Here is a 142807-nt window from a genome sequence, read left to right on the forward strand (position 1 = left end):
ACACACACAATTCGTGGAACGGAAGACAGCAAAGAACGCCCAGAACAAAACCTCCGAGCCGAAGTGGTTCCGAGTGAAGACACCAGGGCCGGTCTCGGGTCGTGTCAGGAGCTCTGCCATGTGCTATTGTCCTGGTGCTGTGATGACGCACTTGCCGCGTTCCATGAACACTTCCTCAATTTGCAACAAAAACTCCCCCGACCCAACATGCAAAACTCCCCGTGGGTCAGATGTGTCCAGCTGCGCACGCCTCTGCCTGAGCCGGGCACGTCCCCACGCGTGTTGGTGTGGGAAGTGTTGCATGTTCTGGAGGACAGGGAGCGACGCGGGTACCCGCTGACCGCAGCCCACGCGAGTGCAAGCACTGAGGCTCCAGCTCAGTCACTCACTGCACGGAAGCGGTTGCATGGGGGGCAGCGCCACCTTCCAGGGCCGGGGCTGCTGAGCCACACAGCCACTCCTGGCTTGCGAGCCTGGGCTCCAGCGAGAGGAGGAGGAGGAGGAGGAGGAGGAGGAGGAGGAGGAGGAGGAGGAGGAGGAGGAGGAGGAGGAGGAGGAGATCCGCGTGGTTGGAGGAAGCGGGAGCTGAGAGGGAGGAGGCCGGGCTGCTGTGTCTGTCCCGAACAGCTTGTACAGGACCTTGGGGTCTTCTCCACGGCGCACAGCATGCAGTGTGATGCTCTCCCCGTCCTTCAGCTTGTGGAAACCGTACCTCCTGCCTCACATCCTGTGCGCTTCCCTGATCACTGCTCCAAGGATCAGGCACAGCCCGGGAGGCTGCACAGCTCTAAGTCAAGAAGGCTGCCTGACCTGGTCTCCCTTGAAATCTGGGAGAGGCTCGGTTTCCTCCTCTATGAACGGTGCTCGTGACCACAGCCAGGCAAGGTGTCAAGTGTGTTATCGATAAAATACGTGAAGCAGCCAGTGTGGAGAGGTCGCGCTGTATGTGGTACGGGTGATGAGGTTTTTTAATCATAGCAGGCATACAAATGAGGAAGCAGGATACAATTTACTGCGTGTTTGCTGACTTGTTTGATCTTTCACACGAGGCACAAATTATCCGGAAAATCACAGACGTGAAGGTAGCTTTGCAAAGCTGGAGAACTTTATATTTCTTGTAAAAGTGTCTCGTCAGAAGGCCCTCGACTGGCATATGTCTGGCGACCTTTGGACTCCGCATCCATGTGCAGCGCCTGAGAGGGATCGACTGTTTCTCAGATTCGAGGTCTTCAGCCAAAGCCAAGCATGAAAGGAGGTAGCGTGTTAGCGGGAGGGAGAGTGGTAGGCAAACATCTTGGGACATTTTCTTCTCTTAAAAAAACAGCAGGAGTTATTTCAAGGAAATACAAGGAAAGTAGAAACTCCAACGCAGAGAAATGCAGGCCATTACCTTGTTGATCAGGATCTAAAACTTTGTCCGCTGAATTTCTCTCCCCAGGACTCATGCAAGGAACAGGGACCACTGCAGTCTTGGAGAAGACTGTGCTGTGTGCAGAACCCTGCGTGGCTTATCAGGAGGTGTTTCCTGGTCAGTCCTCTGCATCCACAGAATTATGTATGGGAGGGAGAGAGAGTGTGTATCTCATACAAGTCCACGTGCATCTGCAGCTGGGTGCAGCGGACCTCATAGAAAGCAGCTGCGGGAGGTGCACGTGGCCTGCAGGCAGGGTGGGCAGCGAGCCTCTCCAGCGCTGGAGGCCGCCAGCTGGTGCCCTGCTGGTGTGAGCGTCGTCCCTCCCATGGGCTGCAGGCATGGCTTCTGCGCTGCCCTCTACACTGACGCTTGCTGTCTGCAGTCCTCCCTTCTGTTCAGTGGCCTCTGGCACCGGACTAGTGAATCCTGGGCCACAGCCTTCCCAGAAGCACAGAAGCAGGTTCCCAAGAGCCTCTGCCTACATTTGCATCAGCTGGTTGAGAGATGGTTTTTCCTGCATTTGGAGACAACTCAGTTAACGTTGTAGATTCATAAATACAGAGCTCAGCCGACAGCGCTGTGACTCAGGTGCGGATGGAGCCGCTGTGATGCACACACACTGTTCACCAGGCACGCCACAGCTTTCTTGCTCCTGGAAAAACCAGGCAGTGCTTCGGCGTGTGTGCGCGCTGCTGTGTGTGTGCTGCTCCATGTGAGCAGGAAGCACAGGGCCCAGGTGGCCTGAGGCCGGTTGCTCCATCTGCATCCTGGGTTGGTGGGGAAATCAGCAAGCAAAGTGGAATTCATCGCAAACCTGAGGATGCCTCATGCCGCCCGCAGCCTCGCTTGGCACAGGGAGCCGCTGAGCCTGATCAGGGCTGCCTTGAAGCGCAGAGCGGAACTGGGTGAAGATGCCACTTCTCCGCTGCCTCTGCCCTTCAGTGCATGTGAGCCCTCGCCGCCGCGACCTTTGCTGGCATGTTCTGGTTCTAAAGGCTGCTCAACCCTAGGGTCACGGGTGGAACCTGATCACAACCTCTGCACTCATGGCAGCTCTGCTTCTGTGCTTGGGAGTTAGAAACAAGTTTAGCGCTCAGGTGGATTTGCAAAGGGGGAACTCACGGATGTTGGGAACTGCCTGGGACTCCGTATGTTGCTGGGTCCCAGCCTCTGTATTTAGATACCAAGCTTTCGTGAAACAATCAGATTCACTCCACGTGGGTCTAGATCCAGCCGGCTGTGTCTGGCAGTGCTCAGGGGTGGGGGCCAGAGCGTTACCTCACGGGAGGGGGTGCCCCTTTCCCAGGACAGACCCTTCCTCCCCTCACGCTGCGTGGAAGGATGCACGTGGCACCCAGTTCAGGCTGAGGCCGAAAGAGAAGGGCTGCGAAGTAGTGGACTGCAGCTTCTCCCTCCTCCTTGCTCCTGAGTTGCCATGGGAACCAAGGCACAGGTGCCCAGCCAGCTGCGTGCTGCAGACAATTGGCTCAGCCTCCCCGGGCCCCGAGCCTCACTCATGTCTGCAAGGAAAAGCTGCTAACGTGTTTGCTGCTGTCTTGTGAGATGGTAGTGATGATCCGTCTGAGCATTGCACCTTTAAGGGCAGATGAGCAGAAGACTACGTTCGCTTGTGGCCATGACACCAATACCTAACTGCACCAGGGTGCCTCCACCCCAAGGCTCGCAGGGAGAGGCCTTCGGTTGCAGAGAACGTCCACAGCTGGGCTGCGCCTGCGTGTCTTCTTGGAGTGGGGTGTGGCTGGTGCCCGTGGAAGGCTCCCCTACACTCTGAGTGGGGATGATGGACACTAACCTGTCACCAAAGAGGAGCCCAGGGTCAGGATGAGGAGCCCCCACGGTCACCTGTGTCTTTCTTCCCTGCCCCGACAGGGAGGCTTTGGAGTTTGCCAAGTCTTTCCTCCTGGGCCTCGAAGGCAGCGGATGCAATGAAAGTTTTTGCCGGGGATCCTCCAGGCTGGAGCCTGTGACTTCCCTGCAGGGCACGGGCATGGACACACACCACCGGCCTTGAGCACTGGGGTACCTGTGCTGAGCTGGGGACTGCAGGGAGGGTGCCAGGAGGGGACCCCTGCTCCAGCGGATCTCACGGTGGGGTTTGTTCAAGGCTGACCTCCCGCCCTGCCCCACAGCACTCAAGGTCACGCACGACTCACGAGGGAGTAGGAGCCCCAGTCCTGGTCATCCGAGCCTGAGACCAGGGCCCCTGCGTCAGTGCTGACACTCGGTCCCCATGGTGGGGGCCCAGAGGTTTTGGCCAGCGACTGAGTCACGAAGGCTACAAGGACTTTGTCTCATTTTGCCCTGTCATCCCTTCTGCCTCTGAAGGACACAGTGTTCGAGGCGCCCCACTGCAAGCAGAGACCTCATGATACCTCAGCCCCAAGCCCTGGTGTTGGCCTTCCGAGCTCCAGAACCAAGGGGATGCATCTCTGAACCCTACCACGTATCCTGGACCTGGTATTCAGCACTAGCCCACAAACTGGTAACGAGGAAGTCCAACATCGGACTCACTGAGACCTCAGAGGGGGTGACAAGGGGCGCTGGAGAACTCAGGGTTTAATCCTGCCCCAAGTCTGGTAGGTGGCACTGATTGCTGCTCCCCATCATTAGCAGAGACGGCCCCCCAATTCCTAGGACAGCCACGATCCAAACGCTGCTGGAAGTGGCCTGTGCACATGTTTGAACAGTGAGCCAACAGGTCCTACGCAGTGTCTCGGTCACTGTCTTGTTGCCAAGACACCACACCCAACCTCTACAACTTGAAGGAGGAGAGGTTTGTGCGGTTTCACGTTTCAGGCCATGGTCGACTGGCTCCACATTCTGCAAATGGAAATACACAAATAGTGGGGACAGGTGGCAGTGGGCAGGGCTGTAGGCTGCCTGAGGACCCGCAGCAAAATGATACTCACGGCTTCTCTTCCTAAGCCTGTATCCAGGGACGCGCCAGTGATCATAACCTCTTTCTATTTCGTTAGAATCTTTTATGTTGAGCTTGGGCTTTTACTGTTTTCAAATAATGCAAATAAGAATCATTTCTCAGGGCTGAGGATATAGCACACTGGCATAGCACCTGCCTAGCAATCGTGAGGTTGTGAGTACTGGTACCAAAAAAAAGTACTGGTACCAAAAAAAAAAAAAAAAAAAAATCACTTCTCTTTTGTGATGTCCCAGAGAAACTCCCCTTACCCACGGATGGAATTCAGTGATCAGCAGTTTTCACCTAGGTTTTCTTCAATTCAGAAAGAAAACATTAAAAGAATTGGTGTTGAGGTTTTCCTCCATACTTGCCCTATCACACCAAATTAATTGGTCTTGTGAATAAAGCAGATAGAGCACTGTACTGATGTATTAAATTTGGGAACTTTGAGTCTGATTTTCTGATAAGACTCTTTCATACATAGATTTATTCTTAGCGGAGTAGAGGTCTCAGTTTATGCCCACAAAATCATAGTGACCAGCCAGATTAAAAAAGTAGATTTTCTCCTGAGAACAAAGTGGAGTTCATGCTAGGGGTGGCGGGTAAGGACTTGTGCCTGGAGGAGGCCTGTTGGTGGCTGATGCAGGTGACTGGCTTTGAAGAATGACCACACCTATAGGGGTCCTCTTCACACTAAAATCCAACTGCTGACATCCACTGCTGAAAGTTTGGGAATGAAAAGTGAGCTTGCACTCGTGTTGGTCAGGGTTCCTGTTGCTGGGACACAATATCCAACAGCCATAAGTTAAGAAGGAGAGGCTTAATGTGGTTCATGGCTTCAGGGGATTCAGTCCATGGTCAGCAGGCTCCAAGGCAGGAACAGCATGGCGGAAGGGCAGGGGGAGCAGAGCTGCTTTGTTCATGGCAGCTGGGAGGGGCAGGGACCAGAGACAGAAAAGAAGGTCAGCCTTTCATGGTCACTCAGCCAGCCGGCAGTGTGCCCCGCTCATCCCCCGGGGCGGCCCTCAAAGCACACCCCATCCTAAACGCACAGCACAATTTTCCCACCGACTACTTGTGGACTAGGTCTTTTAAATCCATACCGAGCTGAGGCTCCCTGTGCCCCTCCACATTTACATTTACCGGGCCACTGAACTGGGCAGAGTGAGGAATCCAGCGAGGCTCTCTGAACTATAATTAGAGGTTCTCGAAGTTGGAAATTTAGAGAGATGCTCACATTTAGATCATGCTCTAGGTTGAGTTGAAAATAAATATATAAATCCTATCAAGCCTGCAATGTTTATAATAGGAACAAAATTAACAGTGATTCACCGTTGATTTTACTTTTTTCCCCTGTAAATTGTGTGTGATTACGTGATCAAGTTAGAATGTAGAAGATGCATGGGTTTGAAAAGGTGAAAGCCTATCTTTTAGATTATTGGGTCAATTACTACTTACTGGGAGACTCTGCAGCACTTATCTCAGTGCTGAGCAAGGGAGAGAGCGAAGCGGCTTCTAACTTAGACAGTTGCCGTGGGTTGCCTGCGTAATGGGCGATGTAATTACACGCAAGCGGGTCAAATGCAGACATCTGGGAGCAGACGCTTTTAGTTTGTCTCCTTGGCTATTGCCAGTAGCCAGAAGGGCAAAAGAATGGCTGGAGACTCATGCTGAGGGGTTTGTTTGAACACTGATTACTAACTAAATTAATAATGTATTTTAATAAAGCTACATGCTTGGCTTACATTATAGTCAATTGCCTTTATACGGAAGGTAAATATGTTGATTTTTTTGGTACTGGGAGTTAAACGCCAGAGTCTTTCAACACTGAGCTACATCCCCAGCCCATTCTTATTCTTACTTTAGTTCTTTTCTTATTATAAAGAGAATAAAAACCCCAACAATTCTTACTTTGATTCTGAGACAGGATCTTGCGAAGTCACAGTTGCCCAGGCTGGGCCGGAGCTTGTAATTCTCCTGTCTCCTCCTAGAGCGCTGGGGTTACAGGTGCAGCTACTTCATGTGGTTTATGTTGGAGCTGTTTAATGATATCCAGGAACCCTTTCTCACTAAAGTTTGGTAGAAACAACTTTAATATAGACAGATCATTTCCCTAAAGTTATCATTAGGGCTTACTAGCATCACCGAGTGCCCTTCAGGGCATGTGCATACACACACGTGTATACACAGGTACACACACGTACAACTTATCTAACTCTACACAACCATAGAAAGGGCATGTTGTCATCATCGGCATGCGGGTCAAGCGGGCTGTAAACAGAATTCCTTCTTTCACAAAGATATAGCAGATTACGGCCACCCACAGTCGCTCATGTATGAAACACATATCTAATACAGGGTCTAGAGGCACGAAGGTGGCCAGGCCTGCCCCTTGTCTTCCCATTCCCTGTAGGGAGAGAATGGGGCATGGACAGGTGTGTGTGGAGTCAGAGCTCAGTGCTGGGGACCTCTAAGGTTGAGGAGGGCTCACAGCTCCACCTAGAGCTCCCTGAGATCAGACTACCTGTTGCTGTTCTTGGACTTTTCTTTTGTTTCTGGAAGACGGCCTGGGTAAGTTGAAACCATGTATAAAAATGCCACCAAATTCTAGCAATGTACTTGAGGCAACCAGGAAATTCTCATGGGCATCTCTCACCGAATGGAGTCAGTTCTCCGGTGTCCCTGGAAGTAAGAGAGGGCACTGCCACCTCACTTACACCTACCGTGGAGATCTCAGCCAGCAGTGGGATGTGGAGATGGTCACCACGTTCTGAGATAAAAGCAGACACCAGGGTCTCTGGAGCTACACAGAACCCCCCTTCCACTTTCCCCCTTCAACCAGATAGAAGATAGTATTCCCGGATGGTGTGCGAGTTAGAGTATGGATTCCTGATGTTACATTAAGCTAAAAGTAATTTTATAGAGTTTCTGCTTTCCAGGTTGTCTCCATTTTAAATGGAATTTAAAATGGAATTGTAGAACCACTGGCAATGGCTATTTTTGCATTTAGAAAGTCCAGATCTTTCCTTTCGAGTTGGCCATGTGCAGAATCACGTTGCAGTCTATGCTAGTGCAGGACTGTATTAATCCACCATTTAATAAAGTGCATTTCCATATAGCTAATATAGTGAGCACCTTCTCACTTCGTGAAAATATGTTGTGCAACTCTGATGCATTGTGAAGTATGATATTTATCGCTGCATCTTCAGCATCGTATGATACTGCAGCACGGTCAGCTGCTGCCCACTCCGGGGTATTGGCATTTAGGAAAAAATAAGACAAAAGAAAATCTGTCAGCAACTGTGTACGATGCTGACTCCATATCGAGCGCAATAAGAATGAAAAATTTACCAAAACATTGAAATTAATGCACTTGCACCTTGAATACTGTAGTGATTTTGGCAATGATTTAAATTATTTAGCAGACCTCTCTGAGGGACCAAGACTTGGTAGGGCCTGCCACCCACGTCAAGATGCATGGATTGGGAATCGGAATGGGTGGGTGGTGGTGTCTCATAACGTGTGTGCGTGCATGCATGTGTGTGTGTGTATGCATGCTTGTGTGCAAGTAATTTAATGGTACTAGACATCAGTGCGTGGTCTACATGACCTGATGTAATTTCCCGAGGACTTGCTCCTGAAATGGTAAGGTCCTGCCTGGATTCACACCACATTGATGCCTACAATCACCCCATAACGCATAAAGCTGAACTCTGCCCAAAGCACGCTGTACATTTTCATATTACAGATTTTCCATAGAACTTCAGGTGTCTGGGATCTTGTGCAACATCCCCCGACTTCACAGGGGCACAGGGGGAACGTGGCATTCAAAAGAATCCCGGAGACCCACGGCACCGATTGCCCAGGATCCTCTTGGAACAGGTGTGGGTCTGAGTTTTGCCCGAGGAACGCACCTGTGGTGGGTATCTCGCCCTTAACACTATAACAGAATGTTGTTGCTGACTGGATCTTGGCTTCACAAAAGACACCCAGTCTTTACAGGGAGCCCAAATTCCCTTAGGTGATAACCTGTAGAAGGGGGAATGCCAACCCTAAACTCTTCAACCTCCAGCTGTAAGGAAGACATGACACTGGGCTTCTCCAAACTTGGTCACTCTGTTCTGAGAGTCAGCCTTAGGGACGTCCACTGTAGGACCCAGACGAGGTCCCTTCCTACCCCTGGAGGAGTCTGAGAAATCCAAGCCACCCCGGGTGTATACGATGACAGCAAGAGAGCCTCATCACACAATCCTGGTGGGCAGAGTGGCTTTGTGATTTCGGAAGCTGTCAGAGCAACAGGACATAGGGTCGTCGTTCTCATGTGAGACGGCGTTGTGTTCTCCTAGTGCTGCTGGAGACGGAGTCTTAGAAACCAGGACATGTCGCTCACAACGCAAGCACAGGGCAATCTTCATTTTCTCTTTTTACACACTAGGAATGTCAGTAGATTAATATATATGCAACAAATACATAAAAACATTGATACACTAAAGAATTTGCATACAAAAACAAAAACTTGAAAGAGTGTTTTTTGTGCCTATACAGAATTGGTTCTAAGTTAACATTAGTACTTGCTAAAAAGCACCAGTGGACAAAGATTTATAGTCTTAGTAGAGACAGAAGCTCAAATTATACCTAATGATCACACGAAATTTAAACATCCTTCCCACTAGAGTCTTAGAAGGCAACTAGATAGAAACTGGAATAAGTATGCCAGTGATCTCACCTAAACTTTCCTAACATGGTGACCACTGGCCTCAGTACCCCACATGAGACACGAATGTATAACGCAGTAAATAATAAAGATAAACCCCACACATCTGTAAACTGAATAGCAAAATGAGACTTCATAAAAGCCCAATTAAAATAGTTAGTATAGCCCAACTGGAATGAAAATAGGCCTGTGAAGGTGAACGTTTATTGTATAAAACCTAATTGAAGAAGAAATACGTATCCCTACTGCCTCTCTGCTTGACAGTTTAGTTTATCTGTTTTTACTTTTTATTAGTATTTTCTATTTCTTTTCCTCTTTATTCCGCATGCTAGAATTACTACAAAGACCAAATTCTTCTCTGCTTCCAAGATGTTTGAACAGCAGAGTTGGTCTCTCTGACCTGGCGCTGTGGGTGGGGAGAGTGCTTTGTTCTCTTTAGTTGTTTCCTCCTTGCATAATTTATCAGCTTTGTTTATTCTCGTTACCTGGGGTCAGGCGTATTAGTGTTAGAACTGGCTGTGTGTCTTGATTCACAAATTTTATGAGTATATTTCATCAAAATCATCTGCTTGTTACTAGCTTATGTGCGGTACGCAATAGTTACTTTCCCTGTGGGAAGCTGGTTGATCCGCACAACACATCTTAATTCCTTTCCCCTCCTCTCTCCTCCCTCTCTCCTGTCCCTTCCCTCTCTTGATCACCCTCCCATTTGAGAAAGATCTGTCACCCTACTTTCTATTGTCTCTCTTTTATTTTGCTCTTTATTTATATGCAGGTTTTTCATATAAGAGAAGCCTTGTGACATTTAGGCTTGTGTGTCTGATTTATTTCACTTAGCATTGTGGTCTCAAATTGCATCCATTTTCTTACAAATGACTCTAGTTTATCCTTCTTTATGGCAGTGTAGTGCCCCACTGTGTATTCTTTACCCGTTCCTCTGTGGATGGACATGCAAGTTGCTTCCAAGATTTGGGTGTTATGAACTGTTGCACAAAAATCTTTCTGAAACAAGTGTTAGCGAGGACATAGAGACACCAGAACTCTCACATGCTGCTGGCGGGAATGTAAATTAGAGCAGCCCCTTGAGAAAAGCGGCTGACAGTCTCCTGAAGTGTGGCACATGGAGCTATTGTGTGACCCGGTGAGTCTACGGCTAGAAATATGCTCAAGAGAACCGAAAACTCACATCTGCACAAGTGTTCTCACCAGCCCTCTTCATGGTGGCTGAGGTGGAAGCAAGTCAAATCTCATTAATAGGTGGGTGGATCAGCAGAGTGTGTGTGATACTCTGGATCAGCAGAGTACCTGTGAGAGGCCAGCTATTGGGGATTTTATGAAAAGGCTGAAGCTCTTGTCCTTGGCGCAGTGTGGGTAAACCTTGAAAACACCGTGCTAAGTGAAAGGAGCTGCAGCAGGCCCCAGATTGTGTGACTGCATATCCTTTTCATGGCAGTGTGGTACTCCTTTGTGAGCTGTCGGGGAGACATAAACCCTAGACAGGAAGTGGATTCATGGTTGCTAGGAGATCTGAGGAGCACTGGAAGGAAATGGGAGTGATTTAATGTGTTTTATTTCAGATAATAACAGATAGTGGTGACGGTTTTACAATTCTGTGGGTAAAATAATAAGGACTGGAGGGCAGTGACCTTAAAACACTGAATTTTATGGTTTGCGAATTCTATTTGAATGTAATTATTCTGAAAAGTCCTTCTGAGCTCTTGGAACTAATTCAAGCCTTTGCCTTGATCAGTTCTTCCAAATGATTAAGATGCAACTGGCTGACTTGAGATGCATTCGCTCTTCCGATAAAATAAAACAAAGTTTTAAGATAAACAAAGACAACAAAACAACCGGAATTTATTTTTTCATATGTGTTGGAATTGAGTACTTTCACACATCTGAGAAGAATCCTGCGTCACATGAACAGAATGATAAGAGATATATCTCGGCAGTACTGCCACAGATGGCCTCACGTAAACACATCTTGGGTGTTGATAAATAAGGTGCTTGTCGAGTGAGCTGACGGTAGTCTCTGGTCTGGAGAGGAGACCAGACGACAGGCTTGGGAGGGAACACTCCTGTTCATCTTTGTCTCTGATGTTTTCCAGGGCCCAGAGAGTGGAAAGAAGGATGAAAGGCATTGTCATTTTACAGCTCTCCTTCTCAGAGGGCGCCTTCCACCAACCGTGAGATAAACATCCTCTTACCCGTGAGATAACGCAGCTTAGGGAGACAGCCCGCTCTGGAACGCAGTTCCTGCGTGACTGACACGCCACGCGAGACTCTGCAGTCATAAAGGAGGCACCAGATCTCTGTGACCCAGGTAAAAGTGGCCTCAGAGTTGGGGTCCACACCTCACTTCTAAGCTCAGTGTCCTCCTTCACTTTCGACAGAAGCACCAGCGTTTTAGAACACGTTCAGCATCGGAAATTCCTCTGAAATATGTATTTGTGGCTGGGTTTGTGTGCTGCATGCTCCCCTGCTGGTGTCTTTCCCTGCTTCTGTCTGCAGTCAGTGACAGCGAGAGTTTTACACAAAGACAGCTGACCTGAGACCAGCGTGAGGAGGACCTTTCCTGGAAAGCGACTGCTTTGGAGGGGCACCTCGGCCTCGGCCACGTCACGAGGTTGTAAACTGCTTTTATTGGCGTGAAGGAACACGGAAGCAGCGGGGAGCTTTTCATCCATCTCACTGGCTTTCTCCGCAGCCTGGTTCAGCCAGAATCCCAGAACAGCTGTGTGTGTGCGCCGTCTCCGCACGCACCGGCACTAACACTTCACACACATGGTGCTTGTGTGCAGAGCAGGGAACCCCGTGGGACGTTGCTTTGAAAGTCATCCTGTTCTTTGTTGGTGGAGGTTCCTTCGACATTTTTGGTCCTTTGCCACTTTTGGGAACTTTTTCTTTTAACGAAAATCAGCAGGCTCCCCTTGTCTTGTTGCTTTGTCTTGGTTTACAGTTTTGACTTAATTGCTCACTTCCCTAAAGAACTCAAAGGTCCCCCGGCACCACCTCTGAGGTGACCCAGGTCGGGGCTGCACACCCTTCACCCTCACCTGTGTCTCTTGAGGAAGTCAGAGCTGGGGCCAGATAGGGCAGAAGTAGCAAGTCCAACGACGGTGTTTCAAGTTTTAGAGCATTTTTGACTGGGCTTTTCACATGGATTTGCATACCCCAAGGTCAGGTGTCATCAGCTTTCTGGTAGGGAAATTCTTAAATTTGAGAATGAAAATATAATAATGTTGGTCAGTATCGCAGTGTTTTACAGGTAAAACGCCACCTGCTAACATTCTTCCAGAGTTTAGTCAGTTGTTCGTTTTCACTGACTACGAGACATTTTCTTCCCATCATTTCATTGCAGCTGAGAGGAACCGAGAAGCCTCCTCCCTGGAGTTCTCAACCGCATCTCTCCCTGGCCCTGAGCAGGAGCCCTCCTGCTCCACAAAGCCCGCTCAGGGCATCCTCAGCCCTGAGATCAACCACCTTTCCTTTGCTGAGGTTTTCACCCATTCAAAACGGGACGGCCGGCCCTGCTGTAGAAGGCTTTTGCAGGCCAGTGCACGGAGCCCTGCCCTGAGCTCTCGGCATCCTTATCCACCTCGGGCACGCCTGCACATTTACAACTCTGTTTTCAAGTTAAACGTGCACCTGTTGACACCCACTGTTAGATTATGAATTCCTGGAGGTCATGGACCATTCTGATTAACGATGGCAAAATGCTTCCCTCATAGCCTTGCAATAAATGGTTGACTGAATGAGTGAAGGAGAGGTTGACAGGGGAACCGCTGCTCCTGTGACTGGTGTCACAGTGGTGAACGATAAAACAGGGCCCGGCAGTCTTCCACGCTGCTCTGCCTTTGGACCTGGCTGGGCTGGGGAAGCCAAGGCCTCTGGTCACTGAGTGGTCAGACACAGGGACCCCTTCCGGCTCTGTGCTGGGGAGGACTTTGGGGGTCACCCCCAGGCAGGGAGCAGTGTGAGCAGTGCTGGCTTGCTCTTACTTTCTACTTTGCATAGTTTTCATAACTCCCTGGCGATAAAGTCTCCATTCATTTCTAAAGCAAAATCTTAGAGCTTCACATCGGAAGCCCTCCTTGTGACTCAAGACCGAGCTGCCAGCCTTGGGGTGAAGGTGAATTGACTGTTGTGGCTGAAAGCGTCGTTTTGCAGCAGGGATGGAGCTGTGAGCTTCCAGCAAGGGCCAGGGCCATGTCCACCCCGAACGTGTTTTCAGAAGGCTCGGAGGCGCTCGGGTACAAAGGGTCAGAGGCAGTCCAAACAAATGCTTGGCAATGCTCGGTACAAAGGACTCGGGTCCTTGGTGAATGGTTAACCGTGAGCTGTCATAAACAAAAGTCCCCCGTGCACCCCGCCAGTGGGTTGGTAAAGGGCCACAGGGAACAGGGGGAATCACATCTTTCAAGACTAAATGCCATGCATCAGTGGCTAGGTGGTGATTATGGCTTTTTATTTATACTCCGCGTGAGGTGGGGCGGAGCGTACTCTGTCTGCATCCTGAATTGTCAGTTTGCAAGCCCGCAGTTAGGATGGACACTTACTTCGCACTCTCAGTGTTTCTTTCGCTCCAGTCCCCATTCACCAGATGATCTAATTCACATTCACCCACTGGGCTGGGATAACCTTTTCTCCCCTCGGGAAGAGAGAGCAATTAGCCACGGTCATCACGCAGATGAAAGACCGTTCAACCCATTTCAAAACAACACAAGCAGATCTTCGGAGCTGCTGAGGAATGAATACTAAAAAGAAGGCCTTTCCCCTCAGATGTGCTAGCCAAGTGGACGTGACCGTTCCAGGTGGCTTCCGGGGAAGAACGTTCAAATACTTAGCAAAAAAATACCTCTGAAGCTTAACTTTAGGAATAATACTGAGGATCATGTTACAATCGTATAAAAAACAATTTCCTTCCTTTGTATAAGAGCCCACCACGGTGCAGGCAGTTATGGGCACCTTCTTGTGCCATTTTATTTATTGATTGTGAAAGCTTGTATCCAGACGTTCCCCCACACCCTCATGGGCTCTCGGTGGGGCTTTTATAGGTGGCTGGATCTAGGAGGTGTGATGCTGGGGTTAAGGGTGTGATACTAGGATTCAGGGTGTGATACTAAACCAGTCCACAGATTGGTTTGGCATAATTCTGGGTGTGGATAATGGGAAGGCCCACCCTGGGTGTGGATGGCACCACTCAAAATATGAGTAGCCTGGAAGGGATAAAAGCGGGACCAGGCTGCCTCTGCTTTTGCTGTCTCCTGCGTTCCGCGCCATGAGCTGTTGTTTCTCTTCTGTGATGCCCTTCTGTCATGACACCCGCCTTGGAGTCAGCCAACTATGCATTAAAACTTCTACAAACTGAGCTGAAATAAACCTTCTTTCCTTTAACGTGTGGGTGCCAGCTATTTTGTCTCAGCCATGAGAAAAGTACCTCAGACAATGATTTTCAAGGGGGCATATGTTTATATTTCTCATAATGTTAAACAATTTTGTGGTGCTAGTCAGCCTTGTATAACTGTAAGAACATACCTGAGACAATCAGCTCATAAAGAGGAAACACTTACTCTGCATCCCAGCTTCAGAGGTTTCTGTCTGTGGTGGGATGAGCCCACGGCTTTGAGCCCACGCTCGGGTTTCACAGCACAGTGGGTGGACACAGGGAAGCAGATCACTCATGGAGGATGAGGAGCAAGAGAAAGAGGAGAGACCAGCATGCCACAGTACCCTTGGAGGGCACAGCCAGGAGGCCGCACCTCTGAAAGTTCCCACCATTACCCAAAGCACCAAGATGGGACCTGGTTTTGAACACGCACGCATGTGAGGAACATCCAGGGCCAAGCAGTGGCAGCTTCTCCTTCTTAGCTGCTTCCTGCCATGCTTTGGGCTGTTCTGATCATCAGCGACTGCAGGAGCAAGTGCATTGTGAGCCCTTGCCAAGCACCGTTGTCTTGGTTACTTTTCTCTCATGGCTGAGGGAAAATATCTGACACTCAAAATGGAGGAAAGGTTTATTTTGCTCACAGTTTATGGAGTCTCAGTCCATGCTCTGCTGGCTCCAAGGCAGCTTGGCACATGGCAGAGGACAACAGTTCATGGTGGTGGAAGACGGCAAAAGCTGCAAGAGCAAAAAGGGAGGAGCAGCAGCAAGCAAGCCTCTTTCCTTCCCTTATATTGTATGCAGGCTGCCCACCCCGCTACACCCAGTGCAGGGTGGCTCTAGCACTCACACCCATAATCCCATTGGGCCATGAATCCATTGAAAACTCTAGGAGCCTGCCCCATGACCACATGAGGCTTTGGGGGGGCATCCAGACACAGACCATGATAACCGTGCACAGTACTAGATGCATCTCCTGCACACTGACCCTGGGGTGGGGATGGGTCCCACACAAATGGAAACCACAGTCAGGCCAAGGTGGGTCGCAGAGTGCCCCAAGTTCCCCAGGAGGCCAAAGACAGTGCCCAGTCCCACATCTGGCCCTCTTTTCAGGTTCTTAGCGTTCTGAACATGGCTAGAAATGCTATTTTGTTGTCTTCACTCACTGGTGACGCCCATGGAACCAAAACCCCGTGGCAGCTTTCACAGAACTCCGCCCTGTGCTCCATTCCTGTCTTCAGGTCCAAGCCCACCCGTACATACTCTGCGTGAACAGCACACAGGCTGAGCCACAGGCTGGTAGCCGGCGGCCCTGTGTTTCCGAGCCCTGACACCTTCATCCAATCACCATGCATCTCGGGCCCACCTCCCTGCTCTCCTCCCTGGACCGCTCTGTCCCTTGGAACCCCTCCCACGCCTTGGTGATGCCTCAGTGTCCATGTGACTGGGGAAAGTCCTTGCTTTGTGCTCTCTGTCTCCTAAAGTTCCCATGCTTTCCCTTTCCCTCAGCAGTAGCCACGCTTAATCCTTTTTCCAAAACCCAGGCAGTGGATGTGCAGCGTGGTGAGCCAGAAATGTGCCTGGAAGTCTGCATTTGGCCTGCGGGTGTACAGAGTCAAAGTCGAGAGCCATTTCTCTGTCTTGCCCGTGTGTAGGACTTGCAGCTCAGCCACAGCCTAAGCTGGCTTTCCTTTCCCAGTGGATGGTTTCCAGGCAACCAGCCCCATGAGGGTACACTCTGATCTTCACCACATTCTGCTCAAGAAAACACCTGCCCTCCTGACTTACATGTTTTCTCAAAGCACAGCTCCATCTTCTCCACAGATATTGGGGTCTTCTGGGCTGTTGGAACAAAGCATCAGCAACTGGGTCCTGGAGGCTAGAGCCTCTCTTCAAGGCTGATGGGTGCCCTCTGTCTTTTTTCTCCCAGCTGCTCCTGGTGGCTGCTCTGGGCTGGCAGCTGCATCCGTCCATCTCTGCCTCTGCATCATGTGGCTTTTCCACTTGTCTCCCTTCTATTTCTAACTATGGCCGCCATATTGGATTCAAGCTTGCCCTCTAATCCAGTGACCGCTGACTTCATCCCAAGTGGAAGACATCTGCAGAGGTCTTATTTCCAGATAAGGTCATGATCACAGGTACTTGGAGTTTTATATTTTCAACATGGTTTTTGGGGGACATAATTCAACCCAAACTGGTTGGGTAAATTGCTTTATTTCTTAAAAATAATGTTCACTCTTATTGCCATATTCTGACCATATATCCCACCAGGCTAGATTCAGCATAATTTGTAAGATTGCATTCAATATCTTGAATTATAATCTCAAATGCACACTTGGCTTGAGCATTGAGCATTGCCTGATGGATATATGGACTCACTTGGTTTGTCTTATCTTGTTTCTCCTCTACCTGCCTACTAGTCTACGTGTCCAAGGCTCACCAACTGCTGTCTGTTACATGGAGCCCCTGCTGTGTGATGCCCTGTCCTATCCTATTTGCTGGGATCGGTAGGAGGTGGAACCCAAGTGGCCTTTGCTCTCTTGAAGTTTGAGATCTTGAAGCCAAGACTGGACAGGAGTGAACGAGAGAAAAGGGCGAGAGGTCCTCCGGAACTTGGCCCTCCTTCTTGTTGGACTTGTGACCATGGGGCATCACCTCACTTCTCTGCACCCTAGTTTGGACATCTGTTGAAAGGGGATCCCCCCATTGTAAACACTCCATGTGGCCACTGGCAGGACTGGTTGCATAGACACACATGACTGTGCAGGCTGTGCTCCAATAAAACTTTATTTATAAAAACATTCAGCAGGCAGGATCGACCCGTGGGCAGTCGTTTCTGTTCCTCTGCCTTCCACTATCAAATTTCCTTTGGAAAATCCAAGTTGTTATTCTATGTGCAACCACCGTGAATCGGTGCCTCATTTCCACGCTGTTAAAAACAAACTCCCTTTGAGCAGTTTGCCTATACTATTTGATCCCTTTGTCATTCTATATCTTGTAATATGAGCAACTACTTTGATGGTACCAATACACAGTGTACTAACCATTGTTCCGCTCCTACAATCTTGTTTTGAAATTTTATGCAATTGTTTATTTTTCTTTTCTTTAAAGAAACAAAAAAAAAAAAAAACCAAAACCCACACTTCTTTCCCTGCTAAAATCAGCTCCCACCCCAGATTTCCTACCTAGAGCAACAAGAGTGGCATTTTCCAATGCATCCTTGCTGGAAACACACAACCAGATACGTGACTCCTCTCCTCTGCGACCCACCGAGCACCTTGCGTCTGAGGATGTCTATTTTTTGGCTGTCACAGTCTTGTCACATCACATCTGTGTTTGTTTTCTTGGCTTTTGGATGGACTCATTCGCCGTCATTTTTCTCACCAACTCATCTTTAGTGAGGCCTTTGCTTTAATCACTCTTGCTACATGGCTGTTATCAACCTGCTACTCTCCAGTCTTCAAAACCCACCCAACCCTGACCTCCTGCTGCCCTCCCCGCCCTGCACAGACTCTTGTGCCCTCTGTGTCATTTTCAAAGCAAAGCTCTGCCCTGCCCTCCCCGGGGCCTCTGCTGTCTGTCCCAGCCATAGCCTCCCTGTTCTTGTGCCGTAGGTTGTCTGTAAGGCACCGCCACCAACCACACACTACCTCGCATCACTGTGATGTCTCCGAGCCGATAGCTTTATTCGCCTGGTGGGAGCAGCATTTGTCATGGTGACTGTGTTGCTCTCACAGTGCCAGCTATAGCCGTGTTTTCAGGGAGGTCACGCAAGTGTTTTGTGGTTAGAGTTTCAGAGCGTACTGAATACTGACATTCTTCCCTGTTCAGTCTCCTGTTTTACTTCTTTGTCAGCTTCGAAATTGGGTGGGACAAAGTATCTGAAAGCAACAACAAAAACAGCGCTCATCTACCTTCTGAGGGAGCTCCCAGTCCTCTGGGTGCTACATTCACAGCTGTCCTCTGTAAGGTGGACCCTGAAGTTCTAGCTCTTCTATCCGCAGAGGTCCAGAGACCCCAGTTGGCCCCAAGTGTGTTAGGAATCAGGCAAAAGACAGGGCCACTTGAGAGGTGACCCCTCGCAGACCAACGTTAGGGTGAAAGCGAACGGGATGACTTCTCTCTGCTCCTGAGTAAGCTCCCTGCTGGAGACAAACAGACTCCATAAAGGGAGAATAAAACCATAGGCACTGGGGGAATTTCCAAAGGGAATTTCCATATCTTTAGAAATATTATATATTGGCTAAAAAAATAAAATGAAATGTTTTCCCCTGATTATCAAATTTTTCAAAATTAATAGCTTTCATTTTCATGGAGACACAGGATTATCACTGCCACCTTTAAGAAAACTATGTGTCAGCTGTAACTGAAATCTTCTGTTAGTGGGTTAAGGATGGAAAGGAAACTGCCCTCAGAGCATCTGTCTGCACACAGCAGAAGGCCACGTGGCCCCAGCCTGCAGATGCCAACCTGCAGCTCCCGTCCGCAGACTAAGGAAGGTTTTTACTTTTTTAATGTGTGATTTTCTGAAAGAATTAAAACAGTAATAACATTTCATATCCTGTGAGAATTACGTACAGTTCAAATGTCAGTATCTGTGAGTGGCTCTACTAGAAGCCAACATACACCGTGTGCCTGTGTATCCCCCGTGGACCCTTCTCATGCTCCACTGTAAGCTCTGAGGGGCAGACTTTCCAGGCTGGTCCTGTCCCCATCATTGCCCTTGTCCCTGGGACAGAACCCCTGACCCCCTAAACTGGAAGGAAGGGAATCTTCTTGTGGCTCAGAGAAGATGCAGCCCTTAGCTGGTCAGGTCTAAGGCAGGAGGCAGGGCGGAGGGCCCTGGCAGAGGAGCGCTGCTCAGGGCAGGGCAGACAGGAAGCAGAGAGAAGGGAGGAGCCAGGGGAGCGCTAGATCCTGCCAGGCTACGCCCCCTGTGACCACCTCTTGGATCAGACTCCACCTCCCTCCTGACAGCAGTCAGCTATGTAAGTCCCTTAATCCAATCACCTTCCTAAATCCTGCCTATGAGCACACAAGGCTCCTGGAGGATGTCTAAATCTAATCATAGCGCACCCTTTGCAGAGAACCTCTGCAGACCCTGCTCTGCAGCAACAGAATCAGCACATGAGGAGCCGTCACAACTATGCCCTCGAATGAGTAAAGCTGGACCTTCAAGAGCTCGTGCCGCACCATTGACTCTGTGAGCTCAGTCCAAACGGAAGCAGCTTTTGTGAGGGGCTTCAGGTATGGAGCTTTGGGGGAGCTGCTCATGACCCCTTCCTCAATCTGAGTTCTGGATGTGTTCCCAAAGTCCACGGGGGCCTTACGACTTGTGTTCTTCCCGCATTGGTGTCCACTTTATTCTTACACGCTGACTTCAAAGAAGAGGCCAGGAGGAATGAAAAAGGAACATTACACAGAGAAATAAGAATAGAGGACAGGAAGTGTGTGCAGAAGAACAGATAAGACCAGGCTGTCCTCTCCCAAGCACCCGGCTGGGTGGGGGGCTGGGCCCCAGAGGGGTACGGCTGGGCCTTCCTTGCCTTCTGAAGCTGCTGGGTGGCTTAGTCAGCCTAGCCCCCTACCGATACATCCCACAGTACTATTTTTATTCTGTAGGAAGGAAATTGAGGCTGAGAAAATTTCAGTATCTTGTTCAAGGGCTGGCACCTGTAAGCAGAGGATGTATGGGTTTCGTTGTGGTCATTGTCCTCCTTGTGAAAGAGAGGGAAGAGCTAGTGTAGGAGGAATAAGACGCCCACACAGGCTCACAGGACGGCCAGAACCCTGCCTTGGCTGCGCGTGGGAGGCTGGCATTGCCAGGGGCTTGGCGGGCGGGACAGAGCCCCGTGGGCTTCTTTCTGCAGGCTCACAGGCGGCTTTCGGCACTTGGAACTCAGGAGGCGCATCTGCGCCACTGGTTCTCTTTCTTTTTTTCTTGTAGTGCAGACCCTTTGTCAGTTGTGAGGGGAGGTGCATTATCCACGTGGAAACTATACAGCCAGTTTCACGACTGTAATGTGAAGGTCACTTTCAATAAAATAAAAAAATACAATAAACTGTTTGTTATGATTTCACTCTGAAGTGTCTCCCAAGTCTCATGTGTTTGGAAGGTGACTGGACCTGGGACATTAGCCTCTCAGTGGACTCATCCACGTGGAAGCTGGAGGTGGTCACGGAGTGACTCAGAAGGGTCATCCCGTCCCTGGCTCCTCCGTTCTCTCTCAGCTTCCTGGGTGCCATGAGTCCGCACTTTCCCTCCACCGTTTTTTCTGCCTGGGAGCCAGCTGACCGTGGAAGCCATGAGCCCAGAGCACCCCTCCTCTCCTCTCCTAAATTGTGGGTGTTGAGTATTTTGTCTCAGTGACAGCAAAGTGGCTAAGACACTGCTGAAAATCTGTGGCTTGCGAATATTTTTAAATTGCTCTCAACCACGGAGAGAAAGTAAGAAAACTTTGTCTCTCGTGAGGTTTGTCAGGTTGCATTTCAGAATCACACCTGTGCAGACCCCAGTTTAAGCCGGCAAGGGAGAGAACAGGTGAAAATTGGGCCAGAATGAAATATGCCTTCTGATTTAACTTATAGGAAAATTCAACAAATATAATTGATGATATTTGCAGATAGTATTTTTGGAAGCTTTAGATTCAGTCCATAGATTGAATCTGTCACAAAATTAACTACAGTAAGTTTGTACTGGAGTTCGATGTGGCATTGTTTCATGATGAAAACAGATGGTAATGCTCCTAGAAATACATTTTCTTTTTCTAGCTTATGTGTCTTGTAACTACACAATATAACCAATGACTGAAACATCAAGTATGGCAGAGCAGCTGGAAGGCAAAGGTCTAAATTGTGAAACTATATATATAGATATATATATCATCTATATTTACTTATGTTGGCAACTAATATAACAGTAAAATTCATAAAATTATTAAGCAAGAGATTATAAACTGAAGAATTATGCCACTGTGCTTTAAGCTGTGTGAAACTAAATCTGTGGAATGCATTGTGAATGGCAAAAGCAAAGTATCAATAAAGCTTATAGTGTTAAAAAAGCATACTGGAGTTTAATATACAAAATGAACATCGGGTGATGTGAGCTGAGTGTGCGGATGAGCCTACAGTGAGTACCTGTGCTCATTTCTAAGCTCTGCCTGTGTGGAGCCTGGAGCTATGCTCCTACAAGTCCCTGGCCAGATGCTGCACAGGGACAGGGAGTCAGCTGGAGAGGACAGCTAGAGAACATTTGGGTGCCCAGAATTCCCATGTACACCTTGACTTATTGAAAGAGGACATAGGGGAGAAAAACTGTCATGTTTCACACGTTATTCCCATCCTCCTTTTCTGTTTCTTCTCTTTTAGGTGATGGTGGTACATTCTTACCGCATGTGTTATGGTTCAGGTCTGGATGTCCCCTCACAGCTTCACGCCCTCAAAGGGCTTCTGAAGGGTGATGGGATGATAGCTGACTTCCTGTTAGGAGGCGGGATCGGATTGGAAGAGTCAGGTCACTATGGGTGTGGCCTGGAGGGTTGGTCCCCCTCCAGGCTCCTCCCTTGACTGCTTCCTGTCTGCCATCCCCGGAGCAGCTCCCCTCCACCAAGCCTCCCTGCCAGCCCTCCTGCAGAGGACAGGCTGGCCATGGGCTGAAATGTGAGCCACAGCATACATCCCCTCCTTAAGTTGCAGTTGTCAAGTACCGTGTCTCAGCAGTGAGAAAGGGAATAAGACAGTAAGCAGGGATCCTGGCTCCTGAGTGCTGAACCCTGACGTGACTCTACTTCCTTTACTGCTCTTGAAAACCAGAGCCCAAATCCACTTTGGATGAGTGCAAAGCCTTCACGATTCTTTTCTTTTTTTGTGGTACTGGGAATGGAACTCAGGGCCTTGTGCATTCGAGGCAAGCACTCTACCACTGAGCTACATCCCCAGCCCTCCACAGTTCTTTACCCGTCTGTCTAAGAATATACAAGTGAGCGGAAGTGACACTTCTCAGGGTATCTCAGTGCTGCACCATTGAAATACTGGCCTCCAGCTTTCCACGTTTCTCATCACAGGATGAATGACGCAAAACTGAAAAGGTGACAACCCTCCATCTAGAGAAAGGCCACTTCTGGTTTCCTCCAACACGGCCCAGAGAGCCAGGCTGAGCAATGGCCCCAGGCTGACTGGCGCTGGGTGGCCTGGGGAGGGGGAGCTCCTGCCTGTGCCGCTGACACCCTGGACCCCGGCGCCCTCCATGCAGGCCTGCTGGGAAAGGGCAGAGAGGGCGTGCATGTGCCGTTGTTGAAGGGAGCCCAGGTATTGAGCACAGCCGGAAGGCCCTTTTCTTTGATCCCAGTTAGGTCATTACAGCAGTGCCCACGGTGCTGATTTGTGAATGGCAAATTGCTGTTTCCAGACGCGATTACCCAGGAAATGACCTTCACAAGAGCTGCAACCATCCAAAATCAACAAACCCTCGGCAGGACTGCCACCCGTTTTTATTTATATTTCATGTGTCAGTGGTAGAAGCACTATCTGGCTAAGCGAGGTCTGTAGGTGTCACACATGCAGGCTGATGTGTCAATTAATTCTGGCGCTGGAAAATGACAGTAAGGGTACAGATGCGTCCCGGGGACAGGTGTGGCTGTACCTGCCAGGCGAGGCACCGGCTGGCCCTGCCAGCGTGCAGGTGCCCGAGGAGTGTCCTGTGGGCAGGTCACAGCTGTTATTTGCAGATCTCGGGTTTCCAGCACGACTCTGACTCTCATGCGGTTGGCAGCAAGCTGACCTTTCCCCCGCTGGTTCGGCTGTGGAGTGAGACGCTGCATATTAACGAGTGACATTCACAAGGGCAGGTCGCTTTGGCGGCACTGAGGTCCACGAGGAGGTGAGCCCCTCGTGGGTGTGGAGTCGACAGCGCCGTCAAGGGGTGAAGGGGGATGCTGTAAACGAGAGAAGCTCCTGAGCACAGACCCCGGCTCAACTCAACCAGCTCCGCCTCTGCAGGAGCAGATCCGGTCTGTGATCTTCCGATCGGCCCTGAGCATTTCTGCATCCCTGCTTGCATTGCTGTCATGCGGTTGGTTCCTTGCTGCACTTTCTACGTGTTTCCCTCCTCCACCTAAGCAAGCAGCCACTTCTGTAAGGAGCAGAAAGTCTGTCCTATGACGGAGAGCGTTACCTCTCGAGGAATCTTTGAAACCTGCGGGGCCCTGTTCCTTAGGACCCTTGCCAGAGGGCCCAGCTCCAGGAGTGCTGGTGCAGACATGCTTGGGGGCAGCGGAGGAAAGTCGTCTGATAAGGCACAGCGATTGCTCTGTGTGTGTGTGTGTGTGTGTGTGCGCGCTTGTGTGTGTGTGGTCTCTGTCTGTAACTGATTTGTTTCTGAGGAAGGAGGCAGGAAGAATCAGGTAGGGAGAACTCTCTTGGGCGTCTCCCACTCCTTGGGGGCACTTCCTCTCCTTCCCTTCTCCCCGTGCGGCTCCCTGGGTAGGGGGTCGGTTAGCCCAGGACACGGTAGGTGGACAGCATTCAGGCTGGACAGGGGGTGGGCACAGGTGGAGGCAAACCCTTCTGGGTGCAGGGCCTGACAGCACACCAGTGCAGGGGAGCAGCCAGGCACCCTGATAGTGTACCCCTCCATGTTCCCACTGCACATTGAGGAAATAGAGGCAGAGTCCGGTAAACAGTCAGGTGAGCTGTGTCTTTCTTCCATTCCCCAGCACCAGGAATTCCCCCAAGAATCAGGCTGCACAGGACACACACACACACACACATATACACATACACACACACACACATCATAGAGGCAGAAATGTATCACCAGGAACTGGCTTGTGTCCCATGGAGGCCAAGAAGCCCCCAACCCGCAGTGGCCTCACTGGAGATGCTAGAGACCCCTGTGTTGCTCCAGTTCTTTTTTTTTTTTTTTTGGTTTTTCTCCGGTACCGGGAACTGAACTCACGACGTTGCGCTTGCCAGGCAGGCGCTTTTGCCGCTGAGCTAAATCCCCAGCCCCCTGCTCCAGTTCTTGTTTGGAGGCCTGAGAGCCGGGGAGCTGAGTGTTGGTGCCAAGGCCGCAGGTTTGAGATGAGGAGTGGGTGAGTGCTGGTCCTCGTCTGACCTCTTGAAACGATCTATGTCCCAGCTCAGCTGTTAGGCAGGGGCTGGGCCCTCTTCTCCACTTTTTGTTCTTTTGGGGCCTTCCCCTGATGGCACAAGGCCCACCATACTGGGGAGGCTTCTGCTTTGCTCAGCCCACTGTCGGGGTCGTGCTTGACCGGATGTCTGGGCACCCTGTGGCCCAGGCCATTGGCTCATCAAGCAGACTGTCATCCCTCCTGAGCCTGGCTCCTGCCTGCTCTAAAGACAGTGTAACAGCTGAGGAGGAGCTCTCAGGTGCTGAGTGTGCCTCTCTCGGGACGTATTGGAAATGGGCAACAGCCACTGGCGGTCTGCAGTGAACGGGCAGTGATGCGAACGTGAGCCTTCTGCCATGTAACAGCAATTTGACAGGGGAGGCACCCGGGTATTTCTCACACTAGAAATTCCAAGGAGATCAAATAAAATTTACCTCCCCAAATAAGCTGATGCTCCTCCGTCTCCACGCAGCCCAAATGCAGCCGTGTCTACGGCAGCCTTAGGCACATCCAGAGACCTCAGGCACTGCGCACCAAGAGGACTTCTGGCCCAGGGGCTCTACACTAGGGACCTGATCTGAGTGTGCACAGGTGGTTGTGCATCTCCTAAAACAGCTGCACGGCCACACACACGTGTGTGCACCCGCCTGCCTGCATGCGCAGACACAAGGACACACAGCAACTAGAAGTGAGAGGGCAAAGCCTTAAGTTAAAAATTCTTGAGATTTCTTTTACTCTTCCTAGGCAATTTTCATGTTAGTGGGAAAACAGCAGATGTGAATAGAGCTTTTTATTCACACCCGAGGGGAGGTTCTACCTTTACCCCGACATTGCTGTGTGTCCTGGGAGGGTGGGCTTAGCCAGCAGCCCCTTCTTTGGTGAAATGGCGCCTGGGTCCCTTCTGCCATCCCTCCCCTTGTCCTGCGAGCTGGTGTGAGACACGACTTTCGAATAATCCTTATGCACAGAGATGGTCTTGGCCACAGTCCATCTTCCTGTCATTTCCAAAGTTCTGGTCTCTGAGCCTTCAGCGCCCAGCAGCCGGAACCCCTCCCGTGCGGCTCTCACTGCCGTCAGATGCCGTCTCACTCAGATGCCGTCACACTCGGTGTTGCGCCGTGGCTTAGATCGTCAGTGCTCCGTGCGGTGCCAGGGTTTCTGTGTCTCCCTCGGCTGCTTGTTCCCGAGGTGTCTGCCACTTCCTGCAAGCAGGGACCTACACTATTTTCTAAGCTGTATTTTTCTTAGCACATGCCTGCAGGACGTAGTGATTACGCTCCTCGTGAGGAGCTGGTGCGCGTACAGAACACGTCTGTGACAGTTAACTGATTGCTTCAACTTGAGTAAGAAACGCCCAGCTAATTAGAGCTGCACAGCTCTGAGCGCGGCTGAGGGGATTTGCTGAAGACAGAAGGCCCACCCTGGGTAGGCTCGTGGCCTGAATGGTACAAAGGGAAGGAGGGAGGAAGGGAGGCTGCCTCTGTTCCTCCGGAGGAGCTCCAGCCTTTGCCTTCACCTTGGACGTCCTCCCCTGGCTTCCGACCTCCGGCGCTGCCCATCGGCCTCCTGATAGGGACTCGATCAGGACACTGCAGTGAGCGCCAGGCCTTCGACTGGATCCTTCGGAGCTCCAGCGCAGACAGCTCCTCTGCAGTCTTCCGCACCTGCCTCTGCGCGGCCACTGTGAGCCGTTCTCGTGAACCCTTATATGCTTGTACATTTTGCATTAAATCTGTTTTTCTAGTGAGTACTGACTGACAAAGTATCTTAATTCTTGTTATGTCCCCTCCCCCCTCATTGCCTACCCTCCCTCTCCTGGTCTCCTTTCCATTTGCAAAATATCCATCTCCCCATTTCTAATTAGCTATTTTTTTTTTTTTTTGTTCTTTATTTGTTTATACTTTAGATTTCTCATTAGAGAAACCATGTGATTCTTAGGCTCATGTATCCGATTTATTTCGCTTAACATTGCGATCTCAAGTTGCATCCATTTTTCTACAAATGACTCTATAGCCTTCTTTATGACAAAGTAGTGCTCCACTGTGAGTAAAGACCACGTTTTCTTCATACATTCATCGTTGATGGCCATGCAGGCAGCTCCCCAGATGCAGCTATTATGAGCTGTGCTGCTGTAAACATGGCCGTGCACAGATCACTGTAGTATGATGTCTTAATGGCCATCAGAGCCTCTCCAAGTCTCAAGAGAATACTGTCAATTATAATGACATAGAGTTCTAAATTAAAACCACAATTTAACATACATCATCTTGTTTTGAAAACAGATATTTTAATATAATACTCAACCATGCAACCATTTTTACTTGAATTAATTATCATGATTCATTGACAAAGCTCTGCCTGTCAGGCAGTGCACCCGGTGACCTCCAGCACACGGGTGGCTTTATAGTCACTGTGTCAGCTGTGCTCTGGCAGTGGTTCTCCCTGGAGTGCTGTCTCCCAACACTGACTGGGGTAGGGAACCAAGCCCTCTGCAGAAAGGGAGGTTTGGGGTCCAGCCATTCCTCACTAACGCCTCAGCAGCCCTAGCATTGCTGCAGTATATCTACATTAATCAGGCTTCTCCAGAGAGTAAGGACACATAGGATGGGTGGATGGACGGGTGCGTGGGTGGGTAGATGGATGGGTGGGTGGGTAGATGGATGGGTGGGTGGGTAGATGGATGGGTGGGTGGGTGGGTGGCTAGTTGTGTGTATGGATGGGTGGGTGCATGGATGAGTGAGTGGGTGCGTGGCTGGCTGGCTGGCTGGCTGAATGGATGGATGGGTGGATGGATGAATGTATGGATGGATAGATGGGTGGTTGGGTGGGTGGATGGGTAGATGGATGGATGGGTGGACAGGAGGATAGAAGATGGATGTATGGATAGATATATAGACAGAAAAGGGGATTTCTAGAGGAAGTAGCTCCGTGGCCATGGAGACCAAGAGGTCCCACTGCAGGACATCTGTACGCTGGAGACACTGGGATACTGGCAGTGTGGTCCTGTCCAAGCCTGAAAACCTGGGAATAAGGGAAGCTGGTATCATTGTCAGTCCAGGACTGAGCCCAGAGGCCTTCCGTGTTCCAGGACAGGACCTATGGGCTCCTCTTCTCTTTCCTTCACCTGCCTGGGTGCCTAGCTAATGAGCCAGTGCTCACCCATTGGAACCGCCCCCTCAGTCCATGGACTCACATTCCAGCTCTTCTGAAGAGAAGAGTGTCCTTCCTTAGAGGTCCTCAGCTTGGTCAAGTTCATAGCTGAAATTAGCCACTGCAGTCTGTGTCAGCGATTGCTCCATGTGGGTAGGAATTGGTTTCTTTTCTTTCCATTGAAGTAGAAATGGGCCATCCACTGAGTGGATGCGTGCTGGGAGCTTGGTGGTGCTAGCAGCAGTAGTAGTACTAGTGTGTGTTGGGAAGGGGAGATGTCATTTCACACTGTAGAAAAGATCAACATTGCTGCTAAATAAAATACATGACAGTCGCGGAAACACGGAGCTAAACTGTTGGCCCCACCAAGAGAGTCACTTTGGGAAGCTAGTCAGTCGTGCTGTCAGAGCACTTTCCACGCTCGTGTCCAAGACACGCTGGTCTACAGCACATTCCCTGCAACCCTACTAAGCCGCGTCCCTTAGCTTCAGAACAGACTGTGTGACTGCCATCATGTGTTGATTGCTTCCCCACATCAAACCCGCCCTACACGTGGACGCTTTCGTTCATGCAGGACATTCCAAAGAGCAGGGCACGCTCCTGACAGAATTTTTGGAAGATTTTTTCCCTGAAAGGTTGGATACAGAAGGGCAACTGAGTTAGAGGTTTGGCTGTGGCGATCACACTGTGGCTGAGGAGTGGGGCACCCCGCATCTGGCCCGATGGTTCCGAATTTTAAGGGCATTCGGCTCTCTCCAGCTGTGTACTGGGGGCTTGGGGAAGGGACTGGGAAGCCAGCCCCGTGTCCTCCCTTGGGCTCGCTCCGATTCCAAGGAGCCCAGCTTCAGCTGGACTTGCGTGAGTGCAGAGGATGTGGCAGAAAGACAGGCAGATGTGCTGTCTACCTGGGGCACCGGCTGCCCTGCGTTCTGCAGACAGACCTCCTCCAGGTTCCTGAAAACACGTCCTGTTGTGACCTTTGGCTACTGTCATAACTACGCACCTGCTGTCCTGGGCATAAATGGAGCAGGTCTGGCTTCAGCATGAACAAACACAGAGGGCCGGGGAAATCTTATATCCTCTTCCTCCTTCGACTTCCCCTTGGCAGCTTCTCCTGGGAATCCGCTCACTGCAGGTCTTTGTGTTCCCAGCTCATTGACGAGGACGGGTGCGGCCGAAACGCAAAGGAGCCGCAATGGCCGGCTGAATTTGGTGTGTGTACTCCACCTTTACAGATGAGCTTGCCTCATTAGATTTTCAAAAATCTAGTAATCACTTGATGGTGACCCTGTTAGCTAACGATGGCCCAGCAGGCTGCAGCCATCCTTTTAAAGCTGTTGTCCGTGGACTGCTTTGCATTATTTCTCCCCTTGGATTTCAGACTTTGCTTTCAGCACACAGAATCTTATTTTAAACACAGAATCACTCAAAAAAGTAAGTGAGGGGCCCCGCTAGTACTCCTTGATGGCGGAGCAGGATGGAGACTTGTGAACGCTCAAGGACTTGCGGGAGACCCCTAGGCTGGGGACCGCACATCTCTGTCCTCTCCCCACTGTTTATCTGGATGGCTTCGCCCAGTGGAAATTTCTCGGTGACTCTGGGCTCACGCAGACGGACTGTGCCGTGGCAGTGACGCGCCTCCCTCTGGGAGCAAAACAACCTCCCTCGAGCTCGTCCCCTCGTGCGTAGATGGTGGCGGGTGAGTGTTTGCCAAGCCTCCTGCCGCCTCCCTCTCTGAGTCCCATTGAGCTCATGGAAACGCAAAGTAAACAACTGCAGAGTAAAAAGCCTCCCAGAGTATTTATTTAAGAGTATTGTTCCAGGATATGCACAAAGATAAAGACCGTATGTAATGAATGAGTGACTCCAGAGGCCAAACACCGAGGAGTTCCACTGTGCCCAGCCGTGTCCCGGCCCGGGTGAGGTCACAGCCGGCTCCCTTGGGATGTGCCCTTAGAGGAGGTCACCTTGCCGCACGGCCAGCCTGGGCACCTAACCCCGTGGGACTGAGTGCAGGAAAGCGCTGGGCCACCCACTGGCTGGGTGTCCAGCATAGAGGCGGGAAGGGACAGAGGAAGTGGGATCCGGCGCGTGTGAGAAGCATCCCGCGGAAAAAGAGATCGAGATGCAGAGAAGGGCCAGCCCAAGCGGGCTAGCCGGGGGCAGGCGGTCTTGGAGTTGCAAAGTGCCTGCAGCTGGCTCTGCCTGAGCTCCTCGGGCCCAGGAGACACGCTGGGGTCCTGGTGTCAGAGATCTGGGAGTGCGGTGGGGCAGGCGTCAGCGCCACAGCAGGCGGGAGACAATAAACACCTCATGGGCCTAACTCAGAAGATAGTCAAGTAAGATGCAAAGCAGGAAGGGTGCAAATGACTTCGCATATTTAATGATTATTGACTTTTAAACTGGTTTTTAAAAAGCCTTCTGGATGAAGACAGATCTGCAAAGATTACTAGAAAGTGTGGCGTGGCCGCCCCGCTCACTTCACACGAATTCTCCCTCCGTGCGCTCAGCGCTGCCGTCTCCTAACTTCCCGAGAACATGCCCATGCATCCGCGCCCGTTGCTCCACCACGGAAGATGCTCCCGACACTCGCAGTGCAAGAGACAGATCAGCGCATTCACCAGGCTCTCCACGGGGCTGTCGGATGCCTGGCCAGGGCCCTGCCTCTCCGGGAAGCCGGCTGCCTGCTTCGGATGGCGACAACTCAGAGAAGTGCGTTGCCTTCCTACGAGTACACATTTTATTGCCTTCTCTGGTTTAAGGTCTCGCCTAAATGTGGGACGTGAGGTCTCCACTTCATCAGAGGGAGATGACTGGCCCTGTTTCACTGCCACTGTGTGTCTGGGTGCTGAGGCAGAGAAATAGCCTTGCTTGCAGCCTTTTGTTACTGGCTACGAGGGGCAGCGAGCATAAAACTGGCACGGGCTCCCTTCGGGGAAGCACAGGACGGGTGTGGTGCTTGCTGAGCCAGGAGAGAGCAGCTTCTTTTGCTGCTGCTCACTTTGCTACACAGCCTTGGGGGCAGGAACCCTGCCGTGCAAGCTGACTTTAGTCTCCACTGACCACAGCCCCGGTTGCTGGTACTGATGTGTGCTGACACTGTGGTCAGACAGACACAGAAGCACCCCTTTCACAGCCGAAGGATGGAGAACAGCAGGGTCGGGGACTCTGCAGGGAGAGGCCATGCACGAACAGAAAAGGTCAGAGGAGAGTGAGGAAGCTTCTAGCTTCCCACCAAAGGCAGGAAGTCTCTGCATCTGACAGCTGGTACAAACACGTCTTTCCTCTCTTGTCATGGGCCCCGGAGAGCCTGTGTTTGTCTTCCTGCTGCACGTCGTGTTCTGCTTGGATGTGCACCCTCTCCAGGAGGTGATGTCTCCTGTCTCTGTCCCACGCAGCCTGCGCAGCTGCCAGCAAATGCTGCAGGCCCATAGCATAGTCTGACACTCAGGGGTGCGGAGGGCACCCAACACACACAGTATGTGGCCCCCTGGGATAGTCCTTCCCGCCTGCACGGGCCAGGCCAGCCACCCTGCCACCCACCATCCGAGGAGAGCAGCAGTGAGGCTGTCCTTGTCACCACAGGCTCACAGCAGGCGACACCAGGGCCCCGCCAGGCCTGCCACAGTCAGCAGGGACCGTCCCCGCCCTGTGGGATGGGATACGCAGGTGACTTGGACAGCCTGCTGCTCCAGGGCCAGAAGCGCAAGTGAGTGGCCCCTATTTCACACAGGTCCACAGTGACTTCGTCCCTCATTCAGGGCCACACAGCTGTGTGTTAGCACCCGGACTGCAACCTCGACTTTTGGAGTCTAAGACGCTCTCCGGCAGATGACAGCTCCCAGCACGGGCAGCTCAGACTGGAGTCACCGGAAGGTTTTTATAAGGACCACTGCCTGGAGGCTAGTCAACTGGAGGTGGCTTTGGAAAGCTCACCAGGTGAGTCTAAGGTAACAACCAGATCCACAATCAGTCCCCTGACCTAAAAATCAAGGCAACACATTGCAGCTTCCTGGGGTGTGTCTTAGCGCATGTCTCTGCTCCGCTAACTTGTATTAGGGGCCAAGGACCCGGGGTTAAAAGGCACAGGAAACACCCTGGCAGTCTGGCCTTCTCCCAGAGAATGTAGAGAACAAATGTCCTGTGTTATATGTTCAAGGATGTGCGGCTAGACAGCCTCGCCGGGTCCTCTTTCCCTCGGTCCTCTTTCCCTCGGTCATCTCTCTCTCTGTCCTCTCTCTCTGTTTATTTAAAAATAGCTCCAGCTTTGTACAATACACTTAGTTCAGCCTTATCCCTCCTTAAAATAAAAAGGTAAAATCATGGCTGTTTTAAAAACTGTTTTAGGGTCTCATTTAGGTTCATTTGGTTCAGTCCTTCCTTCTCTTGCCAGTTAGGGTATAACACGGTGAAACCCGATTTTAATTACTTTTCAGGAATTCAGGGAGGAGGGAAGAGAAACTGGGCAGAAGAGAAGGAGGAGAAGCTGCTGCCGAGGAAGACCACTGAGCTGGGGGTCGGGGCCCTGGGGGGGGCGGATGGGAGAGGCAGGGAAGCAGAGAAGGGATCAAGGGTGGGCGGTGGGGAGGACACAGGCCACAGCCCCAGCGTTAGCCAGGTCCTTCCTTTGCTTTTAATTTCTTTTTCTCTCAGTGCATGTTTGTGTCCATAACGGTCAAGGCAGCACATTGAAGCATTGGGGAACTGGTGCCCACGTGTAACACTTCTTCGTTATGTTTGCAGACCCCCAGCTCTTGGTCTCCTTTTGTTTTGCGAAAGATCTATCTCCCTGTGTCCTCCGATCTGTTTGTGTTTTCTCTTACTTTGTTGATAGCCCTTTCTTCTTTGATTCTCAGGCCGCAGGTACAGAGGAGCCAGCGGCGCAGGCGATGCCCACAGAGTCACGGTGATCTTGCTGGGGCCTGAGCCAGGGCTTCTAGCTGGTTCCTTTTGCTTTCTGGTTGTCCGCTTCAGGACAGATGCTCCGTGGCCGTGCAGCTTTGGCTGGGTCTCATGCCCCCGGACGGTCACACAGGGACACCCCAGCTTGAAGCCCGAGCCAAACACAGGGTTGGGGGTTTGGCACGCTCACCTCCTTGGGGCCGGAGCTCGGGGTCCAACCGACAGTCAGGTCGGGGGCAGACTGGCAAGATGCGCAGGGATGCCCTTGCTGCTCGGCACACTGGCACACACGGAGGCCAGGCGGGCTGCAGGGCGCGGTCTGCGAGGGTGGGGAGCTCTCACGGGCTCACATCTGGTTCGGGGGCTGACTGCAGACCCAGCCCGGGGTTGCTTCGTTCCTTTCTTTCTCCTTCTGCAGCTGCAGAGAGTGTGTCTCCTGTGCTGGACCAGGACAGATACGAGGCCATGAGGGCCTCAAGGCCGGGGGACTTCTGAGCCCTCAGGGCCAAAGGAAGGAGCTGGAGGGAGACCGGAGGTAAGTGCGGGAGCTGGAGGGAGACCGGAGGTAAGTGCAGGCAGCAGAAGAGAGACAGAAAAATAGGGAAAGCGCCAGGGTGGAGGCGCCCACACACCCACCCATTCCCAGAGCCAGGTGAATGACCCGAGCTGGGTCTCTGCCATGGCCATCCCAGTGGCCACCCTGCACTATTTCATACCCTGCACTCTCCCTAGGTGGTGGACAGTGTCTCCGTGGGACAAGCAGTCAGGAGGTCTCAAGGTCATCGTGTTGTGCTCCCTTCCCTCCAGGGCACGCCTCAGGAGCTGGCCCAGCACTGCCACCGGGAGCGGCCTGGGGCACAGAGGTCCTGTGTGGGCGGGGAGTCCCCAGCCCGAAGCCTGAGCAAACAGCGGCGGGCAAGAGCACACAGTCTGAAGTGAATCATAAGCTCTTGTTTTGTTAGAGCAGAAACTGTTTTTGAAAACAGCTCTGCTGGAGTATAGGGTCCCCAGAGGGCCAGAAACTAAGGACAGGTCTCCAGGACGGAGTCAGACTCACGGGCCGCTCTGTTCTGTCTTGCCCTTTTCCAGCCATTCAAAGGTAAAGATAGCAGAAGTTTCCTGGCATGCCGGAGACATCACGCACTGCTCCAGGTTTCACGTAAACAGCTTTTGTTAATTCGTGCATAAATAAATGTAGTAAGTGGGAAAATATGCTTAATATAAAAGGTCCTCAATGAATTTTGAATTTGGCTGAGTGAGAATTGATGTAAACAGTCTGGTGGTGGCTTTGGTAACTCCCAAGGCATTGTGAATTAATGAAAATTATGTAGCTGAGAGAAACCCTCTGAACTGCGTGACTTTCTTTACTGAAGGGTGCTTTTACTCTTTGTAATGAGAAAGCAAACCCCATGAAATTTTAAAAATTCAGATACTTTACTTTGAGACAATACATTAAAATACGTTTTCTCTCAGAGCATTCACATATCTAGGAAAAGCTCTGGACATCTGAATGACATGCATGTTTCTGTGTATATTCGTGTATATACTCATATATACATTTGTATACAGAACATGGACATATTTGTTTGGATTACCTAAAAACTGCTTGACATTAATCTTCAGGGTTATAAACTTGGGGATTACGCCCAAAGAGCACAGATTTCTCTTCCTATATTAAATGGTGCTTGGGTGACACTGGTCCATTTATAAAACCTGGCTGACTTTTACTAATAAGTGTCTGAGAGGACTTATTCAGACAAAAACGATAACACCAACTCAATTTTAGACTAATTATTTTAAAAGCAAAACCAGGAACATTTCCTGAATTTTTAGAATAAATAGATGAATAAACTTTCCACATTTTTGAATAACACCAAAAATCCCATAATAACTTTAATTGTTTGGGAAATGCGTGAGTCAAGTTCTGGGTTTATTTCCATTCGTTTCCCATGGGAGGGTCTGGCTAGGGTTTGCCTGGACCAGCAAGGACTGAAATCTGTCAAAGAATGGGTTTTTTTTGACCCCTCACATTTTTCTTCTTTTTTCTCCCAAGGACTTGGGAAGCACTGGCTCGGTTTTGTCTTGAATTTGGGGCGTTGCGTGGTGAGGGCAAGGACGTGAGGAGTCTGTGTGTGTGTGCACTCGGGGTGCCCATCGTGCCCTCCTGCCCCCTCTCCCAGGTCGACTTGCCCATGCTGTTGCGAACCAGATGTGGCGGGAGCCCGGACGGCTTCCTCCGGGCTCACCCCTCAGGTGTGGCTGGGAGGGAACTCTGTGTTCCAGGCAGCGTCCTCCCTGTCACACGATGCCAGGAATCCAGGCTCTGTTCCCAGAAAGCATGTGGCAGATAAACATGTAACTAGATGACCCGGAGCTGCCTGTGAGCCCAGGGCGTCTCCACCTGTGCGTTCCCTGCACGCGGCTCACACGAGGAGCCCAGGCACGGGTGAGCAGCCCAGCCCAGCCTGGGCTCCGAGTGGGTGGTGGGCGGGGCTAGGGTGCGTGGGCCAGGAGCAAGGTCAGGGCAGGGGCACTCTGAGAAGGTCACTTGAAGAGGGCCAGAGCCACCACACCCTGGTCACTGCCCGGTCAACAGGAGTAGGGGCATGTGTGGGGCACGGTGGCAGAGCTGGAGAAAGAGCAGGTGGTGACATAAGGCATCCCAGGGAGATGGCCCAGTCTGTGTGACCCTTCGCGGGTGCAGCCTCTCTGAGCCACAGGCACAAGGACCAAAGGGGTGTCTGGATTGTAGGGGGTGGTTCAAAGTAACTGGGGCACACGTGTAGTGGGGACAGGAGGGGACAGGCTCAGGGAGAGACAAGATTCACAGGGAGACCAGAGGGACCAGGGACTTCCTGTGGGACAGGAAGGACCCCCTGGGAACACTGTGTGTGTGAGTGCATATGTGTGTGCACAATTGTACAAGTGCCTGCTCCTTACTGGAGAGTGAGGACAGCATAGGGGCGGGAGGGTCTCCCTGGCAGCACCTGTAGTCTCAGGGCCCAGGGGTCTCCATGCAGAGAGGATCAGTGGCAGACAGAGTCACGTGAGTGCAGGGGCTTCCACAACCCAGAATCTGAGCCAAGTTGGGGGCCACAGGTGGGAGTCAGCTCCTCCTCCCCCGGGAGGGCATGGCCATTGCACCTGGCCATGGAGGGGCTCCTTCACCACAGGAGAAGAACCAGGGCTCTCAGTCTATCAGGGTCCTGCCCACACTGGAATTTCGCACGCACGCAGCCCCATGGAAAAGCCAAGGAGCTTGAACTGTGCACACAGACATACCCAAGGCAAAGAAAGGGAAAAGAGAGCTCCCTGGCCCCTCAGCGTCACCAACACTAAATAGCACCTTGTGCCACCCATTCTAAGACGCAGGCTGGTAGGTCACACTTTACCTCCATCCGCGCTGGCTGTGCGTTTCCGGCAGCCATCCACACGTGGTGGCTGTGGTCCTCCTCCTGTGACCTTGGCTGTGACCTCCACGACGAGAGGGGCAGTGCGTGTTCAGTGTTTCAGCCAGCAAGACCTTTAAGGGGATGGAATGTGCTAACAGTCCCCCATCCACAGAAGGGCACAGTCCTGCAGGGTATGTGCTCGAACAGCTTCTGAACACACGAGGCAAGAGCTAAAAGAGATGTGAAGGAGGAATCACAGCTGTATTCACAGACTCAAATGCCCATCTCTCAGTCAGGGATAGAAAATAGTGATGAAAACTGGGAAAGATTTAGAAGACTTGAACAATATCACCAACTAACTTGAGTCGATCAGCATTTATAAACCAATCCCAGCGTATACACAAGGAACATTAAGCAAGATAAACCATATTTTTTGGCCGTAAAATAGATATAAACACACATACACATCAGGGGGTGTATAAAAGTGTTGACAGCAGGCTGATCTGCGTGCCAAACCGGGAAAGACACCCGAGCCCCACAGAGAGGCTGGAGGCGCGGGCTGGTACGTCCACACACTGGAGAGCCCCTCAGCCCCAGAAACACGGAAGCTGCTGATGTGGGCACAACGTGCTGAACCCCAAACCAGCTCAGCCCCCAGAGAAAGGTGAGAGCCTCCAGAAGAACTTAGGGCATGACTGTCACTCAAAGTTCCTGCAAGTGAAGATAACCTGGAGAGATGGAGCAGATCACATTGCCAGGGCAGAGGTGGGAGGACCACTTCCTTCTGCCTGTGGCGACAGCTTCCTGGTTAAACTCAGGTGCCGGGCTTATCAAAATTGGCTGCCTGTTAAGATGTGCTGTTCACGGTGTATCCTCTGAGCCTCCATAAAGATGAACTAGAAGCCACTTGGAGGCAGCAGACCGTGTGGTAGCGTTGTTTATTTGACAGATTTCCTTCCTTTCTTAAGGTAACGGGTAATGGTCACGGAAGGCAGGGGGCAGCGGACACTGCGTGCGGTGCGGGTCTGCTCTGTTTCCCCACTGACCCCGTCCCCAGGGCCCGAGAAGGACAGAATTCACACTTTTCCAAGTCACAGACAGAAGCTGCTGACCGGAGCACACACAGATGGGAGGATCCAGACAGTCCCGACACTGAAGCAGACCCCTCCCCACGCCTCACGTCCACGGCACTAACCCCCTCTCCTGGAGGGGGCCTGGATCACTGGGGGACACCGGGACTTCACCTTGCCCACAGTCCATCGACAGTCTCCGTGCAGTGGCAGAGAGGTTGGCTCCAGAAGGTTCTGGAACATGAAGAGATTCTGAGTCAGGGTTGGGAGCTGTCACTGTAAACAGGCAGTTAATGCCACAGCAGGGGAGAAATCCATCCACCCAGGCAGGGAGGGAGCGCATGAGTCTGAGTCTTGGCTCTCACATGGGCCAACCCCAAACTCCTGCTGGTCCCCGAGTCTCCCTCTTAGATGCAAAAAAAAAAAAGAAGACAGTGAAGAGAAAGCAAGTGAAGAAAACGATATCCAAGTGACAATGACCTCCTAATAGATGGTCCCAGCCCCTTGGCTGGGTGGGTGGCCAGGACAACTCTGGGGAAATGGACTGACCTACTTGCTAGCCATGGTGGCATAAAACATCCAGGACGCCAAAACAACCACTACGCAGTAAAAGGGCTGCAAATGATTTTGTCGTTTGTCACAACACTTCAACTTTTGAAAAATGTGTATCTTTCCTCTCTCCAAAGGACAGCTAAGCCTGCTGTAAACAAAGCAACAAAATCTACTGAATAAAAAATGCGATAAAATGGAAGCGAAGCCCGACACAGCGACCAAGTGCATAAACTACAAGCGAAACTCAGTTCTGCGGCAGCTGCTGGGCTGCAGGGAAGGGAAGGCTGTGCGCTCCTGACTGGCTGACTCTTGACGATGCTGGTCTTTGTGGAGTGAGGTGGACTCCCCGCGCTGTTTCAGCTTGCGTTTCTGTAATGCCCAGGGATACCGAGCAGCTCTCCACGTGTTTCTCACCCGTTTGTACTTCTTCTGAGGAGTGTCTGTGCATTGAGAGCTACTAGAAGAAGGATGAACTTGAGGCATTCGTAGGGAAATGGGTGCACCTTGAGACCGCAGTGTTAAGTGAATAAACCACACACATGAGCTTAAATATTGCATGATTTCTCTCGTGTGAGAAACCTTAAGTGTAAGCCAGGAGCAAAACATAGGACAGATACTGGGAACTTGGAAGAGCTCTTTCGGATGGAAAGGGGAACAAGAGATGGGAGTAGGAGGGAAGGAAAGAAGGGAAAAGGGATTTAAAGAAAAAAGAATTGAAGGAAAAAGTGAAGTGGAGCTTTTACGAATGGGAGGGCGGTAAAGGTTGGAGTGAAGGAAATGAAAAAATGCAAACGTGCTGTGCACAGGACAAATTCCCTGCGATGAGCGTGGCCATTAGGTACTGCGCACACGCGAACATACGCAAGCAAAAGCCCACAGCAGCTCTCCGAAGAGGACGTGGTCCTGTCTTCTGCCGCTTGCAGACCAGAGGGGCTAAAGCACTGTCTTTTCACAACGATTCCACTGGAACCGCGCCATTAGCTACAGCTTGAAGCCCTCCTTAGTGAAATCAGGTGTAGTGTTGAAGTGCAATTTCATTAAAATGTTAATTTGTCCTCATCACCAATCTGATCCCGAGATGAGCCTGGGACTGTTGGGATTAGGCCTCCTCCTCCTCTCTGCCTCCTGGGTTTCCTGGAAACAGGCTTGGGCAGCGGCTGGGTGGCGGAGATAGTGGTGATAGTCATCAGCATGGATGAAGATCAGCGGTCTGATGGGGATTAGACTGGGATAGGGACCGGGTCCTGGCAGCCAGATAAGAGGGGTGGTGCTAATTCCTTAGAAATTTAGGGAACCGGATGGCAAGCCACCCTCGGAGAGGCAAGCGGGTGGGGCACGCTGATACCTGAGCCTGTGGTCTACACTGAGCTCAGTTTGCTGCCCTCCCGACCTCTCGGGCCCCTGCCTTCCCCCAGGGCCCACAGAGGCAAGGCGAACGTCACAGGGCCTCAGCTGGCTTAGACACTCTGGAACTTGATACTGTACACCTGAAAATGTTTTACCTTCAAGACAATCCCCAGCCCGGCGTGGTGGTGCTTGCCTATAATTCCAGCTCTCTGGGAGGCTGAGGCAGGAGGATTGCAAGTTTGGGCCCAGCCTGGACAAGTGAGTGACTTACTAAAACCCTGTCAGAACAGAAAAAGGAGCTGGAGACATAAGTTCAGGATAAAAGCCTGAGGCTCAATCCCCACCCATACTGAAAAACAAAAATTAAAAAACATCCCAGAGCTAGTGTTACTGGTTAGGTGGGGAAGGAAGCAGCTCTCTCTTCCACCCTGTTTCGATTTCTTTCTCTTCTTCCCCTGTTTATATCCTCCTTCCACCGTGCTTTCCTTGTGATTCCTGACTGGTGACCGTGTCCAAGGTCCAAGTCCAGGAGAGCCTTAGTTGCAGAAAGAATAAGAAGGTCTCAGCTGAGAAAGCGCCTGACAATAAGCATTAACTGCAGAGGAGACCCCAGAACACTGACCTGGGGAAATAGCTTGCTCTGTAGGATGATTTGATGCTTATCACTTATGACTTAGTTTGATGATAGGTGGAAGACAGGGCCACTTGTCACTCACAGCTATGCCAGGTGGTAGGAATGCACTGGGTTGTTTCACAGCGCAGTTTTAAGGCTCTAACCTAACATAGGCTGCATCAAAAAATTCAAACTCCAGATATTTTTCTCCAAACTCTAGCACAGATTTGGTTCCTCAGACAGATCAGCCCCACTAATAATACTCCTGAGGCTGGGTGTGGTGGTGCATGCTTATCATCCCAGCACTTGGGAGGCTGAGGCAGGAGGATCTTGTTGTGAGTTCGAGACCAGCCTGGGCTACAAAGTGAGCTCAAGGCCAGCCTGAACTGCATAGGTAGACCCTGTCTCAAAAAGACAAAAAACAAAACAGTAACAAAGCAAAACTTCCGAAACACTGCCTATTTGGCAAAGAAGAAGAGTTGTCAGCCCCAAAGCAGGGGGTGACCAGCGTATCATGAGAATTCAGTGCTGAACCTCACCCTATGCAGAGGTGCAGGGGGCAGCAGGTATCGGTGCCCACCTGCCATTCGCAGCCGTAGTAGGAGCCCAGCAAGCTCTCAGGGGTGCTCGCGCCGAGAGCCTCGAGGAGGCTGCACCTGCGCTGGGAGAGGAGCACACGCCACACGCTCGCCCTGGGAGGCTCCGGGATTCCCTGCCCACTTTGGTGTTCATGTTCCACTTTTAAGGATCACTTTAGTTTCTTTGTCTTCAGAGGGACAGGTGGAGCTTAAATTTACATTTGCCTTTTCTAATCTTACCGGTTTTCTTTTTCTTTATTTATTTTTATCTACTGCTGCCTAAACGAGCATTTCTTTGATGATCAGTGATGTGAACATCCTTTCATGTCTGTTCAGGATTTACTTGCACGTCTTTTAAGAAACGTCTGTTCAAACTTCTGTCCATTTCATAACCAGGTTACTTATTTTCTTGCTGTTGAGTTGCTTTAGTTCTCTATGTGTTCTGTTTATGTACTTAGTTTTAATTGGCAGATGATAACTGTAAATTTATAAAGTACAGTATGATGTTTTGATCTGTGTATACATTAAAGAAGGAGTCAATCAAGCTAATTAACATAGCCATCACTTACCAATTTAACATTTTTAGATAGTGTACACTTTAAAAATCTATTTTTTGAGCAATTTAAAGTGGGGATTGTGAGCATGTTATTACTGACTGTGATCCGCATGGAGTACAGATCACCGGAGCCTAGAGCCCCAGCCAAGCGGAGACTTTGGGATCTTGGGTGAATGTTGACTCTTTCCCAACCCCCACCCCGTCTCTATTTTCCTGTCCTTTATTCCTATGAAATTGACTTTTTTAGCTTCCAGATGTGGGCACAATAACGATGTTGCTCCTATGTGCCTGACTTAGGTCTTTTAGCACAGTATTCTCCAGCTTTATCTGGGTTATCTTGAGTGGCAAACTCTCTTGCTTGTTAAAGTCCACGTAGCATTGCATAACACACACACACAAAATTTGCACATATATTTTCCTTTACCTGTCCATCGATGGGAGAACATTTGTGTTGCCTCCATACCCCAGCTATGCAGAATGACGCTGAGATGAGCGCTGTGTGCTGATAACCCCTTAGCTATACGAATCCCAATTTTATGACCAGGTTATAATCCCACTGATCCCAGGTAGACAGCCGGGCTTGGAATTACTGGGTTGTAAGGCGATTCCATTTTTAGCTTTTCGAGGCTCCTCCTTGTGGTTTTTCCAAAAGGCCTGCATGACTTCACCTTCCCCCAGCGGGGCCGAGTTTCCCTTTGCTCCACTTCCTGCGCCTGCTGTTGGCTTTCATCTTCGATAACAGCCATTCACACAGCCGCCGGTGCTACCTGGCTGTGGTTTGGCTGTGCATTTCCTGGATGCTGAGGGATGTGGAGCCTGTGTCTGTTGACTGCCTCTTCCTTTGAGAAATGTCTGCCCCGATCCCTCGCCCGTTTTGTTAATCAGCGCTTTTGTTACTGAGTTGCTTAGGCCCTATGTGCTTTAGATAGCAACCTTTATCGGAAGTGTAGCTTGCGAGTGTTTCCTGCTCCTCCGAGACTGTCCCTTCACTAGTGGTTGTTTCTTTGGCTGTGCAGTTCCCTTGAGCTCGCTGGAAGGGAACACCTATTGGGCCCCTTTTACTGTTTTTGTCTGAGCTTTGGGAGTTTTATCCAGGAAATAATCACCCAGACCAACTTCCTGGGCGTTTCTTTTCTGATTCCTTCCAGGAACTTTCCAGATTCAGGGCTTAACTTGGAGACTTTAATCTATTTTGATAAGTGAGATAAGGTAGGAAATAAGGATCCAGTTTTACTTTATTCGTGAATCTTGTCTCTTTTTCCCTTGATGAGTGCAGCTAAGGTTTATTGATTTTATTTGCCTTTTCAAAAAAACTCAGTTTTAGTGATTTTTTTCTACTGTTTTCCTAGTTTCTGTTTCATTCATTTCTGTTCTTATTTCCTGCCTTATATTCACTTTAGGGTTAGTGTGTTCTTTTCCATTTTCTCGGGGTATAATCAGAATGTTTATTTAGGTTTTTTTTAGTATTTACTGTTATAAACTGTCTTGGGGACTCACTTTGGCTGTATACAGTGTTTTGGAATGTTTTACGTCTATTTTCATATATGTCAATGTATTTAATTTCCTTTTAAAATTTATGTTTATGTTTTGATCATTTGTTTGATTAGGAGCGCAATATTTCATTCCCATACATCTGTGAATTTTTTCCTCCAATTATTTTTATTTTCATAACATTGTGTTTGGAAAAGATACTTTATATGATGTTAAGCTTTTAAAATTTATCCAGGCTTATTTTGCGGCTTAACCTATGGTCTATCCTGGAAAATGGTCCATTGTTACACAAGAAGAACTTGTATTCTGCTGCTGTTGGAGGAATATTCTAGATATGCCTGGTAAGCCCACATGTTCTAAAATGCTGGTCAAGTTCAGTGTTTACCCACTGACTTTCTGGATGCCCCACCTGTCCGTTGTTAAGGTTGCTGCTGTTTGGATGGGGAGAAGGTCACCTATACTACTCTTGTTCGAGTTCCCTGGAGAAGAGGGTGTTGCTTAGCTCAGGGCCGGAGCTTGGGTCTTCTGGGAAGCAGCCTGGTGACTACCAGGTTCCCTCCCTCAGGCCGTGACCCATAGCCTCTCTCTTGCTTCTCTGCTTGAGCAGTTTCCTACTGCCTCAGGTAAGCCGAAGTTCTGGTTCCCTTTCTGTGGCATGGTCTCCCTTTTCTGCTCTGCTGTGGAGCTCCGGATCACTTTGGTTTGTTTCTGTGGCAGGGATGAAGGCTGGGACCTCTAGCTCCACCATCTTCGTCTCCCTTCTGCTCCAGTCAGTGCTGCTGGTGCTCCACGTCCTCGCTCTCCGGACTCCAGGCCTCTGAAGCGGAGCTGTGGGTGGCATCATGTTGTAGGCTTGGGTCAGTGCTCTGTGCCAGTAGCTCTGGGGCGGTTGTGTGTATGTTCTTGGAAAGGGTTGGCGGTGTTGGGGCTTGAACTCAGGGCCTCACATATGCCAGGCAGGTGCTGCACCCCCTGTGCCAGCAGTTATGAAACTCAAATGGAAACTTCCTGTTCTCAGGTAGGTCTGACGACACCATGGGGGCAGCCTTTCTGGCTGTTGGATTCTGGACTCTCTGCTTTGGGTTCAAAGGAACTTTTGTGGCTTCAGATGTAAAGCCTCCAGTTGTCAAAGTTGACATGATCACGGTTGTACAGGACACGTGTGGCTGGAGGCTCCAGGCCGGGCTGCGGCTGCCTGAGGTGTCTCTCCTCCTCTATGTGATGCCCGGGAGGAGAGGTCTCCTTTTCCAGCAGATTTTGTTGTCTCTTCTTCTTTACCTGCACCCAGTTCAGCACATTCCTGCAAACAGAGCTGCTGCTGCGCCTACCTCTCCCGTGACGGGCAAGCGCCGTGTGCCCTTCATCCAGCCTCCTTCACGCACCCTTCACTGACCCCTTCAGTAAACCATGCGTGGGCCTCAGAGACCTGGGCCAGTGTGTGCTTGCTGGCACTGGAAGATGCGGCTGGGCCGGTTGTGACAGCCCTGGCCTTGACCTCATCCCATGCCCTCTGCCACTCAGCTGCTCTAGGGGTCAGCCTGGTCCCAGTGCGCGCTGCAGCCCAGATACCTTGTCACAGCAACACCACGCCCGGCCCTAGCAATCCCTTTCCACGTCTCTAGCCAGGCCTTGTCATAAAAGGTGTCGATGTGCAAAAGCTGGGGCTGCCGTGCTGCTGGCATGGAAAGCAGACCCTGCTTTTGAGAGCAGAGGGGATCAGGAGCACGGAGGTGAAGGGAGAAACAAGAGTCCGCCTGCCAGCTCCGTCCCCTCCTGGCACACCTGCGGCAGACCCTTGCGGGCCGCGTCCTTCCGTCCTTCCCGGCAGTGAGAGTGCCGCCCTCTTCCTCCTCCTTCAGTTCAGTTTTGGTCCAAAGGTCCTTGCGAACGAGCTCAGATTTCCCAACAGTTACTTAAGGTGGAGCAAAAACATTTTGCAACATTAAATAAGTCCTACTGACCGGAAATGTGTCTGTCTGTAGGTCCAGATGTTGCAATCTTGAAGCATGATACCGAGCCGTGGCACTCGAGGGACAGTGAACACAAAATTGCGAGATCTTTGTGATAAATGAGCAGGAGTTTTAAAACGTTTTTCCAAAGCCTATTTCACTTTTTTGTGTGTGTGCGTGTGTGTGTATGTGGTACTGGGATTGAACCAGGAAGTGCTGAACTATATCTTCTACTTAGAGACTGGGTCTTACTAAGTTTCTAATCCTCCTGCCTCAGCCTCCTAAGTAGTTGGTATTACAGGTGTGCCCCACGATGCCTGCCATCTTTGAATACTTTGATGTTAAATTTTGTTACCTGTAAGTCATGACTTGTATTCAAGTAACAATCATGAAGAAGATTCTTGTCCAAATACTCTTCAAGTTAATATCTATACAGATTCTTTGACCATGAATGACATACTTTTTTTTTTTTTTTTTTTGACATACTTCTATTTTGGACCTACTTCAAAATTTCTCTGGAGTGAAAAATATTGAAAGAAGAAGTAAAAATATACATTTTGTGGATTGAGCTACTGATGTAACTGAATTTGCTCTGTAAATCACAGCTATGTTCCATGACTACATGAAAATGCTTTCATGTTTTCTGCAGTAATGATAGTCCATCCTGCATGACCATGTGATAGTGTTTGTTTTTTTTCAGACTGGGAATCGAACCCAGAGTCTTATGCTTGCCAAGCAGGCACTGTGCCGTTGAACTACATCCCCGGCCCCATGTGACAGTGTCTGAATGTAGTGTGTAGAACTCACAGTTTATTTCTGAATTTGCAAATTGCCTCAAGATCTTCATTCATATGCACATTTAAATTACTTTGCAATTAATTACACAAATATATTCAGTTAGAGGACAGACTATATTTTATTTAGCAGTGTATTACTTTGGCTTGCAACCTTTCTAGATATCAAGACGCAATCTCAATTTTGACTCCCACTGTGGTCCTCCAGCGTCGTGATGAGCCCGGATGTGTGACACTGCGCCTTCCCCAGAACTGACGTTTGTGGTGGGCTCGTTGGTCTCCTGATAGATTCTGAACACTGCGGGAGACTTATCAAAAATGTACGTTTTTAAAGCTACTACATTATAATAAATAATGGAATTTTTCATTATCATTAAAACAAAGAGAACATTGTGTATAGAACCTTTCGGTGAAAGACTTAACTCTGCTGTTGAGAGAACTTGGAGGCCCCCACCCTTTTCACCGCAGCGTGCTGTTCCGTGGTCAGGTGGAGGGTGGGTATCTGAGTGGATGGGCAACCAAGGCAAGACCGGTCTGGAAATGTCGTCCATGCAGAAATGGTGCTGCAAGTCTGTGCCTCCCCTTCTCTTTCCTTTTCACATGAAGAAATTCATCCAGGGTGTCCAAGGCAAGGGATACTCACTGTCAGGGCCCCGAGACTTGATATGGGAGGAGAGTGTAGGCAAGGCAGGGGGAACCGGGCTGTGCCACAGAGCACAGTCCCACACATGCAACGCTGTGCCTTGAGTATTTTCATCGAGGAGACGGGTGGAGCAGACCTAGGCACACCCGCGGGGAACCTCGCAGAATACCTGGGAGAGCTGGGCTCCAAAGAGCACATGACGTTAGCTTCATGCTGAAGGGGGAGGGAGGCCCTGTCCCTGGGGCCACCCAGCAGCTTCTGGGGTGAACAATCGACCTTCTCTCCCTGAGTGTTACCAGCCCACTCAACTCCTAAAGTAAGGGAGACGTATGCAGTGCATCAAAACAAGCAAAGACAGCCAAACCCGCTTTCCTGCGTCTTCCTAGAGAGCGCTGTTCTCATTGTTACGCACCCCACCACCACGTCCCTGATTCCAGGAGGAGCGTCCTCCGGATGGACAGGCCGAGTTTGAGGTGGTCTCTATTTTGCCATCTGAGCCTCATCATTTGAATGCTGAGATGTAGGAAAAAAAGCGCCTCAGTTTTCCAGCTCCAAGGATGCTTCTGGGAGGGAGCAAGGTGCTCCCGAGCGCCTCCTCCCCCACGTGCTGGGTTATAAGGATTCCTCCCAGCACCCTGGCCTGGAAGCTGCACAGTAATTGAAAACAAGGGGCACACAGGCGGGGGGCGGGAGCAGGAAGAGCGGAGACTTCTGTTCTAAAATACACCTGTGGCCAGGCTGTTAGGACCCGTACTCCTCACTGCAAAGTCTCGGGCAATGTGCTGACCTTCAAGAGGCCTAGGTGGGTGGCCCAGCTCCCCGGCGTGGAGGGTAGCCTGATGCAATGCCACTCTGCTGCTGGCATCGTCTCTGCCTTCTCAGGTCCTTCTGGTCCCTCTGCCTGCCCTTCTTGCCCACCCCGCAAAGGCTAGGATGACTTTCAGCAAGAAAGGGGGTCATCACGTGGCATCTCCACCCCAGATGGTCAAAATGCCAGAGTGGAAAATAAAAGAATAAAAATCCTGGAAATCCAGCAAGTCCTGCGTCCACATCAGCAGTTAGATTCCTGTTGCTTTACGGCTTCTGACCATCTTCCTGTTTGCAGACGTAACTCTTGTTTGCCACTGAAACTTGCCTAAGTTTGTTCATGTTGGGGGTTGAACCTAAAGCCTTCACACTAAGCTACATCCTCAGCCCTTGTTTTTTTTATTTTTTTATTTTGAGACAGAGGCCAGCTGAGTTACTCAGTTACCAGGGCTGGGTTAGAACTTGCAATCCTCCTGCCTCAGCCTTCCAAGAGTGCTGGCATCACCGGCCTGGGCTGTCACACGTGGTTTCTTTTTTCTAATTCTTTATGACAAGACTTTCATGCCACCAAGTCTAAAGTCACAAGGGAATATTTATTAGTGAGTCTCTATCCCAAAAAGCAAATCCCAGCTGACCTTTAAACATATCAAGTATCATAAGAGACCCCATTAAAGAGCTGAACCTCCTGTCGCCCTGACACAGGCAGAGAAAGTGCTGATTCTGTGTACAGTGATGAGCTCTGCCCCCTCCTCTTCTGGAGAATTAGCATATTATGTAAATTATTTTACAAATATGCGGCAGATGTCATTAATAAAACATGAAAGTGAGTGTGTCACCCATTAGCATTTTCTTTGTATCCAGCCCCATGCAGATCCCAGTCCCTCCACGCTGTGGAAGACGCCGCCACTGCTGCCACCAAGGCCACCAGATTGACACCTGTGCTGGGGGCCCAGGAGCCCTGGGTCTGGCAGGGGGTGAGGAGGGCCTGCAGGGCCTGCAGGGGGACTGGCTGCAGCACAGCTGTCCTGCTGCTCAGCCCCAACACAGAGGCTGCGAGCCAGGCCCTGAGGGGACAGTGCTAGGCTTGTCTGGAGACGCTGCGAGCAGGTCTGGGGGAGCCGGGTGGCCCTGCTCTCTCTAGCGGGTGGAAGTACTGTGGAGATGCTGGACTCCGAATTCAGAACTGGCCCGTGGTAGGTTTCATCTCGAAGGATGGTGTCTCTGGTGTTTGTGTTTGAAGAGGGACACTTCCGTGTGGCCCCAGTGAGGCTCCAGAAGCTGCCTGAGCCTAACCCTGGCTCCTCAGCTCGCTGGGACGCCCGGATCTAAGATGTCTCCGCACACAGCTCACATTTCTTGGTGAATGCATACGTGCCAAGCCCCAGAGGAGGAGGGTTCACTGTCGCTCGTGAACTTGACTGAATGTCCCACATGTGGAGGGTGGTGAGGGTCAGCCGCACGGACGGTGCAGGCTAGATGCTGGGCGATGTGTCCCGGGAAGGCGTCATGGTGCTGCTTCCTCGGACAGTTCTGCCGATCGAGACAAAGCGTGGCCCGTCACAGTCACGGGGCACTGCGGAGAGGGTCCTGGGGCTCCAATCAACGCAGGTGAAAGGGGGCAGGTGCCTGAGGGGGCGGGGAGGCGGCCTCCTCAGATCCCCAGGCCCCCAGAGGACTGAGGTCAGGCTAGCGCCCATGCAGGCTGCCCATGAGGCCGCGGCTGATGACTGCTCCCTTCTCTGAGCTGGGTGGACCTCGGCGGCCAATAAGGTGTCAGTCTCCCTGTATGTTTGGGAATTCCTGTCTCTGCCGTCAGCCACACGACCCACGGTAGTGCTCAGAGGTGAGGACCGCACGCCAGCCGGTGCCACCCAGGGCCCATGTGACAGATTGCTGTGTCTTAGACAGAGGGACAGGGACACCAACCTCCAGACACCCTGAGCTAGTCCTCAGAGACTCTATCCTGTATTTAGTTTTCAAATATTTAACTTTAACCTATTTAATATTTAGTAAGGCTGAAGGAATAAAAGATGAATTATTGAAGAGATTAATGTTTTTAAAACCCACAAAAAAGGCAGGCCATGCAGCTTTGTATCAAAAACTCATTTCACAGACATTAATTTTTTAATAACACACTGATGGTACAATGAAGTCTAATGTTTGCTAATAAGCTCCTTACATCCCTGGGAAGAGGCTTTGTTATTTTCTCGGGCTGAGACAATCTGAGTTGAATTCCTTCTTCTGTGGGACCTTGACTCTGTTGAAAAGAAGGGAAGGGAGAGGCCATTAATTTCCCCCTAATCTGTAATCTGAGTGAACATTTGGAGACCTGCACCCAAGACCGTAACTCGGCAGACAAAGGGGTCCTTGCCAGGAGTTGTGTCTTCCTGGGGTGCAAGAGGAGGGGGAGGCCAGCGTGGGTGAATTAAAGCAGGATGGGGGGCTTTGCTAGGGGGGACCTCAGGGAAGATGGAGGGGTGGGCTGGGGAGAGCGGCAAGGGTGGTCCCCAACCCCCTTCCATGCATAGACGGGCTTTGCGATACCACCCTGGGCTTCTCTTTCACACCTGCACTGTAGAAAAGCCACGGTGGCTGCCTCCGCCCTGAGCATCCCCGGACGCTCTCGGTGCAGGTGAATAACCGTGCGCCGCCACTCCAAGTTTCCTCAAAAGAGTGGAGGGGAGCATACTGGAATTTGGGGGCTGGGGATTCGAATTAGGCGAAGAAGTCACTGAAAGAAATTTCCAACAGTATTATATCAAATTAGAAAGCAGACTGAGAATTTTCAGTTAGTATTTTTTTTAAATTAAATTTTGTAAATGATGAAGACAGTCCTTCAGCTAAGCAGGATTTTCGCCTCTACGAAAAAAGGACGATTTTCGTCCTCCTTCCTGAATGTGTTTAGCTGCGCTGTCCTGGCAGCCTTGATGTCCTGAATGGACTCAGAAGGTTTCCCTCTCGTGGTCATTTTGACTTTGGGAAGAGCCATGACATTGCCAGATCCCCTGACCGAGGTAGATGAGGACAGTGTCGGGTTCACCAGCCTGCCTTTCTGTGGGATGGAGCTCGGCAACAACATTCATCATGTTTTTGATCACCCCATGAAGGCACTCTGGAAAGAGAACTCCAGAACTGCAGCAGAAAGTGGTCGGAACCGTGGGGGGAGCATGCAGGAAGGAGGTCAGCGTGAGGCAGATGAATGGCAATGTACCCTTTACTGCAATTTTTAAAAATTTAAACTTTTGCAGTGTATACATATATTTTTCTGTTTGTTTGTTTTCCTGTACCAGGAATCGAACTCACTGCCTTGTGCTTGCCAGGAAGGCGCTGTGTCACTGAGCTGAACCCCCAGCCCCATTGCAGTGTATTTGACATCTTATATTTTTAGTGTCCCCAGGCTTCAGCAGCTGCAGGAAGGGAAGCAGACCCCAACCAGAGCTGAGACCCAGTCCTACGGCCTGGGGGCCTGTGTTCTGGGGAAGACTGAGGTCGGCCATACCCACTGTTCCCGGGGTACCGGGGGAGTGCTGCGGCAGGGTGTGGTACTGCAGAGGTGACTGGAGTTAGGTGGGCAAAGGCTCTGTTTCCCTGACATCCAAACCGCCACGCAGCGCTTCCTTTCCTGTTCATTCTTCGGAGTGGGGGAGGCGGCTCCAAGGCGAAGGGCGGTGGCTGGGGAGACAAACGCACGCTCTGGAAAGGAGCTTTGCCGTGGAGGAGACACAGGCGAGGGAAACAGCTTTTGGAAAGCATCAGTACCTTCTGTTTACAGAGTTTGTAGAAATGATGTGAACTCAAAAGCAGCCGTCGGCAAGGCTTTAACGCTGTGTGCGCGCAAAACAAACTCACGGAGAACTTCCAGCGTTGGGCCGAAGGTGCTGGAACGAGCGCTCAGGCCCACTCTTGCCACTTCATCGTGTGCCCGGGGAGCTGGTATTCGAAATGGCCCGGAAGACGTGTGCAGCCGCTCTGGCACACCGGCCTACACCAACCATGCCTGCCACAGTGGATTTCTAGGCAATTCCCGGTAAGTTTTTGAGGGTGGTGTATCTCATTTTCCAGAGGTACAACTTTTGGGTTTTAAAGAAAGACAGAGCAGCCCCTGAGTGCTGTGGTGGGAAAGCTTTCATTTCAAGCGTTTGTGCTTGAGTGATTCCAGAATCGCAAAAAGCCGCTTGTCAGCACCGTCTCACTGAAGAGGATTGGACCTCTCCATCAAAGTTGTCCTGTGGCCCGTTTCTGGTTTGGGGGTGGGTGGAGGGCACACGTGGCGTGGGGCGTGTATCCAACCGAGCTCGGATTCTGCCGCACACGTGCACACACCCTTCCGTAAAATCGCCCTTGGGGAGCCTTGAGGTGTGGGCTGAACTCCATCTGCCCTGGTTGTGGGCCGCAGTCCAGCAGCCTCTCTGTCCGCTCAGTTACAGGTCTGATGGGTCCCTGTCCCTGTCACTGTCCTCACCCAAGGCCATCAGATCCCCCTGGGCATCAGACTGGAAACCGTGGTGATGCTGTCCGCACACAGGGGTGCAACTGTCTCTCTCTCCCCCTCTCTAGCCTCGCTCTTGGCCTCTGTCGTTCACTGCTCCACTCTGTACTGGTCCCTGCTATCCTGAGCCTCCCTCAGGGAGAGTGAAGCCAGGCGCAGGCCTGCAGCCCTCATCCCCTACTTGGCTGGGGACAGGTTCACTATCCAGCCTCTTCCTGGCACTGCGTGTAGAAACCACTGAGACAGCCCAAGCGCCACACCTTTCTCGTGTGTCCCTCTCTTGCGCTGAAGCTGACGTCCGGGAGACGGGTGTGTGCGTTCTCCAGTACGCTCCAGCTCAGTGAGCGCTCAGCAGGAGGGCCGAGGGCAACAGCATGGGGAGAGTGCTGGTAATCGCAGTCCAGGTGCCCGTACAGGCATCATTTGTGTGAGGAGAGGAAAATGTAGAAATTACACAAAATCAAATGTAACGGTAAAATGGCTTATGTTACGTGGTACATGCTATGGTTGAGATTTCAAACATTCCCCAAAGTGCCACGTGGTCAGAGCCGACGGGGGCCCTGGGCAGACGGTAGGACTGTGGGGTTGTTGTATTCATCGGTGGCTCGTCCTCTGACTAGTGCACTGCTGCGCACGCCGGTGGAGTCCAGTTAGAAGCGGGTGTTTCTGGGTGCCTGCATTCAAAAGGGTTCTCTCCCTCGCCAGCTCCTTCCTCCTCACTCTTCCTTGGGTCCCATGAGCCGAGCAGCTGTGCCCTCACGCCCTTCCACCGGGTGAGCATGGACTGAATCCCCCGAACCCCCCTTAAAGTTGTGGGTGTCAGGTGTTTTGTCCCAGTGACAGGAAAATGACTAATACAATGCACACATTTTAAAATTTTTTCTTATTTTTAAATTTTGTTTTATTTTATTTTTTTGGTACTGGGTATCAAACTCGGGACCTTGTACTTGCCAGGCAAGAGCTTGTGCTGCTGAGCTATGTCCCTGGCCCCATGCACACATTTTTTAAAAACATTAAATCTCATTTGGTTGATGCATTCATGAGCACGGGCAGCTTGGTGGTCCCTGGTGATTCATTCACCCTCCTCTATTTCTGACACTGGGGCAGGTGCTAGATTCAGAGAAGGCATCAGTTGTTATTCTTGTATCTGAGAACTTACAGGGAAGAGAGAGAGGAAAGCCCAACTTGATACGTGTCGCAAAGTGAGAATGCAGTGCAGCACCTACGGTTTTACAAAAATACAGAACTGCAGATGTGCTACGGCACATCAGGGAGAAGATGGCAGCCTCTGCTTCCGCTCAAGGAGAAGACGGGGTCCGCGAAGTCCGGCCCTGCGAGTGGGCCGGGCGTCGGCTGAGCACTTGCGAGGGACACGGAGAGTGGGGGGCGTGTGCTGCGCGGATGCTGCTGAAACAGTTAGTCAGGTCTGCGCTCCTCGCCTTTTTCCCTGTAAACAGCACACAATGGGCCACATCACCCTGACACATTTCCAGAGATGCAGTGCCTTCCGCTTGGGCCTGAGCGCCCCACCCTCTACCCCAGCCCGGGGCACCCCCCTTCCCAGCAGAAAGTGCTGTCTTCTGATATTTGTGACTCTAGGACCAACCTTCTCACTGCCCACACTTCCTGAGCACAGGACCCTGCCCCTCGGGCCAGGCCTTGGGTGGAGGCGGCCTCCAGCTCCTCCATCCCCAGGCGGTCGGACTGGGGGGCCTTGCACGGTGCACACACTCCCACAGCCCACAGCAAGATGACAGCCTCCTGCTCCATGCGTTGCTGGCTGCAATGCTCCCCAGTGCCCACAGACGAGGTGAAGGATTGAGCAGTGAGGGGGACAGAGTGAGGTACGCTGCTTCCGAGCCCTCTGAAACTGCACCCCACCAAGTCGCCAGCCACCCAGGCCTTCCCGGGGGCTGGCGCTGCAGTCCATTCGTTCAGTTTGTTTCCGTCGTTGCCACAGGTCCCATCTGGGATATCTGGGATGTTCCTGAAAGCTTGTGCCCCGGCCTGCTGCCGCTGGGAGGTGCCAGGACTTCCGAGGGAGGGGGTCTGGCCACCAGGTTGTGGGACACCTGTCTTCTCGTTCTGAAGGGGTTCCAGTGCTTGGTGCCTCCATAGCACACAGCTACCACAGGCCCAGAGGCAGCAGGGACGAAGGGTCCTGACCCAGAGCTGCCAAAGCGGTCGGCTGATACAAACCTCTTTTCTTTTTAAGCCTACTGCCTCCGATACCTGTTACAGTAACAGAAAGCCAGCTAATGCACCACCTCCCGAACAGCTGTGCGGAAGGAGGGGCAGACTCACGGCTAACGGCTGGCCCCGGGGCTCTGGTAGGACAGCAGTCCCACTCTCCCCGGTGCCTGGCCCAAGAGGGCAGCCCAGCAGGGCGGCTTTCTCCACTGTCATGGTGGGTGGCTGAGTGTCTCTCACTCTCTCTCTCTCTCTCTCTCTCTCTCTCACAGACACACACACACACACACACACACACACACACACAAAACAGCCTAGTGACTCTCACTCTGTGCAGACCCAGAAGTCGGGCAGGGTGAACCCTTCCCCAAATCCCATCAGGGGGAGGAGGAGGGCATCGAGCAGATACTGGGTTTCTCTTCAGCCTTTATTCTGCCCTGGGGAGCTTAGAATCCAGACTAGAGCAGGATGTATTAGGCAAAAGCAGTAGCTGATGAGACAAGTAGATGTCAAATGAGGGGCGTGGCTTGGCTCCAGAGAACAAGGGGACTGCCCTACGTGGGCGGGAAGACACCCGAGCAGAAGCAAGGGTTTAAATGAGAACTCCGTGGTGGCCCCGTTTGAAGGGACAGGGAGAGAAGGGGAGACTGGGCAGGTGAACCCAAAGTGAGGTCAGCTCTCCCCTTCCAGCTTGGTCGGTTACTAAGTTCTCAGGTTTGGAGCCTGAGAAGTTGTGACAGCAGCCGGACTTCGCGGTTTGGTGCAAACACATCTGCTTTACACAGGTCAGCAGCTTTCACAGAAGAGCCAGCCCTTTACCAGCACCCGCCTCTCCTTTCCCGGCCCTCTGCCTCAGGGCCTGTGGCAGCAGCCCCAGCTGGCGCACGAGATACTCATGTTCTCGTCTTTAACCACGGCAGTTCCTGAAGATAAAGCGAGAACGGGAAATGAGGGACTAAAGACCCCCAGCATTCCAGGAACGGAAGGGCAAGGCTTGCTTGCTGTAGGAGCTCGATGGGTCTCCTGGGCCACTTCCGGGTGTGGTTACAGTCAAGGCCTTAGAGCCCTGGTCTCTGAGCCTGTCTCCCCCATGTCCAGCATGTCACTGTGGTCCCACAGGGGGACAGGAGGCCTCGTCCTTGGTGAAGGGGCCAGGCCTGGCTGTGAACACCTGGGCTGTGGACACTGCCCGGTCCAGATGGAAGTGGGTGGACTGGGGACACCACTTGGTCACCGTTTTCCGAAGGCTGGCCGCCGTGGCTGCTGTCTGCGTTTTCATTCCGCACGTAACAGGAAGCCTGTGGCCTCCTCGAGGTGCGCAGCTGGTGGCTGAGGCTGTCTTGAGACTCTGCCTTTCCGTCTCCAAGTCCAGCTCTGGGGCACCGGTGGGGCATCTGGGAGCCACGTTGACCTCACATGGCTCTGCTGCCTGTGACCCTTCCCTGCCACGTGCTGAAGGTCAAGGTGCAGATGTCCACATGCAGCCCTGAGGGAGCGTCGCTCTGAAACCCCAGTGCTCTTGCTGCAGTGTGCCGGAAACCCCGGGGGCCACTCAGCCTGGCCCCCGTCTGCACCCACCAGGAATGGGGACTTGTATTCTGTGGAGAATTAAGATGATCCACAGGTAAACACATTTAAAATGCAGTTGTTGATTAATCAAATGCTATTTATCGAGTACTGCATGTGGGAGTAGCAATGCCTCTAGTATAGGTGTATGATGTGAGAATAACAGGAAGACTTCCTCTCTCACAGAGCTCACACATCTAGAGGGCGGGCAGGTGGTGTGTTCAAATCACACACACACACACATATTGCATTTTTTTTTATTTTAAAGAGAAGAAAAAAATCAATAAAAATGATACAGAATCTGAAAACAAGCTGATAGGAAATGAACAATGGTTATTATAGTACATATTGTTGTCTTCAAAGTAGTTGCTCAGATTACCAGGTACAGGCATGCAAAGTTGATCAAACAATATAAGCACCAACTGTTCCTTTCAATGAACTGATAGAAATTACGAGGACAGTTATCTTAGCTATTTCGTGTATAAATACATGTCTTCTTTTTCTCCTTTCTGCCATCCCAGTTGTTCTTTCCTTTTGAGCAGTTTCTTTCCCTTTCACTGTACCTATTGTACCTTTTGGATCTTATTTACTCTTTCAGTTTCTTCCACTAAGGATAAAATATGGTGTTTACACATGCGGGTCTGATTTATCTCACTTATGAGTATGGTCTCTGTTCTTTTACCAGGCACTGGCCGACCAGGATGGCCTAAGCTACACGCACGGGCAAAGTCCTTTATGATGCATTTTTCTCGAGCTATGACCCAGGGTGAGCTGACCGAGAGCTGTCTAAAGAATAGGACGTTAGGCTGGCATGGAGGCACAGGCCTGTAATGGCGGCACACTGGGAGTTTGAGGCAGAAAGAGCCCGGGTTTGATCCCAGCCTGGGCAACTTAGTAGCTTATTGAAACCCTGTCTCCAAATAGCAAACCAGAAGTGAGAATGCAGCTCAGCCTGGAGAGCTGCTGGTTCAATCCCCAGTAGGACAGGGAAAGAAAGAATGGAATGTTGACTGGTTCCAGAGAGTGAGGTGTGTGGTAAAGTCCGAGGCAAACGCCGCGTGCGATTCGGATTCAGGCTGTGTGCGTCTGGGCCGCGGCGAGGCCTCACACGGGGCCTACTCCATCTCCTTCCTTTTGAAGTCTTTCACGTCTGCTGGTTCTCGCTCCCCTCAGGTTTCTCAGGATATTGCAGCCTGCTGGTGAATGTCTCACGTAGCTCTTGGCTGTCACTTCACAGAAAAGAAAACATAGAATGACCTCAGGCTAATCGCCTCTGCATCCGGGCGGGCATCGGGAGCCGCTGTCAGCTCGCTTCCCTGTCTGTCCTCAGCAGGCCCGGGTCTGACGTCTTGTTTCCCTGCCTGTGAGCTAAGCCTCGTGTGTGGGCTCCACGGCGGTGTGGTGACCAGCCAGCCGAACTCCTCTGTGGCCTGCAGCTCTGGTGTCCTCAACTTGACACCGGAAATGGAAAATCTCAAATGCCCATCGCTTTTGCATAGCTTCCCAAGGCATTTCTTGATGAACAGACACTCTTACAAACTCATCATTAGAACGCTTTGCCATGAAATGGACCAGAAGCCGCGTCTCCGTAGTGGTCGTTCCCGGGCATCTTTTACCCTCTTGTGTCTTGAGTGAGTAATGCCCAGGCCTTTGCCTCGCTTTCCTTTCGGTCATCACTGCAAAGGCGCGATGCTGAGTTAGAATATTTTGAGGTTTATGGTTAGGGTTCAGATCCGGGGTGCCCCCCAGACCTCGCTGGTGCTCAGAGTTGTGGCTTTCGGAAGGCAGCTGGGCCTCAGGAGGGCGGCTTGCTGTCACGGGCAGGGCCTGCTTAGAGCCGGGTCACCGGGGCGGGAACTGGAAATGTTTGTCCCCTTCTGCCTCTTGCTTCCTGTGTGCCATGATGTGAGCGGCTCTACCCGGGCCTTCCTGCTTGGAGCCGGTGGACCACGGACTGAGTCCTCTCCTCCTTTAATTGGAGAGTGTGGGGCACGTGTCTCTGGAACCAGAAAGTGACCGGGACAGTTACCACTTGGAAGAGGAGAGGCTGCTTACTGGGAGGGGAACAACATTCCGGTAAGAAGGAAACCGAGCCTGTCCTATACTAGGAATCGAGCTAATGTGTAAGGTCTCTTGCATTAGGGAGAACCTAGTAGAAAATCTTCACTTGCTAACTATGAACCGAATGACAGGGAGGACACAGCAGTGATAAAAATAAAGTCACTTCCTTCTCAGCATCAGCACTGGGATGCAGGGATGGAGGGAACAGATTGGGCCCTCACTGTCCACAGCCTTCAGGTCTGCAGTGTGCTTTGCCTGGACCCAGGACTGGGGTCTCCTGCCCGGCGGCATGGCTTCCAAAACACTCCACAGGCCAAGCTCCACAGCGTCACCCAGCTTTCACATTGGACCCGGCAATGGAGCAGGGCGCGACCCAGGGATGCACGGCTTCTGTAGGAGGGTGCTGGCCTGCGAGTCCCTGCTGCAGACGATTCCAGGACAACACCACGAGTGACGGGGTGTGACCGATGCTCGGGCCAGGGCGGGCAGGCTGGGAATGAGAGAGGATCAGTTCAGATTCTTTTGACACTGAAGCGGGGAGGTTCTGGCTGCAGCCGGATGTGGGGTTCAGTCTGAGGCTTTGAGGTGCATCCAGATACTCGGCCTGGACAGCTGCAGCCCAGCCCGGCGGCTTCCCAGGCCCCACCAGGCTTAACCAGCTTGCTCAGTGGCTCTGCTGTCGGGCACCCCTGGAGCTGAACCTTCCAAGCCTGGCTCCTCATCTTTCCCTAGTGACTGCTCCCCAGCACCCCTCGCCCACACGACGGCAGCCTCAGTTTTCCCGCTATGCCAGTCACTGGGACATCTTGTAGGAAATCTGGGCCTGTCCGCAGAATCCTCCGTGTCCGAGTTCTGGTGCCTCTGGGGCGGGACACTCCTTCTGCAGGTGCTGGAGACCGAGGGGAGAGAGCCCCCACCACTGCAGGGTCTCTTCCCAGCCCCAGGTTTGCCCTTCTGCGCCTGTGTCCCCACCCTGCTAAAGGGGGATGATCGCAGCTTCTCACGGGTCCGATGATTTAAAGTTTAAAAGTGGGGGAGGAGAAACAGCGGGGTCTCTGCCAGGGAGGGAGTGTGACGTCTTCAGGACACCGTGGCCTAGCTCCTGGCCACCTGCACCCTGAAGGGCTTACCGCTTCCCCTGCAGCACGACTGCCCTGGATGGGAGTGGGATCACGAGCCAAGAGGGACAGTGACAATGCCAGTCCCTGCCTGGCTGTGTTCACCGAGCTCCGAGGGGTTTCCAGTCCAGAAGGGTGGGGGAGGACACCCAGGACGGCCTTTCCCTCGTGGGGAGGAAAGCGGCTTCCTCCTGTCACGTCATGCAAAGAGCTGCCCACGGGGAGGAGAATTTGCACATATGCAAACATTTAAACGCTGCCCCCAGTTTTGGTGTCTTCTTTTATTGGTCCACCTCTGCCGCACACAATTTGCACATTCCTGAGGGGAGCTGGTGCGTGGATGGGACACCACAGCTCTGCTGTCTCTGCCCTCTCGCCTTGCTGACAGCTCCTTCCAGCGCCTGTCCCCTTCGCAGTTCCAAAGCGCTCTTAGCATTTTCCATCCCTGCCCCACCTCCTCTCCTCCTCCCACCATCTCCGTTCCATTTGAAAAGCGTGCCCCTACTTCCTCTTTGCTATCTTCTGTTTTGCTGTGTCCATTTGTAAGAGAAGCCACGTGATGTTTACGCCTGTGTGTCTGACTTACTTTGTTGACTGTTATGCTCTCTAGGTGCATCCATTTTCCTAAAAACGGCTCAAATTTATCCCTCTTTATGACAAAGTAGTGTTCCACTGTGTGTGAAGACCACGTTTTCTCCATCCCTTCAGCTGTTGATGGCCATGCAGGCAGCCCCCAAGACGCAGCTGTTATGAGCTGTGCTGCCGTTAGCAGGGCTGTGCGTGGATCAGTGTAACGTGCAGCTCTTTCGGGAAGATGCCTAGAATGGGAACAGCTGGGTCAAGTGGAATTTCTAGTTTTAGTGTTCTGAGGAATCTCCACGCTGATTTCATAGTGGTGGTACCAGTTTACATGACAGCCCACAATGTCTGAAGGGTTCCTTTGCCCCCACAGCCTTGCCAGCCTTTGTTATTTGGCACTGCCCCCCTCCCTTTAAAAAGATCTTCTCCCTGACTGCGAGTGGCCGTTGCGGTGTTTTCACCCCCATGCGGGTTGCCGACACAGGCTTCCCTGTCACTCGAGGGCGTGGGTGTCCCTCTGCGGTCCCCTGCATTAATGCAACACGTTGTTGTCACCACACAGCTGTGCCTTGCGGTGCTCTCTTCATGTCCGGGTCACCGAGGGGGAGAAGGCCCTGTCCCCATCCCAGAGCATTCTGGAGCCAGGGGAGGCCTGCAGGGGGCCCAGGCTCCTGGACACAACTCGAAGGACAGCAGGGAGATGGGCAGCAGACACCTGTCTCTTCAGGCCTGGAGAAACGGGATGCAGAGTGAGTAAGAGACGGGTCTGGGGTGCAGGTGATGTGGCAAAGATGGCCAGGTGCTTCTGTGCAAGGAACTGGGGACCGGGGACCAGGAGGCCCAGCGGCATAGGGAGGGACTGCAGAAGGGCCGGGGCTGTGGAGGTGCTGCTGCCACCTGCCCGGGTCTGTGAGCATGGGCCGTGGAGCTCAGGGCCAGCTTCCGGCAGTGCCAGGCAGGGTTTCTCTCACTGAAAGCCAGGCGGGTGCCAGCCCCTCCTCCTCATGCCCCTCACCCCGGGTGTTCTGCATCCACTGCCCACTGCAGTCCTTGGCTCTCTGTCCGGCAGGTGCCCTGGTGCTTTCTCCAGCTGAACACAGCCGACATGGGGTGGGCGTTGATGGGCTAGTAGGCCTACTTTGGGCTCTTTTGGGGACTTCCCTCTAGCTGGCTTTCAATTGCCTTATAGCTCTTCTCTTTTTACCCAGTGCTCTCGCCTTTATCGTATTACTATCAAACCACAGTTTTAATCAGGACATTGTCTCATGGACCCAAACATCACACACACACACACACACACACACACACACACACACACCTCTCTGAGGATTTGTAATGTCCACAGTAAAGGTCAACCCCCTTTGCCAGGTGTGCAAGGACCCCACAAATAAGTCTCAAATCCCACTTCCAGTTCATCTAGTTCACTTGGCCACGCGATTCCTATCCTTTCTCTTTCTGATTGTGCCCAAATGTCACCATCCTCCCAGCCCTAACGTAAGCACCAGCCTCCCTCACGGGCCCTCCTGAACCCGAGTCCCCAGCCGAGCCCTCCTCCATGTCAGGTCCTTCCCTGCACCTTCCCCGCTGATGGGATCAGCCAGCAGGACTCAGGGCTTCTGTACGGAAGCTGCCATGTGGGAGTCAGGGCAAAAGACGGAACCTCTCCCACAGGGTGAAGCCAAGAAACAAACACAGAGCTGTTGAGAGACTGAGTGGTTCAGTGTACACGAGGCTGCTGGTCCTGCTGTCCCTGCACATGCTCGTGGGGAAGGCACCGGGCAGGGGCCGTCTATGGGAAGCAGGGGATCGGTTTACACTGCGGTGGCTCGTGTATGTGGATGGATAACTGTCAAGAAGTAAACTTCAACAATACTGTGATAGATCACACATTTTTTCCCGGCCGCCAGCTGAAAATGGAAGCTGTTACTTCTGCAGTGTGTATCAAGACAGAAAATAAAAGCCTTTAAGTGATTTGTAAAAACCTCCTTTTAAAAACTGTGTCAAGAGTTCAAACTAGGGCACGGAGGAAGGCCTTAGCTGAATGTGTGACAGCCCCAGTTAAGATCCGCAACTTTCAGGGCCACTGTTTGAAAGCAAGTTTCAGCAATCACCTTGCTCTTTCCACATGACGGTAAACAACATTAGTCAAAGACCTACTGAGAAGGAGCCAAGTGTTTAGTTAGGGAAATAACCTTTCTCAGGAAAAAGTGAAATAACAGCTTAAGGATAAATGTATTCCTCGTCTCTGGAGGAGAAATCCAGCATCAAATAGACATAGTAGTTTCAAGCTCTGCTGAGCCTGAGTCATCCTGTTAATGGGGATGGCATTATGTTTGAAACAAATACAAATTATTTTCCCCTCACCTGCAGAAACTCCTGAAGCACATGCTCCATTCCCAGTCCTTGAGGTCTTAGGAAAGCTGCAGTAGTGTTAGACCATGTAGAGTAGAACGCTGTCCTGCTGATACCTGACTTGCCATTGTAGTAGGTCTGTCACTGAGCGGGCAGTAACAGGTAGGGGGCCTGCAGTTCTCTCCTGTTCCTGGAAATGACTCAGGTGGCCTGATGGTTGTGCTAGCCAGCTTTCTAATCACCAAAGCACAATGCCTGGCATGCACAGCTTAAAGGGAGAGAGGTTTTAGCTCAGGATTTCAGGAGATTCAGTCCATGGGCTGCTGGCTCTGAGGTAGGAACAGCATGGTGGAAGGAAGTGATGGAGCAAAGCTGCTTGGTTCACTATGGCCAGGAAGCAGAGGAGGAAACAGTGCCAGAGGGGCAGGGGCAGGGCAGGGGCAGGGGCAGGGCAAGGGTAGGGGCAGGGCAGGGGCAGGGGCAGGGGCAGTCGCCAACGTCACCCTCCACGGCCACCCAGACACACCTGGAAGTGGAATTACCGATCTCTCCAATGGCTCCCAAGTTAATCAAGTTGACAATCAACTTGTCACACAGTGGAGGAAAAGGCAGCCTCTGGGTGGAGAACTGCTCGTTTTGGGGCATTTTCTCTGGTTCTGGGCTTGAGGGAGGCGTCACTGATGGGTGAACATTTCTCACTCAGCCCACAGGCACCTGATCTCATGAAGCTACAGTGCTCCTGCTGGCCTTGCTGGAAGCTGGCCAGCGTTTCTGCCGGGGTGCTGTGGGCGTGGGCCTCCAAGGAAAGGGATCCCCAGTCTAGAGCCAAATGTCCTGGGTTCAAGCCCAGGGCTTCATTTGTTTCCCTGACAAACTTCTCTGGGAGTGCTCATTATGTTATGGACACCCTCACTTCTTTCTCTCCATGACAACGGCATCATGTGGTTCCCTATGGCCCATACGGACAATGAGGGAAACGAGGCAGGGAGTGCCTGAGTGAGTGCCTGTCTCACCAAGCGAGTGGAGGAGCCCACACTGGAGATGGTGCTCACAGTCGAGGTGCTAAGCAGCCCCTCTCCAGCTGCAGGGCTGTGTGCAAGCCCTGCCCTGACCTGGGAAGATTTCCTGTGTGAGCGTCACCCTCTCCCACAGAAATGGAAAGGACAGTGTGGGCCAGGGGATGCGACGCTGTTTGTCTGGAGGGCTGATTGAGGAGCAGCCTGCTGGCTGCTCTTGTAGAGCAGGAAGACAGCAGTTCAGAAGTGGGGGATTAGTGAGGAAAACCAGAAGCGACGTCACCCCGGCTGCCCTCAAAGCCAATGAGGAAGCTCTACTTGTGTCACCCAAGGAGCAGAGGCTCGTGACAAGCAGGACCATGTGAGAGAGCACAGTGACAGGAGCCTCCGCTTCCAAATTTTGGGGTGAGGTTTGCACATGCAAATGAAGGGAGGGAGGGAGGGAGGGAAGGGAAGGAGAGAGAGAACCTCAGTCTCATTAGGTAACATGGCCCAACGGCCCCACAGTCAGGATGGCTCCAGCCCAGGAGCATCCAGTCTTTGAGGAAAGTTTCCAATGCCTTATTGCTCCTTGATGACGAGACAGTGAAAACCTAGGTTTCAAAACCTCACCCATTAGAAAAGAAAGCTTTACGAAACACTGCTAACGCACAAAAGATAAAACTGGCGGTTGAGCTAAGAAAATAAAGCAAGACAAGGCTGAGACAGGAAAGCGCATGCCCACTCACGCTGATGGGTGCGCTTCCTGGCATCGAGGCAAAGGTGGACCCACACAGAGGTCCCCGGCTTCCTGGGATTGTTCTCACTTTGCAGCCGTGTGACAACACACTCACGTAAACACTGGGGCTTTTACTTTTAGTGTGATGTTCCCTAATTCCACGGGAGACTCGATGCTTTCCTAGAAAATAGGCTTCACGTTAATTAGGTACTTCTGTCCAAGTCTAGGCTACCTTGCTTCCAGCACATTTAAGGCAGGCTAAGCTGTGACGCTGGGTGAGTTAGGTGGATTCAGTATGTTTTTAACTCATGACATTTAAAACTGGCAATGGGTTTGTGGCGACATAACTCCATCATGGTGATCCACAGTGCGATAAGATAAACAAACACAGCCGGAGGGGAGGGGGATGTGTATCCTCCCTGGTTCTTACACGCGAATGGAATTCCCTCCACGAGCCCTCAAACACATGGGTGTGAATTCGTAGAGGCTCCCATGTCGAATGGCCTGTGTTTCCGGAAGGGACTCTTGCAGTACCCAGCAGTGCAGTTTTGTGAAACGTCCGGCAGTGTGTGCCTTGCACAGAGGCCCCCGACGGTCCCCTTTGAGTTGGGCACAGGACAAAGCTTTGGGGTCCCCGAGTCTGTTCCTCCTCACCTGGCAGGTGGGAAGTGGGGGCTGCAGTGACCCTGATGGCCCCTTCCACAGCGAGGAGTCTGGGGACTTAGGAACTGGCATCACTCCCAGCCTGACCCTCGCCGCGTAGGTGACGGGTGTGGGGACCCAGGGGAAGCCGGTTCTGGCCAGGAGGACGTTAAGGCGCCCAACCCACAGGCTCCAGCTCACAGGCTCCCTCCTGCTGTGAGATCAGGGTCTGCTGGCCGGGGCACCGCTGCCATTACCTGTCCGTGCAGTCGTTCTGCGCGTTCGCTGAGTCTGTTTCATCCTGGATGGGAGAGCACCCAGGAGCATCTTCTGCAGCCACGACCCTGGACGTGAAGTGTCTTCTTCTAAGACAGGACATCTGGGAGCCAGGGGTCAGGGGCAGGGGAAGGGACCCGGCAGAGAGGGTCGGAGCAGTGTGGTGGTCAGTGAAGGCGGCATCCGAAGTGCACAGGACAGGAGGAAGGCAAACAGAGATTTGAGAAAATGCAAACATGACATGGAAATAGAGGGTCGGGGTGTGCACTCTCCAAATAGGAGGAGCGTCTGCCTGCTTCCTGTGTGACGGCACCGCACACAGTGCGTAGCAAGCAGCCCTAACCCTGCCGGCAGTCAGGCGCCAGGCCTTGGGCTTTGGCAGCACGGCTGTCTCCCCTCTCAGGTCTGTGCAGCGGGCGCATGGGGGGCGGGGCTGACGATGTGCTCCCAGAGCCGGCGCTAAGGGGAGAGGCATGGCGCAGCCCAAGCGTCTCCTCGCTGTCCCGCAGCAGGAGCAGGGGCTGTCCAGGGCTTGAAATGGAGCCACAGGAGTCAGTTTGAGCGGCCCTTGAGCAGCGCTGTCCCTTCCCTAAGGGGCCTCCTGGGGACGCCTGATTCACCCTGGCTTCCGCCAATTACCTGGTCACCAATTCAGCAGCCTTGAAGTTACGGGGACACAGGCTGGAAATTTTCCATCAGAAAGAGGATGCTGCAGTCAAGTGTGGGTGATTCACCCAGGAGGGTGACGACAGCCAGCAAACGCGAGGTGACTCAGCAGCGGAGGGTGGAGGGGCGGTGCTGTGTGGGTGGCATCGATTTGTCACCTGCATCCCGGCTCAGCGCTGTGCAGCTGGACGGGTTTGCACCTGTGGCACCGAGTGGGTGACGCCCACCTGTTGACAGGGAGCACAGCCTGGCCCGCCAAGCGCTGTGCGGGTTCCCTGCAGAGAGAGGTCGGCTTGCGGAGCTCGTGAATAACCAGCCCAGAGAGTCAGTGCAGGTGATCGACTCACTCTGCTGAGTCATAGACCCGCAGTGCAATCTCCAGGCAGGAAAGGAGGGTTGCCAGGGCTACCGAACACTTGCTTTGGCACCGGACCAGCGTGTGACCCCGTCTCTGGCCGTGCCTGAGGGGGCCCTGGGGCCCTGGGGTCTGGCTTTAACCTGGGCTCCTCTCTAGTCACAGACACTCGACAAGCCGGCCTCGAGCAAGGCAGGGGCCCGTGCTGCTGTGACTGTCGGCTCCGCAGCATGTAAGGGTTTGGAGATGGCAGGAAGAAGTTCCAGGCGCAGACGCAGGCATGCACCAGGGCCCGGGGAGGGGGCAGGTAAAGGCCGTCCCGGTCCTCAAGGAGAGCGGCATCCACTCGCCCCACCCTGGACCTCCTGTCCCGGGCTCCATGGTCCTCAGATTTGCTCTGAGTCACCTTGGGGTTCAGGAAAGGGCCGGGGTCACCGAGTCACCGCACCTGCGCCTGTCCAGAGGGCCCGGAAGACTAAGCTGTGCCCCCTCCTGGCACATACTCTGAGCCCCCCATGGCTGCAATCGCTTTGTCGTGGCCTGGGTGAGCGAGAGCGGGTCTTGCAGAATCAGCTGGACAGGCTCAGGCCGCAGGCCGGGGACCACGGTGAGCCCGGCCCTCTGCTGAACCACAGGGCGACTCAGCGAATCTGAGGAGCATGGGATTCCACGACAGCAAGGAGTCCAGCTCGCCTCATCTCCCTGGTGCCCACCACTCCTCTGCTTGTGTGCATGTAGTAGACCATGGCCTCTCCTCCCTCGGGACTTGGACAGCCTCGGGCCTCCGGTCCAGAAAGATCTCTGTGCTTCCTGCATCTGCTGTGGGGGTGAACTCTCACTCAGATTGGTTTTTGGTTTAATACCGAGAACCGGACCCAAGGCCTTGCAAGAGCTTTGTCTCCAGCCTCTTCAACAATTTTATTTTGAGACAGGTTTCATGGAGTCTCCAAGTTGCTGAGGCTACATTTGAATTAGACATTCTCCTGCCTCAGCCTCCCACCCACTCATCTCTGAAGACAGAGGAAGTATGTTTTCCCTAGGAGATTCTCTGGTCTCTTTCCATTGTTACTGTGTTGAATATGCTGGCATCAGTTATAACCGTGTGGCTATGCACAGCCCCACGTGCGGATGTGTTATCTCTCGCACAGACTGAGGCTGATGCAGATTTTATTTCCGGTTCACTTCTCAAGAGATAGCACAGACCTGTGTATAACACGCATGTGAAAAGGAGCTAAGCACATAACATAATGCATCAGTGCACTTTTTGTCTTTCCTACCCTCTATCATGGGTTCAGTTATGCACCCACTCCCAAGGATGCTAAAATCCTGACCTCCCGGAAGGGGAGTGTGACCTGCTTTGGAAACAGGGTCAGCAGAGTGGCTTTAATCTGACATGACCGGTGTCCTGACAGGAAGAGGAAGAGGCACAGCTAGAGAGGCAGAGATCAGCGTGCTTCAGCTCAAAGCCGAGAAACACTGAGGGTAGGGGGCCGAGGGCAGGAGGCCGTGAATGGACGGCCACCACCGGAGAGAAGGCAGGGGCAGGGAAGGGATGCCCATCGTGTCTGAGAAAGTGTGGTCCTGCAGGAGCCTCTTTGAACTTCTGGCTTCCAGAACCCGGACCCACACGTTCCTGTACCTCGTCCAGGCCACTGACTAGGGGAAAACTTGTTCTGGAAGTCCTAGCAAGCTGCTGGGACAGACAGTCTCTTGTGTTCTCTGCTGACTGTAGCTCTCCACACAGCTGTGGCCGCCACACCGTGCTTGGGAAGTGGTGTGCTTCCACAACTAAGTATCAGCACCTACCCCCGACAGCCATAACCACAGCTGTCTTTGGTCGACCTTGCTCTCCGTCATGGGTGCGCGTGCATTCTGCTCCCTGCTGAGCTGCACCAGGGCTCAGAGGAGAAAGAAGGAGTGGGTCAAATATTTGTAAAGAGAGACTGTAAAACGTACTTCCCTAAAGGTACGCTTTTTAGAAAACCGAGCAGAAGTCTTTTGAGAACCTCTGCATCACCCAAGTGTGTTTGTGTGTGCGTGTGTGCGGCTCTGCAGGGCTGCCGTCCCTCAGACAGAGGCGCTGTAAAGCTGTGTCATGAAGCATCTCCAGAGCACTGCCTCTGCCGGCTTCCGGTCTTTGCCAGGTGACCCAGGGATTTTTAAACAACACTCCCAGGGTCAGGGTGGTTCCTGGTATTGTTTACAAAATGGCCCCCAACAGTTACAACTGATATACCTGTAGTGTTTATAGTTAGAATTATAGGTCACACAGCTCTTGATAAACACTGCCGAGAACTCGGTTTTCCGTGTGTGTGTGTGTGTGTGTGTGTGTGTGTGTGTGTGCGCGCGTGTTCTCTCATGTGGGGTCTGTGGCAGGAACAGGGGGCCGCTTGCTGCCTGCTGACCCCGCTCCTGGACTGCTGGTGGGAACGGTTTCTGGGCTGCGTCCTGGAGCGCAGAGCCGCTCTGGCCTGTCTCTCCCAAACGTGGGTCTTCCTGACTTACCTGTGAAGGGTTTTGGTTCTGGGTCCTTCTCACTCGCGTTAAATTCCCTTGATTTGGGGACGGAGCAGAAGGGGGGACTATGGCTGGAAAGCCACCCAAGCCAGACTGCGGACTCCTCACTCTGGAACGTGACAGAGCCCCTCCCCTGCTCCCCTGCTCAGCAGTCACCTCGTTTGGAGTTGGCCTTGTTGCCCAGGTGAGGGCGGTGAGCAGCTTGCGTGGGGATGAGGCTGTTGAGAGACTATGTGGTGACTGTACCCTGCACCATGCTGACAGGAGCAAAATTCCGCGGGAACAGCAGGAAAGGCAACTCAGTGTTCCTGAAATCTCCCAGGCATCGTTCTTCACATGTGAAGGCCCGGCATTGTCACCCTTGAAGTACGGCCAGTGAAGACCTGGGCTGGGGCCGAGACTGATGCCACACGACTCCCCTGCTGTCTCCCTGGGGGAAGGCAGACTCTGCTTGTGGTTTGGGAAGGCGAGGAAGAGGACACACTGGGAGAGGCGACCCCACTCTGCCGTGTGTGCATCAGCGGGAATCACTCAGTGGAGGCTGTTTTCTCTCTAGTTCCCTAAACTCCTCCCATGATTTTTTTGCTAAATCCAAGAAATGCAATCCAAGCGAGGTGCAAAATAAATACAAGTGATGCTGATTTTCTGATAATGTCCAAAAATGCTAATTGAGAATTAGTCTGTAAGGAATCCTGGGAAATCAAGAGGGCGAGCATTTCAAGTTCTTCCCAATCATCCTCTCAGCAGGGAGAGCAAAGCAAGCTCTCAGGATTCGATTTTTTCCGGAAAATTCCATTTTTGCCCAGGTCACGCAAAGACATAGATGTTCGCGTCTGAGTGTGCACTCTGACAGCATCACATACTAACCAGGATGCCCGGACACAGGTGTTTAACCTTTCTGTGCTTCCGTTTCCTCCCACGTGAGCGGAAACCATCAGCCTCAGTTCCAGCTTGTTGGGGCGAGTGAAGGGCACAGAGGTCCCCAGTGCGGGGCCAGCAGGCGGTAAACAGCCATTTCCCACCACCGTGGCTCTGATTCTGGCTGATGCTGCGGTGGCTACAAAGCCCTGTCGTTCGCCAGGCACTGCTGTGGCACCCTGTTTAATCCCTTTCAGCACCCGCAGGCTTCTCTCAGGGAACGGCCGTGTTACACACACAGACACGCACACGTGTAATCCATTGCTGCCTCATGTTCCAGGAACTGACTCACGGCTTGCTGGAGAAGTGGGGAGGACAGAGCTGAGAACACACGTGGAAGGTGTGCTGGGGAGAACCCAGGTTCACTGGGTTTGACCCTCGAGTCTTTCAGCTCCATCAAGCTGGCACCCCACACTGTCTTTCCTTGTCTTATTCCTGTCGGCAAGTTAAACATGAAAATTGCACATCTGTAGGCCCCTCACACAAGAGGAAGGGTGATAGGTTTTGAACTCCGGTTTTGTCTCCAAATTGGTCCCAGGGTAGCACATAAGTCAAGGGGCTGTTGGAGTCCTGAGCACAGAGCTGTGAGAGTCCTTGGGTGTTTAAAGAGGGTGCACTCCACTGGCTGTGGGATCACAGAAGGGAAGGACGGGGCTCTGGCCAGGACACCAACAAAAAAAGGCCACAGACTGAATAACTTTTAGCAGGTATAGAAAAACTAATAGCAGACACAAAGATTAATTCAGAGTAATAATTAATACCATTTACCGAGCACTGATTATGTGTCAAGGGTGGTCTGAGCGAGTTACCTACATTATCTCCTTTCCTATTTTCAGTAGCTCCAGCATGTAGGGACTTAACGTACTTTATAGTGGACACAAAAGACACTCAGGAAAGAGGACTTCCAGAACTGCTTCAGAAAGAGGCACTAATGATGGGATACGTGAATTTGAAGTGAGGGGGATGCATGGCAACATGCTTTTGCCTGTTGTAATTATTTTTTTGAATTCAAGCATTCACTGTATGCTTTGGTCACACCTTGTAGATGAGGCTGAAGATCACCCAGGCCGTGAGGAGGAGGCTGGCACTACAGGCCAGGAGGTCTGGTCTGCAGCCCACAGAGCTAAAGGCAAAGGGATAAGAAAGCATGCAGAGGAGGCAGGCATGGCACGAAGCAGATGGAAATGTTGGGACAATGCTACATGGAAGAAGCAGTAGCTTGGGTAATAAACATCAGGAAGGGCTGAATAAGTCTGGGATGTGCCTCAGTGTAGACCTTGCCTAGCACGCACAAGGTCCAGGGTTCAATGAGGGGAGGGGCCATGGGGTAAATAGCGGGATGATTTTAACCAAGACGTGTAGAAGTACGCTGGAAAAATCGAAAGAGCGCCAAACACCTCAGTCAGGCACAAGGGGGTGGAGTTATGGAAAAACTCAAGGACAGAGCTGAGAGAATTACTACTCCTGGTGCGGGAGTTTAAGGAGAGGAGAAATAAACAGGGGAAAGGGCAGATTTCACCAAATAACGACTGGTAACCTTCTGGGATTAAAGGAAGTTGTAGGATGGAGATCGAAAAGTCCTGATCTGCTTTCTCTGTAAGTGGGACAAAACCAAAACAAATCAGCCTGGAGAAAGCACCCCACAGGGACACACAACCCAGCCTGCAGGGGACAGTGCGGGTAGTAGCACAGCGAAAATGAGATCAGGGGCTCCCGGAGAGCAGCTGGGCAGGTGCATTCGCCTTCCTACCAGAAAGGGAAACTGCTGAACAGGAAATTGGTGGGAAAGTCAAACTGTAGGTCTTGAGTAACAAAATAAAGAGAATTGTAGGAAATGAATCCTAGAATAAATAATATTTTCAGCCATTGGAAAACAGCAAAACTCTACTTAAAGAGCAAGAAGGAGAAAAAAGAAACAATAATAATGTTTAATGAATGAGACATAAATACAAAGAATTGTAATGTGAATAAGCTGAACTCACCAAAGGACCTTCATTCTCAGATTTGGTGGATGATGAAAACAAATAAATGAATAGTTTTAGCAGTTAATCATCATCAGGAAACACAAGACAAAAAATATATATATTGCATTTTTTAGATAAAGGTATTTAAGGAAATATATTACCAAAGATAAACCAGCAATAAAGTTAAGGCGGCAATTTGGTTAACAGGCAACACAAAATTTGAGGTTCAATGGTCTTATGACCATTGGTTCTTGTTATAAGGAACCAAAAGGACATGACTCATATTACACACTGGCAAAAATAGGTAATAGTGACAGTAGGTGTGCACATAGCCCGAAAAGCAGAGATCGATTCTGCCAAGGTCACAAAGAGCATCATGAGAACAAAGGATGTGTCAGCTGAGGTAGGAAACCACCGTGACTTCTAAATCACAAACCAGCATGGACAACATTCTGCAACCATAATCCAATAAAACTGTAATGAAGTAACGGAAGGATTGTTTAGAAAATCTCATACATGGAGAAACAAACAAAACTATATTGAATAACGCTTGTGTTAAGAAAGAAATGAGAAGTGAACTTGGGAAATACTCAGAATTGAATAACAAGCAGGGCACTGCATGTCAAAGTTTGTGGGAAGTGGCTGCCTGTGGACACAGAAAGAATTTGGTGGCTGTGGCTAAATTTATTTGAAACAAGAAAAATGAAAAAGCAAGACAGCTCAGCCTCCAACTCAAAAGGCCAAGGAAAAAAGCTAAAAGTAAACATACAGCCATGGGAGAAAATTAAAATTTGCAAAACTCAGTAAGATTTCTGAAAAGTTAGTAAGAAAAATGATCTCTGCGGAAAAGGAACTTTAAAACAATTGGAAGAAGAAAGGAGAACAACTGCAGATTCTACTGATTTAAAAGGAAGAATAGTGCTCTGATGTGTGTACACATCACATGTTCTTCATCCATTCGTCTGCGGATGGACTGAAAGGCCACTCCCAAGACCTAGCTGTTGTGAGCTGTGCGGCAATAAACTCGGGTGTGCATGGATCTCTGTGATGAGAAGTCTTTAACCTGCTTCGGAAGATGCCTAGAAGGGGAAGAGCCGGGTTGAATGGAATTTCTACTTTTAGTTTTTTGCAGAGTCTCCATATTGATTTCCACAGTGGAAACATGAAATATAAATAAAGAACAAAATAAAAGCTATACAGTAGAGGGGCTGGGGATTTAGCTCAGCGGCGCAGCACCTGCCTGGCAAGTGCAAGGTTGTGAGTTCGATTCCCAGAACTGGGAAAAAACCAAAAAACAAAACAAAACAAACAAACAAACAAACAAACAAAAAAGCTCTACAGTAGAAAGTGGGGAGATGGATCTTTGCAGACAGGGAGAGGGTGAGAGATGGAGGCAGGGCGGGGAAGCGGGGAGGGGGATTGAGATGGACGCAAACCACTCTCCCGAGGTGCATGTAAACAGTATGTACTGCTGATGTGTATTAATAAAGGAAAAAGCTGGAAAAAAAGAAAAGCATATTAGGAATATTACAATACATTTAAAATGTAATTGAAAGGGTAAATTTCTGGAAAAAAAATCATAAAATGCCAGAAAAGGATCAGAACAAGTAATAGAAAAGTTGGGTAGATGGTTAACCATTAAAGAAATTAAAAGGATGCAAAAACTTCCACAAACAAACCAACCAGCCAGAAGGGTCTGGCTTCTTATGAGCAACCACCAGCCCCCCAAGGCCACAGCCCCCTCAGCACGGAGAGTGAAGAGCCCTGTGAGGCTGAGGAGCGGGCCCTGCCATGACCAGAGCCTGGATATTGCTCCTGTGACCTCCTGGTCTTGTCCTGCACCCGGCTGTCACCACGCACCCAAGTCAATGCCCCCCTCTGTCCTCACATCTAATCCCACCCATCCCAGTCTCGAATCCCTGCCCCTTTCTGCTCCCTCGCCCTCGTCCCCTGGCCCCTGCACCTTGGCTCCTGGCCACGTGTCCTCAGCATGGCCTTGCACCCTTCCTCCTCCTCCCTTCGTCTTGCTTTGTGACAGTCACCTGTCTCAGACAGATGAGCTTTGGTTTCTGCCCGCCCTTTGCCTGCATCCCCCTGGCTGGGTCACCTGCGCCCACCGGGTCTCTCAGTTGACATTGGTTGTATGACCTCAGCTGGGTCTGCGGGTTCTGGGGTGCCCTGGTCCCCTGGCTCTTCAGTCACCTGGATGGCTGGCTCCCTGCTGCCTGCTATCCTGGAGCCTGGTCACATGCTTCCCTCAGTGCAGCCGTGGCATCCCCACGTGAGTGTGTTCACCTGTCACCCTGCCACCTGCTCTCCACAGGGTGATGGAGGTTAGTCCCTGCTCTCTCCCTCACACACCATCACTTTCTCCCCACTTCTGGACCCTTCAGCACCACGGCCAGGAGCCTTCTCAGCTGAGAAATGCCCAGTGAGCTCGCTGGGTGCTGCTGCTCCTCCGGGGATCTCTCTGCTTTTCCTAAAAGGCAAAGGCTCTTAACAGAGGCCGCCTGCGTGGACCCTGCCCTTCCTCAGCCCAGCCCAGTGCCAGGCAAGGCCACCCCTCAAGCCCCTGCCTGCAGCATTGGCGGTCGCCTATTGGCTGGTCCACATGTCAGTCGTCCCTTTCCCGCCCACCGGCACCTGTCCCCGGGACACATCGTCTTCTCCATGCAGATGTTGCTTCTGTTGCCCCCGATATTCCTGTGCACCTCTTCTTCCCCTCCTTCTCCCTGGGGGCCCATGCTCACAGGGCCATGGGAAAATATGGTGAATGTGCAAATTAGACCACAAACCTACTCCAAGTCCTCCTCCTCCTCGCTCTGAGCACATTCATCCCATGGTCTATGCCACTTCCTGCAGCAGCTCTGGAGTCCTCTTTCCTGTGTGTCTTTAGGAGCTTTGATCGAAAACACAGTGAATGCTGCTGTCCAGTGCCAGAATGGTGGCCCTTGAAAACACATTGCAGTGTTTGGGCTCCTCCCAAAGTCAAAGATGACCCTGAAAGGGAAACGTGTTGAATCCGTTGAGAACATCAAGGCAGCCAGGACAGTGCAGCTAAATACACTCAGGAAAGGGGCTCCAGGGCTGCTTCAGCGTCTTTGAAGTGAGAGGAGGATTTGGAGGGGAGTTCACTGCAGTGTATCTTTTCCTGTTTAATTTTTAAAAGTTTAAACACACAGTCTATTTTCAAAATGTTATTTTTTTGGAAAAAAGTAAAATAAAGTATCATAACAAAACAACAGGAGAATAACAGTAGTTAATACATTACATGTTGTTATCTTTAACGTAGTTGCTCAGAGTACAAGATACGGGCATAAAAAAGAGACACTAATAGTATAACTGACTTGCATTTTTTTCCTTTTCCCTACTATCCTTTCCCCTTTCACCCATCCTAATTCCTTTTTCTTTTTGAACAATTTCTTTTTATTTCATAATATCTATTGTACATTTTAGAACTTATTTACTCTTTCAGTTTCTCACACCAAGGAGACAACATAAAGTTTACACATGTGAGTCTAATTTACTTCACTTATGAGTGTGGCTTTAAGTTGTATCCATTTACATACAAAAGTGTCAAGTTTATACTTTTTTATGGCTGAGTAGTACCCCACTGTGTAAAAATACCACATCTTTTTTATTCCTTCCTCAGTTGATGGGCATTTGGATTGTTTCCAAGACTTAGCTATTATAAATTGTGCTGCTATATGCAAGGTTGCACATATATTGCTGTGTTATGATTTTTTAAGTTCTTCTGGGAAGATACCCACAAGGGGAACAGCAGGATAGAATAGATCTCTAATCCTAGCTTTTTGAGGAATCTCCACACTGATTTCCACAGTATTTGTATCAGTCTACACTCCTACCAAGAGTGGAGAAGGGTTACTTTTTCCTCACAACCCCTCCAACATTTGTTATTTTTGATTTCTTGATGATAGCCATTCTTGTTGGGGTGAGGTAGAATCTCAGTGTTGTTTTAATTTACATTTCTCAAATGACCAATGATGTGGAACATTTTTTCATATATTTATTCACTATCAGTATTTCTTCATCTGAGAAATGTGTATTCATCTCAGATGCCCATTTTTGGATTAGGTGTTTGAATTTGGGGGTGTTCTGATTTTTCTGATTCTTTATATGTTCTAGATAGATGTCCTTTGTCTGAGAGAAAATTGGCTAAATTTTTTTTCAACTCTGTGGGATGTCTTTTCACCTTGTTGGTGATTTCTTTTCTGAGCAAAAGCTTTTCAATAAGATGAAATCCCGGTTGTTGATCTTTTGAAGTTTTTCCTGTGAAGTTTAGTTTTTGTTCATGAACTGTCTGCCTTACCCCCTATGTCTTCAAGATTTTTACTATTTTCTCTTCCAGTAGATTTACTGTTTCTCTTTTAGTATTTAGATTTTTGATCCATTTTGGCTTTAGTTTAGTGTACGCTGATAAACATGGGTCTAGTTTTACTATTTGGCATGTGGAAAGTCAGTTTTTCTAGCACCATTTATTGAAGAGGCTATCTTTCTTCCAGTAAACATGTTTAGCCCCTTTGTCAAAGCTAAGATGGCTTAGTGTGTCTGTAGTTGTGTCTGCATCTTCTAATCTGTTCCACTGATCCTTAGGCCTATTCTATTTGGCAGTACCATGCTGATTTTATCACAGTAGCTTTGTAGTATAATTTCAAGTCAGGAATTGTGATGCCTCCTGCCATGCCTTTGTTGCCCAGGATTGCTTTTTCTCTTCTAGGTCTCTTCCCGTTCCAGATGAATTTTAGGATTGTTTCCTCTAGATCTGTGAGGTACACTAATCGTATTTTGATTGAGATTGCATTAAATCTGTATAACAATTTTGGGGTTGTGGCCATTTTCACAATGTTCATTCTTCCTGTCCCTGAGTGGGATATCTTTCCGTTCTCTGATATCCTCTTCTGTCTTAGAGTACTGTAATTTTCAATATATAAATCCTTTAATTCCATGGTCAGATTGATTCATAAGTATTTTGGGTTTTTTTGGATACTATTGTGAATGGTGTGGTTTCCCTAATTTCTTTCTCAGTGATTTTGTTGTTTGTGTGCAGGAATGCTACTGATTTTTGAGTGCTGACTTTGTATCCAGCTATGCTACTGCATTTGACTATTAAATCTAGAAGTCCTTTGGTAAAGTTTTTGGGGTCTTCTATGTAGAGTATTGTATCATCTGTGAATAATGACAATTTCATTTCTTTGTTTCCTGTCCTTATTCCTTTGATTTGGTGTATTACATTTATGGATTTGTGTATGTTGAACCATCCCTGACTTTCTGTGATTAATCCCACTTGGTCATGGTGTATAATCTTCTTGATGATTTGCTGCATTCTGTTTGCTAGTATCTTACTGAGGATTTTTGAATTTATGTTCCTTTAGGGAGATTGGCCTGTAGTTCTCTTTTTTTGTTGGGTCTTTATTTGGTTTTGGTATCAGGGTAATATTTGCCTCCAGAAATGAGTTGGGGAGTATTACTTCACTTTCAGTTTCATTAAAGAGTTTGAGGAGTATTGGCATTAAATCTCATTTCTTGTAGAATTCAGAAGTGAATTCATCAGGACCTGGCCTATTTTTGTTGCTAAGTTTTTAATTACACTTTCAATTTCATTGACTGGTATTGGGTTATTGAGACTTTTTATATCTTCTTGATTCAGTTTTTGTAATTCATACTTATCTAGGAATTTGTCCATTTCTTCTGTTTTCCATTCTATGAGAGTAAAGATTTTCAAAATAGGTATTGATGATCTTCTGAATTTCTACAGGACCTATAGTAATTTTACCCCTTTCATTCTTCTCTGAATGAATTTGAGTCTTTTTTTTTCCCTTTTTTTGATAAGATTCTCTAAGGGTTTATTGGTTTTATTTATTCTTTCAAAGAACCAACTCTTTGATTCATTAATTTTTTGTATTGTTTTGTTAGTCTCAATTGTGTTAATTTCTGCTCTGATCTTTATAATTTCCTCCCTTCTGTGGCTTTTGGGTTTGACTTGCTCTTCGTTTTCTAGAAGCTGGAGGTGCAACATTAAGTTATTTGTGCTCATTCTGCTTTCATGATGTGAGAATTCACCACTATAAATTTCCTTCTTGAGACTGATTTCATTGTGTCCCACAAGTTCTGGTATGTTGTATGTTCTTTACTTTCTTTTTTTGGGGGGGGGATTACTGGGAATTAAACTCAGGACCTTGAGCTTTCCACACAGATGTTTGTGCTACTGAGCTATATCCCTAGCCCCTCTTCTTTAATTTCATCTGTGACCCTTTAGTTGTTCAGGAGGGTGCTATTTAATTTCTTTGTGTTTAGGGAGTTTTTGTCGTCTCTTTTGCCATTAATTTCTAATTTCATAGCACTATGCTCAGGTAATGTACATGGGACAATTTCAATTCTTTTGCAGCTACTTAAGTATGTTCTATGGACTAGTGTATGGTCTGTTTTATTTGTTTTTTTTTTTTTTTTTTTTTTTTTTTTTTTTTTTTTGGTTTTTCTCCGGTACCGGGAACCGAACTCACGACCTTGCGCTTGCCAGGCAGGCGCTTTTGCCGCTGAGCTAAATCCCCAGCCCCTTATGGTCTGTTTTAAAGAACATCCCATGTGCAGCTGAGAACAATGTGTATTCTGATGTTGTTAGGTGGAACACTCAGTAAACATCTATTAAATCCATTTGTTCACAGGTTTGATTTAGTTCTGATATTTCTTTGCTGATTTTTTGTCTGGTTGATCTATTTGTGACAGTGGAGTATTAAGTTGCCCCATTACAATTGTGTTATTGTTCATTTTATTTTTCATCTCTATTAATATTTGTCTTATATCGTTGGGTGCTCCCATATTTGGTGCATATGTATTTATGATTGTTATCTCTTTCTCTTGAAGTTTTCCCCTAACAAGTGTTTAGTGAACTTCTTTATCTCTTTTGATTATCCTTGGTTTGAAGTTCACATTGACTACAACCCAAATAGCTACATGTGCTTTTTTCTGGGTTCCCGTTTCATGTAGTATTGTTTTCCAACCTTTGACTTTTATTCTATGAGTTTCCTTTTGAGTCACATGTGTTTCTTGCATACAGAATGTTGTTGGATCTTGTTTCTTGATTCATTGCATGAGTCTGTTTCTTTTGATTAGTGAATTGAGGCCATTTACATTGATAGTTATAACTGATGTGTATTGGCTTATCCTTGTCATGGTATTTTTGGTGTTGGTTTCCTATATTTCCCCTCTGTTTAATAGTTTGCCCTGCTTGGTAGTTTCTTTCTGTTGTTGTCCTTGGAATTGTGGTCAATTTTATCCGTCTAGATTATCTTTCAATACCCTTTCAAGTGTTAGCTTGGTGGTCATGAATTTCTTCAGTTGTTCTTTGTCATGGAAGTATCTTATTTCTCCATTAATTTGGAAGATAGTTTTGTAGGGTACATTTATCTGGGTTGGAAGTTGTTTTCTTTTAGGATGTGAAATACTTTACTCCAAGCTCTTCTTGACCTGAGCATTTGTGCTGAGAAGTCTGCCATGATTCTGATGGGCTTTCCTTTATAGGTGATCTATTTCTTTTCTCTAACTGTTTATAATATTCTGTTCTCATGCTAAATTTCTGGGATCTTGATTATTATATGTCTGGGTATAGATTTATTTTGGTTATGGCTAATTGGAGTTCTATATGCCTCACTTCACTGTATGTCAGATTCTTTTCCCGTGCTTGGGAAATTTTCTGCTGTTACATCTGCAAATAATTTTTTTTTTATGTCATTTGTGTTGACTTCTGCTTTCTCATCGATACCAATTATTCTTATATTATTTTTGTTTGCATGTCTCACAATGTTGAATTGTTATTTCCTGATTTTTTGTTATTTTCAAGAGATATTTCTTTTTAGGTTGCTAGCTTAGATCCTGTCTTCAAAGTCTGACAGTCTGTCTTCAGTTTAGTTCCAGTGGTTTTGCCAGCTTTCAAAGGAATTTTTAATTTCCTGGATATCTGTTTGAATTCATTTCATGTATTCTGTTTCTTTGCTATATTGATCATTCACAGTTTCCATCCTCTTTCTAGCATCATCAATTTATTTATGTCTACTCTAGTTTTGCTAAGCAATTCCTCTATGAATGTTGACATTTCTTCTTTTTTTACATGAGAGATTATTTCTGATCTGATTTCTTGTATAGCTTTCTTGGATTTGTTTCTTTACTTGTTGCTATAATTTCAGAAGTGTCAGGTGTGTGTCTTCTATTTTCCTCTATCTCATTGCCTCCTGGACTTGTTCTCAGTGGGCTGGGTGGGCTGGAGCTTGGAGGTCACATTTTGCTTCTGCATTCTGTCATTTTCTATTTCAAAAAATTTGTTTTCTGTGTTGATCCTTGTAAGTTTTTGTAGTAGGTAGCTTTATCACTAGTATCAAGGCCTTTCTAGGAAGGTTTGTACTTCTAGAAGGAATGTCTTCTGTGTGTAGGATGTTTTTGATTTGTGGCTGTCCCAAAATACTACCTTTCCAATTTATTTAAAGTGAGATGCTGGTATCCATTCAGCTCAGTCCTCTGTCCTTTGGTGCTGGGGTGTGGTGAGGATATTACCCCAGAACTTCCCAGTGTTGTTACAGAAGTAAGAACTACTGATTACAACAGATATGACATCCTAGTTAAAGTAGAATAATTAGCACCAATTATAGTATCAAGCACAGTTCAGAAACTGACAAACTGTGGTAACTATTAATTTTGCACCTTTAACCATAGAAGCAAAATCTATAGTTATATAACAGAATTGATCATAAATTGGGAGCATGTATGTGAAGTGTTTTCCCTTTAGAGTGGTTTTACCTTGTGGTGGGGAAATTTAAGAAGGATGATAGATGAAACAGAGATAACTGATAAGAAAATAAAGTTGAAGCCGGGCTGGAGGATGAAGGATGAACACACAAGCTTTGAGAAACTAGAGAAGAGGGCAGAGACAAAGAATGAAGGAGTAGGCAAGGGATTATTGAAGTTGACAAGAAAAATTAGAGCTATTATTCACTCATATGAAAATATGATTAAGTCTAGAGTGGTAAATTGAGGAAAGGGGGAAAGAAGATGAATAGATTAGCACAAAATGTAGGTAAAAGACCAAAAAAAAAAGGGAAAAAGAGAAAAAGAATGGGAACAAACCAGCCAAACAGAAGAGAGATGTAATAAAATCAAAAGACAAAGTCCTATTGTGTCCACCAGGAGTCCAAAACTATTGAATAACACTGCCACACCTGCAGGAGAGTTGGTGTTGGATTTGAGGCCTAGCTTGGCCTCCAGATGTGGGGGCCTGGGGCCCAAGTCTTGGTCTCCCACTCCTTACCCTGTTTTCTTGGTGGCATCTCTCCCCAAGCTGCACAGCCTATGTTTTAGTCATACCTGGTGCCTTTGCCAGTTCCTCTTCTGTCTGCAACTTCACCAGCCTGGAAGCTCTGGAAGATACTGGGGAGCAGGGTCTGCCCCCTGCTTTCCTGGTTCCAGCTCCTCCAGGGGCTTCATCTGTCATTGCTGTCATGCAGCAGCTCTTTGAGGGTAACCCCAAGTCTGTCTCTAGCACAGGTGTTCCCCCCTGAGGTTCTGGCTGCAAGTCCAACTGCTGGCTATGTACATCCATAAGGCACCAGTTGGACACCCTATTTACCACTCAAGAGACCCTTGTCTTTTCTTCTCATCCCTCAGGACTGTCCTCAAGATCCCTCCCCTACCTAGCGGGCATAGCTCCGGTCTCTGGCTTCTTTCAACCATGACACTGCCTGAGTCCTCCTTTCCTGTCTTATCCCTTCTTCATTCCATCATGAGGTTCCTGAGGGCTCTGCCTTCCAGCTGCATCCTTGACCCTTATCTGTTATGCCTACTGCTTCTACTTGGCCTCAACATGGATCCGCTTTCTCTAACTAGCTATGCAAAGGATGATGGGCACATTGTGCCTTGTCAGGGGAGGAGTCGGGCACATCCCCCCTGGAGAGCATTCTGTGGAATTTATTAAAGTGAGAGTGAGCTTCTCCATGCCTTAGAAATGCTTCCAGTCCACGAGGGGGCACAGCATTGCTTACAGTAGGACAGAGCTGGAAAAAACCTAGGTGCTCATGGAGGTCAGATGAGTACAACACACGGAGAACATGGAGTTGATCAATGCCACAGAAAGAAGCAAGATTCAGCAATGTGGACAAATCTCAGAAGCAGCGTGGCTCCGAAAAACAGGATCTGCAGCACAAAATCGCTTGTGTGACTTCGGATCACATTTACACTGCGCATCCTTGAGGGACATACTTGTGTCCAAGGCCATTTGACAAAGGCAGAGCTCTGGTAGAGGCAGGGTTGGGTCAGTGACAAACAATGAAGAGGGAAACAATGACATGGAATAAAGCGGCTTTGGGTCCTTGACAGATGGGGCAGCGGGCTCTGAGTCACCGCTCGCCCTGCTTTGGTGGGACGAGAGGGCAGCTCTAATGAAAATGCCAGCAGCCACCCTAACCCGTCTCTGTGTGAACACACGCACGGCCTGGCACACCCAGCACCAGCTCGGCTTTGTGCCTGTCACAAAAGCTCAGCTGTAGTTTAAGGGAAGCCAACTGTCAAATCCCCTTTCACAGACATGCAGAGTTTTGCACGCTCTTGTGGTGGAAGAAGAGTAGATGAGGTTTTCTAAAATGCCCTCATTCTGAATGAGTTATTTTTAAAATGCCTGCTATTACACACACAAACACACACACACACACACACATGCACACATGAGCACACATGTAACCCAGAGGCCTTTATGGGTGAGGGTTAGACAGAAACCAGAAACCAGTCCTGGGTGAAGGAGGAAGTCCCTGAAGCCAGTGTATTTTGGGATACAAAGCCCAAGCTGGCAGCCTGACTCAGGGAGTGGATACGGCCAAGTGTGGTGGGGTGCTCGCCTGCATGTGGGGTCTGCTGGCACGTGTGTCTCCTCGAGTTAAAACCTCCTGCACCATGCCAGGACAAGCAGAGGGTCTGCAGCTCCAGAAAGACGTGGGAGGAAAGCACCTGGTTGCTGGCGAGGGAAACAGGGTATGCTCCTCTCACCTGTCCCTTCCCAGTGCGGTGCACATGGTGTCCCTGAGAGCTGAGGGCCCGAGCGTGGTGCCTGGAGCCCTAGCCTCCTGTGTGCTCTCCTCAGAGGCACTGGGAAGAACTGGGGCCAGTTGCACGCACCTCCAGGAAGAGTGCCCCCCACGTGAGGCCAAGGGCAGCCCACCTGTTAAATGTGGCCAAGTGTTAGCACATGGATACACACATGTGCACACACATGTACACACACACACACACACACACACACACACAAAGCACCATACCGTGCAAAAATCAGTCACTCTGTGTGAGACGAAGGAGCAGCCACAGGTGGCATTTCTATTTCCAACAACTTCAGATTCTATGGAGATCAGAATCCAAGAAAGTGGACAGAGTGAGTGAGGAGAGAGGAAGAGAGCACTGGAGAGTTTCTAGGATTCATTCAAAGAAACGAAGCCAAAGACGCACACGGAGCATCCGTGATGTCATCGGAGCGAGGCACGTGTGTGGCTGTCTGCAGGGCTGTGCTGCTGGAGTGACCTCTCGAGACCCAGAGCGAGGTAGCCATGTGTTTTGAAAAACAAAACCTAGAAGAAAAAAGACTTAACCGTGGCCACCTTGGATGTGGAGCACCTTCCCATGTGCTTATTGGCCGGTCATGCGTCTTCTTTGATCTGGTTAGGGCTCTGGGTCATTTTTGTCTGACTGCGGCTTTGAGAGCTCCCTGTGTATTTGGACTAATTACCACCCACACTTGTTAGAGATCCCGTCCCAGCGTGGTGCTGGCAACTCGAGATCTCAGCCTGGAGCTGGTCCGGCTCGCCAGGACTGTGGGACTTCCACACTGCCCTGCAGAGGAAGTGTCCCAGCATATTTAATGGCAATGTTAAGTTTTCTTTCATTTTTTATTTAATTAACTGTTTTTTTCCCCCATCTCTTCAGTTTTAAGATTCTGTATTACGAAGCAGCCTCTGTCATGTGAGCCCAGTGAAATGGGAATGCTCTAAGGAACTTTAGGAAATTATGTCTAGTTATTCCTCTGGGAGAACTTCATTTGAAACTAGTCTGATGTGGTGCTTGTGCTGTTGATTCTGTTAGGAGTTCTGGAACAAATTAATGTCAATACTGAAACACCACTGCATTTCCTTCTAGAGAGAAAAAGCTCATAGAAAAGGAGAAAGCACAAGAGAGAGGTGGGGTGACCAGCTGAGCCGGGAGCCAGCCTACACCACCCCTCGCTATGGAATAATAATTGAAATGTCAGGCCTTCTGATCTCAAACTAATGACATGAGATGTAGACATTGGCGGAAGCTTACCTGGGGCTGTGACGGGGCAGAGTAACAGTGTGTTCATCAGAAGGGCAGTGTATCGAGTTAGATTCAGGCTGACCGCCTGAACTAGCAGTGTAGTTTGTGCCTGTGTATGTACATGCACTCAGCTTACACAATAAAGGAAAAGCGAACCTCATACAGACGACAGAAATACAAAGTACAAAATGAAATGGTGAAATAAATCTGAAAGCAGAAGCTATCACAAGGAATAAATTTACTAGGTAAAAGACAGAGGTCTCCAGGTGGGAATTAAAAAATCAGACTGCATGTGCTGTGTGTAAGAGAGAAGCCTGCAGCCTTGGAATGGGGAAATGCTCAGGTAATTAACTGAAAAATGTGCGCCAGGCAATGAACAACCGAAGGAAATCTGGCAGAGTAATATTAACATCAAAGGAAAAGACCAAAAGGCAAAGCCATTATTGCAGATGAAGAAGGTCATTATATCTTGATTTAAGTTTAAATTGCCCAAGAGGTTATAAAACGTCTAAATATTTATGGGTGTCATAAAATAGCCACAAAATATTTTTAAAAGTGACAGAATTACATGAAGATCTAGGCAAATCCATGAATATACTTGAATATATTCACATAACTTGGTTATAGACTGACAGGTCAGGCAGAAAATTTTTAGTGTAGAAAGAAATATTTGAGCCACATAATTAACAAGCTGGATTTAATGGGCATATAATGAAAATGGCTCAATAATTTGAGAACCATTATTTTCATTACAACAGAGAAAATTTACATAAATAGCATGCATGGTGTCACAAAATAAGTCTAAATGAATTTTAAAGAATTAAATCAGTACAGACCACTTTCTGTGATTACAGTGCAATCAAGTTGTAAATCAATAAGAGAAAGACAAGAAATATAAGAGAAAGCATCCTTTAAAAATGCATATATTGAAGATATCTAAAAACCTCTCATTGATATGCCAAGCGTCAGCTGGAGAGAAAGCTGCACTGCAACTGGGGGTTGAAAGATTGGAATTTAACAATGGGGTAAACACCATGCAGGGGTGTGACAGTTAAAATAAGGCTGAGTTGGAAATTTAGAGCATTATACTGCAGAAGAAAGTTAATGAAATATTAATGAATTATTCTTTCCTTTTAAAGAGTGACAAAAAGCACAACAAAAGAAGCCTAGTCAATAAAAAGAAGGAGAAAGCAAAGGTAAGAGCAGAAATAAATAGCAAAGAAAGCTAAAGTAGCAAGGGTCATAAGTGTCAAAAACTAGTTCTTTGAAAAGACTACAATTTATAAAATAAAAGATCCCCAGAATATTGATGAGAAAAATGGGGCGGGGTACAGATACTTGACCAGGAACTTGAGAGATTTTTAAAAAGCTATTAAAAAACACACAAAATGGAGAAATATATAAAATGCACCAAAGTTAGCATTTTAGAAATATGAGATTATTTATATTTGAATTAGAAGGCCAGAATACTCTTAGAATTATTCAGGAAGTTGGATGATCATCTTTAAATCTTCCCCCCAAGGAAACCACAGGTCCAAACAGACTTAAAGCACATTTTTCGCATATTTAGGTAAAACATGCTTCCAAGCCTGTACAAGCTCTTCTCAAAAAACGTGAGAAGAGGGGAAACCCCCTGCTGCTCTCGGATGCCTGCCTGGCTGTGATGTCAAAATCAACAGGTGGGAACCATCGACCCCACTCCAGATAGCTGTGGCACCTCAGACACCATAACGGTGAGGACAAAAACAGGAGCACTGGTGGCCACCCGGCCCCGGCCCCTCCTTGGTGGCTGAGTAGGCCTTCATCCTTGTGCCTGGGCTTGCTGCACAGCACGGGTGAAGGGAGAAGCTCTGGGGGGACTCAGGTTCCCCTGGGAGCCGGCCTGGGACAGTAAGGAGTCCGTGGACTGCGTGTGTGTACGTGTGGCTCCTGCCTTGTCCCATGCGTGGGAAAGGAGCCTGGGTCCTCGTCCTTTGAGAGCCTGTAGCCTCCTGAGAAAGACAGATGTTGATGACGAAGAACAGGGCAGGGAAGCAGCCCAGGTCTCCATTCACAGCTGAACACTAAGGGCAACATGGCATGTGTGGACTGTGGAGTACTATGCAGCCAGAAAGAAAGATAGAACTCTGTCATTGCAGGAAAAATGGATGAATATGGCGACCCTCCTGTTGAACGAAAGAAGCCAGGCTCAAAAAGACAAATAATGGGTGTTCTCCTTATACGTGGAATCTAAAAAAGATGGTAAGAAAGTAGAAGGAAAATCATTACTGACAAGAGCAGGAGGGTAGAGGGAGGGTCACAGGGGGATGGGTACGAGCAAAGTACACACTGAAGCCCCAAAATGGACACTTGGAGGAGGTGGGCTGGGGGTGGCGGGTGAAGTTATCCCAGGTGTACACGTACGAGTCTGCCCCAGTGAGCCCCACTGCGGGGAGACCAGTGTGTGCTGATAAAAAGGACCCCAGAACGCGGCACCAACCAGCAAGGGCAGGGCAGGGCAGGGCAGCGGGCCTGGGAGCCTCTGGAGGCCTGGCTATGCCTGTCGCTTCGTGAAGGAAACAGGGTGACCTGAGGCCAAGGACGAGGGGGGCTCAGAGCAGGCGCAGGGAAGCGCCCTGTGAATGCCCAGGAGCCCCGGGGGCAGAGGGGCCCGGACAGGAGGTGGGGAGTTGGGGATGCTGCGGGCGGAGGGAGAGTGGTCCGTTATGAAGAAAGGGAGGAAGTGACGGTGAGGCGCGGAGGACCGTCTGTCTGCTTTCTGTTGCCGTTTCCCTTCTGAGGCGCTGGGGAGAGGAGCCAGGACCTCTGCGCTGATCTCCATACAATGAGGTCCCCCCGACTTGTCCAGGCTGGGCTTGCATTTGAGATCCTCCTGTCCCAGCCTCTCAGAAGGCTGACATTACAGGTGTGCACCACCACCCCTTGCTTTTCTTCCTCGTGCTTTAAGTACAGGCTCATGACTTGGGGAGCAAGAAGCCCTGTCAGGTGGCCCAGTGGCCTGAGGTCCTGATGGCTGAGAAACACTGCCATGCCAGGCTGGCAGGCAATGTGCAAGGAAGGGCGTGTGGAGGGCTCAGAGGCCGAGTTTGCTCTTCCCGAGCCACTCGCCCTCCTGAGAACTGATCTATGAGGCCAGCGTGGCCCCTTCCAATGTCCCCAGGACCTGACCCCCTTCCACAGGTCCCAGGCTTGAAGACCCCTGCATTTGTGACTTCTAACTTGGCGACCAAGCTCCTAGGGTCCTGTGGGGTTTCCCCTCAGCAGAAACCAGGGGCACATCCAGACACCTGAGCTCAAGAGCAGGGAACAAAGAAGCAAAAGTGCTGTGATGCAAACTATTTTGCAATTTAGATTTTTTTGCCTTTCCTGAAATTTTTGAGGCTCTAGGCCAAATGATAAAAATGAGAAAAAATGAAAAGGGAAAAAAAAATTGGTCTGTATGTTCAAAATGCTATATTTAAATTCTTCCTAATTTGATTACTTTCACCGGTTCTATTAATCAGAAGACTAGCTCAATGCAAATGTAAGTGTTTTAAGGCCTTAAAAATTACGCAGAAAAATCTGAGTAGAATTCCAAAACTGTGCGTGTCTATGTAATGTATAAATTTAAGGGCCTTTCCAAGAACATTTGCTTAATAAGTAGAAATGAGAACAGAAATTTTTGCAATGCTAATTTTCATGCTCTTTCCCTCTCCCAATCTCAGAAGATGCCAGGAGATACATTACAGGTCCTCACTGGGAAGAGACCGTCCCTGACACGGTTCTCACGGGGCCCAGGGGACAGACAGCTGCAGAAAGCTGATGCTGTTCAGGGATCCCCTGTGGCATCTGAGGTGGCGGAAGTCATCCAGGCCCAAGCCCCGGACTGAGGCTGAAGGAGTCCCTGTGCCAGTCTGAAAACAGAAGGCAGAGAGGCGTGGCTTGGCTAAGGAGGCCTCTGTAACCTCCCACTAGAGCTCTGGAGAAGAGGGTGTCACGGGGGAAAGGGCTCACCAAGGTCCCCCCAAATGTTTACCTTAATAGACCAGATCGGTCTCCAGGGATATTTACTTTTTATTTTTTGGTGATACTGGGCATTGAGCCTAGGGCCTTTTCACTGAGCTATATCCCTCACCCTTTTCTACTTCTCATTTTGAGATAGGGTCTTGCTAAATTGCTAAGTGGCCCAGGCTGTGCTTGAGCTTGCGATTCTCCTGCTTCAGCCTCTCAGAGTGCTGGGAGCACAGGCATGCACCATCATGCGTGTTCACATCCCCTGCTTTGCTACTGCCGCCTCCAAGGCAGCGGCCCCTCTGTCCAGGACCAATCACTGAGTTCCCCGGTCGTGAGGTGACTGCTCTGGGAAAGGGGTAAGGGTGAGGCAAATGTGGCACACAGACAGGTACTCTCTGAGAAATGTAGGTGCCAGCTCAGGGCTCAGCGAGTCCCGTATTGCTATGAGCCCTGCGGGAGTCTGATATTTAGGGAATGATGAACTGGGGATGAAGAACTGTGTCTTCTGTTGCCTGTGAGGAAGATACTAGGCTCAGGTGCTTCTTGCTGAAATCGTTCTTTTCTCACCCTTGATTTCCTGTCTTCATCCGTGACCTGGGATTAGCAAGGGCTGCATTCTGTCAGCCCATGGATCCTGCCCCAAGCGAGCTTAACATGACTGAGCCTCTGAAACCAGAAGCCAGATGAAACCTTTCTACTTAAAGCATTGTGTGTCAGGGATTTTGTCCCAGGGAAGGAAAGCTGGTCAACAGAGATGCCAAATGTGCCCGTTTACAGCTGGGGAGGAACCGGGGAACCTCAGATGTCCAGGCACCAGAGAAGCTGTGCTTGTCTGCCTGGGTAGGGCACCCCAGGCCCTTAGAAAAGGTGCCCTTTGGGCGCCTTTTTTCCTGAAGGGGTCACTCACAGAGACCAGGGAAGTGGCTGTTTCTGCCCCTAAAGTCTCATGTATGGAAACACCAAAGCTTTGAGAGTAGGGGGCTGTCCAGGCTGGCTCACTGGGGACAGCTGTGAGCTGGCTCCCAACCCACAGCCTGCGTGATCCAAGGTCCACACCCTGAGCCACTCACGCCCTCGGCAAGCCTGTTCCCTCCTGGAGGATGGCTCTTTTCCCAGGGCAGCATTGCCGCAGCTCTGCCTCTAACCCAGAAAGTTAGGAGCAGTCCATGGAGCAACTGTGTGGACCATTCCATCTTGCTCAGCCGCCTGAAGTGTGCTAAGAGGTGTGTGTGTGCGTGCAAGTGTGTGTATGTGTTATGTGTCTGTGGGAGAGGTTCTTTCCCTTGTCACTTCCTCTTTTCCATTTTTTATTTTTAAAATGTATGGAAAATATGCATTTTTTTCCCTCCAATTCTGGGAGCTGCATAAATGGAGGAGGTCGTGTTGTACCCCCACCCCTTGTGCAGACTCCGCCCCCACCTGTGACACAAATGCTGCCTTCCCAGCGTCCTTTGCGTCCTCAGTGCTTGGACAGGAGACAAACGCCTAGAGAGACTTCATCGTCCAGTGGGAGCAGCAGGCGGGGGCTTCTCTGCAGTGCTGTGGACCTAATGGGAACGGCCACGCCTGAGAAACCCAGGGGGTCTCACAGTGCATTCCTTCAGAAATGTGAGAAAGCAAGCTCTTTGTTGGTGCGTTTGCAGTGTCAGTGTATGCAGGCGGGGTTGTTGGAGGAAACGTGACCATTTTTAGCAAAAGCAGAATCATGAGCAACACGTGCATCTGAGAACCGCACCCCCCACCCCCGACACTTTGCAAAGCTGAAGCTGATAGCCAAGACACTGGGAGCCTCGCTCTGAGGCTGCGCTGCGGCTCCCTGCACCCTCGTCCCTAGCGTCCAGCCCCCTGCTCTTTGGAATGGCCACACCCTTCTCGGCCAGGCAGCTTGGGCTCCACGGCCACTGTCTCCACTGAGGCTCTGCCCACATCTGAAGTTTGGACTGCAGTACTGCTTCTGCCCAGTAAACGTGGAACAGATGATTCTCAGAAGAATTTGAACCCCGCACTGTTTTAGAGTGGACAGTGGGAGGGAAATGTCCAGTCCAGCTTGCCAACCAACTGGCTCTAAAACCTCCCTCCGCCGACTAATTTTGGTGAGGGGAAGACTTTCTGAATACAGAATAGCCCGTTTCATAATTCAGCCCGGAGCATCTCCAAAGAGAAGTGGGAAAAAATTTAATTGGTCTGGAAACTTACCTGCAGGAACCTCAGGTTATGTATTACGATGGCAGGTCTGTGGAAAATTGGTGCATACTTTTCGTCAGTTCTCCTATGATTCACTGAAACCCGCGGCCAGGCGTTACTCAGCGGCAGCCACTTTCTTGCTTATCACCACTTAAGCACCTCGCGAAGAGAGAGGAAGGAGCATTGATGAAACTGCCAGGTCAGTGGAAGGGCTCTGCTCTATTGTTATGCATTAATTACGCTCACTGCTAAAGCACACAGGTACAATTAAAACGTGAGGATCGGTGAATTCCTTAGTCCCACCAACACTGAAGTCCATCCCACACTTTCTCATTGTCGAGGTCAGACTTATTTTAAAATAAGTCATACACACTGAATAGTCGTAAGGACCGTGTTAAAAATGGGAATTTAATGACACTAGTGCCACACCCTGTCTCCACAGTGTGAGTGCATTCGTGTGGGAAAACCAGGCTGAAAGGGCCCATCAGGTGCCTAGTCATCCCCTTCACCCCGAAGCACCCGTCTGGGCTCCTGCAGTGAAGGTTCCTCCCATAACATCGCTGGCTCCAGTTTTACAAGGTGAGCAGACGTCCCTAATGGACCACTCATACCCCATTGGCGGTACATTGGTTTTATGCTGCTTTTAATGCTTGTGGCTGAAATCCAGTTGATATTTCTTCACAAATCCAGCACTTTATGTCGTCAGCTTTATGAGCTAACTGACGTCGATCCATGGCTGATTAATAGCCAGTGATTAAAAGTAAATTGTTTTTGAACACCACGCCATTCTAATAGCATCTAAAATATCCCCGGAAATCATAAACAGGGCCAGCCAGGGCCAACGCCTGTCGGCGTCTGTGATGAGCCGTCCTCTCGTCACCCTGCCTGGTGCAGAAAGCTTTCTAAAAACACAACTTCTGTGAAGCCCAGGTTCTCAGCTCGCAGAGAGAGTTGGCAGGACACAGCGTTCTGTTGCTAAGGGATCCCTGGCACTGCGATCCTCGGGCTCAGTGCCTCTCAGTGTCACCATCAATCAGGAGGGGAGAACCTTCCGGGGTGATGGGGAGGAAATGGAGGGCCGCGTGGGGCCCGCCGCAGACTGTCTGCCGTGGCCCCTGGGTGGGAAGCAGGGCGTGTTCTCTCCTCATCCTGAGACCAAGGGCCAGCTGGCTTCTGTCACTCTGCGGGGCTCACACAGGGTCTGTGTGCCCAGACGGCAGCATCAGAGTGGGCGTGGGAGCAGCTACAGGTCCGGCAAGCAGCAACTCCAGGGCTTCTGGAGCACAGAAGAAGAGGAAGCAGTGTGTCTGACCTTCTGCAGGTGCCTGGGGACGCCTGGGAAAATGGCAGGGGTCCGTGATGGTCAGCACAAATGAAGGGCATAAGGGCCAGAGGCCCATTGGGTTGTCCAAGGTGGCACCCATGACCGGTGACCCGTGGGACCCGATTCCGCCTCTCAAGCCTCCGGGGCATCATTGGGAGCACGGATGTCTCCGCAGATGAAAGGCAGAGTGAAACTGGACACTGTCCTTGAGGACAGCAGAACCTTCCCCTGCAGTGCTTGAATTCCAAAGAAGTCCCAGAGGGAGTCGGCACAGACACAGGAAAAGCGGAAACACCAGCCAGCTTGGGGCTCGCGGGGCTGAAGACTGAACTTGGGGTCTTCTCACTGAGCCACACTGCCAACGTTTTCTATTTTCCACTTTGAGACAGTGGCTCACGAAATCACCCAGCTCAGTGTGAAGACCCTGAATTAAATTTCCAGTAACACACACACACACACCCCACCACCACCACCACCACCAACAACAACAACAACAGCAGCAACAGCAGAGGGGAGGAGAGAAGAGAGAGGCCAGGGGAGCTCAGGCGACGTATTCCTGTTAATCTACCCATCTTGCAGGACTTTGGGTGACATGTTTTTTTACGGTTGCCCTGGTTGCAAGATAATTAAATCAGAAATTATTTTTAAAATTAGAAAGTAAAACCCCAGATACATCACTGCCTGTAATTAATTACCTCCATTTACCAAAATACAAAACAAAACATAGCAGCAATTTTCACTCTAGGATAAAACCAGAATGGAAAATCTTATCATATGGAGTAAATAATGATGATAAAACGCTACCCCTCAGAATCTGCCACACAGCAAAGCCAACACTTATAGACAATCAATAGCCTTAAATATTTTTAGTACTGAGTGAAAAGAGTGTAAACCAAAGAAATAAGCACAGCTGAATCAGTTAAAAAAGAAGAAAAAAGAGAACCCCAGCCAGCACTTCAGATGGAAGGTACTAATAAATGTGAAGATGGAAATTAATGAATCAGAGAAGTGGTAAAAGTAAGATTCTTGCAAAAAATTTGAAAAATGGATGCCCTGAAAGCTAACTTAACTGTAGAGACAAAAGAGGTACAATTACAAATATACAAGTTTTGAAATTGTTGGTAGAGGAAACAAAAATATCAAATAGAAGAGATGATTTTGATCAGATATATGCACACAATCTGAGAATCAGGACACATGGCCGATTCTAATATTACTGGCAGATAACGGGAATAAACAAAGCTGATAAGCTATCAAAAGCAGAAACAACTAAAGCAGGCAAAATGCTCTCCCCACCCATGGTGGCTGGCCCACTGCTGTTCAGACTTCTTGGAAGCAGAGAATTCCAATCTTTGTATAATCCTAGCACGGGGAGCAAAAGGGAAAGGAGATGGAAACATACAGGTAACTCTCACGCAGGAACAATGAATGATACAAAGATAGTTCTAACAAAGGCGTGCACAATTTAAATCTGTGTTTACAGATTACGCCCCGTGACAGAGTAAGCTGACCTGTTTTTAGAGTACAAAGATGAATCCATACTAGAAAACTCTATCAATATAATTTTGTATGAAGATAGTAAAAAAGTACCTCCATTGAAGCTGAAAAGGCATTTATTAAAATTTGCATCAATATCCAATTTAACAAAAGTTTTATAAAATAGTAATATGTGGGTGGCAGTGGGATGCAAATACTCTCCGTATTAACCCCAAATCTGACATAAATTGTGCTGAAAAGGCCAACACGAAGCGCTTTCCCATTAAGACCAGCACAGGTAGTGACATTTACCAGCAGAGGCCTGGGAAAGTGCTTTCAAGAGACAAGGGGCATTGTTAGAGGAAAGAAAGAAATGAAAGATGTAAATTCCAGAAAAGGAGGAAGAATGAAACACATTACAGACTTCATATGCAGAGGAATGTAAGATGTTAGGAAGGCCGTGTGTATAACCATTTGGGAAGAGCCAGTTTGATTATCTGACAAGTGGTGCTGGGACAGTTGCAGATGGCTATAAAAAGCAGCAAAAATTAGAGTGAGATTTCCTGCCTCATGGCTCACACTGAAGTTACTTTCTGATGGGTCAAGCACTTAAATGTCAAAAGCAGCAGATCAAATCCTGCACGTGTACAAATCGTTCATGTTCTCGTGAAGATCTCTTTCTCAACAACCCGGGAGAGGGTTTTCCCAAGGGGCCCCCAGGCTCAGAAAACCCACAAAGATGGATCTGCTCATTCTACTACACCTCTGAAGACCCTTTCATAATGAAAATCCCAAATACTAGCAGTGACATAGTCAGAAAAAGTACTCAGAAAATACATTCTAGTGTCATAAATTGAAAATATCAGACTCGTCAACTTCTGACATTTCTTCTGGCTTAAATTTCTACTATCATAATGTCATTAATGTCAATTACTGAGCCACACATACCAGGCTAGGTAGATAAAACAGAAATTGGTGTTGAATTTCTTACCTCTAAAAGCATCTAGAATGTGATTGACATAAATATAGGAGACAGAACCTTGAAAATTGGTTATCGAGAATTCTGGGGGTGGAGCCAGTATAGGTGTGGACCTTCCGGAATCCCTCGAACAAGAGCAATTAGAGCCGCCCTGATCCCTTCAACAACACTGATGGTGGGTACAGCGCCATGTCACCCCCACTCAGCCCAATCAGAAGTACTGGTGTTGTCACTGCCAACCACAGGGCTGCGTGTCTTGGCCTTGGCCTGAACAGCGGGAGGGCAGTAGGATCTGGTATGAAAGATCAAGTGTGACAATTGACACGCAAGGTTGCAACTTATAAACTGCAAACTTTGGCAGGTGCTCAAGAGTTATTTTTCCTTAAATATCTAAATAATTAAATATCTATCTATCAGTCATATCCACCTTCTTGTATCTATTCGTATACTATATGCTATTGTATATATTTGATTATACCTACTTCTCTACTTACCTACATACAGTTATGCATGGCACCTATTTATGGTATCTATCTATGGTATCTATTTTACCTTACTTTGTCTACTCATGTATTCCTTGTATCTATTTATATTTACTCATCTATAATACCTAACGTATATTTATTGTGTCTATCCTATTATATCCATCTATCTACTATATCTATCTACCTATCTATGCTATTTTTATGAGGTATGTCTACCTATTATCCAGTATACCTATTATATCTATTGATTTTGTTTATTCTATCAATTATATTTACCTATTCTATTATCTATCTATCATCTATTGTCTACCTGTCTGTCTATCTATCTGGCTATCTGATCGGTCTGTGTATCTATGTATCTGTCTGTCATCTTTGCTACGTTTTTCTACTGGAAAGGCCGAGAGACAGTGACAAAGCAGATAATGACGGACACCCCACTACCAACACTCAACCCTTTGATGACCATTTCCCATTCAAAGAGCATATCTGGAACATCTTGACATATCAGACAAGCTACCAAAGACGAGTAGAGTCATTTCGAAAGGCATAAGAGTCAATTTTGAAGTCCCCTATGGCCAGCTATGGGACAATTTGAACTTTCAAAAGGCTAAGAATTGTGATGAGTGGAAACCTGGTAATTAGGTTCTAATTTGTGAGCTCATACTGGTGTTAAGGAAAACACTAGTTGGTTGCATTTTAGACATAATTCATTGTCTTGAAAATCAGGTACAAAATGTGTCACTAGGTACACAAGTGAGAGATGGGAGGAGCTTTCTCTTCCTAACATCACTGCAGTTAATCACCAAGGGATAGGGAGGAAGCATCACCACTCTGCAGTCCAGAGAAGGGACGGATGTGAGGGCGGCCCCTCCCAGTGTGAGTGAGATGCTATATCCTGTGCTTCCGGGACAGACAACAGGACAACACGACATCGCCATGCCCTTGTCAAAGGGACAGCGCCAGGGTGGGGCCACAGCTCTGGGGACAGCTGTCAATCTGCAGGAAAAGGCCAGGAGAGAGCCATGGATCTCAGCAGGAAATGGATCTCAGCGCATGGATCTCAGCAGGAAACACAGCCTGATGTCCACCCGGGTGGGACCCTCGGTACCTGCCCCATCCCGAATCCTTCAGCAGGAACTGTGGAGAGAGACATGGTTTGAAAGAACCATCTTTAGTAAGTGTGCCTAAGCAACTCTTCTGAGGGTGTACTCTTGGCTGAGCCAGCCAGGAAGAAGTGCAGCCTCCTGGAGAACTGGGCACTGGGAAGGGGCCACACGGGCCAGGCCTAGGGAAGGTCCCCGAGGAACCCACGCACATTCTGGCTCTGGACAGGGCTGGTGAAAACTCACCTCATCATGGGTCACCAACTTTTACCTTTGCTTGTGATTTTTTTGCGTTGGTGTTTTAGTTTATAGCAAAAATTTTATTTTATTTTATTTTTGTTTTGTTTTGTTTTTGTTTTTTTTTTTCCAGTACCGGGAATTGAACTCACAATGTTGCACTTGCCAGGCAGGCGCTGTGCCGCTGAGCTAAATCCCCAGCCCCTACAGCAAAAATTTTAAACTAGCAATGGAGTACTACTCTGCCATAAACAAGGATAAACCTGAATCACTTGTAGGGAAATAAATCAGACACACAAGCTTAAATATTGGTTTCTCTTACCTGAGAAATCCAAAGTATAAATGAATGAAAAAGCAAAATGAAAGAGATAGCAGGAAGATAAAAAACAGGGAGATAGATTTCTTGCAAATGAAAAGTGGACCAAGAGATGGAGGAGGGAAGAGAGGAGGAGAAGGAGGTGACAGGAAGCTGTCAGGGTCTCCACCAGGTCCTGGGCTTTCTGATCCTCATGCCTTACTCCACCCACTCTGAGAACACAGGAGCCTGTGTGCGGGTGCCCAGCCCCCAAGCGAAGCTCCATGCATGGGGGCCAGAGTCACCCCTGCAATGTGGGCACCCAGAGGAGCACAGTCACTCACTGTCACCGCCCTGTGTACCGCAGGCTTTTGGGGCCAAATCAGAGGCAAAAAGATAGACAATGGCTGGGAGCTCCTCCAGGACATTTCCTAAGGGTGTTTTCATGCAGGGAGCTATGGAGAGCCTCGGGTCGAAGCTGGTACCCCCAGCCTGCCCCGGGAGAGGGAGCGAAGTGGCCCAGAGGGCTTTGCATACAGCGTGGGGCTGCTGCCTGCTGTGCCCAGGATGTAAGACCAGGCCCATTTTGCAGTGCTCGGGTGTTACAGGACTTGGAATCGCTGGCAAAGCAGGGGTCATTGGGAAAAATCTTTGTTTAGCAGCACTTGATCCTGTTGTTTGAAGCTATTTTATATTGCAATTGTGGGCAAGAAAGGACCATTTTGAAGGCAATGCATTATGTGCCGTTGTCTAATCCCTACAAAATCAGAATGGCTTTTTTCTTTTTAAAGAAAAATATCATGTATCTGTTTCCTACAAAGAGAATCCCTTAAATGCATGTTGCCTGGTTATCAGGACTCTTTGGAAGTTGATAATATTTTTAACATCAAAGTCTCCAGGTGAGAGAAAAGATAAACCCAGAGGGTTAAGAAGCAGACAGAAACTGGATTGTTTCCCTTTTCCCTGCAAATAAAACACCTCCAGCTTATTCCCGCCTAATCCTTTAATGTTGCCAACAAATAGAAAAATCAGATGAGGTTTTTTTCGACGCACAAACTTGTTCATAGACGGGACGATAGACGTGGGGCAGTGACCCTTGGCGAATGATGTGCATGTATCCCTGGGGAGAGAAGTTTGCTCTGAACAAGGCGGTACAGCAGATTGCTGTCGTCTTCCAAGAGCATTGTTTTCCTGAGCTTTCCAAAGAAGCCAGCGCTAGCCTTTGGCTGGGGAATTCACTGAGATGATCGCCCTCGACTGCTCATGGGCTGTTTTCTTGAAGGGTGGCGATGGTCGCTGGGATATAACAGTGTTCAGTTCCTTGGGTGATGTCTACAAAGTGACACTGTAGAGTAGTCACTGCATGACAGATGACGGCAGCACTGTTAGCCCCTCAGAGTGGGGGGCTTAGCACTGAGAGGATGTCCTGCATTAAGCTCAGGTAGCTGGGTCTGCACCTTCATTCCCGCTGAGGGAGCCAGCCTGGTGTCTCTATTTCTCGCTGTATCGGAGAATTACGGACCTCAGTCCCACACTGCAACGTACACTTCCACCGAAGCCTGTGTTTAGACTGCGATTCCTCCACCAGATAGATACACAGGGGATGAAGATTGTGTGAATGGTTTCCTTCTCGACTCGCCCTGGTTCTGTCAGTGCATGGGATCTCACACTCTGGCGTGCCTAGCTTCTATTTGGAAATCAGACTTGAATCTCACTAAAGTGTTCTTGGGACCCTCTGCTTCTGAAAAACTTAGAAACTGAAAAATCCAGGGTTGGAGTTCCGACTTAGTGGGGAGAGACTGGGACTGGCTGGGTTTGGTGGTCAGTGTCTTGCCAAATCTTGTGTGGACAAAAGTAAAATCATCACTGCTTCGCCTTTGCTCCCACTGGAGTGAGAGGTCTGGTCCTGAGCAGGAGCAGCAGGACCGTGCTGCCAGGCTGCCTGCTTCTCTGCAGAGCTTCTCCCTCAGGAGAGGAAGCAAGTGAGCAGACACTAGGATGAGTGCTGCGCGGGACACGGCCAAAGGATTCAACTGGGCATCCCGTCAGGTCCGCAGGAGGTGGGGGAGGAAAACAAGTCCCAGGGGACGGGGACGGGAAGCTGGGGCCGGGAGTGGCTGTGCCCCCTGTGTATCTCCCGTGCCCTCGAGTGTGCGCTGGGCGGGGGAGGCACCCAGAGGCGGGGCTCGCTCCCCTGCACTTTAGCTTCTGACTGTCGGCTCAGCTGGGCAGCAGTGGCTGCAGGGCACCGAGGGAAAGGCCTCAGCCACCCCCGATGTGCCCACCAGGCACGGCCACCTTCTCCTTGGCCAGGGAGGAGGGACCAGTGGGAAGGAGACTCCAGAGCCAGCACAGGGCTCTGGCTGGGCCGCCTGCCTCTCTGCATCCTCCTCCCTCAGGCCAGGTCCTCGAGGGAGTGCGGTGGCCTACTTGTCCTTGGAGAGCCAAGCATGGTGACATGGCCGTTCCTGGAGGGGCAAGAGAAGTGTTCTCTGCCAGCCCCATCCTTGCTGGGCCCAGCTGCAGGTGCCCCACGTTCCACATGTCAGCCCTGGGGTACGGTCAGCACCTGAGGCCTGCAGCCAAGGTCCCTGGGAAGGAGGTCTTGGGCTCGCAGGGCCTGTTGAGAAGCGACCTGAAAGTCACGTGGAGGCCCGTCCTCCTGTGCTCTGTTCCTGCTCCCTGGTGTGGACAGCGCGTGCAGCGTGGTGGCTGCTGAGCTGAGTGGCTCTCAGTGTCAGGTGCAAATAGAAGTCAGCATACACTGCAGCTGGTGAGGCTGGTGTCAGCTAGCGGTGCTTTCGCTCTCCTGTGCATGTGTGCGAACATTCGTGTGAGTGTATGCGTGTGCAAGTGTGCATGGGCATGCATGTATGCATGATGCATGTGATTTTGTGGTGTACTGCATTTCTTACCTGGGTCACATCCACAGTGCAGGGGACTACAGAGCTACAGTAAGAGCCTGTGATGCCGCCCGGGCATTGTCAACCCTGCCCCATGTCAACCCTGCCTGGTGCCAGCTCTGCCCGGACCTGATTGGTGAGGATGGAGCCCTGCCGATGCTTCCGCAGTGTAACCGCCCCGGCCCTCCTGAAGCTGCTCTCTGAAAGTCGGCGGTGGGTTCTGACCCCAAAGCCAGTGTCCTGCCCCCCGTTCTCGCCTCATGGCTGAATCCTGGGGACTGCTGGCTTCTGCGTCCGCTCCTGGCTTCCCCACTATGCTGGCCATGTCTCAGGCCTGGTGTCTTCTGCCCATCCTGTCCATGTCACGGTGTCCCAGGGAAACGGCCTGTGACGATGTCTCAGCACAGTCCTGGACGGGGCGGGTGCGACCTAACGGAGTCTGCAGAGCACCCTATCTGTCAGGCTGCACTTTGGTCACGTTGCTGCAGCCCTTTCTCGCAGTAGCCCCGGGGTTCTGCTGGACACCGTGGCAAGAGTGTGGGGGACACAGGAGCACACACATACACACATACAGCACATACACATGTACATTGCAGCGTGTGATAGTCACTGCCATCTTGGGGAACGCGTACAGGCACAAATGGCACCTTGACCATCTCTTCTCCTTTCCCTTTCCTCCCCTCTGCCCCTCTGCCAGTGTTTTCTCTTTCTCTGCTTTTGTTAGCAAACGTTTGCAGTACACAGTGATCACAGCCTGGTGGGGAGTTGGTGTGTGGACACGATGCAGCTTGGACACGATGCACCCCAATCCCTTTTCTTCATCCCTTAGCCTTTCCCTGCCCCCGCCCCATTGCTGGGTCCTCTTCCCCTTAGAAGGATCTATCGTCCTGCTTCCTGTTATCTGTCTCTTATTCACTCTTGTTTGTAATTTGGGTTTCTTATGTAAGAGAAGCCATGCGACATTTAAGCATGTGTGTCTGATGTGTTCCTCTTAACGTCAGGTCTCAAGGTGCCTCCGTTTTCCTAAAAGTGACTGCAGTTTATCCTTCTTCGAGGCAGTGGAGTTCATTGTATGCAAATACCGCGCTTGCTCTACCCAGTCATCCGCTAATGGACAGAGAGGCCGCTTCCAAGATGCAGCTACTGTAACGGTTGATTGATTGAGTGAATTTGAGAAGTTTAGAAGCTTAACTAAGTTGGCTGAGCAATTCCACAGCCTGGAGTGCAAAGGACCCACCCCAGGGCAGCTTGTTGCCTGGTGATATAAAAGGGAAGTGACGAAGGACAGACTTGCTTGTGTTCTACAGAGGAGCTCCAGGCTTCACCTTCAGCTCAGACGTTGTCTCCCAGCTTCCAGGGCAGCCCTTCTGCTCCCACCTCAGATCCTTCAGCCTTCTCAGGTAGACTCTTCAGCTTTTGGTCACAGACCCGTTGGCCTAATATGGACTTGCATGGATGCTGCAGTGAGCTGCAGACCTTGGACTGAATCCCTCAGCCTCCAGTGTGCACTCTCTACATGTTTCCTCATCCGACTCTGTGACTGATCCTGAGCCAATCTTGTATTTCTTATACATTTGTGTATCTTGTGTTACATCTGTTTCTCTAGCAAAACACTGACACTGCTATTATGAGTCGTGCTGCTACAAATACAGGTGTGTGTGCATGACTGTAATATGATGTCTTTAACTCGTGGGGAGATACCTGGAAGGGGAATAGCTGGAATTGCTGAGCCAACTTAGTTAAGCTTCTAAACTTCTCAAACTCACACAATCAGCCGTTACAATAGCTGCATCTTGGAAGCGGCCTCTCTGTCCAGTAGCGGATGACTGGGTAGAGAAAGTGCCGTATTTGCACACAGTGGAGCGCTACTACCCCGAAGAAGGATGAACTGCAGTCTCTTTTAGGAAAACGGAGGCGCCTTGAGACCACGGTGTTAAGGGAAACACATCAGCGTGGTCAAATAGATCTTCTAGTCTTGGTTTCCCAAGGAGTCTTTATACTGATTTCCATAGTGTTGTCCTAGTGACCCCAACAGTGTAGAAGGGCTCTTTCCCCTCTCCAAATCCTCAACAGCACTGTATTATTTGATTTCTTGATGATGGCCATTCTTTCTGAGGTCAGATGGAATCTGAGTGTCATCTTAATTCGCATTTCTGTAAAGCCAGCTGCCGCACGCATGCGATACCAGCTACCGATTAGCGGGGACCCCTTGATGGGGAGCCCCTCCCCAGGCTCCAGCCAGGGAAGTCTCTGCAGGTGCCCCTGGTGTCTGGCCCTGGGCTCTGGTGCCCCTTGCACATGCGTTGTGTACACACATCTGGTGCATATTGATGGAACCGTGCATCATTTGTCCTGGAGGACAGTGGCCAGGTCTCCTTGCTATGCCATGTGCAGACCAGACCTCCAGCCAGCTGGTGCTTGCGCTCCTTGGGGCGCTTACCTGTGCAGATGCTGCCTGAATGCTGCAATGAAACCGATCGCCAGCCTGGCAGTCAGAAGGAGGAAAGGGAGACTTATGCTGTGACCAGCTCTGAGAATTCCTTTCTAGGCTGCTGTCTGCAGACTCAGCAGTTAGGCTTTCTTATCTAAGACATCTTCATGTGAATAAGATTATCTCAGGGGCGGGGATATAGCTCAGTGGTACAAGCGCCTACCTGGCAAGCACAAGGTCCTGAGTTCAATTCTTTTTTTTTTTTTGGTTTTTCTCCGGTACCGGGAACCGAACTCACGACCTTGCGCTTGCCAGGCAGGCGCTTTGCCGCTGAGCTAAATCCCCAGCCCCCTGAGTTCAATTCTTTGTACCAGGGGGGAAAAAAAGACAAAAAAAAAATGAATAAGATAATCTTGGTTTCTTAAATGAGAGTTAAACTCCATTTCACCTGGTTTCTCCAGGGCCAGGAGCCCTTGTCCTGAGGGCGGCTCCAGCCGGCTGGGATCCTTCTGGCTAACGATGTCCACCTGGGTTTTCGCACCTGCACCAGGTGGACCAGACGGGCTGATGCTCCTCTGATATTTGTCTGACCCTGTGCTCACCGAGGTCCAAGGGGAGGACGTCCTGGCCTGGTCCTCACGAGGTGGACAGCAGTGTGCGTCCAGGAGGGGCAGGGGAGAGGACAGGGACGTGGCTGCTCCAGACAACATGGGACAGCTGGGCTCGCACCCCGGCCACAGGCCTTTTCTCCCTGGATGTCTGGCCATTCCTGCTTTGCCCTGATGTCTTCTGGAGTTTGTCCACACCCTGCTGTACGCCTCAAGGGTCGGCGAGCTGGCTTCCGCTCCAGCTCTGGGAGATTAGGGTTTCTTGGGTCATTTGCCTAATTTCTCTGCATCTCAGTTTTCTCAGTTGCAAAAAATGAAGGTTTTGAAAAATAAAGCCCTCAAAGGACTTGGAGAGTAAAAGTGCGGCCAGGTGCTGATGAGCTGAGCAGAGTGGCCGGTGCTCTGGGGCCACGAGGCATGGCCGCCCTGGGAGGTGTTGCAGGGCAAAGGCTGCTGCTCCCCTGAGGAGACAGGGCTGAGACTCTGTGGAGGGCGAGGGAGTAGAACCCCAGGATCCCCTGAAGAGGCGAGCGCAGGGGAAGAAGGGCGGATTCTTAAGGGACACGGCCGCGCTGGGGAAAAGACTCCTCAGAGTGGAGCACTATTATGCCGTAAAGAAGAACACACCTGAGGCCATAGAAGGAAAATGGATGCACCTTGAGGGCATAATTTTACATGAAATAAATCAGACACACAAACTTAAATATTACGTGGTTTCTCTCATATGAGAAACACAAAGTGTACATAAATTAAAGGGCAAAATGAAAGATAGATAATGGGAAACAGGGATATGGATCTTCTGCAAAGGGGAAGGGACCAAGAGAGGGAGGGAGGGGAAGAGAAGGGACACAAAAAGAATGGCGATGCATTTAATGCATCTGCACCAGGTCCCCACGACGAGTGTCACCGCATGTTCCGCAAAAGTGCACTGATTGAAAACAAGCAGCGAAGAGGGCAGCTCTGAGCTCACACAGCCCAGGACCGGCACGCCCACAGCGATCGGAGGGGTGCGCTTGGACTCAGTCCCACTTTCCAGACCCCCAAGGCAAAGCCCGCAGGGCTTTCCAGGCAGCTGACCCTGTCAGCGTCCACATCCGGGTCTGCAGGGAGCAGAAATAGCCAATGCCCAGGGTAAGACGTGCAGGAGCAGCCACCGACGCTTAAAAACATTGGAAGGGATGAAAAAACCGACCAACAGCAGCCAGCCGCGCAGACCCGGATGGAGGCTGGGAGAAAGGGGTGTTGGGAGGGACACTGGGTTTGTCCCCGAGAAGGGGAGGCCTCGGGGTCAAGCGTGCCCTGTGCTAGGTCAGAAGACTCAGGAATGACCGGGACCATGCATGGGGGTGGACAGTGGCAGAGGGTGCTGCGCAGCAGAGGCCTGGGGAGCGTGGCAACACGTCCTGGGGAACGGCCTGAGCGATGCCCAGGCAGCAGGCAGAGGAGCAGCTGAGCGTGGCGTGGGGTGGGGAGGCGGCCACGCTGGGGTAGAAGTGGACAGTGCAGCCTGAGGTTGTTGGAAACGCGGTGCACAAGTATTCCCCAAGGGAATGCCAAGCTCACTGCTCCCAGCAGTTTGACCGTTCCAAGCACACCTGAGTGTGTGTAACACACACACCCACATGCACACTCAGGTACACACGACACTCGCGTGTGCACACACATGACATTTGAGTAAATAAGACACATATGTGTGCACATAGGCACGACACCCATGCACGCACACACAGATATACACATAGGGAAAATGGTGCCCCAGGACCTCACAATCCAACCGCACAAAGCGACTCCTAGCCGAACTGGGCAGATTTGCAGGCAAAGGTTTTCGTCTTGCCCTCACAGCTGCCTTGCTGTATCTGCTCCTGTGAACTCACTCCGAGGGCTGCACAGGCTCCAGGGTGGAGTCTTGTCCGTCCTCCCTAGAGCCTTTTGAGCTGCACACAGACCTGCCCACACGTCCCCAGGAGTCCCACTCCCCTGCTTTCCTGGCCCCAGGGCCGGGCCCCCTCCTCAGAGCAGGTAGTCCTGTTGTGCCCTGACGGGAAGACTGTGTGTGGAGGTGCAACAGCTCAGGGACAGCCTCCTCCATCTCCCGTCTTCTGCAGGCACAAGGCGCTAATTCAAAGCCGGGGCCCCCGGCCCCACAAAGGGCTGCAGAGAGAGCCCGCTGCGTCCCCCTGCTGAGACACCGGGCACTTGGTTCTCTTCATCTCGGTGCACCACATAGCTTTCCCAGGCTGAGGTCTTGCCGTCTTCCCGGGCTCAGGGTCCGAAGCCTCCGGTATCAGTGGATTTCATGGGTGGCGCTGTTGCAGCGAAGCTCACCTCCTCAGCATGCCCTGCCCATCTCTAGCAGTGGTGTGGACGGAGCCCACCCTGGATGAAGTGCGGCGGGTACGTCACCGAGGCAGAGAGGACACAGCTTTGCTGCGGACTCAAACACACGTCTTGGCGTGAATTAGAGCACGGACCAAACTTCCTGCAGCCCGAAGATGGAAGATTGGGAGTCAGCCCTCCAGAACCTCTAGGACCTGGGAAATTCTTGGTGCCCTCAGAGGCCCCTGGCTGCACCACTACCCCTGCTCCCTTGGAGACTGCCTTGGCCGATGTTCTACCAGCTACAAAAGAAGAGTGCACAGAAAGGGGGGCTGTGGCAAAAGGAGGGTGTCATTTACCCTTTGGGGGATTTATAGTATATTTATGTATGTTATTTATTTATTTATTTATTTATGGTCAGGGTCTCATTAAGTCACTAAGTTGCCCAGATTGGACTGACCTTGAAATCCTCCTGCCTCAGCCTCCTAGAGTCCTGGGATGACATGCTTGTGCCTCCACATCCAGCTCCTTTTGAAGTAAATTTCATAAGTAAATAAAGTTGCTGCTAAAGAAAAAAGAAAGCAGATATGAGGCTGGCTGCCCCTGAAATTCCTCAGCCTGCATGACAGAGCAGACCACAGAAGTCTGTGAGCTGAATGGCAGAGCTGTGGGCTTCTGGGCTAGAACTGGTGCCAGTCTCAGTGCAGGGAGGAGGAGTCTACCCTTTCCACGGGGCCAGGAAGACCTGAAGTTTGGGCCTTGCTTAGAAAAGTAAATAAAACTTAGTGTAGCAGGGCACACCAAACAGTGCCGGTGGTAACCCTGAAAATCACGCCCTTTGCAGACATTTTCATATCCTCAGGATTTTGAGGTGCTGTGAAGAATGATTTGCTTATGAGACACAGGGACTTAGGTAATAATGGGTGTGTTAGGTGGGTGATTTACTTTGCTTGTTTTAGGACTTAGGGATCGTAAAAGACATTATTATAAACCAAGCACTGCTTTGAAATGGCTCTGCCGAACAATGCGCTCTTACCAACAGCTCAAGAACTATTTCCACGGCTCTGATATATTTCTGTGCCCAGAGAGTAGAAAGGCTTTTGGCTCCGTGAATTCTATTAGAATATTTTATTCATCAATTCTGTTTTATCCGCTACATGCAGAAGTGTGTCGAGCAATCTTTATGTCTTCCAGCACTTTGCTGTTAGGCTTGCTGGCTCTGTGAGGGGCACCGAAATGCGTTTCCTTCCGTCCCTCGCCCTTCCCTGTCTTTCCTCTCTCTCCCTCCTTCTCTTTCTGAAGCAAACCTGCCCCTCTGTGTGTGGACCTAACATAACGTACTTGGATACTCTAAAAACACAGCACCCACAGGATCGCTGTGTTGTGGAAGTGGCCGTGGAGAAACAGCCCTGTCTACGTGGAGGAATTCTTTGCAGGAGAAAGTGAAATCCCCAAGGTGGAAGATGCTTCATTTAGCAGTAAGTTAAGAGTGAAGATCACCGTGCTGACGGGAGCAAAGGACAAGCACCGGCGCGGTTGTAATTTACAAAACTGTGGTGGACGGGGCGCATTAACAGGATTACAGGAGAGAACGGAGAACAGGCCCCGAAGGGAACTCCAGCCCTGCGAAATCCATCAGTGTTTCTCCCCGAGGTCTGGGGTTGCGTCTCCCGGCCATGCAGACGCGGCCGTGGAGGGGCCCTGGGGCGCGAGAGCCAGCGAGTCAGTGGGGCCAGCTGGGACCAGGGGCTCCACGCCCACAGCACAGCACGCGTAATATTATCAACGTCAGGCTCACCCTGCACAGCATCGCCTGGCAGCGCCTGCTCTGCTCCTAGCTGGCCTCCTTTCTGATTGCCTATGTTGTGAGACTTTCCTTTCTTAAATGCATGTATTTTGTAGCAGACATATGGTTTATATCAGAACGTCCCCCAAAGCTCACATGCTCAGAGGCGGGGCTTGGGGGACGTGACTGGGTCAGGGGTGTGTGATGCTCACGGGTGGATGAGTTGCCGATGAGCTGACGGCTGAACGTGATGCTCACGGTTGGACCTGGTGGAGGAGGTGGTGAGCGGGGTGTGGCCCAGAAGGGTCTCTCTCCCTCCTCCTTGATCACCGCTCACTGCTTCCTCTCCACTGGGCAACGGACGGTTTCTCCTCTGCCAGGCGCCTCTGCCGTGTGGCTATGCCTTGGAGCCAGCCCACGATGGGCTGCAACCTCTACACACTGTGAGTCAAGCTCAACCTTTCTTTCTTAGAGTTGTGGGCATCGGGTATTGAGCCCGGGAGGAGACATGGAGCAGAAAGGGACCAAGACACACCCACTGCCCCTGGCCTTGTGACTGAATGGAAAGCGAATGGACAAAGAGGCTTCGGGGACAAACACATAGGGTGCCACGTGAGCCCTTACTCCATGCTGTCCCACTGGTTTTCCAAGCAGGAGAGCGGATGGGGACAGAATCTCCGCGCTGTGGGTGGCTGTGGGATGATCTCTTCTATCAGCAGCCAGAGGTGGCTGTGCCAGGGGACCGCTTGTAGGGAAGAGCACACAGCTAGAAGCTTCTCCATCTCCCCCGACTCCTCTCAAAACATGTGTCTATTTTGTGCCTTTGAGCTGGGCCCTGTTATTTCTCGAGAGCCATCAGCTCCCACTGGTTGGCCCTCCGGTTCAGTGGGGACCTCCTTGTGAGAGCTCTCAACCCTAGGCAGTGACACACAGATGCCATCACCAATGGCGAATGGTCCAACCACTGAACATGCGCTCCCAAGCCCTATTGCCTGGGCTTGCTACTACCATTTTCTGGGCCAGCAACTGTGTGCCAGCATCTCCTAGAGAATGACTGTGTCCCCCTAGCAATGGGCTCGTGAGGACCTCACCCTTGTCCCCAGCTGTGCCTGTCCTCGAGTGTGGCATCTTCAGATAGGCTCAGCTGCTGGCTGGGATGACAGAGACAGGTGAGCTAGGGCTGCGTCCCCTCAGGGTGGCAAGGCCAGGGGCCCGGTGAGGGGTAGCTGGGCTTGCAGCACTGTGGCCCTGAGAAAGAAGACACAGAGAAAGAGAGGTCACGCCAGTGCCGGCCAAGACAGACAGTCCCCAGGGAGCCCTCCTCCCGATGTACACAGGTGACAGCATCTTGGGCCCTAGCACGAGGAGCCGCACAGCCAGGCTGTTTCTGGGAAAGGTCTGGCTGCAAACTGCAGCCAAGGGCGTGCTTTTCCAGGAGGGAAATGTCCTGAGTGGGAGGGCTTAGTTGATGCTGGCTTAGTTTTACTTCTGAACTTTTCCAGTCCTGAACAGGAGGTTATCAGCCAACCAGCTTCTGTTTTCCTGTTCTCGGGAGGTGGCATCCATTGGCCCTTGAGCACTTTTCCTTCTGCGCAGCACCCTTGTGAGTATAGTTATTGTAAGCATCTCCCTCTATTATCACACAGGAGTATTTTATCGCACTGGGATTTAAAGGCCAGTCCCGCTGGCCATGGCAGAGCGGCTCTGCAGGGAACGGTGTCCGTTCCAGCCTGAAGAACACGCGGGTGGCCGGACCCCCGAGGGCCGCAGCTCCTGCCGTGTCCTCCAGTCTCTTCCTTGCTCTGCAGTCCTACCCGAGCGACCTGGTGTCCACGGTGACTAGAACGGACCAGGCACCTGTCCAGAGCTCCCGCGCCCTGCGTAGTATTCCAGTGTTTCTCCCTTGGGACCAAACCCATGGCTGGCCCCCATTCTGTTGCTCGCCTGATGGCCCGGCCAGGGCTGCTGTGGCACACGGCTGGCCCCACTTAGCTCAGGGAGAGCCTGCTCTCCCTGGCGGCTCTGGAGCAAGCTCAGCCCACTTCCTGTCTCTTGCCTATGTCCAGTAGGCTGACCTGGCTTTGGGTACTGAGTGCCCAGACTTTCCTGATTGGCCCCCATCTGTCCCTCACCCAGGTCACCAGGTCACAGAGGGCTGTTCCCGGTGCAAACCCACACTGGCTGCTGGTGCTCAGGAGGCCACGTTTAGGAACAGTTGCTCTCTCGTGTCTAAGGGCTCAGGTGCCACAAGGAGACCCACTGAGGGTCCTCGGAGCTGGGGGACGGTCCGCGGGCCCGCATGTTGGTGCTGCTCTTCCTGTCTCTGCCTGTGCCCTTGTGCTGGAGGCCCCACCTTGCCGCATCTCTGTCCTCTCTCCTGATAGCCTGGTCGTGAGCTTGGCCTGGAGATTCCCTCCCTTGGGTGCCCGTGCTGCAGACTTCGCTCCCCACTGTTCCTGGAGGGAGAGCAGCTGCCCTTCTCACCGGTGACCTCCACGCCAGCATCCTGCTCTCTCCTTTTCGGGAATCTATGATGACCCGAGCTGTGTGGTTTGGGGCCAGATCACCTCACGTGTAAACTATAATCTCTGTGGAGATTGTAAGAACTAAACTCGGTGACTTGTGAATGGGCCTCATGTAGCCCTTATTAATGCACATTTCCAAATGCAGATTGTTTAATCTCTAAGCACTGAGATGCCAAACATGACAGCATGTTGTAGATACCAGATTAGTGAAGAGGAGTCTAAACAGAGGAAAGGATGGACACTGGCCTTGGCCTTAGCCCAACCTGTGATTTGAAAGTCCAAAGAGAAAATGTGTTTTCTCCCTTTTATGGCAACAGGGGGAACATTACGTGTCCCGCGTGCCGGCCGCAGCGGCACCGGCTAACTGGACTGCACACACGGCGGCCTTTTCCAGGAACATGCTGGGCTTCCGGATATCTTCACTCTGATCCAGTTTTAAACAGTTAAAATTCTCCCAAAAAGGCTGAAATGAAGGAAAATGAAAGGGCACTGGGGCCTCAAGGCTGTGGGAACACACCATGGGTGGATTCGCACACAGAGCCCATGCCGGGACCCTCCGCGTGCAGGACTGTGCGTGCACACGGGGCGTGTGCTTGGATGTGTGTACGGCGGGCCCTGCTGGCTCTGCTGAGTGGATGATATGCATTTCAGAAAGGGCCCAGTAAAGTCGGAGGACATTTTTAAAAGGTGTCAATATTTCCTGGGTTTGAACTTCCGGTAAAATTGTGTTAATGATTCAGCGATGTTTATAAAACTTTTTAATAATCAAACAAAATGATTCTTCTTTTCACAGTTTTTATTTTCATTTTCTATTTTGCCGTGCTGCGGTTCTGTGTACGTGAAGTCACTGTCGTCTTTGCAGTACAAGGTCAGCCAAACCGAGAAAACAGAACAAAGGAGCCAGAACACCAATTGTTTGAGAAGGAGATGGCAGCCTTCATAGCCACAAAAGCAGCCGAGGAGGAGCAAGGGAGAAGCAGCCGAAACCCACCCCTGCTCGGCTCCACCAGCGCACGGCTGCCCCCACCACTGCTTCCTTCAAGTGTAAAGCAAAGCTGAGGCCTCATCTGTAGTTCAGAGGAGTGAAGGGACCGGGGATGGGACCCGCCGTGGTCCCAAGAACAAGAGCCCGTGCACACCCCATTTATCGCAATGCTGTCGGAAGTGAACGGCGCCAGGGTGGGGTGTGGGGGTGGATGCTGCCGACTGAGGCTCCTCGGAAGGAACAGGGGCTCCAGTGGGTGCCAGGAGCACATGATCACCTCACTACAGGGATTTGATGTCGACACCCCAAGAGCGTGTGCACAGCTTTCGGGGTCCTCGCCTCTGGGCCCCGGTCCCATCTGTGTTCCCAGCACAGCTCTGCCTACAGATCAGAGCACGCATGCGAGTTGAAGTCCCCTCCACCCGGGCTGTGAGCCGGGACAGGCCCCTGTGCACCTGGGGCACCCACTTCCACGAGGGCCTCACAGGCCATGAGCGACACAGTCCAGGGGGATGCCAGCTAGCTCGAAGACAGTAATAAGGATTGAGACACAGGGCCACGACTCCTGAACGCCAGACTGTGCTGCCATCGTGGGGACGGAGATGTGCGCATCGGCGATCACCGTTTCCCCACTGGCCTGCCTGCCCTTGTCCTCAGGAGACTGTTTTATCTCCCAGGGCCGTGGGCCTCGCCTGCTCAGGGCCAGGTTCCCAGGGCCGCCTCCTCTGCTCTGGCCACTCCTGCCTTCACCTGGCCCGCTTCTGAGCTGTGATAACTGTGCACGGAGGGAACTGGACCAAGGCTCATCCTGCGCTGGCTGTTAAGAAAGTCCTTAGGCGGCACACAGCAGTGGAGGTAGATGGTTAAAATCCACATTAGGTACCCTGTGTGAGGAGAAACTGTCTGAGAACTGAAAAGCAACAAAAAGTCATTACAGTCTCGGAGAAAAAATTGTAAAGTGTTTGTCGCAATTTAGGAGAAAGTATGCCGAGTGGCAGATAAAATCATGGAAGGAATGGTCTCAGGTGGTTCAAGCTGCTGTCAGGGCGTCCCACAGACTGAATGGCTTACACGGTGCCCTATTTCTCAAGAAGTCCAAGGTCAAGTTCAAAGTGCCAGCAGACGTGGTCTTGGTGACTGATGGCCACTGCCCTTTGTCTAAGCTGTCTCTGCTGCTTTGGGGACACTTTTCCTGTTCACGAGGGCTCTCCTTGCTTCCTAATCACTTGCTGAAAGTCCCACCTCTGAATACCGTGACACTGGGGACACAAACATTTAGTCCATCCCAGAAATGGGTGACAGAATTTGGGCTTTAAATTGCTCACCACAGAGAAGATGGAAAACAGTAGAAATGGATTCTAAGGAAACAATACAGAGATGTTTGTGTTACATAAATAAGACAGAGGGTCAATGTCTACAGGCAGGAAATTTATTCATGGATATAATAATACGCCAAGAGCACCATAAAAGAGAGAGCCCAGGATAAGAATGCAAACTTCACAATGGAATATAAATAGCAGAGGGAGCATGCCTGCCTGCCTAGTCACAAGAGAAATGCGAATCACCGCTGGGCCTGCAGCCCCTTTGCCTGTGTTAGGGCAGGATGTTTGGAAGGGGAGGGTGCTCCGTGGAGTGCTGTCACGAATCACAGGAGGCCGTGCAGACTGACTGAGTGCTTCTCTGTCAAGCAACTGGGCTTATTTCAGTGCCAAACTTTGCACCACGTCCTTCCCATCCAAGTGGGATTTGTTGAGCATCTGAATGTGCTGAAGACTCCACCGGGGATGCAGGGATGCTTGACCTTTCTGATCTGCAGGAGGAAGTGGGAGCCGTATGCATACAACCCACATGCAGGTGGAGCACAGGCTGGAGGCCCAGGAGCCTCAGTTAGGGGAAACTGCGGGTTTCCCAGGACATAGGGCCCTGCTGCTGTGGGGCATTCAGCCCTTCTGTGGGATCCAAGGAAGGTTGCCACACAGGTGAATGCCAGCTAAAGCAGGGCACAGCTAACCAAAGCGGGGAGGAAAGGACGTCCCAGAGGGAGGGCACTGTGGGGCAGGAAAGAGGCTGCCATCCAGAGCCTTGGCTGTGGTGACAGCAGGGCAGCCCAGGGGTGCTGGGCTGGAGTCAGCCAGGTCTGTGACCCCTGGGTCATGCTGAGAGTTGACTTTTTGCTGCTCACAACCATGAGAAGCTATCAGGGGCCATGGACAAAGATCAACTCTGGTTCATGGAGCTTCTGTATCCATTTTTCTTTTGTTGGTACCAGGAATCGAACTCATGACCTCACGCTTGCCAGGCAGGCACTGCACCACTCAGGTATATCCCAAGCCCTAGTTCATGGAGCTTCTGACTGCGATCACTGAGCACTGGGGGCAGAAGTGGGAAAGAGGCTACACCAGACCCTGTAAGGACAATGCGTGGTACTGTAGGTGAGAACAGAGGGTGAAGGAGATGGTCCCCAGTCGGAAGACAACCCTTGCAGGGGCACCAGGGCCTCTCTTGAGGAACAAGGGTGTTACAGTCAGCCTTTCCATTGCTGGACACAATACCCAATACTTACAGTTTAAAGGAGGAGTTATTCTTGGCTTGTGGTGTCAGGGGACTTGGTCCATGGCTACAAGGCAGGAACATCATGGTGGAAGGGTGTGGCAGAGAAAGATGCTCAGTTCATGGTGGCAGGGAAACAGAGCAGAAGAATAGTGCCGGTGAGGAAAGGCTGGGGCTAGATAAGGTACCCAAGGCCCACCTCCTCAGCCCGCCCAGACACCCAGAAGTGCTCCACCCATCCTCTCATGGATGGCTGCCAAGCAGTCAGCGTGGCATCCACCCTAACTGCCCCAAGGGGCTCCTGAGCAGATCTAGGACAACTGACTCAGGATCAACAAGTTCCTTACACAGCCCTTCCCCAACCACCAGTCTGCCAAGGGGCCTGGGGATTGGTTTTTGTACCCATTCCCCTGCAGTCAAGACCTTCTCTGAAGGGGATCTTTGTTGGTACCCTGTAGGCAGCAGAGGGCAAAAGAGCATCTTGCCCTGAAGAGGGGACCAAGACACATACCACCACCTGGTGTGTAGGGGTCAGCTTTAGATACCCCTGGATAGCTCCTCCAAGAGTCTTTTGGGTTTTGTTGGAGAATCTATCAAGAGTAAGGTAGTCTTGCAAAATACAGACTGCGGTAGCTTCCGTGGGGCCCCAGTGATGCCTATTCCCTCTCTTACCACCCTAGTGTGGGTTCCCTTGCCCTTGCCCTGCATCTTGCTGAGGTTCAGGGTGCTCCTGTGGGGTCCAAACATTCTCCTGAGGGCTTCTTCCCATTGCCACCAGCACGCCGTGCCCAGTCTGTGTATCAGTTCAGGGACCACAAAGCCAGACAGGGGCCCATCCAGAGGCTCCAGGGGCTCCCTGGGTATCAGATGACTTTTACCTGCCCCCTTCTGTGACAGGAGCTCCCATTGCTCTGGTGGTCTGGGCGTGGCTGACTCTTGGCACAGGGAGCATGAAGTGGCTACCCATGTACTTTGTTCTCTGACTGGGAGTAGATGGCATATGATGGAGAGGTGATGGGGACCATTATGAAGCAGCCCTGAGCAGGACTTTAATTAATAAAATGGCTTTTCATGTTTACTTGTGAGTCTGTCCAAGGCCTAAGCTCCTTGTGTGGAGCTGGGCAGTGGACTCATAGTAAATGAACCTCTGTGAGTCACTAATCCCTACTAAAACCGGTAATGGTGGATGTAGTGGATTGACACCTCGTGGTCAACTTATAACCCCCAACTAAACTGAGTAAGCATAGTGCTGGGTGTGGGAGGCCCACCTGGGGACTGTTGCCAGCAGCATAAAAGGCAGAACTGGAGAAGAAGAAGTTAGGCTGTTGGGAGCAGAGAAAAGGCTGTTGGGAGCTGGTAGAAACTGTAAGGAGCTGTTGATTCTGTTGGAGGAGCTCATCATGCTGGCTTTCCTGATGAACTTGGCTGTTTTCATCCTCCAAGGAGCTTGGGACCTTGTTGGCACTGAAAATGCCTTTGATTCACTTTGAGGGAGCTCTGGTCCTCACTCTGAGCATCGCTTCCTGGCTCTGGTGGGAAAGAAGGTGCACAGCTCAGTCTCCTGAAGAAGCTTGTCACATTGGCTTTCCTGATGGGAACTCAGCTGTCTTCACCATCGGCGGAGTTTGGGACCTCACTGTTGCTGAGGATGGCTGTGGTACCTTTCGGGGAGCTCTGGTTCTTACTTTGCACATTACTTCCTGACTCCAGTGTAGATCCTTCAGCCTGCTGGCACAGATCCTTCATCTTGCCGGCACAGACTTCCTAGAGTCCACTACTGAGCTTCGGGCCTTCTCAGCGCAGATCCATGACACAGGCCTGCATGAGACGTTCTCGTGGACTCTGGGTCTCCAGCTGGACTTGTGGGAGGCATTGCTATGAGCTCTAAGTCTTCAGCTGGACTCATGCCGGACATTATCCCAGGATTCAGGCCCTCAGCTGGGTTCTTGGTCTATAGTGTGTGGACAGATTTCCTGCACTCTCTTGTATATGATTTTTCACTATTATAAATAATCTTATAAGCTATGTGTCCTGTGTTATATTGTTCCCCTTGCAAAATATCCCCCAAACCAAGTCAGTGGATGAAGCCAGAAAGCCTCAGGATAAGACAAGATCACAGCCAAAGATACCTGGATCCAACCACAACTACATAAAGACTGTAGCTTCAAGCATCTCACTCCTGGGTGGATTAACTTAATACCTTACTTGAAGAAGTCCTGGAGTGGTTCTGTGCTTCTTGAGTGCCCCTCTCCCTTCTTCGGATATCTAAATAAATACCTGCCACCCAGAGAAAGTCTTGGTCTTAGCCGCTAGAGAATCTCGAATTCTGTGAGAGAGCTTTGATCCTCCAGGAGCCCAGAAATCATCCCATTTGCCTCTTCTTATTTAGCCTTCCCCATACACTCATTTGAGAGGTTGCGGACCTGATCAGCCTGTGATAATTAAGGGATATTATTAACCTGACAGAGCATGATGCTCTGTTGTCACATGGCATCCCACATTCTCAGCTGAGCTCTGGATTCACAGTGCTGTTGTGTTGCTCTGTCCAACCACCAGCCTGTGCATGGTGTGGCCTGTAAGGGGACAAGGGGCTCCCATGGCCACAAGGTCACTGCCTCTGCAGTCCCCAGTCCAACAGAATGTATGTGCAATACCAGGTCAGATGTCTAACCTGCTGCAAGCCCTTGGGGAGTAGTCTCGGCTGAGGGCCTATAAAACAGGAAAGACTCATAGCCTAGGCACACAACCAAGGGAACTAACTTGCTCCATGGAGCAGCTGTCTTCCGTAGGGTCTCTGACACTCTGGGGGCTCAGCACTGTTCCCCAAGGCTAGCATGCTGGGTTCCTGTGGCATCAGCGGAACACAGCCATAGAAAAGGTGAGACCGTGTGGCTGGGCTCCCTCTCTCTCAATCCCGCCTACATGGTTCCTCTGGGCATGTGTCCATTGTTCCCGAGCCCACATGTCCAGTGGTGGAGTTGCCATCACCGGCCATGTCTTCCTGCTTGCAGAGCTGTTCCATGTTTCCTCCATGGTGAATAACCATCCATGTACAGCAGGAAGGTTGGTGTCTTTGTGACTACCCAGTAGACCCGGCTCCTTGTCGCTCCCCTGAACCCTCCTGCACACGCTTTCCAGTGTCCTCTCCCAGGCTCCTCACTGAGGACCAAGCCACACGCCCCGCCGGCTCCTTTTCCTACGCGGTGGAGGATCAGGTGGAGAAGCCGACCTTCCTTTCCAGGATGGTTTCCCAGAGTGATCCCGGCGGGGCGAGGCTCAGTAGTTGTTCATCTTCCGCCAGAGCCGGGCTCCAAGCTGACCCGTGTCCCTTGCAGACGTGTTCCCCAGCTCCCATGACCCTGTGCTTATGGTACTTTGTGGGCCAGTCCTTTGTCGGGTTCTGTGCATTCCGGGAATAGGCTAAAATTTCCATGTTGAAAATCTCCTCAGTTGTATTTTGAGCAGTTAGAGTCTAGTTGTAATTATTCATCAGAGACTTCCCTTTCTGTTGAAAGGAGATGTCTTTCCAAGAACCTATTGGAAGCAAAATGAGTTCCTTCAGATCAGTCTAGGTGCCAATTTGGAGCCAGGCTTGGATGTGCCAGAGGCCAACGGGGTGGGCACAGGCTGCAGGGGCAGAGGCTCAGCCATGGCCCAGGGCCAACCCCGTGGGAGAGACGTGGAGGGGGAGGCTGGGTGTGGGCGGCCTTGGGTGGCAGCAAGGCAGGAGTCCTGGTCTTCACGGGGAGGGTGTACAGAGCCTAGGCGCCATCTGGGGACAGCTTGCACATGTGTCACTGCAGAGGGCCTGGGTGGTGGGTCCAGAGAAGCGAGGTCCCCCGTGACCTCTATCTTGCAGCAGATGTGAAGGCTGTTTCCGTGGCCCATCTTGGTGGAGTGGAGCTGGCTGTCTCAGGAGTGCCCGGGAAGAGTCTGTGGAGGGGGTGGCCCAGGCCAGGTGTCACCAAGGGGGCGTCCAGGCTTCTCTGAGGACAGCAGTGCTTTCCTCCCACCAGTGGTTACATGCGGATCTGTGAGATGTGAGGCATGAGACTCCAGGGACAGCTTCCCAGAGTGTCGGGAGGTGAGACAGGACGCTATGCTCGCTGGGGGAGGATGGGCAGCGGGGGCCGCACCTCCACTTCAGGCCGGGTCCCTGGCTTCCGGGAATTCCCTGTGCTTGGTTCGCGGCCTCCGATGGATGCAGGAGCTGGCTCCTCTCGCTGCCTCCGGCCCCAGGCTCCTCCCAACAACTAAGAAAGCACTGTCAGACTGGACAAAGAGGTCATCCTTCTGAGGTGGCCATCTAAGGGTCAGGGGCCCCCCAACCCCGCAGCTTCTGTCTAAGCTTTACTGGCAGTGACCACGCACCTGTGCCTCAGTGGCCAGGCAGCCTCTCCGACATGATCTGAGTGCTTATTCTCCCTCTCCCTCTTCCCTCCCTCCCTTCCTCTGTCCTTTCCTTCCTTCCTTCCTTCCTTCCTTCCTTCCTTCCTTCCTTCCTTCCTTCCTTCCTTCCTTCCTTCCCCCTTCTATCCTTTCCCCTCCCTTTTTCTTTCTTTTACAACAGAAAGCATCTACTCTGCTACATACATTTTAGGGATAAAAAGGATTTTTGCCATTGCCATTTTGGAGAAAATCAGGGTTTCTCCAGTGTGGTCTGCGGGGCTGAGGCCCCGGCCCGCCGCAGGATGATTTGTGCTGTGAGTCTGCCCGGCGGCTCGCTCCTGCAAAGCCTACCTTGGCTTAAAGTGGGGACTACACGCTGCTTCTTTGGAGTGGATAATCACAGAGTAGACCGGGAAGAAGAATTATAGCCACAATAAAACACTAATCAGCCTCAGGAACCATTTGACATTGCTTTCTAAACCTGAAATTGCCTTGTTTTCATCAAATACCTACAGACGGGGTTACACGTTTTCATCTTGACTTATAAATAATAAAGAACCACAGAGGTTTATGGCCGTATATAGGAAAGTCACCCTAAATCCAAACACAAAAAGAACACAAAAATAAAGAGATAACGTAGCCCCAAACTGAGGTTCCTCAGCTGGAACTCCGAACTCCTAGCTGACACCGTGCCTTGGGCGGATGCTACAGAACCTGCGGTGGTTGAAGACACTAGCGCACATCTAATGCTCCCCATGGGCTGAGACTAACACCACAAGTCACAGTAAATTTGGGCGGATGCAGTGGCCCCTTAATCCTCCAAACAGGCCAGTGTGGCCAGTGGATCAGTCCCCGTGTCCCTATGTAGGCCAAGTACAGTCTTTCCCAGGTCTAAAGTCCTCAGCTTGTCCACCTTAGCATCCAGAGTCCCCAGGAGCCTACCTCTCCAAAGAAAGCACGAGCGGTCACATACTGGGCTGTGGAGTGGCCAGGGCACTGCTCCAGGGTCCGGGGGGTTTTGCTTAGCTTATGCTACCTGGAGGCTGAGCCCTGGTTATAGCTGAGTTGAGGCAGCATCTGTCCAGCTGCCATCCACAATGTTAAAGAACACATCTCTGGGGAGCATTGGGAAATTCCTCTCTGCTCTTACCAAAACCTCTCAGGGAGTAAAGGACAATTCTTCCCAAACTTATAATGCCTGGAATCATGGCAACTGCTTTGTAACCACAAGGAGTAGTAGACAAGGACCAAAGGAAGTGGTGCAGAAGTAAGGGGAGTGCCTGGAGCCTTCCGACCTTGAAGGATGGATTAGCCTCTGGGTTGTGGCTTTCATGCCTAGAGCGAGAATCAAAGCCAAAGGCCATGAAGCTAGACTTTGAACTTGTCTCTGCAGCAGCTGCAACAGCTCTACTCACCAGAGAGCAAGACCTCGGGGAGCCTCAGGGTCCTTTCAGGATTCCCCAGTGTCCCAAACCCTTCCATAAAAATGCCGTTCACCTCTCCTTCCTCATCTCCTAGGGCACAGGGCGTCTTCCAAAGCCACCTGTCCTGTGACCTTGGGACACTCAGAATGCAGAACCAGAGATGAGAATCCACATCTTTGGCCAAACTACACACTTCCAAGGCTTCTTTAAAAACCCAACAAAGGCATGCTATCAAGTATTTCAGAGTTTTGAATTTGTAAGTACATCTTATGTATGTTACCATGTGATGGGTTTCTTATCTATTATAAACAAGGTGATAAATGTTTAAATTGTTTCAGTGCAGAAGCTGGGGGTTCAATCCCCAGGACCAAAGGGAAAAGGTATGGTGGGGGAAGAGTGGAGGAAGTCAGACAGATTCTTAATTTTGAGAAATGAGGCAGGAGCCAGTGGCAGGTTTCACACATATGTAGATGACCTTTGTCCAACTGTGGACATTTTACACACAGTGGGCTATGCCAGCAGGGGCCCTGCAATGCCCATAACATACAGTATGGGTGGTGCCTCTCCCCTCTGTGCAGCCCTGCACTCAGCACACAGTAGCTGCTCATGAAACACTTGCTGGGAGAACAAGCGAGTGCTTGCAGGGGCGGAACGACAGACCATGTGTGCCGCCGCTTCTCTGGCACAGGGCTTTGCAGCTGCACTCTGGGGGGGATGTGCAAAGGGTGCCATGGCGCTGATTGCCAGGAGGGAAGGAGCGACACTTGGACAGGCCTGGGGGGGGACTGAGGGAGCAGAGAAGGGAGTTGGGGAGTCGGAGGTGTGCACCCCGCACAGTGCCGGCAGCGTGGGGAGCTGCAGGGCCGTGACTACAGAACTACACAGTGAGGTGTTGGGTGAGGTATCTTTTGGTTTGTTGGGTTTTTGGTTTTGTTTTTCCTTTTTTGAGGCAGGTCTCACTGTGAAGCTCAGGTTGGCCTTGAACTCTAGATAGAGCCCAGGCTGGCCTCAGACTTGAAATTCTCCCGCTTCAGCCTCCTGAAAACTAGAGTTACAGGTCACCATGTCTGCCTCAGTGTCTTTAGCCACTAACTGGGGACAACACGCTATAGCGGCAGGGAAAACTAATGCAGTGTGCAGTAGCCATGTACTGAAATCAAACCCAAAGAGCTTGCAGATGTACGGTGCGTGGCACACTAAGTATACACAGAGAAAGTGACTTTAGTGCTGGAAGCTCTGGTTATTAAATTCTTGAATTTTGTGTTTCAGAGGCTAAAACAAGAGCTGGGGGCTGGATTCCATTTAAGTGCTTGATTCCAGATTCAGAATCAAGATTTCCCAATTACAAGACGAGGCAATCAAGTGGGAAGAAAATTATGCGCTGACGGAGTGGCTGGTTCTCCGGGAATAATGTCTGGGAAGGAAGGGGTGTGAGATGGGACAAGGAATAACGTTTCCGTTCCTTTGATGTCTTCTTTGAACTTGCATTTTGTAGCACATTAAGGTGTGCTTTAAGACGCTGTTGTGGATTTTCTTTTTTCCTGTATTCCTCCGGAATCCTCACTTCCGTTTCTTGATAAATGGACCAGGTGAACCTTTGCTTCCAGAAGTTCTTCATAAGAAACAGCGGTGCAAAACAGAAGGCGCCATTGTGCCCCGCGTTTACGGGTCCGGCAGGATGGCCGGGGCAGCGTATCTCTCTACTTCTCGAGGTTACTTTCGGGAATCTCATTCTGGCCCACGACTGCTGTAATCGATGCAGCACTGAAAGCTGCGTTTCTGTCAGTGCTGCCTTCGGGCCTCCGGGCACAGCATCCTGCCCAGCCCATTTCTTCCTGGTAGCCGTATAGATCTACTACTCTACAACTGGATTTGGAAAAAATGTTACCATTTTTTTCTTCTGGGTAAAAAAAGATATTTTCCTTTATTATCTTTTAGTTTCTAAAAATAGGCTGGAATTAAATGTCGTGTACCTTCGGAATTCGATTTATAAACACACTGCGTATCTAGGCGACTCGCATTGTCGTTGTTTATACTCTAGGAATTCCTTCCATGGCAACTGCGCGCAGGTCACAGCTATGGAGCTGCTTACGACGGGCCGAGTCACAGTGTCCACAGGCCGAATCACCTCCGAAGTCCTTCTCCCCACGGCTCTGCTGAGCACCAGGGTCTCTTCACCTGGCGCCCCTCCCCGCCTCAGCCTTTCTGGAGGCCAGGAAACTGCGCCTGCATCCCAGCCTCCCTTACAGGCCTCGGCAGCCCTGCCTGCTGTGAACCTGGATGCATCCTTATCTCCTGCCCTGTGGCTTCATGGGCAGTCTCAGCGGATCAGCTGCTGCTCAGGTGGGCTGGAAGGGAAGGGTGCCTCTGTCTGAATGAGGAGTGTCCCCTGCCCAGAGCCATGCTGGGCCAGGAGTCCCTAGGGACCCAGAGGGACACAAATGATAGGAGCCCCGAAATGATTTCCTTTGTTGTAGCAGTGAATATGCTCTGCATTCACCGCACCAGACAAGCAACTCACCTGCACACGCCAGCAGCCACTCAGCCCCTCCGAAACGGTAGCCGGAAGGGGACCGTGGGGTCGCAGCAGACACAGCAGTTGGAAGAAGGCTGGGTTCTAGCACTGAGCTAAGAGCTTGGCTTTTCCTGTAGCCAGATGTGTTAGAAAGACTTGGCCCTGAGTTTTAAAATATTTTGTAATAGCAAACAGAAGCATTGGTGTAATCAAGCACACAAGCAAAATGTTAAGAATTTTGAGAATAAAACTCATTAAGATAAATGATAATACGGGGCAAAAGCTCTGCAATTGCGGGACATCTCCTTGGAGCAGATCACACTGTGGCTGAGATTCTTGGTGATTTGCTCACCGTGATTCGGTGACCTGTGCAGTAGCTGCCCAGCTCAGCATAGCTGCACTAACATTGGCTGTACACAGGACAGGAGCCAGCTGTGGAAATTTACACCTACACGGAGAGCAGAGAAGCGCCGCCTCACCTTCCACTGCCAGATTGTCACAAATCAGAATGAGATGCTATTGTCACAGCCTAGGGAGACCAGCAGAGCCTGCACAGGTGATCACGTCCCAGTGAACATGAGAGAGGGGCTAACAGTGTCTCCCTTGCTGTTGGGGTAGGTGTCTTGGGGAGCACTTTGGTCACATCTAACAAAATAGAAATTCATATTTACCTTTGTCTTAGTTACTTCCTTGTTGCTGGGACTAAATCCCTGATGGTGATTAGTTAATCGCCCAAGTTAAAGGAAGAGAAGTTTACTTTAGCTCACAGTTGGTGGAGGTTTCAGTTCATAGTCAGCTGGCTCCAAGGCAGGGCTGTATGGCAGAGGGAAACAGTCCATGGCAGGCAGGCAGGCAAGATGCAGCAAGCAGCAGCACTGAACATTAAACCTCCCTGTCCCTTTCATCCCATCCAGGCTACAAGGCTTTTGGATGGTGCCACTCACACCTAGGATGGGTCTTCCCATTATCCGCACCTGAACCGTGCCAAACCATTCAGTGGATTAACTTAGTTATCACAGCCTTAATCCATACTCACACCTTAGATCAGTGATGGAGAACCTTTTAAAGACCAGTGCCCAAACAACCCCCTCAAACCACTTAATTATTGCAAAATTCCAACACTGCAATTATAGCCAAAGACTTAAGTTTTAGTTTAGAAAAAACAGCTGTATTCCAAAGCTCAGCTGCTGGGGTGACTTGGCTCATGTGCCGACAGAGAAGGCTCTGTGTGCCTGCTGTGGCACGCATGTCGTAGATTCACCACCACTGTCCTAGATCTATCCACCTCCAAAAAGCCCCACCTATGAACGCACGAGGTTAGGGGGAGACATCTAGCACAAGCCATAGCAACTTTGATCTACCGATTTTACTTTGGGAAATGTTCCTTAGAGGCATATTTTCAGATCTGCAGGAGGGCCAGCACAAGAATTTTCCACACACACAGTTGTTTGCATTACTAAAAAAAAATCCTGGAAACAATACAAATGTCCATCAATAGAGAGCTGATTACTTAAATTATACATCTGGAAAGATAAGGCTTTATAGCTATTTTTAAGGTTGGATAGCTATGTCTGTGCTAATATGGAAGTTTATTGAACACTTTTTTTTATTTAAAAATGTACAAAATGCCTAGAATACATTCTCATTCTGTCAGAAAAAGAAGGAAAGCACACACACACACACACACACACACACACACACACACACACACACACAAACACACAAACACACACAGCGCCAGATGTTTATAGACCTAGAAAATGCTGAAAGATACACAAGAAAGCTGTTAATATTGTTTCCTCCTAAAGATGAGAAATGTTGATCCAGGAACAAGAGTTCTATCTCATTAGGGTTCTATTTTAGTCCTTGGGGAGAAAATGTATATTATATACATGTATGTCTTTGAATATTGTAAAACAAATTATCTTAAATTGCCGATTTATGATGGGAACAAGGCATAGGTAAAGGAACACAGTACAATTAGGAGACAAACTTCTGAAAATGTACATCTGGACTCATTATTACTACTTTTAATAAGTATAGATGGAGCATTATGCATCTGAAATGCCTGAGACCAGAAGTGTTTCAGACTTTGGATTTCTTCAGGTTTTAGAATATTTGCATACCCATAATGAGACATCTTGGGAAGTTCTCCAAGTCTAAATACAAAATTCATTTATGTTTCGTATCCATGCACATAGCCTGAAGTTAACTTTGCACAGTTCTTCCAGCATGCTGTATTTTGACTGTGACCTGTCACAGGAGATTAGGCACAGAATTTCCCACTTGGGACTCAAAAAGTTTAAAATTTTGGAACATTTCAGGTTTCAAAATTTTGAGTTAGGGATGCTCAACCTGTACACAGAGAAAATTATTTGGGATATTTTTATAGAGAGAGCTAAACCTATGTCCACGACATTCGTTTTTAATGACAAAACAACTACAAAAATGAAACAAGAGGATGATTTTTGATCCCAATAAAGCAACCGGTACCAGAATAATCCCTCGGTGAGCAGCTACACAACCGCACAGAACATGAGCCTGCTCCTGCCCGCTGTCAGGCCACAGGAAGTAGTGGGCTGTGCTCCAAGAGAGAAGGAAAATACACAGTGTTGGTGCCGTGGTGGTCCCATTGTTCCGGTGGAGTAAGGGGCTGGGAAGCAGAGCCCAAGTGTGCTGGGCTGGCGTCTGACGAACTGGACAGGGTGTGTGGTGCTGGCACTGGGGAGAATGGTGTAGAGCAGCAGAAGAACCATGAAACGCACAGGCTTCTCTTAAACCTATGGCCCGATGCTAATCTGGGGGAAGAGAGAGGCTCCCTGGGGCTGGAGGACTAGAGCTCTGGAAGCTGGGAGGGCCATAGGAGGAGCAGACGCTGTGGCCATCTGCACCAGCCCTAACTGCAAGACAAACCTTGCATTACAGTTTATATCTAGATGTTCCCCAAAGCAGCACACACTCATAGGTTTTGAAAGGTGATTGGATTATGGGGCTTACAGCTGAGTTACTGGAAGCAGGAGGGGTCTGGTCAGTCACCATGGGCGTGGCCTGGATGGGTTCTTCTCCTTCTTGGCTCCTCCCTTCTTTCTCTGCTTTCTGCGCTCCGTGTACTGAGCAGCTCTCCTCCACCATCCCCTCTGTCTCGGCAATGTAATGAGACCCTGTCACAAAGTAAAAGAAAGAAAGAAAGAGAGAGAGAGAAAGAAAGAAAGAAAGAAAGAGAGAAAGAAAGAAAGAAAGAAAGAAAGAAAGAAAGAAAGAAAGAAAGAAAGAAAGAAAGAAAGAAAGAAAGAAAACTTTATTTTTATTCTCTTTAATTGTTTGATCAGTCTTGCATCCTTACATCTGGTAATCTGAGCAATTTCATTGAAGGTAACAGTATATAATACAACCACCATTGTTAATTTTCTATCATCTTGTTTTGAAATTCTGTATCATTTTTATTGTTTTTGTATTGTTTTGTTTTTATCTTTGTTGTTATTTTGTTTTCTTTTCTCTTGAAAGAAAGAAAGAAAGAAAAAGGAGAGAAAGAAAGGAAAAGAAAAACAGGGCTCTTTCCTGAGTGCCTTTATTTGTGCGGTCCTGGTTGCCTCATTATTCTGAATCCACTCAAGCTCCTCCTCTTTCATGGTCATTTAGACTTTAGGGGAAGAGTCAGAAGTTGCATGGTGCCGGATCCGGTGACTAAGGAGGAAGAGGACACAGTGTCACGTTTTTATGAGCTGCCTTTCTGCGGGAGGGCTCTCAGCAGCAGCATTCTCTATGTTTTTTATAACACCTGGTAAAGACCTTCAGGAAAGAGGACTCCAGAGCTGCTGCAGAAAGTGGCAAAGATGATGGGATGAGTGTGCTCAAAGCAAGGGGGAGGATTTTGAGGGGGGGTTCATGGTAACCATTTCATTTATTATAATAAACTTTGCTTTTTGTTTGTTTAAACATGCACCATATTTTCCATCACCCCTTGTATTTATTACATTTCTCCTTAACCCTTCACCCTGAGTAGGGTGGCTGTCACATGGCTTCTGATGCTGAGCTATCTCTCCATTATCCCTCGTTCCAGTCAGCACGTCTACATGTTTGTCCAGGCATAGCCTCCTTCCAGGAGCTCGGAGTGATTCTGTCCTCATGCAAGGTCTCACCACATGTGAGGACTTCCACCCGACATGGCCATTTTGGGCAAGGACTGGGCAGGAGAAAATGGCAGACAGCAATCAGTCTGATCCCGTGACTACCACCTGGTGGTGGCCTTCCCGGTGTCCTGTTTGTTTTTGTGGTGCTGGGGACTGACCCCACAGGTGCCCTACCACGGAGCTACAACCCCAGCCTTTTTTATTTATTCTGAGGCAAGCTTGCACTAAGTTGCCCAGCTGGCTTTGAATTTCAAGTAGTATTTTAAGACTGTGCCAGAGTTGGCCAGATGCACCTTATTTCCCAGGGATGCTGAACCTAGGAGAATTTGAATCTCACAAGCAGAATATGCTCACTACGAATTTATTGAATTAGTGAGTAAACTAAAGCCCCCTATTACAGCCTATTAGTAATTCCCTCATGCACACATGGAGAAAAGCAAAGGCGATTTAAAGAAGGTTGGCCCTCCCTGTCTAAAGGAGGTGTGTAAATCAACACAAGGCCACAAACACTAGTGTTATTTCAATGTGCACACAGCTCAGCTGAGTGGTGGTATCTCTTAGAGCAGTGAAGTTTCTATCCCTGGGCAGCCCTTGGTTTCAGTTTCCTTTCCATCCCTGTTTTTTGTATCACAGTGGAAATTGCGCTATTTTCCTTTATGTTAAATTACTATCATTGATGACTTAACTTTTGGGTAGCACATCCCTTAGTTAATCAAAAGGTGGCCATAAATTAATATGCGTATGCTTCTGAATACATTCATGAGTTTTTCTTAAGCTGTGGTATTAGGGCTGGGGATATAGCACAGTGGCATTAGCACCTGCCTGGCAATTGCAAGGTCCTGAGTTCGATCCCCAGTACCACACAAAAAAAGAAAGAGTTATTGCTATGGTATTAGACTAGCTAGTAAAACACAGCATATAGGAACTAGTGTTAGACACAGTAAAGGAAGAATGGGGAAAGCTACTGTGCTTTAAAAACGAACTCTCAGAACACATAAGCACTTGCTTCATAAAGTGCATTGCATTCTGGATCTGACTGTGACCTAAACAGCTCATCTGGACCAACCGCACAGCCTTCTCCACAGAGCCCTTCCTGTGAGCTATTGGCTGTGTGCTGCTTGTGCTATCTTCCTGGGCTCGGGAGCACCAGCCCTTCTTTATCCCCACAGCGAGGACAAGCTATGTTGTCAGCCCAGAAAGGACAGGAGACACAGCGTAGGAAGAAGGGGAGAGAGGGGGACCTATGCCTCGCTCCGCCTGCAGGGTATGTGTTCAAGTCAGGCCCATCATACTCACAGTTCCGGGTCCCAATGTGCCACCCCATGTTGGGTCACAGCACGATGCATGGTGCCTGGTCCCACAGAGCAGATGGACGGGAGAGAGCTGAGCTAAGCTTGTGTGAGAGCTGAGCATAGCAGGTCCTCCCCACGGCCATGGAGTGGGATTGAAGAGCAGCTTTCATGCCCACTTCTGAAAGCATGTCTCCAGGAGAGTGGAGACACGAAGGGGGCATCTTCAACAACCTGGTCTGAAAAGACAGCAAGTGGACAGCTGGGGCACCATGGCCACATCAGATTGAATCAGAGCAAAGGTCAAACGTCTCCCAAAGAAACCCACGCTCTAATTCAATCTATGGCATTAATTTAGGGTATGTAAAATCTGCTTGGGAAATGAAAATAGAGATGGTGCTGCTGTCCAGAGGTTCCTGGCTGTTTTACTAAACCAGTATTAATAAAACTGAAGAGGCAGTGGAGTGCAGGGACCCTAGGTAACCTGCTGGTCAGCCCGGTGGGAGACTGTTTCCGGTGCCCTTGCGCAGCTTGTCCATGGGTGGCTTCCGGAGACCACCTGAGCGTGAAGACGGAGGGTGGCCGTGCCTCTCATGTCGTCTCTGCTGGACTTTGGGAGCATCTTCTCCATCTCATTGTCATAGGACAGCAGGCGTGTGCCCGCGTGTGTGCCCCTCACGTGTGTTATACTTAGCCCTTGCGTACTGTGCGCCATGGTCCCAGGTATTTCTGCGTACGTGGATGCTTCCTATTTTGTAGCCCTCTGACTGGAAGAGCGCACAGGTACTGGTCGTATTTAGGGTCTCCTCTGGCAAAAGCAACCCCCCCAGGGACACGCTGAGGAGATAACAGTGCTTTGCGTAAGACTGAGAGTAATCACACAGGGTGGAGAGGGGTGAAGAGCGGCATCAGACAAACATGTCCGGGTTTGAGGAGGAATGGGGACAAAACCTGACAGACAAGAAGTCTAAGATTTTACAATTCTGAATGCCCAACAGAAGGAAACCAGAGGAAGTACTGGCTCTATTTTCCAGATGGAAAACTGACCCTCAGGAGGATGAGGGGCTGGAGGATGCTAGCCAGCCGGGTTGTGGCTCAGTTCAAAGCTGCTCTCTAATGCACAGTGTGCGCTTCAGGGAAGAAGGGTTATTCCCTTAAGACAGCAGCCCCTTAAGACTTAACTGGCTCCTCCAGGAGCAAGACAAAAAGCTGCGTCTTGGTGATGTTAGCAGATCTTCCCAGTTGTTCAGAGTATCTTCGAGTTCAAAGATAATCAGAGTATCTTCTAGCTCAAAGATAATCAAGCCAGGCTGGGTTGTGGGAAAGATCCTGATGATAAGCAAAGAGGGGCCAGGCTAGCACAGAGGATCGGGGATGACAGTCCATAAACAAACAAGGAGGATGTCTGTGGTGAGGAGCCCCAGGGTCAGGAAGCACAGCTGAGGCCCAGGCAGCAGCTGAAACACTCACTTGAGGAGTCAGCAAACCACAGGCACTGCGAGGGTCTCCAGAGAGCCCCTAAACAGGACAGGGTCAGACGTTCTGTCCCTCGAAGGCACAGAGAGCAGTTCCCATGGCATCCAAGAGCACCGTGTGGCCAGTGTGACTGGCGGTGGGTGACCACAGCTGCTGGCGCCACGCAGACCCTGGCAGGCTTGCTTCAGCTCAGCCTGGCAGGGCTGGCGGTGAGAACCAAGTGCAAAAAACTCCGTTTGCTTGCCCAAAATGGGTAAGTGGAGCCATCGCTGGCAGCGTGCGCTGGCCCTCCGCGGATCACACCGTGTGCTCTCTCTCAGGCTGGGGAACCAGGGTCCCCGACAAGCTCACGCTCACCTGAGGTTCACGTTCTTCCCCAGCTCCAACCTGGATGCCAGCCTCCCCCTCGGCACCCTGTCTGTTCACGTCTATCAGAACCGCAGCTGAGCTCCTCCCAGAGCACGGCGGAGCCGCCACCTCTGGTCCCAGCTTCCTGCAGCCTGGTGTTTGCTCAGCAGGACGGGGTGGAGCCCTTACCGCCATGTGCCACCACGCTTGAAACCAGTGTCCCTGGGCACGCCAACAGTCCTCTTTAATGACAGCTCTAACTGGGGTTCAGCAACTGCCCCATCTCCCTGGAGGGGACAGTGTGGCTCAGAAACCCCGTTGTCCTCTCCAAAGAAGCCACCCTGCTCAACATGGCTTCACTGCAGGTCTGCGCAGGGCAGGCCAGTGTGATGTCGGGATTTTCAGGGGACATCGTAGGCCAGACATTTTCTTTAACAAATTTCACTGTCACGGGCCGCGTGTTTCTGAGTCCGGCCCCAGAGCCCATCAAGTGTTTGTTGTAGAAGTGGTAGTACCTCAGTCTACGAGCCACGCCCTGTGTGTGCTCAGCCACGCCGCTGACTGATTACTGCTGAGTAACTGTGGAAAATTTAATATCTTAAATGTTTTATGTCATGTGTCCTATAAATGCACATAGCTTAGTCTTTATTACTGAAAAGAAAAATACAGTGAAAAAAATTTAATACTCTCATTTTTGTCATCCGCACAAATACCTTGACTCTTACTCATTGCATGTTTTTTCTACTGATGTTTTTCATAGCACCGGGAGGCTAATTCTCTTCCTCCTTAGCTTGAAGATAACTGATATTTATTTTTTGCAGGATGTATAAATGTCCTTAAAATGTTTATTTTAATGTGGGAAGAGTTTATTTCAATATGTTAAAATAGTCCTAAATAGAAATAGCTTCTATAATAGTCTAGCATTAATCATCTAAAGATAATAAACTGCTGTTCAAATATTCGTGCCAGTGTGCCGGGCAGTCCTCCCCTTCCTTCTCTCGAGAGCACACTGAGGCTCTCCCCAGGATCTCCCCACTGAGGCTCTGCCCAGCGGGACAACATCGTCTAAGGGAGCATTTCTGGAAGCATCAGACCCAGTCTTTGGTCTACACTATTTCATTGCTGCTGAGAATTCCACATACAAATGCAATAAACTCATTTATGTTGCTGAAATCGGCAGGAATTTGTTTCTGCTGTTCACAAAAGGGACCCTAGAGATTCCCTGCCTTGAGGAGAGGCTCCCCAAATGTCTCTGTTCACAACACCCGTAGCTGTCTCTGCAGCTTTTTCATAGCACACTCAGGCCTAAAAGGTATGCTTAATGGAGAAGCTGTGTCCCTACTTATTTATCCTTAGCATTTACTGGCCAGTTAGTTAGGTGTAAACATCTCAAGTACATACAGCCTGACAAACTGGCTGTCATGTGAAAAAACAATACATGGAGATAGAGTGGAGAAAATCCATTTACCTCATCCTGAAATAATCCCAATCACTTGCTCAGGGAAAAGGACCCGTCGGGGCCCACACAGCTGGTCAAGGCTTGGAGTGTCTTGAACACAGCACCTTCATGTCCTGTCCCGTGCGTGTATGTAGGACTTGCGTTCTTTTATTAGTGCATGACTGTAGTACATGATGTTTGACTCTTTGTGGAGAACTGGTCCATGTACAAAACATATCTTCATTCCTTTTCTCACCCCCTTCTCCTTTCCTCCCTTCATTTTGTGTCCTCTTCCCCTTTGAGAAAGAGCTATCTCCCTACTTATTATTCTCTATCTCTTATTTTGCTTTTTATTTATACTTTGAGTTTCTCATATAAGAGAAACCACATGACATTTGAGCCTCCATATCTGATTTATTTCTCTTAACACTACGGTCTCAAGGTGCATTCATTTTCCTACATACGGTTCCAGTTTGTCCTGCTTTGTGGCCCAGCAGTGCGGCACAGCGTGTAAACACCACATTTCCTTTATCCATGTGCCTGCTGATGGACATACGGGCTGCTTCCAAGAAATCAAATAGTAACAAATGCTGGCAAGCCTGGGGAAAAAGGAACCTTTCTGCATTGTGGTGGAAATATAAAGTAGTAGAACCATTATGGAAATCATACGAAGTATGGAGATTCCTCACAAAGCTGAAACTAGAAATTCCATTCCACTTGGCTGTTCCTCTTGTAGGTGTCTTCCTGAAAGAGCTAAAGACGTCATATAACAGTGCTGCACGCACACTCGTGTTTGTAGGACTTGATCTGAATGAGGTGCACTGCAGTGTAACGCTGAGATTGACTTGTCTGAGCTGCTGGTTCCTGAGCAGGGGCCAGCGGTTATTGACTCGCATTTCCCTCAGTACATGAACAGCCCTGCGACCCTCTGCACATTCCCTATGATTGCCGCAGCTCTTGGGTAATATGTCTCTTTGCAACCACAGAACCAGGTAACGCACGGCGCACAAGTGACCTGTGTGCCGCCGGTGCTGATGGACTGCTGCTCTGCGACACGAAGCCATGTTTGCAGCCAGGGCACGAGGCACTGCTGGACCCGAACCCATGGAGACCATGAAGGTGATGCATTCTGTGGAAACTGTAAGGCCGTAGGGGCATTTTCAGAGCATTTTATGGAGGAGGAAAATGTATCTGAAGTCCAGGAAAAGGAGAATCAAGCTCTGTGGGCGATCAGGAAAGGACTGTGCAAGGAGCTGGCTGAAACGTAGGGAGACAGAGCGAGGCCATGCCAGGCAGAGATGCAGCAGATCGTGGGACTGAGCTTTCATGGGCTTCTGATTGGATGTTGGCTGGGGCCGTCTTGGCTCCAGGTATCAGAAGGGAGAGAGACACAGAGGCGATGCCCAGGCCAAGATGGTGACATTTGGGCAAAGAGGTGAAGGGATGGGGGGGCAGAGGTGCAGGATCTGGTGGAGAGCCCCACAGTGATGCTACCCAGGGAGATTTCTGCCTCCTCGGGGACGCTGGCTGAGGGTGGCGCCATGTTTGGTGTCACAGCTGGACGACTGGAGGTGGCTGCTGGGTGGGTGGCAGGACACTGCTAAACATCTCACAGCTACCAGACCCACCCATACCTCAGAGCATCACCTGGTCCAAATGTTGTGGCACAGAGGCCGAGGAACTGGCTGGGAGATGCTGGGGTCTGGGCTCTGGTCAATGGACCAATGGGAAGAGGGCATGTGTTAGAACCCAAGGAATGTCACTGGAGACAGCCAGGAGGAGCCACGTCACACAAAGATGCCAAGGTAGAAGCATGGATCCAGAATGGAACTCCTGAGCCATGCAAGAGCCATTTTAGCCCAAGCCCTTCCAGGCTTTGCTGGACTGCCCCTCTGCCTTTCGGGTCCTCTCCTGACAGCTATACCCGGCATCCCCAGCCACCTCTGCTCACGCTCCTGAACCCCAGAGCCCAGCACATACTTTGCGTGTGATGCCTTTGTTTATCCACATTGAGTGACCCTGGTAGAGAACTCATGCAGGTTCAGAAATGACCTGGACTGTGGAAAGCAAAACCAAACTCTCCCTTCTGAAAGTGAGATCATTTGAGAAGACAGCAAATTCTCCCCAGTCCCTAATTGTACACTCTCTCCTTCCTCTCGTTCTTAACATCCATGTCTGGAAGCCCTTGAGGAGTGGCCTGACCACCTGCAGGTACAATGACAGTGGCAATGTGGTGGTGATGCTGATACCTTATAAGGAGGCTTTTGTACACTAGAGCCTGGCAACTGGGGCAAGGCCTGGTAGGAAAAAGATGTTTAAGCATTTCCTGAAAGAATAAATACGTGATTTTCCTAATGTGTGACCTGTGGCATTAGAGGGATGGAGTCACTTGCTGAAGACCCCACAGCTGGTAAGGACCAGAGCCACTTTCCCTGCTCTGAGGTCTGGAGTTGTCACACGTCTGTCTGTGAGCTGGAGGCGTCCACCTGACTTCTTCTAAACTTCCGGGGTCGCCGCTTTCCTTCCAGTGCTCACTCCCATCCTTCCACAGTGTGCTTCACGGTTTTGCCTACCGCCTTGCCCACCCTCCAGCTCCGGCATCACTGAGACCCCCCCAGCTCTGCTGCCAAGGACACTGGGGAACCGAGGGCTTTCCATGTTCCCTGAAGGTTTCCGGGTCCAGCTCTGTGTCCCTGGCGAGAGAAATGGAACTGCCCCTCCCTGCTCCCTGTTCCCTTCTGTCGAAAGGATTCTGGGATTGCACATCCCCCTTTTATCCTTTTAGACGCATGTGCCTGTGTGTAAATCTTAATGTATCCATGCAAACGCACTCTGGATAGCCTTTGTAGTCACGGAGCCCACTTTTTACACCTAACATAGCTATAAACTGAGTATGTTATAAATTCTTTGAAATTATTTTACTAAAGATTCCATAAATGTACTGTTATCAATATATAAACTTCTCCTATTTTCAGACATTCAAGTACAGTGGTCCCTCGGTTCATGAATGCTTTTGTTTGCAAACACTTTGGCTCACAAACAAGCTTTTGGCCAAATTCTGTTTACAAACTCTGCATCGTGTGACACACAGGACCTCAGCCATCTTTCCCACCCAAACACAAATGCCGGCATCTGTTCCAAAATTATAGAACAAATTAAGTTCATGAACTGAGGCACCACTGTAATTTTCAAATTTTGGTATTATTAATGCTCAATGGATTCTCTTCACTAGCATTACAAATTATGCATTCTTATAGACAACAACTCATTACTGACAATAGCGCTGCATTTCTTCTATCACTAATGAGGACAAGTTTCTTTTTGCTGTTGTTTAAAAAGTATGTTCCAATCTCTGAGCTATGTGTTATGTAAAATTGTTCATTCTTCTAGTGGGGTCACGTATCTGTGAATGCATTCAGATTTCTAAATGAAAAAAAAAAATAAAAAAGAATTTAGGTGTCAGTAATTGAAGGAAGCCACCCCTTATCCTTTCCACAGACCGCAGCTTACTCTGGGACTCTTGGAAAAAGACGTGTGACCACGTATGTGTGCAGGCGGGCAGCCGCGGTGCATGCTGAGGGGCGTTCCACGCATGTGTGGAGAAAGGAGAGGGAAAGCACGCCTCCCGTCTCTGTGCCTGCAGCATGCACCATGCGCTGTGACCTCATCTTAAGCTGCTGGTGTGAAGATCAACCCCCGCCCCCCTAGTTTTGGAGTCCCGGTTAATGCAACACCCTGCTGGAGCCTGTCAGAAAGATGCCCAGACAGGATATGCAGTGCTCACCCTTGACTGTCGGGGCCCCTCACTTTCGGGGTGATTGAGATGAACTCATGGGCCCCCTCAACGTCTAATTTCTGTGATTCTCATTACAGAGTCATCTTCACTGCTGCAGCTGTTCTCATCCACTGAAACAAATGTGCGACACTTGTGGCCCCGCTGCCCTCCCTCCACGTCAGCTACTTCTGGGGGATTTTCTCAAAGTTTGATAGTGATACTTGTACAAGGAGATGACTTGTAAACGGCTGACCTCTCTGAAGTCACACTGAGTATTTCCTGGAAGCAGGCAGAACAATTTTTCTGTGATGTGCACAAGAACCCACGCTGTGGGTAAGGAGAGGGAAATGCTACAGGATATTAAGGCAAAGCAAAGTGTCGCTTTCCCCACGGAGCCCGATTCTGTTCCTTGGCTGTGGCAGGACCCGCTGCATTGTGTTCACGTAGAATGTCCGTGCCAACATCACTGATGTTTCGGGAGGACTGAGAGAGTCTGGAAAGCAGCATTTTGATAGCTTCTGAAATTTGCGAACTTTAAGATTATTGATGAGTAGCTTCAGACAGAACCGTGCAAGCTACAGAGCTCTGCAGCTTGTGCTGTGCTGGGACAGGCACAAGGGGTAAGGACCTGCGTGCCCACGCTGCTCTTGGAGTGGAGGAGCTGAGCTCAAGGTATCCCCTCGGGACAGGGCTTCCCAGCCGGAGGGTCTGTTCTGTGCATCTCTGTGCTCCAACAGTGGGGCCAGGACATTGGGTAGCTGGAGCCATGCGCACAAGGATCTCCCACAGAGATCTCCAGGCCCCCTGAGACTTCCCGGGAGAGCCAGCTGGTGGGGGCAGGATGGGCTGAGCCAGGAACGGAGCACCCAGAGGGAGAGCCCCCAGCAAGGGGCTCAGGGACATTGTGCCATTTTATACTGAGTGGAGTTTGGAATCTGCTGCTAGCGGACCACAGCCATGTTTTCCCTGCATGGTCTTTGTTTCTATCTCCTCTTTCCTAGCACCATTTCTGTCATTCTCTCCTCAGAGGTTGCATCCTGGGTCACGGTGTTTGAGTTTCCCAAAAGGCTTAAAGGTGATAGCGGCAATGTTAGGACTGGTGGAGATAAATGTTCAGCCTTGAAATTCCGCAGCAGTTTCTTTGTGCTGTCTCCCTATTGTGGTTAGGGAGAGGCGACGTGAACTTGCTGAGCAACCTGCACGCGCTCGCATCACCGGACAGTTTCACGAGTGTCCTGGGTGAACACGTTTCATGACACAGGGAGGAGGCACCCCGGTGGGTCTTTTTGTGTGACTTGTACCCTGAAGTGTTGAAAAGGGAAGAGGAAAACAAAATGCTCTGCAAAATATTTGTAAGCGTGCTGTGTATGTGGCCTGGTTCCTTCAGCCGTCAAAACAGTCCGTCTTAGCAACAAAAGGCGGCATGGAGCAGGCTGGAATGATACGTGTCATTTATAATGAACCTCATTATCCAGGGGCCTAATTGTATTATGGAGCGCCGTGGTTTACACTCCCTGTGCCATTCAGCTTTGAACAATGACAGAGAGAAAAAAAACCCACCCCCATATCAGAGATAATCTTTTTTATGCTCGCCACTGGGTATTGCTTGTGTATTTCCCTTAAACAGCATTTGCCTGCTGCTTCTTTCCATGGGAAGTGTGCACCCTACCTACCTCCCGCTTTCACTTTTCTTAGGAAAAATGACAGCGGTCCCTGCATTGAATGGCTGCGGAGAAGTAACGATGCAGTGGGCACCCCACATCTAATGGGGCCCTCTACGTATACACAGCAACAGTGACATGCGATAGCCATGCCCTCCTGCCTCCAGCGCCCTTGGGGTCTACGCATCAACCCCGACAGAACCATTAGCTGGCCCTGGACTGCGTGTTACCCCTGTGCATGGCCGTGGATTTATAAGCCTATCTGCCATCAAACCCTTTCTCTGCACATTTTTATTGCGCGACAGTAAATCCAGAGCTGAGATTCTGTTGGGTGGGTGCATATTTTAAGGCATTTGGGGGCTCTCATTTTTAAGCACTGATCTGTAAATTCCAAGATCCAGGGGTGTTTCCTTCTGGGGGCTAGTGTTTCTAAGAAAACAGCCTGAGAGGCATGTGTCTGCATGGGGTTGTTTACCTGGGGTGCTTGGTAGCATTTTTTATTTCTCTGCACGGAGAGGAGGAGGAGGAGGAAACCCCGGTCCTCGGTGTGTTTCAGGCGACACAGACCCTGCCTGCCAAGGCTGCACTGCAGCCTGCAGCCACAGGTCTGCTGAGGTGGGTGCAGTGCCCTGCCCTGCCCTCCCCCTGCAGCTGGGATTCCTGAGCTGTGGGCCTGTGTTCGCCTCCATTGCTCACTAGTTGGGTGGCTTTAATATCGCCAAGCCTCATCCTCCTCAGCTTTGGGATGAAGGTTCTAACGTTCTTACTCAGCTCGATGTGTACGTTGTTAACATTTCGTTTTCCTGGCCCGTGTGGTGCCGAACGCCGCTCCACAGACAAGCCTGTCACGTGGGCTCTCTCTTTCTCTCCCATCTTACGCCCAGTTTAATGAAACAAATGAGAACCCTGAACTGAAATCTGTGTTTGGGTGAAGGCAAGGCAAAACAGAAAATGACAAGTCACGGGTTGGGAATTTTTTATCCGAATCATTAGTGCCAGAGGAGCTGAAGACCAGTCAGAGGCCACCTTGCTTCTCCCGTGATCTGGGCCGGTCACTGAGCCCCTGCGACATCTGCCCCGGCGCCGAGGGCTGCAGCCTTGCGCGCTGGACTGCGCTCCCGCCTGCAAGCAGCCAGACCCTCCTGCGGTCCCGGGGGTCGGGCGGACTTGTCTACAACCCACAAGCCACACACAGTGCCGGCGAACCGTGCCAGGGGATGGGAAGTAACTTCGAAGGGGCATGGAGATGAAAAATACAGTACAAAAGTACAGCAAAATACAGCACTATGGAGACCGGGAATATATATAGCTCAGTGAAATAGCGCCTGACTGGCACGCGCAAGGTGTCCGATTTGATTCCCAGTACCAAAAAAAATAGTACCACAATTTAGTATGGGTTAGGAGCTATGACCCAAAAACATGGAGTTTAAACTTTTAACAAATGTGTTACATGCACCCACCCCCCCACGATTACAAAGTGCACGCACTATAAACATGCACTGACGCAGATGTGTCACAGTAAGAGAGATACTACCTTGAATCCCCCCCAAGATGCTCTCCTGTCTTTGAGCACACTTTTCTCATGATTCTTGTCACTCTCTGAAGCCACCCTGGAAGTCCTCTTTCCTGAGTGTCTTTTTCGCCTTTCCTTGCTCTGTCCTGGCTGCATCGATGTCCTGAATCGATTCAAAGTGTTCCCCTTTACAGGTCGTTTTGAGTTTGGGGAAGAGCCAGAAGTCGCACGGTGCCAGCTCTGGTGACTGAGGTGGACGAGGACACAGCGTCATGTTTTTACAAGCTGCTTTTCTATTGGATGGCACCCAGCAGCAACATTTACCTCATCACATCTCATACAGGCACTCAGGAAAGAGGACTCCAGAGCTGCTCCAGGAAGTGGCCAGGACCATGGGATGAGTGTGTTTAAGGTGAGAGGGAGTGTGTTTCACTGTGGTAAAATTTTTGTATTTCAGCATTCTCTGTGTAGTTTGAGCATTCCTCCTATCTCAATAAGCTGTTGTAGAAATTCTGTACCAAAGAAAACAGCCAGGTTCAGACTTCCAAGATTTTTCCTAGAGATCTTACCATGGCTGGGTAACTAATGAATTATTTAATGGGTTTTCTGAGGGATTTATTCAACTGAAAAAATCCAAATAAGCGTGCAACAAAAACACACTCTCAAAGTCACTCACGGAAAGATATGAGATTGCGACATTTCCAGCAACTCAGAAGTCACCTGCTGGCTGAGCTCTGTCACAGGGAACTTGGATGGGAGAGGACGGTGCCCTGCCTCGCCTCCCTGTCTCTCAGAGGCAGCAGCCTGCAGTTACTCACAAAAGGAAGCTCCCAGGAGGGCGAGACCTCTCCGTGAGCCCACAGCACGGGTGCCACGTGGTTTCAGAGGTGGGAAACTCCACAGCAGAGCACAGGGAAGCCAGGAAGGAAGAAGGAAAGGCTGCCCTTACTTCCTCCTCCAGAGACAAAGCAACACAAACCTAAAACACCACGCAAAGGAAAAAAAGAACGCTGGTAAGCACCAGGGAAATGAATTACAAAGTGAGAACAGCGAGCTTCCCCAGCTTGATCACAAAAGGCGGCAGCGCCAAACTTCTACAAAGTGAAATTCCAAAAAATTAAAATAGTACCGAAACTCTTAGCAAGTGAGCACTATGGGCTGACCTGTGTCCTCACCACAGCTGGTATGTTGGGGTCCCCCAGCACCCCACCATGTCACCCTGCTGGATTCAAATCCCTGAAGTGGCCTTAGAGGTCAAATGAGGTCACTGCACCTGGGTGTGAACACAGAGTGACAGACGCCCCTGGAAGAAAAGGAAAATTGACACCCAGACAAGGGGAAGAGGAGGAGAAGAGATGCAACGTCACCCAAGCAGGGCAGCCCGGGACAGACCATCCCTCAGCAGAAGGACACACCTGCCGCCTGCTTCCAGCCTCCAGAACTGTGGGGCAGTGAGTTTCCGATACCCAGGGGGAGCAGCTGCCAGTGTGCTTGGGAAGAGCCGCTGGAAACATGCGATTCCTCCTCACAGGAAGTTACGGACTCCGCTGAAGTAAGGGAGAATGGAAGAGGGTCCTGGAGAGGTCTTCGGAAGAGACATAGAGACCCTGGGGGCACCGATTCTGAAATGTGCAGCTGAGGTTGGATGCGGTGGCTCACTCCTGCAGTCCTGGTGCTCTGTAAGGGGGAAGCTAGAGGACTGCAAGTTCCAGTCCAGTGACTTACCAAAACCCCGCCTCAAAAGGGAAAATAGAACACAGTGGGAAGGCCTGACACTTCTGAGAGCTGAGCCAAACCAGCCTGTCTTCCCGTAAGCTATGGGAGCTGGCTACTTTGTCCCAAGGACCGAGAGTGACTGAGACAGGGGTGAGAGCTGGCAGTAATACAGAATTATACTGACGTGCCTTTTATAGATCTAGGGTAAGTTGAGTACAGTACTTAGGTAATATTTAAACTTTAACCACAGTGAACATGAAACTTCTCTATTGACACTCAATATGAAACTTGCCCAGGGTCTTTGGAGGGTGTGGGAGCCTTCGCAGCCTGGGCGCCCTTCTGATAGTGTGGATCAGTGTCACTTTGGCAGGTAAAAGGTAAAGCTGGATTTTCAACACCAATGAAGTGCCTGCCTTGTTAGAGCTTCTGGTGTAGACACTGAATGCCAAGGTTGCTGACAACGAAGGGAGAGTGCTGAACTTTAATCTGTCTCATCAAAAAAGTTGTATGCACTTAACCTTTAAGGTTTAAGTGAAGAGAATGTATCACCAATGAAGTAGAAACAAAGATATCATTCTGAGCCAGTTTAGTGCTCAAAAGCATATGAACTGAAAAAACTGCTAAAAATATTATAAAAGAATATCGACAAAGCAAGTAAAAATATTTAAAGTTGAGTACCAGAATTGTTAATAATGCCTAGTAGGAAATACTGAGCATGTTGGGAACTCAGAAATAAATGCATCTTATAGGAGACTGCTACCAATGTGAGTGTTACGTTGGAAATTAGCTTTTAGAGCACTCGTATCACCAACTTATATCCATTCAAATAAAACAATAGCTTTGTGCAAAAACTCAAGGATCGAGGCACTGACATTTCAGTCATTACTGATGTCAAATGTTACCATGAAACTGTTTGAATCGTTTTCTTAAAATATCAAGTTTGATATTTTTGAGGTTGCACTCTTTCAGTGATCTTGGAGACCTACAAAGAATACCATGGGAAAGCAACTGAGCTTTATTGTTGGTATATGGGGAAAATATTTTAAAGGAATGATTTACTCTAAAATCATGCTGGATTGTGTACAGATGATGTTAGGCTAAATCTGTGGAGAAGTCTGAAGCGTCAGTGGAAATATAGAAACACTCATTTGTGCTTAAATTTGGCAGGTCCCCATGACTACCCGTGGGTGTGCTAGGAAAGCTACAAAATGTAAATGAAGGAAATCTCTTAACTGCTAGTCCCAGTCAACGGAGCATTCCTACTACATGCCAAGTAAGCATGAGAGAAAATTACTGCCCAGCTCTGAAAGCTGGGAATCGGGTGAGGAGAGTAAAGGAGGCCGGGCATCAGGGTAGCAGAGCCCCGAGGTGCTGTCTGCTACAGACAGCTTGGGAATTCCATCCAGACCTGTGCACTCACTTCATACCCACTGGTGGGAGAAGTGGAGCAACATTAGATAATTCTTATTGAAGTTTGACTTCAGTAAATTCTTTCTCAAAGCCATGCCACTCTGTCTCCACAACGGCAGTGTACTTTTGGTTATTAAAGCTGAAATCCTCCTGTAAGTCTTCCTGGGCTGACAGAGACCTTATTAATAAAATGAAATCAACAAAGGAGTAGGAAGTGTCGATGAGCCATGCATGTGGCATTGATGGCCGAGACGCTTCACCACAGATGGTGTGTTGTGACCAGCAAATATTTAAGTACGGTGGCTATTTGTGGAAAGAAAAATCAGCCGGATGATGGATGATATCAAAGACAAAGTAGATGCTGCTTCAACCCCGCATTCTCTAACGGCTTTGATTCAGCAGGGTGGTCTTCTGAAGTCTCTGATGCACTTACCTAGGTTAAGCCAGAACAGAGGGGACACCCTTTAGCTAATGCCATGCTTGCCAAAGAGCTTTCAGAAACAGTTTTTAAAATTTCAGCAAATTATTTGGAAGTTAGTATGATGCTGTCAGAGAGAGTTGTGCTAAATATGCCACATGATAAACAGTAAAAATCTGTCTAATTTAATTCAGTTAGTGGATTGAGGAGGATGTATTTTTAATTTCAGGCATACATTTTAATTAATTAAAATGTAAAATACATTAGTATACTTCATATCACCATGCCAGTTGTTAAAACTTTATCTCAAGACTTACCGTTTTTGGCATCAAGAGAAAAATAAATGAGAGCTGAAAATTCAGAAAATTGAATATGAGACAGATCTTTCTTGGCAAAATTAGCTTCCACTGCAGGTTTAGTGCAATTCCAGTTCAAGTACCCATGGGAAATTTGGGGGGTAGGGGTGACTGTCGAAGTAAGTATGAAATTTACTGGGATGATTAATCGTATGAAATTAAAGATGAAATTTTTGAGGAAAAAAATAGTAAGGGGTGTGTATTCATCCCAACAAAAAGCTTCAATAGACAAATTCCTGAGGGCTTGGTAACTGGGTCAGTGGGGTAAATAGATGCACACTGGTAATGTTGTAGAAAAATTAAGTGGCGTTAGTAGCATCTTAGGGTTGTGAAGAATACCACAATGACATACTACAGTTTTCTAAAACAACGTGTTATCCTTGGGAGGGAGGACGATGGCATCGTCGTTACCACTGCATGTGGTAGAAAATGCAGGCTGGGACTTTTCTATTTGCAGGTGGCATGAAGGATTTTACAGTCACTGATGCCAAGGAGGAGCCTATTATGGTAACAATCAATAGAGGCAACAACATAAAAATCTTCTCATAAATCAGCACCAGCCATATTAAAAGGCAAACAACAACCAAGGGGAAATTGCCACAAATATGACAAGAAATACATTCATGGACTTCAAGCATAAAAATAGAGTATAAATCAGTAGATGGGCGAACGAAACATGTAGAGAAAAGTTTGCAGCGTGTGAATGGCGAATTTACCAGACAACTAGGACGTATGTCACACACATCTCTCTCTCTCTGCTTCCAAATTAAACAACTCTGTTTATCATGCCTTTTACCCCCTATGAATGCTGATAAAAGTATATTAAGGCATTTGCTGTGTTTTTCCCATAAAGTTACTATTTTTCCCTCTGTAATTAACAAACACTATGTAGAGAGATAATTTGAGATATGTAAATATCTTGTTTCTCATCATGTTGTCATACTACTTTTAGCATCCAGTAATGACTCTTGCTTGAAACAATGATTACTGTGGTGTTTGCTAAATGAGGACTTTCTATTTTTATCACTCCTTCCATGTGTATTAGTTTGAAATCTGCTGAAAGTTGGATTTCTGTCTGCGTGGAGGTGCCTGGGAGACACCACTGATTGCAAAGAAATATCAGGCAAACTGAAGTGAGGGATACTGTATAAAATAACAATGCAGACCACACTCAGTGAAATAAATCACACACGCATGTGTAAACATCGCATTGTCTCCCGAGTGTGAGAAACAGAGTAAATGAGATCTAAATTATACAGTACACTCTGTGAAATGGGAAGAAATTGTTAAAAAGGAAAAAGGAACCAGGATGGGGGAAAAGGGAAAGGAAGGAAGGGGAAGAGAAAAAATGCAAGTTAGCTATACTATTAGTATCTCTAAGTTCATAGGAATGGAAGGTTTGTGCTTGATTGGAGAATTTTTCATGTCCATATCTTGTACTCTGAGTAACTACTTTAAAGATAATAAAACGCAGTGTATTAACTATTGCTATTCTCCAGTCATTTTGTTATGAAATTTTATTTTACCTTTTTTCCATTAAAAAAAAAAAAAAAAACCCTCAGTACTGTGCAGAAATGCCCGGGTCTTGACCAATTGAGGAGTGCCTGACTGATAACAGGAGACCAAGGCAGCCCAGCAATTCAGGGCAGCCAACACGCCATGTACGAGTCACGCGCAGACTGGACGTGGACATCAGTGGAGCACTCTGTGAAGTTTGGGTAAAGTGTGCAGGTTAGACGACAGAACTGTACTCAGGAAACTGCTGCCCTTAGGTTTGTATCAGTAGTATGGCCGACAAAACTGTTAGTACCGCTCGGAGGATTGGGGACACAGGATTATTTTTAATTAATTTTCCAATTTTTTAAAAAGCCAGTAATTTTTTCGAAATGGAAAGTTAAAAACAAAAGTAATTAGAGTGCAAAAGGACATATTTCATAGGTGTAGGAGGATTGTATTATTATATGGCCTTTAGAAAACATTTTCTTGACACACTTCTAGCGACCGAAGGGCATCCCATTTTCCAGGTCAGATCTCTGGGTAACCAGCTTAGTACATTGTCAGAAGTGTACGCAAACATGAGTGTTATGAAATTTTTCCTAACAGCACTTTATTTGTATACAACTGCAGTTTATTTATATTAATACTGTGCCATACATAACAAAAATAGTTTACATACTATTTCATAGCGTATTTGGGGGACTTGTAGGAGCTCACACACAGGACATGCCCAAACTAAACTAATAGCTCCCATCAAACAATCACATAATGATAACAATCAGGTGAAGATATTCAAATATGTTTTACTATTAAATATGTTTACTGCTACGGACTGATGGTTCTGATGAGCCCTGCTGCTTTAGGAAGTGTCACACCCCTGAAAGAGAGCAAAGGCAATTGCTCAGACCTCAGAGTAGCTATTTTTGGTTATTTGGGGCTCCTGTGATTTTTTTTTTTTAAAGCTTTCTATGCATTGCTTCTAAGCCAAGTAACAGTCTGTGCTATTAAGGCTGCGAACTTGATCACAGCTCGGCTGCTTAACACATTAAAATGCAAGTTCACAGCCACCTTGTGAGGAAAATTTCACAACTTGTGGAGAAAAAACAGAATTCAAGTTTCATGATCCCAGTGCTGGTTGCCATATTCCCTGTACTTAAGTATTCTGTTCTGATGAATATATGGAAGGAGAGAGAGAGAGAAAGATTACAGATAACTAATAGACAGTAGATGATAGTAAGATAGATCACAGGTAATTAGGTCGATTGTTCAATAGATAGTCGGATGGACAGACAGACGGATGGACAGACAGACAGCCACGCTGCAAGACAGTAAGAATCAAGGACCTGGGAAGGCTGGGTGTGCAAACTGCCCCCTCACGTGCTCTGAGCCCTTTTTCGAGTTCTTAGCAGGTTGGGTGGATTCTGGACACACTGCTCCCTCCCAAGAAATCTGTGCAGTGCGTGGGTGGGGTCTTCCCACGTCAGTGTCTGCCATTTTTCCAGTGTACTGCCTGTCTCAGGGGTGGTATTTTCTAGGGGAAGTTGAGGTCCACAAGTCTGCTTTGTGTCTGTCCACAGCTCCCCAGGAAACCACGCTTACTCAAGAGCTCATCCAGGAAGTGTTCAGGGAGCGACTATTTTCAAACATGAAGCTTGGAGAAACCACTGAAGTCTGAAAGGTCCGCCCAAGGCTGGGACCTTAGGGGCCTTCATAGTGCCCTGCGTGATGGGCTAAGAGGACACTGTGCTGTCCAGCACCTGAAAAAGCCAATCCCCGAAACTCGCTGGAGCCATGGTCAGCCTCGGTGTCATGAAGCCAGCTCTGGGCAGATGGGGAACCAGGAGCCGACCCCGGGGGCTGGCACTGGCCACTCTGACTTCCTGACTCCCGTGGATGGAGCCAGTGGGCAGGGGGCTCTGATGAGTGGCACAGATGGCGGGGTCCAGCCATGCCATCTCCACTCAGAGCAATGACCGAAGTGTCCCAGGAGCGCTCGCTGTGAGTGGCTGACCCTCCGAGGCTGAGATGCCAACACACCCTTCCCGTCACGTCTTCTGGAGGAAATCCCACCACCCGAGGCAGAGACATCACCTTTCTTTGAGCACATGGAATCTAAACTCTTCATTTCCTCCGTGAAACCGGGTGTTCAGGGTGACGAGAGACCATCTCAAATGAAAATGAAGACAACACATTCTCATTTGGGTAGCTTTCAAAATATTCTTTCAGTTTCCCTCGGATGTGGGGGAAAAAGCTAGAAACAAATAAAACGCGTCAGCCTTGGTTCCAGCCAGGTGATGGCATCTGGGAAACCGTGACTTTCCTCAGTGGTCACTTTCTTTTTCCCGAAGATTTTCTAGAATAAATACTCTTGGCCTTTATAATGAGATATGAAAACGTTTTTATTCAAAGTGATCAGAGCAGCGTTTGTGGTGATGCGGAAGGAGGCAGGGAGGAAGCCCAGGGCACCCTTTGCTCTGAGGAATCTTGGAGCTGTGCTACATTAGCCTTTTGCAGAATGGCGATTTCTGAATTCTGTGATGGTCTTACCTTCGATTCAGCATTGTCACTCAGATAATTTATGAGACTTCACATACATGTGTTAAAAGATGTAGAATAAAATAAAGTAAAATTGCTCTTTTCTTTGGAACATCTGTCTCCCTTATGTGGCAGTTACTGAGGTCATTCCCTGGGAAATTTATTATTAAAGCAGCAGAAAGACAAGAAACCTCAGGATAAGCTATGGAAACTTCGGTGTAGAGGGCATGTTAAGAGATAACATGGATTCTGACCTGGAATTCTGAATTGACTTTTTAAAAATTTTCCTCCCATTTATGCAAATAACTTGAGGTCTGTTCTTTTGCCTCGATCCCTCAGGACGAGAGATTGGGTGATGATGGAGCAGGTGGGAGCACCAGCTCACAGCGGGGGGATTTCTGAATACGGTGACATCCACCGGCCTTCAGCAACTGTCAGTTAAATTCATATTTCCTTCAAGACATCATAATAGGTACCGGATTAAAAGGCAGTTGTTGTAAGAAATGGCTATGGATACTCAAGATGGATGTTATTTGATGGAATTACAG

At 49.9% G+C, this 142807-nt stretch overlaps 1 protein-coding gene and 1 long non-coding RNA gene across 5 annotated transcripts; one reads left to right on the forward strand and one right to left on the reverse strand.

Annotated features, from left to right (window-relative positions):
- Window positions 1–51969: 51969 nt before the first annotated feature.
- On the reverse strand, window positions 51970–63926 carry LOC106148875. Of its 4 annotated transcripts, XM_013515805.1 has the most exons (3): window positions 63415–63926; window positions 62946–63114; window positions 62605–62695 (listed from the first exon to the last, which is right to left on the reverse strand). In XM_013515805.1, the coding sequence occupies exons 1-3, from the start codon at window positions 63906–63908 to the stop codon at window positions 62627–62629; spliced, it is 732 nt and encodes a 243-aa protein (XP_013371259.1). In that variant the 5' UTR covers window positions 63909–63926; the 3' UTR covers window positions 62605–62626. The 4 variants fall into 4 exon arrangements, 3 of the variants coding, with proteins under 3 accessions (XP_013371271.1, XP_013371266.1, XP_013371259.1); XM_013515817.1 differs by lacking the exons at window positions 62605–62695; window positions 62946–63114 and adding an exon at window positions 51970–52362; XM_013515812.1 differs by lacking the exons at window positions 62605–62695; window positions 62946–63114 and adding an exon at window positions 55274–57222.
- Window positions 63927–88419: 24493 nt separating this feature from the next.
- Window positions 88420–97283, forward strand: LOC106149166. The gene is made up of 3 exons (XR_001235156.1): window positions 88420–88565; window positions 88809–88945; window positions 97198–97283. It is a non-coding gene; the product is annotated as an uncharacterized LOC106149166 (long non-coding RNA).
- Window positions 97284–142807: the final 45524 nt, after the last annotated feature.

Source organism: Chinchilla lanigera, unplaced genomic scaffold (genome assembly GCF_000276665.1).
Source record: "Chinchilla lanigera isolate Chin_1 unplaced genomic scaffold, ChiLan1.0 scaffold00003, whole genome shotgun sequence".
Taxonomy (NCBI): Eukaryota; Metazoa; Chordata; class Mammalia; order Rodentia; family Chinchillidae; genus Chinchilla; species Chinchilla lanigera.

Coding starts and splice junctions, on each gene's coding strand:
- LOC106148875 (XM_013515805.1), bottom strand. CDS start 63,908: ATGCCTCTCCCCTTAGCGCCGGCTCTGGGAGCACATCGTCAGCCCCGC. Junction 63,115..63,414: donor CAGAACGACTGCACGGACAG/GTAATGGCAGCG, acceptor CCCAACTCAAAG/GGGACCGTCGGGGGCCTCTG. Junction 62,696..62,945: donor GGAGGGAATTCCATTCGCGT/GTAAGAACCAGG, acceptor CCTATTTTCTAG/GAAAGCATCGAGTCTCCCGT.